At 45.2% G+C, this 121,896-nt stretch overlaps 2 protein-coding genes across 2 annotated transcripts; one reads left to right on the top strand and one right to left on the bottom strand.

The window, feature by feature from the left end:
• Window positions 1-59,261: 59,261 nt before the first annotated feature.
• On the top strand, window positions 59,262-104,185 carry LOC130109203 (ras-related protein Rab-3A). Its single transcript, XM_056275979.1, has 4 exons — window positions 59,262-59,486; window positions 91,929-92,047; window positions 92,590-92,714; window positions 103,995-104,185. Exons 1-4 carry the CDS (start codon window positions 59,262-59,264, stop codon window positions 104,183-104,185), a joined length of 660 nt encoding a protein of 219 aa, XP_056131954.1.
• Window positions 104,186-116,260: 12,075 nt separating this feature from the next.
• Window positions 116,261-117,889, bottom strand: LOC130109346 (transcription factor JunD-like). Its single transcript, XM_056276205.1, has one exon. It carries the CDS (start codon window positions 117,669-117,671, stop codon window positions 116,832-116,834), a length of 840 nt encoding a protein of 279 aa, XP_056132180.1. The 5' UTR covers window positions 117,672-117,889; the 3' UTR covers window positions 116,261-116,831.
• Window positions 117,890-121,896: the final 4,007 nt, after the last annotated feature.

The following is a 121,896-nucleotide window of genomic DNA, read 5'->3' on the forward strand; positions in this document are numbered from 1 at the left end:
ATCTGGCCCGATGATGCAAGGGTCTTGTATTTCAGCCAACCAAAACTCGTGGGTGGCTGCAACTTTCCCTGCCCGCACCTGCAGTGCTCTCTTCCCCAGCATGCTGGTTAGTTCCCCAGTCACAGTTCTGATTTTATAGGTGGTGGGCCTCCACTCTGTCTCTGGCAGCACCCCTGGACGCACAATGGAGATGGTGGACCCTGTGTCCACAAGGGCCCAGCAGCGGTGTCCACCAATGGAGCAACAAAGATAGAGACCATGTGCGTGGCCCACTCTGCCGATCTGGGAAGAGTTCTTTATGGGGGATATGGTCGGTTGGCTGGATAGCAGTCTCCCCGCGGTGCCACCCCATTCTAGTTTTCCGACTGGCGTCGGAAAACGGCGTCGTGGTGCAGGGGCAGGGCAGTCACGGGCCTTGTGCCCCGCTTCTCCACAGCGGTAGCATGGATCACGAGGCGACCAAGGTCTGAAGGGTGGTTGGCGTCGTCCTGGTTGCTTTCAGCGTGGTGACGGACAAGCCTGGCAGACGACCCCTCTTTCAACGTCTCCTTCATCTGCGTGGACCTCAGCCTGACGCACTCGGGGTCTTGGTTGGTTGTGTGGGGCCATCATAGCCTCCACCCTCTCTGCCTCTTCCAATGCAGTCTTGAAGGCTGTAGGTGCCGTGATGCGGAGGTGCTCCTTCAACCTCTCTGGGGTGAGCCCCTGGATGAAGGCACTCAGGGCTAACTCGTCACGAGCTGCTGGACCAGAGGTGGGGTAGCCACGATGTGCAAAGAAGTGCACGTCTGCTGCATAGGTTCCCAGGGTCTCGCCCTCTTGGCGGCGCCGGCGGGCCAGTCGGTCTCACATGCTGTCAGTAGAGACCCGTTGACCAAAGCGTCGGTCTAAAGCAGCTGCCAGTGTCTCGTAATCCTGCTGTTCTGACGGCATAAGGTCGAGCAATACCTGCAGCGCATTCCCTTCGAGCGCCAGGGCAACATGAGCAGCAGTGTCTTGGGTGCTCCACTGGTTGTGACTTGCTACCAGTTTCACTTGAGCTAGGTATGGCTCCAGGGCTGTGATGCCCGCATACCGTGGGAGCTTGAAGATGCTTGGGGATGGCAGCATCACATTAGCAGGGGGTGCTGGGGTTGTAGTGACGTTGGTCAGCGAAGTGGTGACGGTGACTGGTGACGTAATGGCGGCGGCCGGCGGCGACATGGCGGCTGTTGATAGTGGATGGGCCGTGGCCGGCACCGGCGATGAGACGGCGGTGGCTGGCGATGACATGGTGGCGGCTGGCGGCGGCATGGCGGCTGTTGATAGTGGATGGGTGGCGGCCGGCGCCGGCAACGAGACGGCGGTGGAGACAACGGCGGCCGGCGATGACATGGCGTCGGCATGACGGCTGTTGAAATCAGAGTAGGCCGCGACTTCTCGGCGGCAGTTGCCGCCTCCGAATCGCTGAACCGGCCGGCCGTGTCGGGTCCTGAAGGACTGGGGGCGCTGGCTCCGTCCGCGGGACATCTTTTTCCGAGCGGCGATGCTCTCTCCCCGGGAAAGCTCTTTTTCCAGACACTCGATGAAGTCCTCAATCTGCCGGAGTTCTACATCGAAGCTTCTTCTTGACGTTGCCATCTTCGATTTGTGGGTATTGGCTGCTATCCCACTCCTGACACCAATGTGGCGAACGTAGAAGCAACGACAAAGGTAACTTTGCAGCCCCTTTATTGAACTCACAAAGAAACAAGAACTTACCGAAATGTGACACAATACATGGGTGTCATCAACTCGAACAACAAAGTTGTTCAGGGTTTCAGTTACAAGGTTACACAACACAACAGAATTACAACTGCAATTACACCACAACAAATAGTAATCACATAAACACATAAAACCACATAAAACACTTACAAAACATTTAATAACAACTGACAATCTGCACGCAGTGCCTGATGGGTAAAACAGGACAATTGGCACAATTCTGACGTGGTAGCAACTTCGCTACAGTATGTTCTGTACTATGTCCCAGAGTTATAAGTAAAGCTTCATAAACCCACGTATCTGCTTGATCATTTCAACATGGTGTCAGAACTGGACTCAGCGGCAACCAACAGAAGAAGAAAATAATTAATTTGAGGGCGGAAAACTTCCACATTGAGACAGCTAGCTGGCTAACGTTGCTGCTGAGAAGGACCGCGCTAGCTACAATGGCAGAAGCAAAAGCTAATTTCCCGGCGATTCCAGTGCCGGAACTGATGGACATGAAAAGAGACGTATTCAACAACTGGTCATTTTTTAGAGCACAATGGGAAAACTACGAGATTGCAACTGGACTGAATGAAAAGGATGACAAAATCCGCTTGGCTACTTTGCTAACCGTGATGGGTAAGGAATGCCATATGCTGCAACGGCACCTTCACATTTCAGATGTAGACAGACGCAAACCTGATAAGATTCTAGATGCACTTGAAAAGCACTTCGAACCATCCAGGAATGTGTTTTATGAGCGCTATATATTCCATACTACTCAGCAGAGCCAGTGTGAGTCAGTAGACCAATATGTTGCAAACTTGAGGAAGTTAGCGCACACCTGTGATTTTGGCGCTTTGAATGAGGAAACGATACGTGACAGGCTTGTCATCGGGACAAAAGATGTTGGCGCTCGCACGCGCATGCTGAGGGAATCCGACCTCACGCTAGCGAAAGCCATAGACACTTGCAGGGCAAGCGAACAAGCACAGATCCAAAACAAGAGAATGAGCGGAGGGGAGCAGGAGACCGTGAACTATGCGTCACGCGAAAGACGCTCAGAGGGGCAAAGCTCTGCTCGCCGTCACAAGCCTACAGAATTCATGGGCGCTGGGTCCGCGGTGGTGTAGTGGTCTAAGCATCGGCTTTGTGTCGATGCAGTTGCCCACTGGGGACTGGGGTTCGCGCCCCGGTCTCGTCAGATCCGACTATGGCCGGACTCGATGAAGCAGCAATCATTGGCAACGCTGTCTTCGGGAGGGGGGCGGAGTCGGCTTGTGTTCGTCACGTGAATGCGTCTTTGTGTGTGTCGGAAAAAACAGTGGTTCGGCCTGGAGTCGCCTTGTCACGAAAGTGGGGAGGCGGTCTCCTTCGAGACTGCCGGCCGGAGAGACGCAGTTGGCGAACGCATGCAGTACGAGGGTGGGTGTTTGAATTAAAATAGGGATCGATTGGGCACTAAATTGGGAGAAAAAAGGGACAAATCAGAAATAAATTTATATTAAAAAAAAGAATTCACAGGCGCTGCAAACTGAGAAAGGAAGCCAGAAGGCACATGCCACTACTGTGGGTCCACACATGAGAGACTGAAATGCCCAGCATACGGAGCCATCTGCAAAGCCTGTGGTAAGAAGAACCATTATGCCAAAGTATGCAAACAAGCACATCACAAACCTCATGTTAATCTAATGCAGGAAGACAGTGAGCCAGATGATGAATCAACAGATGAAATTGGGTACATCTCACATGTAAACTCTATACAAGACAAGGCTCATAAGCTATTTGTCAATCTGAAGATGATCCCGGCAATTCATGGAAAAGTGACATATGACCCCAGCCACACAGGGAAATGTCAATTAGAACAGGCTCAACTGTCAATGTACTGAGCTACCGAGACATACAACGCATAACACAGGATGGCAACCCAGCTCTCCATCCCAGCAAAGCCACTCTCAAGCTATATGACGGATCACTGATAAAACCAACAGGAGAAATCAAACTCAAAGTGGAATATGATGGACAGACACACAAGCTCAAGTTCCAGGTCATAGGATCATCTCAGATCCCTCTACTATCAGCCGACACGTGCCAGAAGCTGAACTTGCTCAAGGTAAATCAGAGACATGTCGTTCATCATGTGGACACTTCACAAACGCCTACTGAAGTGCACACAGCACTCACGACAGAGGAGATACTGTCCAAATATGAAGATGTGTTTGAGGGGCTTGGCTGCCTACCTGGTGAGCTACACCTGAATGTCGACACTGACATACGGCCAGTACAACAACTATCATGGCAGGTTCCTATCCTGCTAAAGAAAAAAGTCACAGAAGCAATACTGTCGATGGAGATGCAAGGAATCATTGCTAAAGTCACTGAGCCCACACAATGGATCAGCAACATGGTCGTTATCGAGAAGCCAGGGAAACTGCGCACCTGCATCGACCCAAGCACGCTCAACAAGACTCTGCTGAGGTCTCACTATCAGATGCCCACCATAGAGGAGATACTGCCAGACATAGCGAATGCCAAGGTATTCTCAGTGCTAGATGCGCAGGACGGATACTGTCAGGTGAAACTAGATGAAGAAATCAGCCATCTCACCACATTTTGGACACCTCTGTGAAGATACAGGTGGTTAAGAATGCCATTTGGGGTCAAGCCAGCAGCTAAAGAATACCAACGCAGACAGCATGAAACACTACAGGGACTGACTGGTGTTAGTGTCGTAGCAGATGACATTCTTCTCTATGGCTGTGGAGACACACAGGGGATGGCATTGGCAGACCATGACAAAAACCTTGCAGCCCTATTGCAAAGGGCAAGAGAGGTCAACCTGAAGTTAAACAAGAAACTCAAGCTGAAGCAATCCAGCGTGCCATACATGGGTCATCTTCTCACCACAGAGGGCCTGCTCCCAGACCTGGAGAAGATAACGGCAGTGCAAAACATGCAGACGCCTACTGATGTCAAAGCGCTACAGAGACTTCTGGGGTTCGTGAATTACTTAGCCTAATTCCTTCCCCACCAATCTGATGTGTGCGAACCACTCAGGCGGCTGACGGACAAGGACATCCAATGGGCGTGGCTCCCGCAACATGAAACAGCCCTCAACACTGTGAAGCATCTGGTCACGCATCACCCAGTGTTCAAGTACTACAACATGAAGGAGGAGGTGACACTTCAATGTGATGCCAATGAAACAGGCCTCGGTGCGGCTCTCATGCAAAATGGACAACCTGTTGCATTTGCCTCCAGAACTCTAACTCCCACTGAACAGATGTATGCTCAAATCGAGAAGGAATGCCAAGCCATTGTCTTTGCATGTGACAAGTTTGATCAATACATCCATGGCAGGGAGAGCAATACAGTGCACAGCGACCACAAGCCACTGGAAGTGATCTTCAAAAAGTCCCTCCTCCCGGCCCCCAAGAGGCTACAGAGAATGCTACTACGGCTCCAACGCTATCAGCTGCAGGTACAATACAAACCGGGCAAACTGCTGCATGTAGAGGATTTTCTCTCCAGAACGGCTCAACCAAATACGACGCACACGCAAATGCAAACACCAGCCACAGTCTACGCCATGGGCCTGACCACAGAGGCCCACGAAGGTGTGGATCACAGCAACTGTACCAACATCTCCACAAAAACACTGGAGTCCATCAGAGCCGCCATGCTCAAAGATCCCATATGTCAGGCTCTGTGTGCCCAAATCTCTGAAGGCTGGCCCATCTCTAAATGAGGAGCAGATCAAACACTGAGACCGTTTTGGACATTCAAGGAGGAGCTAGCCACTGACAATGGACTGATAGTCAAAGGTGACAGAATGTTCCCCCCAGAGCTACTATGTGATGACTTCCTATCAAATATTCACTCAGGGCACTCCGGCATTGAAGGCAGTCTCGGGAAGGCATGGGACAGTATTCTGGCCAGGAATAACAGAAGAGGTGAAGAAGTATGTGAGCAGATGTAGCACATGTAACACCCTTCAGGGGCGACAGCAGAAGGAATCACTCAATCACCATCATCTCCCCAAACTCCCATGGTCTAAGGTAGGCATGTACCTGTTCACTGCGAACCAATCACACTACCTCATAACGGTTGACTACTACTCGGACTACTGGGAGGTGGATGAATTGGAGGACACCACAGCATCTATCATCATCGATCGCTGCAAACAGCACTTCAGCTGACATGGCTTCCCTCACACTGTCATCTCAAACAACAGCCCCCCCCTTCTCCGGACTTGACTTTGAGATCTTCTCAAATGACTGGGACTTCCGACACGTAACATCATCCCCATACCACAACCAAAGCAATGGCAAGGCGAAGTCAGCTGTCAAAATAGCCAAAACAATACTGAAAAAGGCGGCGATGGCAGGAGAGGACCCATGGAAGGCAGTGTTAGCATGGAGAAACACTCCAACGGAGGGACTTGACAGCTACACGGCTCAGCGGCTCATGTCCAGAAACACGCACACACACCTGCCCTCCAAAGATATTCTGCTTCAACCTCGGGTAGTGCAAAATGTGGTCACGAAGAAGCACAGAAAGGGGCTTATTTCCAAGCATGCCAGTGATCATTCAAGGGGAGACAGTCCGAGTCTTGCTACAACCCAACATGCCCAACAGTGCATGGTCCCTTGGAATCTGCACTGACCAGAAGAGTGACAGATCATATGAGGTGCTGCTAAATGGTAAAACATACCGAAGTAACAGGAAACACATCCGCCCAATGGACGAAACACTCAGACCTTCACCGCCTGGAAACCCTGAAGAGGATGATGACTGGGGGAGTTGGGGTGGAGCTGTAGTGGCTGACGATCCAGAGGGCCACGCTCAAGCACTGGCTGAAAACACAGCCCAGGCTGCAGACCCTGAGCCTCAAGGTCTCCGTCAAACCAGGACCAGCAAAAACATCAGGCCTCCAGAGACGTACACCAAAGACTATGTGACTTGAACACGGACTTATAAAAAAATAAAGAGAGGCATGAGAATGTAATGTTTATCATCTGATTTACTGTTCATTGTTTATCGAGTAGCCACTGCAAGGACTAAAAGTTTGATAAGGTAATGTTTATCATCTGAGTTACTGTTAATTGTTTATTCAGTAGCCACTGCAAGAACTCACTGTTTAAGAATTATATCTCTGAGAGAATCACTTTCATTTGTTATGTGAAGGGAGATGTTACGAGAATTGGCCTGTAGGTGGCAACAGTGTGTTAATCTTAAGCATCTGTGATCTACTAGACAGGTGAAGTAGAATTACTGCACCAACGTACAAGGCATGTTCTGCACTATGTCCCAGAGTTATAAGTAAAGCTTCATAAACCCACGTATCTGCATGATCCTTTCAACACTGCTCATGGGTTGTCTCCTCCGGTCCAGTTGTCCTGTTTTGTTTTTTTTACGAAAGTACTGTTCCTTGCGTACCGTGTTCCCGTTGGGGATTCTACAGATGATGACTCCCTGTTTTACTCACAACTTTGTGTGGTGTAGCATTAAAGGGAGTGACAAACTTATCCACTTTGTCTTGCCTTACAAGCATGGTGTCACCGACTTCGATCTCTGAGCGCTGTGCTCTCCGGCGTTCATCTGTGTAGTTTGGATTTGCCCTTTTTCTCACTGTCCCGATCACGCACTTCCATGTCGGTACGTGACTCTTGTGACGTCTGGCAGTTTTCCTCTCACTTTACGATTAAAGAGCAATTCTGCTGGACTCTTCCCTGCCGTGGTATGGTCGATGCTCCTGTACACAGTCACATATTTTCTCAGTTCCCTTTTCCAGTCCTGTCCTTCTGAATGAGCAATCCTGATTCTCTTCATTAGTGATGCATTCTGGCACTCGACCTCTCCGTTGGCCTGAGCCCATTTAGCTGTTATCTTCAGATGTGTGATGCCGTTATTTTCACAATATTCTCGGAATAGCTCAGACTTGGAACTGTGGGCCATTATCTGATTTGCAGGTGACTGGTAAGCCGTGACGGCTAAATATTGACTCTAGGCTATCAATAACCTTCTCTGTTGTTGTAGATGTCAAGATATCATATTCGTAATAACAACCATAATAATCTACTACTACAAGAACGGAATGGTTGGATGGCAGGGGTCCAAGCAAGTCTACGGCCACATCCTGCCAAGGCCAGTCTGGAAGGGGTGTGGGTCTCAGTGGTTCTGGTGGATCGGGTCTGGCTACTATCTGGCAACCGTGGCAGTCTTTGCAGTGTTTTTCAGCTGCTCGATCCATCCCCGGCCACCAAACCTTGGTTCTCAGGTGCTGTTTTGTCTGTCCCCACTATCCCGAGATGTCTCTCATGTGCAAAAGCCAGTGCTCGTGCGTGTAGAACACGGGGTAGCACAATACCTGTCCCACGAAGGACCAAATATCCTACTATGCATAATTCATTCGCTATGGCTGCATATGCTTTGCAGTTCTCAAACCGCCCATTTGTGATTGCCTTTCGTACCTCGATCAGCTCTGGGTCGGTCGCAGAGGCCTCCACCACCTCTCTGGTAGTGAGTGCCTTTGGCGTGGCGCTGACAGCGACAAACATCACGTACTCGTTCGAGCCGTGATTGTGTATCTCACGTTGTGCTGTCTCACCCAGCAATCGTGACAATGGGACTGCGATATTTTGCTTTATTTTGGCCTCTACTGCCCCCCTGAGGTTGAATGGTATGCGCATAAGAGGCTGGGCGACAGGCTTCGCGTCTGGGTTGATGTGTAAGCTAACCTGCTTGGAGTTCAGTTTTCCAACCCCTTGGAATAGCTTTGGATACTGCTGTTCAAGTGACTGTTTTATGTTCAATACAGCTGCAACATCGACTCCTATTTTCAAAACTCCAAGTCTCATGGCTGTCTCCTTTCCTAGCAATGCCTCTCCCATGCCATTAACCACAATGAACTGCCTGCTCAGTTTTATTTCCAACTGCAATCTCACACGATAATGCACCTTTAACAGATAGTGGTTGGCTAGCACCATAAGAGAACAGCTTTCTCTGTCTTGGGAATGTATGAATGACACTTTATACATTGTGATTTTAGTCTCTCCCATGTGTTTTCACCCATCACATTACTGGTCGCCCCTGAATAAACTAACATCTGAGTTTTACTCCCCCAACAGAAAAGGTAAGTCTCTCAGTTGTGTTATTCTCTTTAACAACGAATGCATAGTCACCTTGTTTCTCAACATTACTCACACGTTGTTTTGCACCTTTAGGCTTGGTGCGACATACTGCTGAAAAGTTTTCCTTTCCATTGCACTTATGACATGTCTGTTCGCGTGCTGGACTGCCCAGGTGATCTGTATATCCACATCTGTAACACTTCCTTTCATTTTGATCGCTTTTGGTCGTTGGCTTCCCTCTGGAATGTTTCACGTGTCTCCCTCCTTTTTGTGCAACATGATGAACAGTCTCCGTTTCCGCCTTCGTCGCGCCCGACATGACTGACAGCTGTTCCTCCACGTTCTCGCACTGCGAGGCTAGTTGCAATGTGCGGGCGAGTGTTAAACCTGGCCCTTCCTCCAACAGTTTCCTTCTCACGTACAGTCCACGTACTCAGTATAGCGTCCCTTATCTGATTATCAGCACCCCCCCCCCCCAAAGTCACAATCTCTGGCAGCTTGTCGTAGGCGAGTAGTTAACTGCTGTATGGTCTCACCAGTGTTCCGAGATAACTTGTGAACAGTTTGCCGAGCAAATGCTGCATTAACTTGGGGTACAAAGTACCGATTCAAAGCGCGGACCGCCGCCGGAAAATCCGTCACCTCCCCTGTGTTGGCTACGTTGAGAAGATGTCTTGTACATCTGGTCCGGCAAGGTGTAAGAGCAGAGCTCTTCTCTGCTTTATGGCGTCCGTAGCGTCGTTGGTTAAAATTAGTCCTTTGCCATCAGCATAGACTTCGAACGACGTCAACCATCTTGTCTATCTCGGACCAAGCGTGGCTGGTTCGCCAAAGCATGCAAAGTTCTGAATCCTAGATTTCTTCATGTTAACAGTTCAAACCTAATCACCTCCAATTAAAGCGAATATGGTCGCTATATCCTCGTCGCCATTGTTGTGTTTACGTCTTAATACTTGAAATTAGACCATTACAATATAAACTGAATTGAATCAAAACTAACGACAAATGCATACCCGCATTTCGACACGTATACTTAGTGAATTCTCTTGCTACAACGTTTCCGGGTATGACATCACTCCTTACGGGTAACCACAGGTGTCAAATCCAAACGCAATATATGACACTACTTTCCTGCAATTTCCACATTGGTGACCCCGGCGTTTGTCCGCTGGACGTTTCCAGAGACAACTCTTCAAGAACATGACGACTAATGCGGTTTCTCTCAAGCTGCCGGAGTTCTGGGAGTCGTCCGCCTCAGCTTGGTTCGCCTAGAGCGCAGTTCGCACTGGGGGAAATCACCGCGCACGCCACAAAATACTATACGCCCATTTCACGCCGCGGCCATCTTAGATTTTTTTTAAAAACCAAGTGGTGGGAATTTAACCACGCCCCCTTCTTACTCAATCGGAAATCAATGCAGCCGGGACCAGCAGCAAATATGGTTTGGACTACCAACCTCGAGCACCTACCGTCATTTACCACAATATGAAAACTAAGCTGGATCTTTTCTTTTTCGAGTACTTTCTGCCTATCCTGTGCCAGTGAGGAGAGACACACACACAGGGCTGTATTCAAAGAAGCTGTTTAATCACAATAAAATAAAAAATAAGATACATTTCATTTTTATACGGTAGATTCAATATTTATACATTAGATTGTCCCATCCACAATATTTTCATTCTTTGTCCTTTAACTTTAACAAAACTGTTGGTTCATTTTAAACTAAAATATGTTCGGTCAACTGTCATTCTGTTGTAGCAATAAACTGGAACTCGCTACCAACTCAAATCATCAATTGTTTACTAAACTAAGATAGTGATTGCTCATCTCAAGGTGTGGGCTAAAAAATGGGACTGTACTGAAATTAAGTTAAATATGTTTCAATCTATCTAAGGTTTGTGTGCACTATTTTCTTGTCAGCTGAATTTAACAAAGGTTTAAAACAGTGGTCCCTGAAAATTTGTTAGGAGAGCACACACAGTCCACAGTTGGTTGACTGTTCCACTTAGTGAAAGGGGTATGACTCCATCAAAAATGTGGCACTCCTTTATGCGTCTTATTGACCGTTCGACATGTATTCTCAAGCCAGCAATGCTCTGTGTGTCTGTGAGCTCATCACAGCTAAACTGTCCACTTGGGCCTAAAAATGCAGGGATGACAAGTTTTACATCTATTTCATCGAGCAAGTCTTTGATAAGGAAGCCCTTATCGGCCATGACCTCATCACCTGACTCAAAGAGGTCCAGAACACCGGACCTCTTAGTTATCTCCTTATCAGAAATACATCCTGTGTATAGATTACTTACCAGGCTAACTGACCCCGAGGGAGTGATCCCAATTAGGGATTTCAGTGTAGTGTTACTTTTATAATGGGAGTATGTCATGGTGTTCAAAACCTTCGAACTAGCTGTCTCGATGTGGAGCTCTGTGCAGTCTAGTATCACTCTTGTGTTTGGGTAGAATTCCCTGAATACTGGTGGCATTAGCTCGTCTAATGCTGCTCTACTAGGCCATATTGGGAGGGTCCCTAACATAAAGAGCAAATAGTTGGCCCACGTCGTACAGTTCCTGCTGACTGTGGCCGGCGACACATTGAATCGTACAGATAAATCCAGAGCAAAAAAGCCCTGCCTCACACGGCACAAGAACAGGAAAAACTGATCAATCAGCGGTAAATGCTCTGCATGGAAGCCAGACACAGAAATGTGTTCTAGGTTATGGCTGTTCCTTTTGTAGCGCTATCTATCCCTTTTAACTGTCAAGGACAACGCTCCTGAGTTCTCTATACAACTCGGTATCCAATAAACTATTGAAGTATGGTAACTTCGCTTTTTATGTGTTTAAAGTATGTTCTAAAGGCTCTAAATGTCTTACAGTGTCATCTGGTAACTCCAACTAAAAAGGTTGACTACCCCTTTAAGGCGCTTAAATATGGCATATGACCCCTTTAAGGCAATCTAACATGGTCTAGACACCTCAATGTGTCACCGAGTAACTTATATATTAAAACGGTGGACTAGCCCTTTAAGGTTCTAAAATGTGGTGTATTAGCCCTTTAAGGTTATATACTATGGTCTACACATCTCTGGGTGTCACTAGGTTACTTCCAGTAAAAAGGTGGACTAGCCCTTTAAGGTTGTCTCAACATGTCACTTACCATAGCCTAGACACCACAGGAATAAACACACATGAATAATCCACACTCACACAGGTACATAGAATTATATATACAAATGTATTATGAGTAATAATTATTAGAATGAATGAAAGTAATAAGCCTCAATGGCTAACAAGCATCTGCATTCATATACACACAAATGAATCAGACCAACACATTAGCATACAGCTCAACAACCCTATAACTAAGCCGGCAATAAAAATAAAAGAAAGTCAACCCCCAGTTGCAGGCCTGTTTCTTTATCGGGTACGTTGGAACCCTAAACAGCCCTCTTTGCTCCCCTTGGAAGCCCGCACATCCGGCTTGTACTCACAAATAATGAATGCTCCTCTTCGTCTCAGTGCAGCAGCGAACGTCAGGCCGGCAGCCATCCTAGCTAACTGGCTAGTTAGCCGTTAGCACCATCTCACGGTCGAACCGTGCGCTCGCCTCGGCAGCACAACACGGCAACAGACGACTCCTTCTGCGTTCCTCGATGGTCGCATGAACACACCACTACACTGTAACTGATAACGTTACTTCGCTAAACGAGAAGACGGCCCGACTCACTGTGGGGAGAGCCCCTTACCGCATCCAGTCCATTCGCGCGTCTTGCTGTGCTAGCAACGAACACCGACTGGCTAGCTCGCTCCGTAACGTCGTCCACATATGGGACTGACGAGTAGTCAGTTTGTCTCCCAAATCCACTCAAAAAGTTCCCGGGATGGGTCTCGGTCAGACACCCGCACACATCACTGTTCACTAAACTTCAACTACATTTCTCTCACCGCAAAATAGCATATAACAACTCGACATCAAACTGCTCCGTTGCTCACACCAGGGACGAGAGACCTACTTTCTCCCAGTCAAGTCCGCTCGTGCTGATGTTTTCCGCTGCCCTCTCAACCAATCACATTCAAGGTAAGGTATTCTCTCCACAGCCAACCAATCACAACAATGGTAAGTTTCAACACTAAAGTAAATGCATTTCACATTGGTAAACAACTGTTTTGCAGAACAATATCAACAATATAATATATTCATATTCAAAAGGTATACAAAATAACAAACATAGGCCAAACTCTTATCTAATAGTGCAATATAATATATCTAAGGCCTATAATTTAACCACAGGGTTACACTTTGCATTTGAGTCCATCGCACCATGGGCTCTGCAGTAGGCTGTAAAGCTAGGAAGAGTGCTTTGAGGGTGTGGTAATCCTTAAAACCAGTGTAAAACCTGATCAGATTGGGCGCACACTGGAAGCGTTCTAGACCAAAACGCTCACTTTTCAGCTTTTTATTTTCGTCCTCCAGGAAAGCGATACATTTCTTTACTGCGTCAAGCTGGTCTTCCACAGAAAGGGGCTTCACGTCGTAGTCATGATCAGGTAGAGTCGCCCAAACCTCACTGGACACATGAGGATATGTCATACATGTGGGAAGCAATATAAATCCACACATTTTCCTGTTATCAAGATGATGTGTCAGAACAGAGCTATCCACTATTGAAAGATTAGTGAATATATATATACATATATATACAGATTTATCTCTTTCCCTTCTTTGATAGGAGTTGCAGGATGGTACACAGCAGTACGACATGTTGCTTCCAGCAGTGTTTTCAATGAAGTAAGAAGGGGGCGTGGCTAAATTCCCACCGCTTGGTTTTTTTTTAATCCAAGATGGCCGCGGCGTGAAATGGGCGTATTATGTGGTGTCGGCTCTCGGAAGTTCAACAGCAACCAGAGTGGCGAGCCTCCTCAAAAATCCTCCGCAGCAATATAAATACAAGACACTCAAGGGTCACCTGTTGAAAACTTTTGAACTTTCTGACACTGAGCGGGTCAGCCGGCTCTTCTCTCTATAAGGACTCGGTGACAGTAAGCCGTCTGAATTTATGGACAGGATGCTGGATCTCTTGGGAGAGCACAAGCCCGATTTCCTCTTCATCTAACTGTTTATGCGCAGGCTGTCCTCATTCCCTGGTTGTAGTAAAACGTACGAAAAGTAATGCACTAAAATTCGTATGTATAACCCACGTAATCGTGGGCCAGGCTAACCCTAACCCTAATCCTAACGCGGCCCTTGTTAAATACTTAACCTATAAACATACCAGTAAATGCAATTTTTGGAAGACAGTTCTTTGCTTTCAGTGTGATTACATTAATCTGGGACACTGAAAAGCAGTTTGTGAAATGAATCGATGGGCTAACTGCCCTCCAATAATGAACTCAAAACACATCATTACAGCTGGAACATTAACTCTACTGGTCATCAACATAACTTTTGAACATGTTCAGTATGTTACGCGTCGGCGCAAAATATGGAGGGGTCAGGTCAGGGGGGACAAGACGCCCCCCCCCTCACTTTTTGAAAGCTCGATTTTCCACCACTACTAGATACATATGTATGATATTAAACATACAGTCCTTATATGTGCCATCATTCATGTCATTCCCATCCCGCAATATGTAAAAGTATTAGTTATTAACAAAAAATTCCGATTAAAAAAAATCCCCCTCCATGTATTTGGTACTGGCCGCAGCCCTCGCATCATTTTTATCTGACGTGATGGTCGGAGCAGTGGCGGATCTAGAGATTTTTTCCTGGGGTGGCAAAGGGGTGGCATGAGGTTCAATGAGGGGGCAATGGACATTATTCTAAACGTATTATTATTCAAAACTCGGATTTCATCGAATGTATTTTGATCTCTACTGTTTGAGATGAGTTTGTTGCGGGTCTCATTGACCTTCATCATGCATGTACATAAAATATACTTTAAAAACATATCTGATTTATAAATGGGGTGGCAACAGGGGTGGCAAGACTGAGTCCCAGAGGTGGCAGCTGCCACCCCTTGCCACCCCGTAGATCCGCGCTTGGGTCGGAGGCACGCACTTTTTAACAGCACCTGGCTAAGTCAGCAGCGTGTCAAGCTTGTCCGTGTCCAGCATCACACAGGTTTGTAAATTCCCTCACAAGGTGTACTTATCCATTTTTAAAATATAAACATGTTATGATGAAACCCGAGATTGAAACATATGTATTAAATTAAGTAAATGTATTTTTGCGAACTCCTGTTAATGCTAGTCAGTGAGCGAGAAGGCTAGCTAACGTTAGCTGGCAGAGACGTTGTGACGGACACACGCAAATAAATTCTAAATGTTATAACGTTAACTGTTATGCTCGCGCACCAGAACCTGACCCGTGTGGCGAAACCCAAGACAGACAGACACGAGATAACTTCCAAAGGGAGGTTTTATTGTGGGAGGAAAATGTATGGTGAAAAAAGGCGTTCTGTTAGTGGGATGTGTGAGTAAACTATGTGTGGTGTCCCGTGGTTTGCGTGAATAACTATGTGTGAGTGTTTTTAGCCAATGTGTGGTGCGGTATGTAAATGACCAGGAGGTGTTGAAAAAATGTGCGTGCACCTGGCGAGAAAATCCAGTCCGTGATCCAAGGGGGGTTGTCCGAGAAAGTCCAGGTCCGAGATCCGGGAAGCCGAGTCCGAAAGGAGGGGTCCAGATAGAGGGACAAGGGGGGAGATCGCAGGAGAGGTCCGGGGAGAAACGTGAAGGTCGCTGGGGACGAGGGAGACGCGGGGAGCCGTGGAAATCGCGGAGGGAGACTCTTGGGAGGAAACAGAGACACGAAGATAAGACACTGGGGAATAAACAGAATGCAAGGAACGCTGGAGGGCTTGTCAGAACTTTACCGCAGGGATCAGTACGTCGAAGCACGGAGTGGTGTTCTGGGAGGCTTCTTGTAGAAGGCTGCCTGATTGCCACAGGTGTGCCTGATGGATGATGGCAAACACCTGGTGCAGTGCAGCGCTCGTCTCCTCAGAGCGCGAGCCGAGCGCTCGGATGTTTCCGGCACGTCCGAGCTGGGGGAGTGGCTTGAACGTGCCGGGCAGGCAGCTCGGGGCGGTGTAACCACAACATTAACGTTAATATGGAACGGGTTACATTAACGTTATTGTGAATACCATGTTTTATATAGCATTTACATTAATTTGAGATTACTATGTTTTTGTATATTTTAATGGGTCACCCAGAGCTAACGTTATGTATGGGCATAGCCAAGACTAGAGCCATGTAACGTTAGCTATTGATAGGCGTAGCCAGAGCCATGTCACGTTGGCTAATGCTCGAGAGCTAGCTAATGGTAACTAGCTAATAAGAGCTTTGCTACACTAAAATTGGTGACGTCACCTAACACTCGTATTAAAAAGCGCTGTTCACATAATGGCGTCTGCTACATGTGCGAGCGGGGTCCACCAAGCGCCAAATGCAGGTAGATTTTCCATTTAAGTTTCAGAAGCCACCCGATACTTTAGCCGGTGACTTTTTTTTGCCACGGTGGCTCATACGGTGCACAAGTGAATGAACTTGGTAGCGCGAAAATGTTATTTCTCAGCGAGAGAAACAACTGGAGAGAGGGAGAGACGGGCACCAGCACACAGAGAGAGAGAGTGAGAGAGAGAAAGATTTTGATTTTTAAAAGGTGCATTTATTCCAAATATGCTACAGTCCAACAGCTTATACCCAAACGCAATTATCTCTTTATAATCCAGCTCATACAAAAAACAGTTTCAGGGAAAAACGAAAAACATTGAGTAGTCTAAACAAGTATTTGTAAAAAAAAAACAGAATTTCAAAATAAAATAGCCCAACATAACAAACACAAAATCACCTCAGGGGTTTGCAACAACACAACCTCCTGTCCCTAGACCCTCGCATCGAATGAGGGACAACTCCCTAAAAAAAAAAAACCTTTAACAGGGAGAAAAAATAGGAAGAAACCTCAGGGAGAGCAACAGAGGAGGGATCTCTCTCCCAAGACGGACAGTGTGCAATGGATGTGTTTACACAATGTACATAGCAAATAAATAAAATGAGAAGAAAACCAAATCTTCACCAACTCCCACTAAGCACACTATACCAGCCCAAGTTCTGGGGCATGAACGCTCTGCTCCCCTGTTGTAGGCCCTCATCATTCTTAGCTCTCCTTCAGACAGTTTTTACTTCGTAGCTGTAAAAAAAAGTCTCTTGTGCGGCATGTAGACCTCATGTTGAGCAGCTGAGCTATTGCCTCAGTATGGCTCCTCCAGCAGCAGTAGGAGGAAGAACGCCCAGTGCAACACACTCATCAACCAGACTCATCTTAAACATCATCAACAACATTAACCAGGACGGGACTTGTCTTATATTGCCTCTGACTCTTCATGCTGTAATTCTTGTTTAATTTTCAGAACTATTTTCCTTAACCTGTATATCTCCTGATCCGTGTAGCCCCGTTCTTCTTTGTGTCTCATCTGAGATTTAAGAGTACAGAAACAATTCTTTGTCTGCAAAGAGGTCCTCAAGTTTGAAATTTTTCAAAATTTTTGTTTGTTGCAAGAATTTCTTAATTTGGCATGCATCGTAGTACTCTTGCTTTGCTACCCCTGACAACTGGGAGGAAGTGTGAGTCTGGCTGTCTACACCACCATCCTCCTCAAACTCATCTTTAGACATTTGTACCTCTGGCTGCTGCTTCTTTAATACAGGTACCTGGCTGTATATACCACAGTCCCCTTCCTCCTCCTCTTCCTCCATTCTCAACTCATCCCCAGGCAGTTGCTGCTCGTACTGCCTGCTTCTCTCCCTTGTCAATGCTCCTTTTTTGGCTTGAGAGCCACTCGTTTTAGCAGACGGCTTTCTCTTCAGTACAAGAACTTTACAGACTTTTTCTTCCTCCATCAAATCCTCCTCACTGTTGTGCTTCTTTTTCAACATTTATGTATTTCTTTTTAGACTTTTCACTCTGTTTGGGTGGTTCAGTTTTGTCGGTGTAACCTGGACTCTGTACCTTTTCTGTTGTCTCTTCGCTGTTCTGCCTGGTTTTTCCTCTGTCCCTTTTCTTTTGTCTCTTCACTGTTCTGCCTGGTTTTACTCTGCTTTCTGTTGTCTCTTCGCTGTTCTGCCTGGTTTCACTCTGTTTGTGTCCTCTGCGTTTTGTCATCAGGAGGAGTGTTTCTCAGGACAGGGCCGAACCAAATGACCCTCTCCTCCACAGCCAAAACACTTCAAGGTCCCAGAGTTTACAAAAATTACATAATCAAAATCATCTACCTTCACCCTAAAAGCCACATCCAAGTCTTGGTCTTGTTTGTTCAGGATCATTTGAACCTGTCATCTGTGTGAAACTACATGTCGCACCAGCGGCGATTTGCAGCCAGACGACAGTTTCCTGATGGACGAAACTACTTTCCCATACCTCCACAGCTCTCTTGTCAAAAACTCATCGGAAATGAACGGCGGGATGTTTGAAATGGTGACTCTTGTCGACGGCGTGGTGAGCGGCGACACCGACACGAAGCTGTCGTTAACCACAACGCCGGCTTCCACCACTTTGTTTGCTTTGGCTACGGCGTCGACAAAAATCACCACAGCACCGTTCATGCTAGCAGCAGATTTAACGCTGCTGTGACCCACAACCTCTCCCACTGCCAAAGCACAGTCCTCCACCCAACACGGGAAACTGGCCGACACTTTAAGCCCATGTTCCCTGGTGAGTTTGGTAAACTCCATGCCGGCGTTTAGCACGGCATGGAGGTCGACCGCAAACACGTGCACACACAAAACCCATTGAAACCTCCTTATATACACAAACCAAGCCAGTAACCCTACAAGACACACTATGTACGATATTTACAAGGAAAAAATAGCAAAAAAGATAGAAAAACGCTCACAACCGCTCTCACGCGTCTGCTCAGCACGCTCACTCGCACTTCCGTTCAGAGAGAGAGAGAGAGAGAGAGAGAGAGAGAGAGAGAGAGAGAGAGAGAGAGAGAGAGAGAGAGAGAGAACAGGAGAGAGCGAACGAACAGGAGAGAGAGAGAGAGAGAGAGAGAGAGAGAGAGAGAGAGAGAGAGAGAGAGAGAGAGAGAGAGAGAGAGAGAGAGAGAGAGAGAGAGAGAGAGAGCGAAAGAACAGGAGAGAGAGCGAAAGAACAGGAGAGAGAGTGAGACGGACATCAGCACACACAGAGAAACAATATAGATCTATTTAAAAATGAGTTATTTACAGACAGCTTTTTTTCTAAATATAAATAGTCGTGTAAACAATATATTATTATAGGTAGATACCTCGTATAAGCCCCTTAGGGTTTCTTTTCACAACCTGCACTACATACTGCTTACTATTTGCCTCATGTCTTTATTTGCTGTTTTTTTAAATTGTGCAAATAAACTAAAACTAATGCTCTCAAAGCCATTATTGGATATTGTATGTTAGTTATAAGTTTTTATAATTTTTCATACTAGTAATGTGATGATAAATGTGTGTAGGGGTGGGGGGGAGGCCTGAGACCCATCAAGTACTAAGGCAGCGGTCGGGAACCTATGGCTCGCGAGCCATATATGGCTCTTCCGGTGACGGCATATGGCTCCCAGACAATTTTGAGTTGAAAATTATTTTTTTTTCAAAAAAATCAGTTTGGAACTGATTTTAAAATACTTGTGATATTTCTTAATAATACTGTGTCATTTTAAAGTAAACAGAAATTAGTTTTGAAGATAAATTTCACGGGTCACGGGTCACCCGTGGGTCGGGTCGGGAACCAATGGCTCGCGAGCATGTCCGGGTCATTGTAAAGGTGAAGAAATCAATTTTATCAGATAGCCAACTAGTTTATCCGCTTCAACCCTTGTAACGGAAAAGATGGCGAAAAGAATAAAAGACGATGATTACCGTGCATTCCAGGCTGCGTGGACAGAGGAATTTGCATTTGTGGAGAGAGCAGGATCTGCGGTATGTCTAATATGCAATGATAAAATTGCATCGATGAAACGGTCAAATATAAAGCGGCACTTCGATACGCACCATGCTTCATTTGCATGGAAATATCCAGCGGGGGACAGCAGGAAAAGGGCATGCGAGGAGCTACAGCGGAGAGTGCAGACGAGTCAGCAGCAACTACGTGTGTTGACCAAGCAAGGTGACGGGAATTCCGCTAGCTTTGCGGGGGCTTTGGCAATAGTAAGGAATGGAAAGTCATTCACAGATGGCGAGTACGCCAAAACATTCATGCTTGATGTGGCCAATGAACTGTTTGATGACTTCCCAAATAAAGACAAGATAATCAAACGAATAAAAGACATGCCCCTGTCAGCAAGAACTGTGCACGATCGTAGCATCATGATGGCAAATCAAGTCGAGGAAACACAAATTAAGGACATAAACGCCGGGACATACTTTTCTCTCGCGTTAGATGAGTCAACAGACGTTAGCCATCTATCTCAGTGCAGTATCATTGCCAGGTATGCTGCAGGTGACACACTGCGTGAGGAAAGCTTGGCTGTTTTGCCAATGAAAGGGACAACAAGAGGAGAGGATTTATTCATGTCTTTACTGGAGTTTGCTAAAGAAAAAAAACTACCGATGGATAAACTTATTTCTGTCTGTACTGATGGTGCACCCTGTATGTTGGGGAAGAACAAAGGATTTGTAGCGCTTCTCCGTGAACATGAAAAGAGAGCCATCCTAAGTTTTCATTGCATCCTGCACCAGGAGGCGCTTTGCGCTCAGACGTGTGGCCAGGAGCTTGGCGAGGTGATGTCTCTGGTCATTCGAGTGGTCAACTTTATTGTTGCCCGAGCTTTAAATGATCGCCAGTTTAAAGCTCTGTTAGAAGAAGTTGGGAATCATTATCCCGGTCTGCTTTTACACAGCAACGTGCGTTGGTTGTCAAGGGGGAAGGTGCTCAGCCGTTTTGCAGCTTGCCTGAGTGAAATCCGGACTTTTCTTGAAATGAAAGGCGTCAAGCATCCTGAGCTAGACAACACTGACTGGCTCCTGCAGTTTCACTATCTCGTGGACATAACTGGCCATCTGAACCAGCTCAATGTGAAAATGCAAGGTATTGGAAATACAATCTCATCCCTTCAACAAGCAGTGTTTGCATTTGAAAGCAAGCTGGAAGTCTTTCTCAGGGACATTGAAACAGGTCGTCTTCTGCACTTTGAAAGACTGCAACAATTTAGAGATGCATGCTTAGCAAGTGACTCCACTCAACATCTGGATCTCCAGCAGCTAGCTGGCTTTACGTTCAATCTCCTGCAGTCATTCAAAGCACGTTTTGGAGGATTTCGTGCGCGCACTGGTCTTTTCAAGTTCATCACTCATCCACATGAGTGTGCAGTGGACAAAATCGACCTGACATGCATCCCCGGGGTCTCTATCGGAGACTTTGAGCTGGAAGTTGCTGACCTGAAGGCATCAGACATGTGGATGAGTAAGTTCAAGTCACTTAATGGAGAGTTGGAAAGTCTTGCGCGACAGCGAGCAGAGCTGGCGAGGGAACACAAGTGGACAGAAATTAAAAATCTTCAACCTGAAGACCAGCTGATTCTTAAAACTTGGAACGAGCTTCCTGTGACATACCACACAATGCAGCGTGTGAGTATTGCCGTATTGACCATGTTTGGCTCTACATATGCATGTGAACAGTCTTTCTCGCATATGAGGAACATTAAGACCAACCTACGCTCACGTTTAACTGATGGAAGCCTCAACGCCTGCATGAAGCTCAACCTCACCACGTATGAACCAGACTACAAGGCCATCAGCAAAACCATGCAGCACCAGAAGTCGCATTAAAAGTAAGACATATTTAATTTATTATACGTTAAAAATACTATATGGCTCTCAATGAAATGTATTTAGAAATATTTGGCTTTTATGGCTCTCCCAGTCAAAAAGGTTCCCGACCCCTGTACTAAGGGGTCGTTAATGGTAGGAAAATGCTCTTAGAGGTAGGCCTACTACAAAAATGCAAATTGCCTTGTCTTGGCCCTCCCCCTAAAAACAGCCTTGAGAATATAGTTGAGGAAAAAAGTAGGTGTACAATGTAGTCTACAATATTCTCCTTTCAGAAGTCCCTAAATTCAACTAGTTCACTACAGCTGACTCTTTAGGCTTGTTATGGCTCGCCCACCCCGCGCCGTGGCCCGCCCACCCCACGCCGGCAGCCAATTGGCTCGTCAGGGCCGGGCTTAGTCATCAGGGCTGGGCTTAAGTTTGGTGGCCTCCCACGTACCCGTTGTCAGTTCGTGTTGTAACTTCCCCGCAGTAGCGGCGACCCTCCTCCCACGGTCCTTTTCTTTACGAACTCATCCCAGGCCTTGGTTCAGGTTTTTCCCTTGCAAAGTTTCCCCGTGGAAGTATCCTGCCTTGTTCCCGTTTGGATTACCCGCGAGTTTTTTTCCCCCTTGGACTTTCCGTTTTTTCCTTGTCGCTCATTGCCTTCCTATGTTTGAATAAAGTACGCCAGTTTTTCGGCTAACCCCATCTCTGTCTGGTGTCGTGCGCTTGGGGTCTTCCACAAACCCTAACAGTACGAACTGACCATGACGACCCCAGCCGACACGGAGAACGTACCGGCCAGTGTTATGTATGCACACATCGACAGTGCTGCATTTGATTTGGTGCTGTTCTATTATGCTGGGATCGATTGGTGATGCCTGTGGGCTCTGGGTTGTTTGATCGGGTCTGCCTTTGATGCTGTGTCAGTCTAAATAAAGAATGCCACGGAGAGGTTGTGTCGAGCGACAGCGCTGTGTCCTGACGTGATTTAAAAATACAATATTGGCGACGAGGATGGCTGATATCTCTCTCCCACCACCTGCCCCCTTCCTGGCATTACCTGGCGAGCCTCCGGTACCATGGACTCGCTGGCTAAATAGTTTTGAAAATTACATCATCGCCTCAGGGCTCGACGACGTGAGCCAGGCTAGGAAGACGGCTCTGTTGCTACACTGCTTGGGAGCAGAGGGTCATCGTGTGCTCGGGTCTCTGGGGAACGTCACAAGCTTTGCCGAAGCTGTGGGACTTATGAGCACCCATTTCGCTGCTCCACAGAGTGCCCTCCTTCGGCGATTTATATTCCGTCAGCGACACCAACTGCCTGGTGAGTCTGTGCGGCAGTACGTAGCTAATTTGCGAGGGCTAGCTAGCTCATGCAAGTTTGGCGCGCTTCAGGACGAGATGGTTCGCGACCAGCTAATCGAACACACCAACAACGCAAAGGTGCGTGAGACTCTCCTGCTGGAAAAAGACGATCTGCTGCTGTCCAGAGCAATTACCATCGCACTACAGGTTGAGGGAGCAGCTGAGTGTGCTGCTATGCTAAATACACAGCAAGTGGCCACCTCCAGTCAAGCTTCCAACGACTCCTCCCTCTACTCACGGCTGCCCCTCGGGACGCAACCCAACCAGAGCGAGGCGGGCGCCGACTCCACTGGGGACGTCTTGCAACTGCAACGACGGCGTTCTCGCCCCCGCCCTCAACAGTCCTGTGGTAACTGTGGGTCTCGGTCTCATGTTTCAAGGGCTCAGAACTGCCCTGCCCGTGGCCAGACATGCCGTAGCTGCGGTAAGCACAATCACTTTGCCAACGTCTGTCGATCTTCCCCGGCTGGGTCAGAGGGCCACACCCCCCAGTCTTCAACCGCCGTCATTCACAAGGTGAGCTCTGGGCCAGTGTCATTCAAATCATGCACAGTCAACATTAATGATGTGTGCATCCCCCTGCTGTTGGACACCGGTGCAAGTGTGTCTCTCCTGAATGTCGATACCTACAGTCAATTTTTCGGTTCACTGCCACTGTCCGCACCCTCAGCTGTCCTCTGTGGGTATGGTGACTCCAGAATCGATCTGGTTGGCTCTCTCCAAGTGACTGTCCGCTATGGAACCAAGCTGGTGCCCAATGCAGTTTTTCATGTGGCACGCCGTGGGGCCAACCTGATGGGCCTGGACCTGTTCTCCGCTCTGGGGTTCTCCCTCTTAGACACAAGGGGGGCAGCAATCCTGACTGTCGCCACACCTTGGCAGCAGAAGTGGCCATCGCTGTTTATGGGGCTGGGCTGCCTCTCCGCCTTCACCCATCAACCTCTCCTCAACCCTGCTGTGAAATCTGTCATCCAACCACTGCGCCGCATCCCGTTGGCTCTCCGTGATGGGGTCTCCGCCGAGCTGCAACAACTGCTGGAAGCTGGCATCATTGAACCGGTGGACGCGTCACCTTGGGTCTCAAACCTCGTGGTGGCTAAGAAGAAGTCGGGGGGCCTGCGTGTCTGCGTCGATCTACGTGCAGTAAATAAGGCAGTGGTCCCTGATAAGTATCCACTGCCCACCTCAGAAGAACTCACTGCTCAGTTCTATGGCTCTGAGGTGTTCTCCAAGCTCGACCTCAGACAGGGGTACTTACAGGTGCCCCTCCACCCCAGCAGCCGAAACCTCACAGCCTTTGTGACACATGCAGGAGTGTTTCGCTACACCAGGATGCCTTTCGGTCTCAGCTCCGCCCCTAGCTGCTTCCAGAAAATCATGGTCTCCGTGCTGGCTGGCATACTGGGCGTGGCCATTTATCTGGACGATATAGTGGTACACGGGCCCACCAGTGAAATCCACGACAAGCGCCTTAACATGGTCTTCGCAGCCCTGTCCAAGCACAAGCTAACTCTCAATGCTGAGAAATGTGTCCTCTCTGTGCCAGCCATCGACTTCGTGGGGTTCCGGCTGTCAGCGAGCGGTGTAACTCCACTACAATCCAACGTGGACGCCATTCAGGCCATCCCTGAGCCCAGCTCGGCCGCCCAGGTCGCCTCCTTCCTGGGTATGACAAGTTACTACCTGAGGTTTCTTCCCCAGTACTCTGCGACCACAGCCCCCCTGCGCCAGCTGCTGCGTAAGGACGAGCCATGGGTGTGGTCAAAGGCATGCAGTGACGCTGTGCGTGATCTCAAGACTCAACTGACTTCACCACCAGTGTTGGCTCACTTCGACATCTCCAGCTCCACCTTTGTGACCTGTGACCCATCAGCCACAGCGATAGGGGCCGTGCTGTCTCAAACCCAGAACGGTGTGGAGAAGCCCATTGCCTTCGCCTCCCGTGCCCTCAACCTGACCAAGCAGCGGTACTCCGTGGGTGAGCGTGAGGCGTTAGCCTGTATCTGGGCTTGTGAAAGGTGGCACCTCTACCTCTATGGCCGCTCCTTCACCCTCAGGACAAATCACCAGGCCCTGACAGCGCTGCTGTCCACATCTGGGACAGGCCACAAACCCCTGAGGCTGCACCGCTGGTCTGACCGCCTCCGCCAGTACAACTTCAGCCTGCAGTTCACCCCAGGCAGAGACAATGTTGTCGCCGACCTGCTCTCTCGCTCTGTCTCCACCCCAGCTCCACAGACGGACACTGACTGTGTGGAAAAGGACATTGTCCAAATGCTACACACACCCCTCCAGGCCACTGTCTCTCTGCAGGAGCTGAGGGCAGCCTCCGAACAGGACCCTGTCCTCTCCCAGCTCCGCACCTACATCCAGAACGGCTGGCCTCACAAGGTCCCAGAGGAGCTGGCTGCGTTCGCCCAAGTCAGACAGGAGCTCTCCTGCTGGAACGACACCTGCATGGCACGTGGGTTTTGCACAGTGGTCCCAGCTGCTCTCCGTGCACGTGTTTTGAATACGGCGCATGAAGGCCACCTGGGCATTGTGAAACTGAAACAGCGCTGCCGAGACCTGGTGTGGTGGCCGGGGATAGACAGAGATATTGAGGCTCTGGTGAAGGACTGTTCTGCCTGCCTTGTGAGTGGCAAGACTGGCCACCAGGCTCCCCCACCCCTGCAACCTCTCGCCTGGCCCTCTCAGCCCTGGGAACACCTGCAGTTGGACATTTGTGGTGAGATCCATGGAGTTCCCCACCATCAACGCTTCATGGTGGTCGCCTACGATCTACACTCAAAATGGCCTGAACTCACCACTTCCGGCACTGTGACCTCACAGATCATCATCGACTTCCTGGACTCTCTTTTCTCTCGCTGGGGCCTCCCAAAGGCCATCACCGCTGACAACGGCCCTCAGCTGGTCTCTGCTGAGTTCACTGCTTATCTCGAAAGCAAGGGCATCCGTCATATACGCACTGCGTACTACCACCCCCAGGCCAATGGCGGCGTTGAACGTTTTCACCAGTCACTGAAGAACGGCCTCAGAGCACACATGGCCCAAGGGTGCTCTTTCACGCAGGCCATCCGTCACACTCTGCTGCACTATCGGGCCACACAGCACTCGACCACAGGCGTCTCCCCAGCCTCTCTCATGCTAGGCCGGGAACTGTGCATGCCCCTTGACAGGCTCCGCCCCTCCACACCTCAGGCACCTTCCTCTGGGGTCAGAGCCTCAGTCACTCGTCAGCAGACGCGGATGAAGCAACGGTTTGACCAGTCAAAACGAACCAGGGTGCCAGACATCAATGTGTCAGACTGGGTCAGGGTCCGCAGGCCCCACAGGGACAATAAAATGGCTTCATACTGGTCCTCTCCTCTCCAAGTCACCCGTCAGCTGGGCCCAGCCACTTACCTCCTCAGCGATGGCACTCGGTGGCACTCCAGTCGTCTACGGAAGGTGTCAGCTCCGCCACACACAGCTGGTGACACAACCATAGCCATTCCCTCAGCATGGCGAGACGCCCCGGGGCTTCATGCAGCTCCTACACGGGCCCCAGACATTTCTGGGCCTCAGCTCCCCCTGCCATCTCCCTCCCCACCTCGGCCTGCCCAGCCTCAGGCCGCCCCGCGACCTGTTCGCACACGTTTACGCCCTGGCCACCTAGAGGACTTTGTGTCAACCTTTCATGTTTGAAATCCTGCCGGGGGGGGGGGGAATGTTATGTATGCACACATCGACAGTGCTGCATTTGATTTGGTGCTGTTCTATTGTGCTGGGATCGATTGGTGATGCCTGCGTGCTCTGGGTTGTTTGATCGGGTCTGCCTTTGATGCTGTGTCAGTCTAAATAAAGAATGCCACGGAGAGGTTGTGTCGAGCGACAGCGCTGTGTCCTGACGTGATTTAAAAATACAATAGCCAGCCCGCTTCGAGCGGCCCTCATCAAACAGATCCGCCTGACTAACTCCCATACCCAGCAGCTAGAGGCGGCCTCCGCCGCGGTGAGAGATCTTCAGACTTGGGTCCCGCCCCTCCAGGCCTGTGTGGGTAACCTAACGAGGCAGCAGGCAGCATTGGCGAGCCAACAAGCAGAGATCCTGCGGCAGTTGCAAACCATCACGGCGGCTCTCACCATCCAGCCGCCGGGCCAGCCTGCCCCTGGAGTCGTGGGTAACCCGCCCCCTGGGCCCACGGCCCCGGTTAACCCTGTGGGGCTCAACCCAGTTCCCCGGGAGCCCTGCCTCTCCAGCCCACGACCGTTTGATGGTGACTTTGAGACCTGTGCCACGTTCATCATGCAGTGTGAGCTGGTCTTCCTGCACCAACCCAGCATGTTCACATCTGATGCCGCCCGGGTCGCTTACGTGACCAACCTGCTCACAGGCCGAGCAGCTCAGTGGGCCACTGCTTCGTGGTCCATGAAGGCAAGTTTCTGCCTCACCTACGAGGCCTTTGAGGCGGAACTACGGAAGGTTTTCCACCATCCAGTCGGTGGCCAGGACCCTGGTGCTCGGCTGAGCAGTATCCAGCAGGGCAGTGGCAGTGTCACAGACTACTCGGTGGAGTTCAGGCTGGCCGCAGCTGAGAGCGGCTGGAACGACCAGTCACTTCGGGTCACCTTCCGGAGAGGTCTCAGCGAGGCTGTCAAGGACCAGCTAGCCACCCGGGAGGAGTCCACCTCCCTCGAGGACCTGATCAAGCTCACCATCCGCATCGACGGACGCCTCCGGGAGAGGAGGCGCGAGCAAGCCCTGCGTGGATCCCCCTCCATTCCCCAGTCGTCCAGCACTCCTAACAGGATCCCTACTCCTGTTCGCCCCACTTTCCCTGTGGCCGTTTCTCCCCCCGCACCCCAGACCATGACGGGGGAGGAACCTATGCAGCTGGGGCGCACGCGCCTTAGTCCGGCCGAACGGGAGGCCCAGTTCAAGGTGGGTCAATGCCTCTACTGTGGCCAGAAGGGACATCTGATCAGCGGCTGCCCCACTCGGCCAAAAGACTAGGCTCACTGGGGCCCCGGGAGATCCTAGTGAGCCGACTTTCCTGTTCCCGCCGTCCTGCCCCACAGAACCATCTAGTTAGCATTACCCTGGCCTGGGCTGACCAGCGGCTCACGGTGGGTGCACTCCTCGACTCGGGGGCTGATGAGTGTTTCCTGGACTCGGAGTTTGCTGCCCAGGCTAACATCCTGCTAGAGACGCTGGAGAAGCCCATGGAGGCCTTCGCGCTGGACGAGCGCTGCCTGGCCAGCGTCACCCAACGCACCCACCCTGTCTCTCTCACCATAGCAGGTAACCATGTGGAGAGACTTCAGTTCTACATCATTCAGTCCCCGTTAGTCCCTGTGATCCTAGGGCGCCCCTGGTTCGTGCAGCATGAGCCACACATCGCCCGGGCCTCCGATACCATCATGGAGTGGAGCTCCTCCTGTCATGCCCAATGTCTCCAGGCTGCTCCCGCCCCATCCCCCCGACGTGCCCCTAGTACCCCGCCTCCTGACCTCTCCTCTGTTCCCCCTGAGTACGATGAGTTAGGTGAGGTTTTCAGCAAGACCCGGGCCCAATCTCTTCCTCCTCATCGATCTTATGACTGTGCTATCGACCTCCACTCTGGGGCACCTCTTCCCAGCAGTCGTCTGTACAGTCTGACCATCCCCGAGAAAGCTGCGATGGACGAGTACATCTCCGAGTCCTTGGCAGTGGGGCTCATTCGGCCCTCGTCCTCCCAGGTAGCAGCTGGATTCTTTTTCGTGAAGAAGAAGGACCGGGGCCTCCGACCCTGCATTGACTATCGCCAACTCAATGAGATAACCGTCAAGAACAAGTACCCCCTTCCTCTCATGAGTTCCACCCTTGAGCCCCTCACCCAGGCTACAGTCTTCACTAAGCTGGACCTCCGGTGTGCCTATCATCTGGTCCGGATCTGGAAGGGGGACGAGTGGAAGACAGCCTTTAAGACGCCCCGGGGTCATTATGAGTACCTGGTCATGCCGTTCGGCCTCACCAACGCCCCGGCGGTATTCCAGGCTCTCATGAATGACATTCTCCGCGACATGCTCGACGAGTTTGTGGTGGTGTACCTCGATGACATCCTCATCTTCTCCAGGACCCTCGAGGAACATGTCCAGCATGTCCGCTGGGTACTCGAACGTCTCCTCCGGAACCAGCTCTTCGTCAAGGCAGAGAAGTGCCGGTTCCATTCCCCTTCCGTTGACTACCTGGGCTTCGTCGTTGAGAGGGGACAGACCCGGGCCGACCCCCGCAAGATCCAGGCTGTGGTGGACTGGCCCAATCCCACATCACGGAAGGAATTACAGAGCTTCCTCGGGTTTGCGAACTTCTATCGGAGGTTCATCCGGAACTACAGCTGCGTGGCAAAACCTCTCACCAGGCTGACTTCCCCCTCCCGGCCGTTTGTCTGGTCCCCGGCTGCCCGCTCTGCGTTCCAGTCCCTCAAGGAGAGGTTCACCAGTGCCCCGGTCCTGCTCCACCCCGACCCCAAGAGGCAGTTCATCGTAGAGGTGGACGCTTCGGACACCGGGTTGGGGGCTGTCCTCTCCCAGCGGTCAGCGTCTGACCAGAAGGTCCACCCTTGCGCCTTCTTCTCTCGCCGGTTCCTCCCCGCCGAGGAGAACTACGATGTCGGGAACCGGGAGCTGCTGGCAGTGGTGGCTGCTCTGGAGGAGTAGCACCATTGGCTGGAGGGGGCGGAACAGCCGTTCCCAATCTGGACGGATCATAAGAACTTGACGTTCATCCGGGCAACCAAGCGCCTCGATGGTCGGCAGGCACGATGGGCCAGCTTCCTCAAGTCGGTTTGACTTCACGCTGACTTATCGCCCCGGGTCCCGCAACACGAAGGCAGACTCCCTGTCCCGACAACACCCGAGGAGGGAGCCAGCTACAGAGGAGCCGACTCCCATCCTTCCTGAGGCCAGGGTGGTTGGCGTGGTTACCTGGGGCATCGAGACCGTGGTCAGGCAGGCGTTGCGCTCCCATCCCGCCCCGAGCCATGTCCCTCCACACCGCCTATTCGTCCCGGACGCAGTCCGGCCCCCGGTTCTCCAGTGGGGCCATGCCAGTCAGTTTGCTTGCCATCCGGGTGTCCACCGCACCTTCAACTTTCTGGCTTGGCGTTTCTGGTGGCCCACCATGAGGAACGACGTCAGGGACTTCGTAGGGGCCTGCTCCGTCTGTGCTCGCAGCAAGGCCTCTCACCAGGCACCCGCGGGTCTGCTACAGCCCCTCCCAACTCCAAGCCGGCCCTGGTCCCATGTGGCGTTGGATTTTGTCTCCGGACTGCCGCCCTCCCAGGGTAACACTGTGATCCTGACAGTGGTGGACCGCTTCAGTAAGGGAGTGCACCTGGTGGCCCTCCCCAGACTCCCATCGGCTTCTGAGACGGTGGACCTCCTGACGAGCCACGTGTTCCGTCTCCACGGCCTTCCTCCTGGACGTCGTCTCGGACCGAGGGCCCCAGTTCGTCTCCCAGGTATGGCGGAGCTTTTGTAAGGGGTTGGGTGCCTCTGTTAGTCTCTCCTCTGGCTATCACCCACAGACTAACGGACAGACAGAGAGGATGAACCAGAGCGTGGAGTCTGCCCTCCGGTGCGTGGCCGCCAAGAAGCCCAGCTCCAGGAGCCGGTTCCTCCCCTGGGTCGAGTATGCCATCAACTCCCTGGTCAGCTCTGCCACTGGCCTCTCACCTTTTGAGGTGTCCCTGGGCTACCAGCCGCCTCTCTTTGCTGCGCAGGAGTCGGAAGTGGCGGTTCCCTCCGTGCGGGCCCATCTGAACTGGTGTCGTCGCGTCTGGGAGGTGACCAGAGCCGCTCTGCTCCGGGCAGCTGAGCGCGCCAGTCGGGGAGCCCACCGACGCCGGTCCCCAGCACCTACGTACCAACCAGGCCAAAGGTAGTGGCTGTCCTCGAAGGATCTCCTGCTTCAGTCCACCGCGAAGAAGCTGAACCCCCGGTTTGTCGGCCCCTTTGAGATCAGGAAGGTTCTCAGCCCCGCAGCGGTGAGTCTTAAGCTTCCGGCTTCCTTGAAGACCCATCCCATGTTTCTTGTGTCTCGGGTTAAGCCTGTCTCCCACAGTCCTCTGATGCCTCCGGCTCTGGCTCCGCCTCCCCCTGAGATCGTGGATGGGCACCCCCAATGGAAGGTCCGCCGGCTGCTGGACGTCCGGCGCCGAGGGCGGGGGTTCCAGTATTTGGTGGACTGGGAGGGCTACGGTCCGGAGGAACGTAGCTGGATCTCCCGCCAGCTCATCCTGGACCCTGGGCTGCTCACTGAGTTCCATCATTCCCATCCCGACAAGCCGGGCAAGTCGCCTGGTGGCTCCCGTGGAGGGGGGGGGGACTATTATGGCTCGCCCACCCCGCGCCGTGGCCCGCCCACCCCACGCCGGCAGCCAATCGGCTCGTCAGGGCCGGGCTTAGTCATCAGGGCTGGGCTTAAGTTTGGTGGCCTCCCACGTGCCCGTTGTCAGTTCGTGTTGTAACCTCCCCGAAGTAGCGGCGAGCCTCCTCCCACGGTCCTTTTCTCTACGAACTCATCCCAGCCCTTGGTTCATGTTTTTCCCTTGCAAAGTTTCCCCGTGGAAGTATCCTGCCTTGTTACCATTTGGATTACCCGCGAGTTTTTTCCCCCCTTGGACTTTCCGTTTTTTCCTTGTTGCTCATTGCCTTCCTATGTTTGAATAAAGTACGCCAGTTTTTCGGCTAACCCCATCTCTGTCTGGTGTTGTGCGCTTGGGGTCTTCCACAAACTCTAACAAGGCTATTGATATACCTGCCATTGCTAGATCATTAGTATGGAGTATTAATAATAATTTATGGAACATTATAGAATTCATATGTATTATTCTGTTTGTAGTTTCACAATCAACTTAAGTAAACTGTATACGCTATTCAGTTCAATTAAATTCAATTTAACTTTATTTATACAGCTCTAGCAGTCAAAAGTTTGAGTACACCTGCAAAACCAAGTTTTTCATGATTATCTATGCTTCAGACTGTATACGCTTGTCTATAAATGCGTAATATTTCATTATGGGATATATATGTACTTATACCTGTGCATATAATCACAAGTTAATTGCATTCAATATTTTTTTATTTTAAATGAAAATACAATTTTACGAAACGGTCACCTATAGCAAGGGGATTTCAGGTCTGAATCCCAGGTCAGTTTAAAGTCTGAAATGTGCATAACATGGAATTACAACACTTGTAAAAGTGTTTTTGTTAGATGTTCTCTGAGTTAACTAGCATTTGGTGAATTATTTATATTTTCATTTTAAATTAAATTTTTGAATGCAATTCACTTGATGGTTATATCCACATGTATAAGTTCATATATCATATAATTAAATATTAAGTGTTTATAGACCAGTTTATACAATTTCAAGCATAAATAATCATGAATAACCTGGTTTCAAGCAGGTGAGGTGTACTCAAACTTTTGACTGGTACTGTATATCCTGCGTTGGATCCTATACTGAAGTCTGTAAGCCACAAAGGGATGTAGAATATAGGCAGAACTAAAAGAGAATTTGAATTATAGGCTTTCTGGTAGCCTAATTTTGCGTTTGAACTGGTGTGTGTGTTTGTGTGTGTGTGTGTGTGTGTGTGTGTGTGTGTGTGTGTGTGTGTGTGTGTGTATGTGTGTGCGCGCGCGCACGTTTATATATATATATATATATATATGTGTGTGTGTGTGTGTGTGTATGTGTGTGTGTGTGTGTAGCTCCTCCAGTGCAAACTAGGAGTAGCAGTAAAGGCGCTAACATCTAACTAGGTTCGTGAGGGGTTTGCCTTGATTAACTCATGAGAGGAGTTGATGTGTAGTTGAACAGTTGACAATTTTATTGCCTCACAACAGCAAAATATACACAACGCTGACTTTTACATAAAAGAATTGAAATAAAACAAAATGGAGCTCTTTAAAGTGAATAAAATAATAAATCAAAGAAAACCTCATTCAAATCACAACCCTTAATGAGTGTTAGCAGTTTGAGATGAAAGAAAAATTCAGTTCCTTGTCCTTGAGTGTATGTGTTGGTCCAAGATTTCAGTTCCTGATCCGTGAGTGTATTGAATATACTTAAACGATGACTATTTTTACCCTGGTAGAGGAAATAGGCTAGTGTGTATGAGTTCTTATCTGGTGTCTGGATGAATAATTCAAGCTTGTCAGACGTTTCCTGGGACAGATCCTACGGTAGGCCACCGCTTCTGTGATCGTCGACAGTCTCACTGGGCTGGGCTCGCCATCACAATCTTCCAAATTCTGTAAAAAAAAACAATCGTAGTTCCAAATACTTAAAACTCGACAGACCTTCATCTCGTAAACTCACAGATGAGATTCTGATTATACATAACACTATTCAGAATCAAAAAATGTCAATGCTCTAACTTTCTGAGCTCATGACCATAGGTGAGGGTTGAAACGAAGATTGACTGGTATTGAGAGCTTTGTCTTCTGGCTAACCTCCTTCTTCACCACAACAGTCCAGTACAATGTCCGCATTACTGCTGATGCTGCACCAATCCGCCTGTAAATCTCCCACTCCATCCTACCCTCACTCGTGAACAAGACCCTGAAATAATTGAACTCCTTCACTTGAAGGCAACAACTCGTCCCCAACACGGAGGGAGCAATCCACAATTTTCTGGTAGAGAACCATGGCCTCAGACTTGGAGGGGCTGACTCTCATCCTGGCCATTTCACACTCAGCTGCAAACTCCTCCAGTGTGCGCTGGAGGTCGCGTTCTAACGAAGCCAACAAAACCACATCATCTGCGAAGAGCAGAGATGCCATTCTGAGGTTCCCAAAACAGACATCTGGACTGCGCCTTGAGATCTTGTCCATGAATATCACAAACAGAATCGGAGACAAGGGACAACCTTGGTGGAGTCCGACACCCACCGAAAACGTGTTTGACTTTGTGCTGAGAATACAGACACAGCTCTCACTTTGGTTATACAAGGACCGGATGGTTTGCAGCAACTGCCCTGGTACCCCATACTCCCGCCGTACCCCCCACAGAGTGCCCCGGGGTACACAGTCGTAAGCCTTCTCCAAGTCTACAAAACACGTGTAGACTGGCTGGTCAAGCTCCCATGCCTCACTCAGCACTTCCGCAAAGGTAAAGAGTTTGTCCGTTGTTCCGCAGCCAGGATGGAATCTGCATCATCCGGTCCCCTTTTTTAAATATGTGAACCACCACCCCAGTCTGCCACTCCACAGGTACTGTCCCCGACCTCCATGCGACACTGAAGAGGTGTTTCAGCCAAGACAGCCCAACAATGTCCAGAGCCTTCAGCATCTCAGGGTGACTCTCATCCATACCCAGAGCCTTGCCACCAAAGAGCTTCTTATATACCTCAAAGACCTCTGCCAGGGATATGGGTAGGGCTTCCCCCGAGTCTTCAGACTACCTCCTCCACTGAGGACGTGTTAGCCGGGTTCAGGAGCTCTTCAAAGTGTTCTTTCCATTGCCCGACAACATCCCCAGTCCGGGTCAACAGTTTCCCTCCCTGGCTGAACACAGCCTGAGTCAAGCCATGCTTCCCATTCCTGAGTCGCCGGATGGTTTGCCAGAACCTCCTCGAGGCCAACCAAAAATTCTCCCCCATAGCCTCGCCAAACTCCTCCCACACCCAAGTTTTTGCTTCTGCGACCACTGAAGCCACAGCCCTTCTGGCCTCCCAGTACCTGTCTGCTGCTTCAGGAGACCCCTGGGCCAATCAAGCCCGAAAGTCCTCCTTCTTTAGCCTGACGGCTTCCCTAACCACTGGTGTCCACCAGCAGGTTCTTAGGTTGCCACCTTGACAGGCACCGTTGACCTTATGACCACAGCTCCTACCTGCCACATCTGCAATAGCGGCTTTGAACATGGCCCACTCAGACTCCATGTCCCCAGCTTCCCTCAGAATACACAAGAACATCTTCCTGAGTTGGGAGTTGAAGACCTCATGGACAGGGGCCTCCGCCAGATGTTCCCAGTTCACCCTCACTACATGTTTGGGTTTGCCAGGTCTGTCCAGAAGCATTCCCCACCATCTGATCCAACTCACTACCAGGTGGTGATCAGTTGACAGCTCTGCTCCTCTGTTCACCTGAGTGTTCAAAACATATGGCTACAGCTCTGATGATATGACCACAAAATCTATCATTGATCTTCGGCCTAAAGTGTTTAGGTGCCTAGTACACTTATGAACTACCTTATGTTCGAACATGGTGTTTGTTATGTTTGTCACGAGCACTGGGGTAGGGTGCAATGCAGGCCGGGCGGCAGGCAAAGGTGGGGACCAGGGCATGCTGACTTCTGGCATCGCAGACTGGTCCTCGGGATGTTGAATGTCACCTCTCTGGCAGGAAAGGAGCCTGAGCTGATGCGGGAGATGGAGTGGTACCAACTAGATATAGTTGGCCTCCCCTCCACACATAGCATGGTCTCTGGTATCAAATTCCTGGAGAGGAGCTGGACTCTTTACTTTTCCGGAGTTGGCCAAGGTGATAGGCACCAGGCGTGTGTGGGGATACTCACAAGTCCCTGGTTGAGCGCCGCCGTGTTGGAGTTCTCCCCGAGAAATGAGAGGATCGCCTCTATAGACTGCTAGTTTGCTAGGGGGAAGGCACTGACTCTTGTGTTTGCTTATGCACCGAATATTGGAGTATCCAGCCTTCTTGGATTCTCTGGGTGGTGTCCTGGATAGGGTTCCGCCTGGGGACTCTATAGTTCTGCTGGGGGAATTCAATGCTCATCTGGGCAAAGATGGAGAAACCTGGAGGGGCATAGTTGGGAGGAACGGGCTCGGAACCCGAACGGTGCCTTGTTTTTGGACTTCTGTGTGCATCATATTTTAGCCATAACAAACACCATGTTCGAACATAAGGTACTGTGATTTCGCATCGCAAATCAAGCAGCTATTGTGCTCTCATCCAATGGCGTTGGGCATTGTACGATTGATAGTACTGTAGCCCAATGGCATTGGGAGACACCAGGGGGTGGGCAATCATATTTCGGGGGGGCGGTGACACCCCGTGCCGCCCCCCCCCCCGCACGCCCTTGTTTTTCTCCCCAATTGTATCTGGCTCCGGCCAATTACCCTACTTTTTTAAGCCGTCCTGGTTCCTGCTCCACCCCTGTGGGCCAAGGATGCATGAGGCAGGACATGACAGAGATGAGGCAGGACATGACAGAGATGATGAATGTGGCTATCGACTCATCCGTAATGATGACTGTTTTTGCATTGATATCAATATTAGATTTGGACGTATCCGCAATATCAATGAAAGCGTGGAAAGCAAAAAAGGAAAAAAATAGCATCTGGCTGGCGCGATTTCGCGCCATTCGCATGACAGAAACGTCATCACACGCCCACTCACTATACAGGTGCATCTCAAAAGAATAGAATTTTGTGGAAAAGTTCATTATTTTCTGTAATTTAATTCAAAAAGTTAAACTTTCATATATTCTAGATTCATTACACATAAAGTGAAATATGTCAAGCCTTTTTTTGTTTTAATCTTGATGATGGAGGACTTCCGGGTCATGGCGGTACGGCTTACAGCTCATGAAAATAAAAAATCCAGTATCTCAAAATATTAGAATATTACATAAGGCCAATCAAAAAAAAGGATTTATAATACAGAAATGTCGACCTTCTGAAAAGTATATTCATTTATGCACTCAATACTTGGCCGGGGCTCCTTTTGCACGAATTACTGCATCAATGCGGCGGGACATGGAGGCAGTCAGCCCTGTGGCACTGCTGAGGTGTTATGGAAGCCCAGGTTGCTTTGATAGCGGCCTTCAGCTCGTCTTGGAACTGTCTGTCTGGTTCCTACCGTGGCTATTGGAAAAGAAGATGCAGGGTTTTTCAGGCATACACTTGTAACCCCTGGGTTTATCCCCAGAGTTAAAATGTCTAACTGATGAAACCCTACAGTAGTGACCGGGAGAGGCGGTCGCTCTGACTGTCAGCGGATCTGCGCTGGGGGAGCGCAAGGTCTCATGGGGCTGATAGTGTTAGTGTTAAAATTGTTATTAGGGGTCCAAGCAGCGAAGCTGGTGGAACCCTATTGTATTTGTTAGGATTATTATTCTTTTTCTCCGCTAAAAGTGTGTGAGGCTCAGCAACCGTAAGTCCTAGACCAACCAACTTTGGTACGTGGATTCATATGGCCCCCCACTACTCAGGCACCACAAATCACCAATGTCAGCCAGATGGTGGCGCTATAACAAAGGGTCATGCGTAATTCCCACACCATAAGTCAGATCAACACAAAACTGCACAGACCCATGCATCTGAATGTGCTCTACAACTTTGTTATCGGGACCACATATGTCAGCCATATAGTTTGCCCGCCATTTTGACTTGTATTAGTTTGGGCGCGGTTTCTCAGCTAAAAGTGTCTGAGGCTCAGCAACCATAAGTCCTAGACCAACCAAATTTGGTAGGTGCATTCATACGGTCCCCCACTACTCTGGCACTACAAATCACCCATGTCAGCCAGATGGTGGCGCTATAACAAAGGGTCATGCTTAAAAGGCCATAACTCCCACAGCATAAGTCAGATCAACACAAAACTTAATCGACCCATGCATCTCAATGTGCTCAATAACTTTACTATTGGGACCACCTATGTCAGTCATATAGTTTGCCCGCTATTTTGACTTATTTGGTGTGGAAGCGCTGCAGCTCTACATACCACACGCCAGGACACCTGGGTATAACGACATACTTTTTTTTTTTACGGCAGTCGGCTAGGACGCAAGAAATCAGACACCGTCTGGTCCAGTTTTGGAAACTCTGGCACATGTTTCTGAAGCAATGGAAGTGTTACGACATTTTAAAAAATTACGGTAATCGTCTAGGACACAGGCGACCCAAGTAATCCGACATTGTCATATCTAGTTGGAAACTCGGGTAGGCTACTGTTTCTGAAGCAAGATTCTTCAATCTTTATTACATTACCAACAGCGGTTTAGTTTCATGTTGAAACGGTAGTCTATTACAGGCTAGGTGTATAAAAGGCCCCTACGTATCATAGCGTTAATTATTTACGTTGGGTGAAGGTATATGATCATGAGGACAAAACCATTCAAATTGCTCCATAGGGGGCGCAACAGTGCCAATGCTTGGACCCCTCCCAACGCCGCTTGCGGCTTTAATTATTTATGTTGTATTTTTACATGTTCAATATTCTTTTCATGTTGGGGTGTGTTGTTTGTTTGAGGTTCAACTCGGACTAAGTAGAAGACCATTTACTGACTGACTGACAGTAGGACCGTGACTTAGACTGAAGGGTCCAGTGGTAAGCTCGGATGGGGGGTTCTTGTTAGATGTAGTTCTGGTTGGTCGTGGGGTGTATAATGGGACACGGGAGTTGCCATTAAAAGAGATCTCTGCCTTTCGACGCATTCTACCACGCCGGCTCGCCACAATAGTAATAATGCTTTTAATGGTGTCTCTTGCCATACTCGGTGGTAAACTGAACCCACACCTGTAAATGCTAAATGGACTGCATTTATATAGCGCTACTAGTAAGTGACCTGCAACCAAGTTGCGGTGATCATGACGTTTATTAGCTATCCACCCGTCTAAATCTCCCTCCTCTTCATCCTGCCAGCTAACCGCCTTCCCCCTGCCCCTAACCCCCCCCACTCCAACTCCCTCCCCCCAAATGCTCAGAATCATCTGAAATGCCGAGAAGTGGTTTTTAGCCATTTTTAGAAAAATGCATATTTTGCATAATTATGCATAATTTTAATTTTCTGGAATTTTCCCCTTACTCTCTGAGACAATACCTACCACCTCCAAAAAGAATCGACTCTCGTATTTTCACAATGTGTGTCTGGTGTGTGTCTGTGTGGGAGTCTATAAACGGCCAAACTAAAGCACTCGGGGCCTTGATTCTTTTTGGAGGTTATTGGGGATGATCAGGGGCACCTATAAAAAATAGCAGAACATTAAAAATATGCATAATACTAGTAAGTGACCCGCAACCAAGTTGCGGTGATCATGACGTTTATTAGCTATCCACCCGTCTAAATCTCCCTCCTCTTCATCCTGCCAGCTAACCGCCTTCCCCCTGCCCCTAACCCCCCCACTCCAACTCCCTCCCCCCAAATGCTCAGAATCATCTGAAATGCCGAGAAAAGGGGTTTTAGCCATTTTTAGAAAATGCATATTTTGCATAATTATGCATAATTATGCATAATTAGATTTTAATTTCCTGCTATTTTTCTGGTCCTCTCTGGAACAATACCTACCACCTCTGCTATCTACACTAACACACACACACACACACACACTAACACCACACACACACACACATTCCGAAAATATATGAGTAGAAGGTGCGAAAGTACCCACAGCTGTACGACACGTCACAGAGAGGATACATACCACCGTCTCTTCAGTTTATTTTCTTGTAGAGCCAGCAGGCAAGAGCATCTCCTCGTCGTCGTCAGTGTCGGACGCCATGACAGAAGAGTGTAAACAACACGCAAGCATTGTGGGTACTGTAGTGTTTCACGTACAGTTTTACAGGAAACTACAACGCGGAAGTGCGCTCGACTATGGAAGCCCAAATGACTGCGGACATTCCTCGTGGAGTCCGCTCCGCGTAGGTTCCGCCCGAGTATGTTTGGGCCTTTAAATGTGATTCATCAGATAAGACACTCGGACACTTCCACGCGCGCAACAGCGGACAACTTTATTGTTCGTCAGACCCGCCAAAACCCGAACCGCCCGCACGCGCCGATTTACATTGAAACTTTATTGAGTTCACTTCACGTGACAGCCGCCATATACGCCCGTGCTCGACCCATGCAAATGCGACTCTGACGTTGTGGCTTATTTCACGGACGCTTTCTATTTCCAACGCTGCTGAAACGTGGAGTGAGGCAGGGGTGCCCCCTTTCAGTGTATCTGTTTCTTCTTTCTGTACAACTCCTTAATTTACATATTAAACTCAGTTCAATAAAGGGTACGGTCGTAGCTGACAGAGAAATATTTATAAGTCAACTGGCAGATGACACGGCTCTTTCTCAGATGCCTCGCAAGTTTCTGTCGCTATCAACAGTATCCAGTCCTTCTCGAAAGCCTCTGGACTTTTCCTTAATCTTAATAAATGTGAACTTTTGCCTGTTAAAGACTGTTTGGCGACCTCAATTCATGGGATTCCTGTGAAAGACTCTGTAACATACCTCGGTATTCAAATCACTAAAGATAGGCAATCCAGAAGCTCTGTAAACTTCAGCCCTATTATAGAAAAGTCCCAAAAAATCTTTAATCACTGGCTGCAGAGAGACTTGTCTCTAAGGGGTAGAGTTCTGCTTTCGAAGGCAGAAGGAATCTCTCGTCTAACCTATGCTGCTCAGTCCTTACATGTCGATAACACAATATGCAAATCAATTGATAAAATGTTAAACAATTTTTATGGAAAAACAAAACCCACTATTTACGAAAATCTGTTACTTTAAGCGCATATGACAAACGTGGTTTGAATTTTATTGATTTTGGTGCACTCAACAATACCTTCAAGATAAACTGGATAAAAAAATATTTGAAAAATCCCACATCTATCTGGAATTTCATTTCACATCATGTGTTCTCAAACTTAGGCGGCCTTAATTTCCTGCTGCTATGTAATTATAGCATTCCAAAAATACCTCTGAAACTTTCTCACTTCCATCAACAGGTCCTTTTAGCGTGGGCATTGATATACAAACACAATTTCTCTCCACAGAATTGTTTCATCTGGAACAACTGTAATATTGTTTATAAGAACAAAACATTGTTTTTGGACAGATGGTTTAACAATGGTCTTGTTTTAGTTGGTCAATTGTTCAAAAAAGATGGGCTGCTATATAATTACTCTGAATTTCTAATGAGATATAATGTACCAATAACGCCTAGAGAATTTTCGGTGGTATTTGATGCTATCCCTTCTGGTTTGTGCATGTTATTCAGGTCCTCTGGCAGCTCTCCTCTCATATCATTCAACCCTCCTGATGTGTCACAGTCTCCTCTTGGTACTGTCTGCTTCTCATCATGTAAACTTCTGAACTCCAGAATAAGAGCCATGTTTCAGGATAGCCTAGTTTCTGTCCCACCAGCAACATTTTTTTGGAACAACTTTGTGAATGATGTTGAATGGAAGAAAGTTTGGTCGTTACCACAAAGATTTTTTTAACAAACAAAGTCAAAGAGATTTCATTTAAATTGCTACACAAATTCTACCCTGCAAAACAATATTTATCAAAGTTTAAAAATGATATAGATGTTGAATGTTCTTTTTGCCAAATGCATCCTGAAACATGTGTCCACTTATTCTGGTCATGTCAGTTCACTTATAAATTCTGGAGAGACTTCCACAAGTTTATCGCTGATTTTGTCTTTTCTGATTTTCACCTTTACTATAAGAATGTTATTTTTGGTTTTCATAATTTTAATCACAAAGATGGTGATGCATTCTTTTTTATAAATATGCTTTTATTTTTAGCCAAGTTTCATATACATAAATGTAAATTCTCCAACAGAAAGCCTCAACTCTTTGCACTTAAAAAAGAAGTTGAACGATATATAAGGACAATCTCTACTTCAAAAAACACAAAGGCTTTAAAAACTATCAACATTTGCAAATCTCTGAATCTGTTTACATAAAATATGATCTCACCTTGTTGAGATATGACACCAGCGTATTTGTATGACTGTGTTACTGTGTACTATTATTTTGTTTACGACTTTGTTTGTCCACAGGTGGGCGGTGTTGCGCTTGTATGCGCGGATTGATTACGTCACTGAGACGCCGTTCATTTTTCTTCATCTCCCCAAACTACCGAATAAACGGAGGCTACATTTTTCCCTCCAGCAGAAGTTCGGTAGTCAGTACGATTCTTTATAACGGTTTAATAATCTACTTCATCTGCGCAGAGATAGACATAAAGTATTAGTCTAGTCTTCTAACACACCTTCATTTACTTATTTTTTTCTGTTATTTTTTTTATAATTTACTTTCTCTTTTGTGTCTTTATTGTTTTTTATCTTCTATCTATTGTTTTTGTGGTGTCTCGTGTGTCTATTTTGCTCTGTTTGAATGTATTTTAAGTATCAATAAAGTAAAAAATATATATATTTCCAACGCTGCTCGCTGTCTCCGACCGCCATCCAGCAACCCGTTAAGAACGCGAGGTTTGTGCGAACGGCGGGAAGAGCCGAGGCGTGACGTAGCCAGAGCCCGCCATCTTCTTGAACTGCTCGGGATTCTGAAGGGATTCCACATATTTTATGCATATTCCGCGTGTTATGCATAATTTTAATGTTCTGCTATTTTTTATAGGTGCCCCCGATCATCCCCAATAACCTCCAAAAAAGAATCAAGGCCCCAAGTGCTTTAGTTTGGCCGTTTATAGACTCCTACACAGACACACACCAGACACACTGAAAATACGGGAGTCGATTCTAGTCTACCAACCACTCAAAGCGCTATATGACCCGTACCCTGGTGTGTTCTCCTTAACGTGCGACATCACATCACAAGTGAAATGCACCGATAATGTTAGGGAAAACTCTGCAAGCATTATAAAATAGGCTTCCCCCCCTACGATTCCAGCAGGTTTAGTGCAAAATCTCCGATAGGGTTTCTCTATAATTTGGCTGCAGACAGTGGGAAATAAGCCAGCGACTGAGATAAATGTAAGAGGTTTGAGTCTCCAACTACAACTCGTTTTAGAGCATACTTCCTTGAACAGTATCTCTTGTTTTCATCATTAAGAGTGAACATGATTTATGCCAATTATTATAGCAGAACAAAATAGATTTACCTTTTTTAACAAGCAAAACCCAACTTTTGAACGTGGTTTGTCTAAAGAAATTATCTCACAGTTCATCATGTAGTAGGAGGATTTGCCCATTCCTCACCGACGAGACGGCACAGGTGCTCATCCAGGCTCTGGTCATCTCCTGGCTGGACTACGGCAACTCCCTCCTTGACGGCGCCCCGGCGTCGGCCATCAGACCTCTGGAGCTTGTTCAGAAAGCTGCAGCTCGTCTGGGGTTCAACCGCCCTAAGTTCTCCCATATAACTCCCCTTCTCATGTCCCTACACTGGCTCCCAGTAGCTGCTCGCATCCAGTTTAAGACTCTGGTGCTAGCCTACAGGGCAGTGAAAGGAACAGCTCCTTCCTATCTCCAGGCCATGGTCGAGCCCTACACCCCCGCCCGACCACTTCGCTCTGCTGCCTCGGGACGCCTGGTTGCCCCATCGCTCAGAGGCCCCTGCTGCCGATCGATCCGGTCACAGCTCTTCTCTGTCCTGGCCCCACAGTGGTGGAATGAAGTCCCCACTGATGTCAGGACAGCGAAGTCGCTGCCCATCTTTCGGCACAGGTTGAAAACTCAACTCTTCAAGAACTACTACCCTGTTACTTGCTCTTAGCACTTATTGTATTCACTCTTTTAAAAAAAAACTTTCTTGCGCTTTTACTTTAACACTGTTTTTGCTCTTAGATTCTTGTTTAGAGAGAAGATGCACGTATGATCTCTGATGACTAGTAGTTCTCCTGATTTCCTACGTTAAATGCACTTATTGTAAGTCACTTTGGATAAAAGCGTCCGCTAAATGACTGTAATGTAATGTAGTACACAATGTATCTGAACAAGTCCAGTCTGTTGGGGTAATTTCTAAAACGGACTATGCCCCAACAAAAATTAACAATGAAGAGAAACGCATAAACGAGGCGATGGCCATTGATGATTTCCTGACGGACACAATTCTCATGAATTATCGAGAAGCTCAGGCAGTGTATAAATGTTGAATGACCGCCGCATCTTGGGTATCGCAGAGCGTGTAATGTGACGCGTCCTCCTATTAGCGGGCGGCGACGTCAATCATCTGTTAAGGACGACGAGCCCGCCTCCTTTCTGTCGTCAATTGTCAGTCAAATGACGTTGGTGTTTCTGCAGGTGCTGGACGCGGTTTTGCAACGGTGCGATAAGAGACGAAGAGAACCTTTCAAAGGTTGGATATTAACGGTTTTTTTTATTATTATTATATTAAGTAAATATGCACCATAATCCATACTGTAGCGTGTGTCAGTAATTATTTTCAGGCTGCCCTTTATTGACAAGCAAATAATTGTTAAGTGACCGGCCTTCGTTTGACATGCGATGCTTGGTTTGGAGAAACAGCTTCACCGTAAAGACGATAAGGCGGTTATAATTTGAACAAGATGGTTTTGTGTCAATGTAAAAGACTCGCCGGTTTGTCATACGTCCTCACATCGTTCCCTTGGAGTGTTTGACATGTTTATTTATAGGGCACATATTGATGGGGCATAGAGGGTCAAAATGTCTTTCGGAGACCGCCCCGTAGATCGAAGCAGCGCCGTATGTAAGCAAGAAGCTGCATTCACAGAGCAAAATGCCTGCCGCGTCAGTGGATGGAAGGCACGGCGCAGAGACCGCGCATGGAGGACGTGTGTGCTTCTGTTGAGATGTGCCGACAGACATACGGGATGGTCCGCTCGTATGAACCGCCCCAACTCCCCTGGCTGTCTTGAGTCTGTCGGTCGTTTTCGTTAAACAATTATTTGGTGTGTGTGTGTGTGTGTGTGTGTGTGTGTGTGTGTGTGTGTGTGTGTGTGTGTGTGTGGTGGTGATGGGGGGGGTGCACATTCACCCACTGTCACCCAACATTTTCAGCTAACTGATAATAGTCTGTTATTGTATTGACTGATAATGACAATATTTAATGGTAATAATCTTTATGATCAGTTGGTTTATCAGATCAGCTGACAATGTTTGACGGTGCGGCCTAAAGGTTTATGACTGAAATGGAAAATTTTCTGCAGTGTTTTTTTGTTGTTGTTTTGTTTGTTTTTTTGGCAGAATTGAGCACAGTTCACACAAACAGAAGTGACAGACTATACTGCAGACAGTTTGCAGCATTTCCACCATTTTATTGAAATTGACATTTTATTATTTTTGAATTATGTTAAATATGAGCAGATAGGCTCCACTGGCAGTCTCCTACATATATATATGCTGTATTAGCATATCGTTCTTATTCACCCACAGCACATTAAAGGAAATCACACCTAAGGAAATCAGCCCATACACGGACCTGTAATGGCTGGGTGTTTGCATGATTGTCTAACATAATATGGGTTAAAGCAACACAGACTGGCTGTATGTGTTGTTAATATATGGGTTGTCATTAATTTTTGCAAAGGAACAAATTTAAACCTGGGCAAACAGATGTTTTAAAACTCCCCAAAATATTTTCAATTAATCCTAGAGTAAAAACGCATACATAGATGGCTGTGTGAAGGTTTCGGGGGGGGGGGTAACCTGAGGCCTTTCTACTGACACACACTGCAGTGCATGGTTTCCCCTGCATCCTCTCACATCCAAAACATCTCCCTCACTCCTTAACTGCAGCCTGGGATCCAGTCCCCGCTCTGTTTTCTTCCAGTCTGTAGAGAAAGGAGAGGGGATGCTAAAAATAGCATCCCCCTCTCATCTGTATCCCTCTTCTTCTTCTTAGAAAAGAGGCCACGTGACTGAGAGAAAGGAGAAAACTGCTATCTCAGGCAATCTGGGAGCAGGACATCTAGGTAGCAGCAGTCTTATGATGGCGTTTGCTCTGGCGTTATTAGGACTACCAGTGGGTGTATATACTTCTGTTTTGATATTTGTTTTAGGTATTCATTTCTGGTTTAGGGTTACACACACAACTTGGTCTTTCTCTTTGGAAAAATGCTGGCTATAGCTTTTTTAAGGTACAATGTTGGGGGGAAAAATGACAATAGATACATCATTTAGCAGGTTGGGCGAAAATGCGAACAGTATTGTTCCACTTTACAACAGATCAAATGCCTTTTATTCCTACTCTCTCTCTTAGATCTGGTCCAGCTAAAGCAGATTTAAGGTTATTTTTGTTTTTGTTTGTCTATATGCATAAATTGCAATCTATTTATCTTTCTGTTGATCTATCATTAAAATCTATTGAGCCTTACTGATTGGTACATATGTGACAATCAGAAACTGTTTGAGTTAGAGAGAGCCCCTTGAATCTGTGAAGACCAGTACTATAGTACCTGAGCCAGTCTTAGTCTGTTTATTGCCCCTTTGCTCTAAGAGTGAAGAAAATGCCACTGGTTCTGCTCATGTTGGCCTGTTGTCACAATGTCTCAATAAAAACTGGGAAGTGCCCTGGGAAGGTGTGTATGGCAAGCTCTGGCTGTGGGGCTCTCTGGGATCATCCTTGGACTGAAAACCTGGATTAGCCGTCGGCCAGCCAGATACTAGCCAGTAGTGATTAAACATACCTGAGTTGGCTCAATGCAACAACTCTACTTAGCTTTGGATCAATTTGGCTCTTGTAACACATCAATCTTCTGAGGCTGCAGAGGAACACTTAAAGATTGCAGACCACTGTACAGCAGCAGGCCACACTCAGATGTGGCTGGTTTAAGACAGGGCTCCTGTGCCCTGTAGGCTAGAGAGGCAGTCTTGGCCTTGTAGATCAAGACACTTCAGGTTTGAATCCCCGAAGCCGCTGGGGAAAGCTGGATGAGAAGACAGGAATGAGTAATGCTTACCCCTTCCCTCAAAAACTAGTCAAAGTACCCCTGAGCGAGGGTATTAAAACCCAAACTGCACCAGCAATGATGCTCAGTGGCCAGCGGTTGTAGGTTGGTTGTACTGTGCTGCTCCCAGTGGCCAACAGTGGCAAACTGTGGTATATTGGGCATCTCCAAGGTGTGTGATTGCATGAAACTGTATGACTGTAAAGCTGATAAAAAATTAGGGGTGCACAAAATATTGGCCAGCTAATCGATATCGCCAGTAATTGCTTGAAAATGTTATCGGTATCAGGACAGGTATCAAAATTATGGCATATATATATATATATATATATATATATATATATATATATATATATATATATATATATATATATATATATATATATATACACTACCGTTCAAAAGTTTGGGATCACCCAAACAATTTTGTGTTTTCCATGAAAAGTCACACTTATTCACCACCATATGTTGTGAAATGAATAGAAAATAGAGTCAAGACATTGACAAGGTTAGAAATAATGATTTGTATTTGAAATAAGATTTTTTCTACATCAAACTTTGCTTTCGTCAAAGAATCCTCCATTTGCAGCAATTACAGCATTGCAGACCTTTGGCATTCTAGCTGTTAATTTGTTGAGGTAATCTGGAGAAATTGCACCCCACGCTTCCAGAAGCAGCTCCCACAAGTTGGATTGGTTGGATGGGCACTTCTTGCGTACCATACGGTCAAGCTGCTCCCACAACAGCTCAATGGGGTTCAGATCTGGTGACTGCGCTGGCCACTCCATTACCGATAGAATACCAGCTGCCTGCTTCTGCTCTAAATAGTTCTTGCACAATTTGGAGGTGTGTTTAGGGTCATTGTCCTGTTGTAGAATGAAATTGGCTCCAATCAAGCGCTGTCCACTGGGTATGGCATGGCGTTGCAAAATGGAGTGATAGCCTTCCTTATTCAGAATCCCTTTTACCCTGTACAAATCTCCCACCTTACCAGCACCAAAGCAACCCCAGACCATCACATTACCTCCACCATGCTTAACAGATGGCGTCAGGCATTCTTCCAGCATCTTTTCATTTGTTCTGCGTCTCACAAACGTTCTTCTTTGTGATCCAAACACCTCAAACTTGGATTCATCCATCCACAACACTTTTTTCCAGTCTTCCTCTGTCCAATGTCTGTGTTCTTTTGCCCATCTTAATCTTTTTCTTTTATTGGTCAGTCTCAGATATGGCTTTTTCTTTGCCACTCTGCCCTGAAGCCCAGAATCCCGCAGCCGCCTCTTCACTGTAGATGTTGACACTGGTGTTTTGCGGGTACTATTTAATGAAGATGCCAGTTGGGGACCTGTGAGGCGTCTGTTTCTCAAACTAGAGACTCTAATGTACTTATCTTCTTGCTCAGTTGTGCAACGCGGCCTCCCACTTCTTTTTCTACTCTGGTTAGAGCCTGTTTGTGCTGTCCTCTGAAGGGAGTAGTACACACCGGTGTAGGAAATCTTCAATTTCTTAGCAATTTCTCGCATGGAATAGCCTTCATTTCTAAGAACAAGAATAGACAGTCGAGTTTCAGATGAAAGTTCTCTTTTTCTGGCCATTTTGAGCGTTTAATTGACCCCACAAATGTGATGCTCCAGAAACTCAATCTGCTCAAAGGAAGGTCAGTTTTGTAGCTTCTGTAACGAGCTAAACTGTTTTCAGATGTGTGAACATGATTGCACAAGGGTTTTCTAATCATCAATTAGCCTTCTGAGCCAATGAGCAAACACATTGTACCATTAGAACACTGGAGTGATAGTTGCTTGAAATGGGCCTCTATACACCTATGTAGATATTGCACCAAAAACCAGACATTTGCAGCTAGAATAGTCATTTACCACATTAGCAATGTATAGAGTGTATTTCTTTAAAGTTAAGACTAGTTTAAAGTTATCTTCATTGAAAAGTACAGTGCTTTTCCTTCAAAAATATGGACATTTCAATGTGATCCCAAACTTTTGAACGGTAGTGTATATATATAGGCGGTGCGGTGGCGCAGTGGTTGGCGTGGTCGCCTCACAGCAAGAAGGTCCTGGGTTCGAGCTTTGGGGTAGTACAACCTTGGGTGTTGTCCTGGTTCATCCTCTGTGTGGAGTTTGCATGTTTTCCCGTGTCTGCGTGGGTTTCCTCGGGGGCTCCGGTTTCCTCTCACAGTCCAAAGACCTATAAGTCAGGTGAATTGGCCGTGCTAAATTGTCCCTAGGTATGAATGTGTGTGTGTGTGTGTGTGTGTGTGTGGGCCCTGTGATGGCCTGGCGGCCTGTCCAGGGTGTCTCCCCACCTGCCGCCCAATGACTGCTGGAATAGGCTGCAGCATCCCCACGACCCTGACTGCAGGATAAGCAATTAAGATAATGGATGGATGGCTATATATACACATGACAAAAAAAGTTTTAATACATTGCAGTACAAGCTTGTTTTGTGCGACGCGCACTCATCAGCTGCAGATACAGGAAAAGCTTTTTTTCCTGTATCTCTGTTGATATTCCGCTCCTCATTAGTTGAGCACTTATAATACCATTGACGGTTTCGGAAAAAAACGCTATATATATATATATATATATATATATGATAGATGTAGGAAAAAAACTTAAATACATTTCAGTTCAAACTTTGTTTCGTGCGTCATGCACTCATCAGCTGCCAATGTGATTAAACAATAATAATAAAAAAAAACACGGTCAATAAATATTCATACCGTCACCAAATCGTACAAGAAAGCCACGAAGTCCGCCGAAAGAGATATCACTTAAAAGGTCAAAAAAATTGCATCGGATCTGAAGTTGCACGACCGCATTGATGTCACTGCCTGGAAGCAAGCCTTTATTACCCTGAAAGACCACAAACCAAATTTTAAAAACAAACCAACATGTAGGCTTATCAACCCCACCAAACCTGAAATAGGTAAGCTAAGCAAAAAAAAATTATTGAAACTATAAATAGGAAGATTCTAAAGGGGGTTCCTAAATCAGTGGCAGAATACCGGCCAAATATTAGAATGGTTTAGGGGCATAGATGACAAGAGCAGGCATACGTTTATATGCTTTTTGATATTTGTGAGTTTTACCCCTTAATAACTAAAGAGCTACTAGACAAAGCTATTGATTTTGCCTCAGCATATACCACAATATCCGACTAAGACAAGAGACATAATAGCCCATGCCAAAGAGTCAATTACATATCACAAGGGAAACCCATGGCAAAAGCAAGGTAGCAGTAAATTTGACGTGACAATGGGCAGCTTCGACAGGGCAGAGACTTGTGAGCTAGTGGCTTGTACTTGTTGTCTCAACTACAGGTCCTAGACATCAATGTCGGGCTATATAGAAACGACAGGCTGGCAGTCTGCATCAAACTGGCAAGAGAAGTCGAGAGAATAAAAAAGAAAATGTGTAGTATATTCACAAGCAATGGACTAAAAATTTCAATTTAGGCTAACAAAAACCAAATCAACTTCCTTGACATCTCATTAGACCTTAGAAATGGTCCATACAGGCTGTACATGAAGCCCAATAATCATACAGGCCATACATGAAGCCCAATAATATACTGCAGTGCATCCACAAAGAAAGCAATCATCTGCCCTCTATCTTGAAAAATATCCCAGTGAGCATAAATAACAGACTGTCATGTTTATCATCCAGTGAGGCCATCTTTAATTAAGTAGCCCCCCCCCCCTACCAAGATTCCTTACAAAAATGTGGCTATAATTTCAGGCTTAAGTACAACTCACCATCAACTAGCGACAGCCAGCAAAAAAAACGCAGCAGGAGGCGGAACGTCGCCTGGCATAATCCTCCATACAGTGACACCACGGCCTCTAATATTGGAAAACTATTTTTCAATCTTTTAGATGAGTGTTTTACCCCAGACCATCAATTAAGAAAAATATTTAACAGGAACACAAGTCAAAATTAGCTACAGCTGCATGCCAAATGTTCAGCAGGTTATTACATCCCACAACACAAGCATCATGACCAAGGCACAAACCCCCTCAACACAGCCAAATGCCACCAACTGCAACTGCCATGCTAAGGCACTGTGCCCTCTTGAAGGAAAATGCCAGACAGAGGGAGTCATCTACCAGGCATCAGTGACAAGAGAAGGCAACTGCACAGTAGACACTTAGATTTGACTAACAGAGGACCCTTTTAAAATTAAGTTTAACGCCCATATGAGCAGCTTCAGGAATGAGCATGCAAGAAATGCAATGACCTTAAGCCGCCACATTTGGTCGTTGGTAGACAAGAATATTAATTACTCTATTTCATGGAAAATCCTTACGAAGAGCAAAGCATATTCAATTAACAGCAAAAGATGTAACCTATGCTTGGCAGAGAAATATTTCATTATTTGCAAGCCTGATATCTCCACCTTGAACAGTAGAAATTAACTGGCTACCAACTGTAGACACAGAAAAAAATACCTGCTTTGTAATTACAAGTAAAACAATGTCTTTATTACCCCCCCTCCATTAGATGATACACATGTGACATTTATTCGATGTTATATTTTTATATTTTAACTGTCTGCCCTTCCAACTGTGCCCCAACAACACCCCACTATATGATATATGTAAATTACCCCATTTGACGTTGTCTTGTTTTATTTTAAATGTATGCTATTTCAACAGTGCCCTGGCCCTTTAAATCCTTGCTTTTTTCAAAACAAACCCCAACCCTTACCCCATTGGTTGTAATGTTTTCTATCCCACCATGGTTGCTGTGCATCGTAACTACCTACCCCATTGGTTGTAATATTTCAAATGTTTTCTATCCTCTCATTGGTTTCTGTCCACCGAAATTAGGGGCGTGATGCAGGGCAATGTAATATGTATTGACTGTGTGTTTTTCTTTGTTGTTTAATCGAATTGGCAGCAGATGAGTGCATGGTGGGTGACGTATGAAACAAGCTTGTACTGAAATGCATTAAAGTGTTTTTTCCTACATCGGTCTTAGTATTCCACTCCTCATTTGTTGAGCACTTTTATCTGCACCATTGAAAACGCAATCTATCTATCTATCTATCTATCTATCTATCTATCTATCTATCTATCTATCTATCTATCTATCTATCTATCTCTTTCTTTTAGGCTATTCTGTTATTAGCAAAATAATGTTTCCACTTGGAGCAATAGTGTAGCAGTCACCATTTTACTGTGAAGCTTTCAAGGCTTGACTTGTTGTAAAACAAGAGTAAAGATGTTTGACAATGTTATCCCAAAATAAATGTAATGTGTTCTCCATTGAAGATGAAGTAATTTGGCTTCATCTCCTTCACTGAATGCAGACATTTGAAACAGTGCAGTGTTTAGTAACAAATCAGAGCCAGTGCTAATAAAGCAGTGTTTACTAAGGTGTCTGCTCCAAGCATCCCGGTTACAGTAGCATCAAAGTTATAATCCACTGGTGGAAGCTAAGACATACGGTAGTATTACAATGAAGCGAAAAATATCAGTGTTGGTGTCGGTTGAAATGACCGTAGAAATTATTATTGGATAACAGCATGTGTGTATCCTCAATAGAAAGAGATCAGTAAACCTTACTTGGAGTAATAAAGGTCAAATAAATCATAGAGTTGCTTTGATGTTTAATGATAACTTCTGGAGACATCCATACTTTATATATTTATAAAACATATAATGTGTCAACATGCCAAACCTTTGGCCAAGTGAAAAGACACTTAACCGTGAGGACACATTGAACCAGCACCATACTTCAGGGTGAAAAATGCTTTTGCTCATTGTAATTAAGGTTAGAGGCCTCAATGCGATATCTCTTTTATCAAAATAGTGTAAGAGCCAAAGTTAAATCAACTGCTAATCTCTGATGAAGAGGAGAGCAGAATCGCAGAAGTCGGTGAGAGTCTCCCGCTATTTCTGTCGGGCACAGCGCAGTTTCATCCCAAACAAGATAAACGATAGGCGGTGTTTGAGATTATTCAAACTTTTACAGCAGTTGCCAGTGTTTTTATCAGCTCTGTGTGACCTGGTCGGCACATTTTTACATTTATGATTAGGGTGTTTATTCTGTCAGTCTCACTCAGAGTGACTCTCATGAGGCCAGCAGTGCAATGAGGCGTTGCTTCAGTAGGAAACCCTCAGACCAAGTGGAGGTGGAGACACGGCAGACCAGGCTGTGGTCCAGTGAGGGAGAGGGACAGGAAGTATCTCTTAAAAAGATGAGTTTTAGGGCTCTTGGACAGGACAGGGAGTGACTCCTCCAACACTAACACAGACAATTGGGAGTAATGAGACCAAAGTCAGTTGGTATATCAACTGATGTGTACATTCAAATTATAACATGTCCCATGCAACTTGAATTGACAAAAAAAAATTAGTTGGAAGGCAAAGGGGAATGATTTGATTGTAGATTTCAGACTTGGTCAGTTTGGCCAGTTTGCTCCTATGTCGAATTACTGTAACACCAATGCCGAAGCTCGAAGATGCACATTGATTTTAAAGCACACGGGTGTTGAAATACAACAGCCAATGTAAGCACCCAACATTAGATATACAGTTTGGTGGACAGTTGAAGACCACACAGTAACTTGAGAACATACATTTCTAGCATGGCTGGTCCCTGTAAAAGGGGAACCGCTAGTTTTTAGCATTGCTACAACCATGCTTTCCCCATTGACGCATGCAGGGAATAGAGGCTTTAACCTTGGCGATGCAGTTCTCTACCCTAGTGAACTACACAGCAGGTGTAAGTTCACGTGATCTTTAGTGGTATTAACACTGCAATTAACTCCAGTCTCTTCTTCATTTCGAACTACGACATTATGCATGACACCAGCAAAGTGAAGGATATCAGAACAAACCTGAAGTCATGTAGTCATATGGTGATTGATGGACAGAAAATTCAAAGTCTCGTTAGGTTTTCCAAAGTCATCGTTTCTGTATTTGTAGCAAACCAAAGGTAAAAAAGTAAGTTTCCCAATGTCTTGGGAAGGTTCCTTCATGGATTTGCTGTCAGACTCACCTCCCTGTGATTGCTTTCTGGAGGAAGTATCATTTTACTTCCTGTGACTTTTCTTTGACAAAAGGACAAATGGTATGGTTTCTGTCTCTAAATTGGTTTGATATAAGCAAAGAACCATTCATATGAGCCTACTCAGCCAAATTCATGAAGTTTAAAATGAAATAGACCAATCAACCATCAACTCATGAATAATATGTGTTCATCTGATGTTAACAGTAATCATGTGTGTCCATGAATCAAACAATAGTTTATATGTAAGGGGCTTAAGATAGTCAATAACATTATTTATATTTGATTTTAAGTCTGATAGATGCCAACAATCATTGTGTAAGTGAGACTTAAAATTTTCAGCAATGGATTTCAAATTGAGACAAAACCCAACCTCTCTCTGTCAGTCTCCATTGATAAAGACTTATAAAGTTCAGGTTTCCAGAATGGTCATCAGTCACATTTTCTCATTATAGGAATATAATTAAATTTAAATCCTAAAACCTTTGTAAGTCCCCCCCCCAACCTGTTTTATTGAGCGATTAAATCAAATATTAGATTTTAAGTGCAGGTTTTAGGTCTGTAATTTCAAAAGATGATTTCTATGAAAGCATTGAGTCCACGTGATGTCTTGCCATTTTCAAAGCTTTGCAAACAGTTTGAATGAAGGGAGAAAAAACATCTTCCCCCTTAGCACTTCTATCCATTCTCTATCTTATGATGTTTGATTGAAGCCTACGATCATCGTATAACCGTGTTGATGCTGCTTAGTCATTGAAAAAAAGGGTAACGAGATCCTTAACTCACATCCGCAACTGCCAAATCATCCTCCTTGCACAACAGTACAACAACAATGTCTTAAGGAGGGCTAGGCACCTCTTCATTATTTAGTGAGTATCTTTGTGTTTCTTCATGTAAACTGATAGGTCCCAGCAGCGATGGTGGCATGCCTGTGTTTGTGTGTAAACTCCTGGGAGCTCTTGCGTTAAAGGCAGCTGAGTCGAGATAGCAGCGCTAAATATAGAGGCAGGGCATGGGGGCAGAAGTGGCTGTGGCCCAATGCAAGCCAGCCTGGTCATGTGCTGTTAGTCCATATTATTAGCGGTCCAAGCAGCAAAGCTGGTGGAACCCTATTGTATTTGTTAGGATTATTATTCTTTTTCTCCGCTAAAAGTGTGTGAGGCTCAGCAACCGTAAGTCCTAGACCAACCAACTTTGGTACGTGGATTCCTGTGGCCCCCCACTACTCAGGCACCACAAATCACCTATGTCAGCCAGATGGTGGCGCTATAACAAAGGGCCATGCTTAAAAGGCCATAACTCCCACAGCATAAGTCAGATCAACACAAAACTTAATCGACCCATGCATCTCAATGTGCTCAACAACTTTACTATTGGGACCACCTATATCAGTCATATAGTTTGCCCGCTATTTTGACTTATTTGACGTGGAAGCGCTGCAGCTCTACATACCACACGCCAGGACACCTGGGTATAACGAAATACTTGTTCTTTTTACGGCAGTCGGCTAGGACGCAAGAAATCAGACACCGTCTGGTCCAGTTTTGGAAACTCTGGCACGTGTTTCTGAAGCAATGGAAGTGTTACGACATTTAAAAAAATTACGGTAATCGTCTAGGACACAGGCGACCCAAGTAATCCGACATCTCAAAAACCGCTTGATCAAAAAATCTGAAATTTGGTATACTTATACTTGGACCCATTTGGCTACATTGCCTAAAGTGCTGATTGGCTGGATTACCAAGATGGCTGCCAAACAGCCAATCAATATTCAGCAGCTAATATCTGCTAGTGTGAATGGCCAATCTTCATGAAACTTGATAGGCTTATTCTTTGTGGCACATACAAGCCATGTACCAAAATGTGAAACAGATCGGACACATGGCGGCTGCAACACTGCTTGGACCCCATTAATCGCCGCTTGCGGCTATATTTATTACTAGTAAGTGACCCGCAACCAAGTTGCGGTGATCATAACGTATATTAGCTATCCACCCGTCTAAATCTCCCTCCTCTTCATCCTGCCAGCTAACCGCCTTCCCCCTGCCCCTAAACCCCCCCCCACTCCAACCCCCCCAAATGCTCAGAATCATCTGAAATGCCGAGAAGTGGTTTTTAGCCATTTTTAGAAAAATGCACATTTTGCATATTTATGCATAATTTTAATTTTCTGGGATTTTTCCCTTACTCTCTGAGACAATACCTACCACCTCCATAAAGAATTAGGATCATAAATGCTTTAGTTTTCGGTCCCGCTATCTACACTAACTAACTAACTAACACACACACACACTAACACCACACACACACACACACACATTACGAAAATATATGAGTAGAAGGTGCGAAAGTACCCACAGCTGTACGACACGTCACAGAGAGGATACATACCACCGTCTCTTCAGTTTATTTTCTTGTAGAGCCAGCAGGCAAGAGCATCTCTTCCTCGTCGTCAGTGTCGGACGCCATGACAGAAGAGTGTAAACAACACGCAAGCATTGTGGGCAATGTAGTGTTTCACGGACAGTTTTACAGGGAAACTACAACGCGGAAGTGCGCTCGACTATGGAAGCCCAAACGACTGCGGACATTCCTCGTGGAGTCCGCTGCGCGTGCGTTTCGCCCGAGTGTGTTTGGGCCTTTAAAAATGATTCATCAGATAAGACACTCGGACACTTCCACGCGCTCAACAGCGGACAACTTTATTGTTCGTCAGACCCGCCAAAACCCGAACCGCCCGCACGCGCCGATTTACATTGAAACTTTATTGAGTTCACTTCACGTGACAGCCGCCATATACGCCCGTGCTCGACCCATGCAAATGCGACTCTGACGTTGTGGCTTATTTCACGGACGCTTTCTATTTCCAACGCTGCTGAAACGTGGAGTGAGGCAGGGGTGCCCCCTTTCAGTGTATCTGTTTCTTCTTTCTGTACAACTCCTTAATTTACATATTAAACTCAGTTCATTAAAGGGTACGGTCGTAGCTGACAGAGAAATATTTATAAGTCAACTGGCAGATGACACGGCTCTTTCTCAGATGCCTCGCAAGTTTCTGTCGCTATCAACAGTATCCAGTCCTTCTCGAAAGCCTCTGGACTTTTCCTTAATCTTAATAAATGTGAACTTTTGCCTGTTAAAGACTGTTTGGCGACCTCAATTCATGGGATTCCTGTGAAAGACTCTGTAACATACCTCGGTATTCAAATCACTAAAGATAGACAATCCAGAAGCTCTGTAAACTTCGGACAACTTTATTGTTCGTCAGACCAGCCAAAACCCGAACCGCCCGCACGCGCCGATTTACATTGAAAAACAGAAAACTTCATTGAGTTCACTTCACGTGGCAGCCGCCATATACGCCCGTGCTCGACCCATGCAAATGCGACTCTGACGTTGTGGCTTATTTCACGGACGCTTTCTATTTCCAACGCTGCTCGCTGTCTCCGACCGCCATCCAGCAACCCGTTAAGAACGCGAGGTTTGTGCGAACGGCGGAAAGAGCCGAGGCGTGACGTAGCCAGAGCCCGCCATCTTCTTGAACTGCTCAGGATTCTGAAGGGATTCCACATATTTTATGCATAAATATTCCGCATATTATGCACTTTTAATTTTCCGCTATTTTTTATAGGTGCCCCTGATCATCCCCAATAAACCTCCAAAAAGAATGAAGGCCCCAAGTGCTTTAGTTTGGCCGTTTATAGACTCCCACACAGACACACACCGGACACACATTGTGAAAATACGGGAGTCGATTATTTTATTTATTTATTATTATTATTATTATTACTACTACTATTTATTATTAGTGTAGGTCCTTATTATCCAGCTAAAGGGTTGAGCTTTTCTTTTCTTTTTAGGTTTTCTGTGCATGTAAATTCTTTGTCAATGCTGCACCAGTCATTTATGTGTTCCCTTCTTCTATCTGGTGATTGAATAACTTGACTAGAGTAAATGTGCCTTGCCTAAGGGAACGTGAATGATTGCTTTGGAGGGTTAGGAGAGCAAACGCAAAGCAGAACAAGAAATAATACAAAACAGCAATGCATTACAATTCAAAGCAATACAACATGATGACAACAAAGTACAACGCAGCGCAAATTTACTGGTTGCTTACAGCTGAAGCAGGGTTAAGAGGACGTATTGATGGTGTTTTTTGTTGTAACATGGGAGGATAGGAGGAGTGCTCTGTATCAGCAGAATCTGGGGTCTGTCAGGCCCCATCACATTCACTTCAACCCATTTCTGTTAAAGGGGGGCTGAAACGTCCATTTTAACCTTGGAGCCTCTGGCTGTTGCACAGTACTGCTGTGTTGTAGGCTGTCTGTGTGTCCACATTTCATGTTTATTCAGCCTATGCTGCCTGCACACTGTACCCCACCGGGGGGATTTACCTTTTGGTGGTGATGGAACGGCTGTTACAAGTGTTGCCTGTATGTGTGGGTCTTTTGCCTCTGGGCTTTCAGTAGTGTATTCCAGAGTTTAGGGTCCTATCGATTAACTGCACTCAGACTCAGCCAGTAGCCCTAATGAATTGCCTTTCACTACTGATGGAGTTGTTTTTTTTTTTTGTTTTTTTTAATCTCCAGCAGAGCCACCTTTGGCTGTGGACCACAGATGTGGGTTTTTTTCTTCATTTATTTATATGGTATTAGATCAAAAGCTGAATATTTGGCTCTCTAGTTCGGTTTCCCGACAGACTTCAGATATCTAATTTTGTTCCTCTGCAGGGCAGGGAAAGATCAGGCCTCTGCTTGCAGCATCAGAGGTTGTTAGTATTGAGATTTGTTGAGGATGATGTTGGAGTCTAAACTTGGTCGCAAGACCTGCTTCCAAATGGGTTGATCTACCAGTTTTTGCAAGTAGGAGCTTTCGGTCAATGAAATGACAACGCTTTATGTTCAGCACTTTCAGTCAACCCTTTACAAGTTAATGGACACATGAATCTGTATGCATTGTCTCTTGTCCTGTCAATGTTAGTGCTATTCTCTACCCACTGAACTACACAGGGAATTAAACCGCTAAACCTGTCAGTGCTAGTGTCTCATTCTGCCCATTTGGTCAACGCAGTAACAGAGTTACAGAACATTACCAAGCATAGATGGGAATTTTTAATGGTAAGAATGGTGTACAGGCGGCACGGTGGCGCAGTGGTTAGCACGGTCACCTCACAACAAGAAGGTCCTGGGTTCGAGCCCCAGAGTAGTCCAACCTTGGGGGTCGTCCTGTGTGGAGTTTGCATGCTCTCCCCGTGTCTGCGTGGGTTTTCTCCGGGGGCTCCGGTTTCCTCCCACAGTCCAAAGACATGTAGGTCAGGTGAATCGGCCATACTAAATTGTCCCTAGGTATGAATGTGTGTGTGTATGTCAGCCCTGTGTGGTAGTCTGGCGGCCTGCCCAGGGTGTCTCCCCGCCTGCCGCCCAGTGACTGCTGGGGTAGGCTCCAGCATCCCCGTGACCCTGAGAGCAGGATAAGCGGTTCGGAAAATGGATGGATGGATGGATGGAATGGTGTACAAGCTGTCACAAAGTACCGAGACGGGTTGAGGTCACTTGATAAAAGCTGTTTTTGTTTTGTTTTTTTTCCCACCTTATGACATCTCTGTTCTCAGATGGCCTCGGCAACAGCGACCTACGGGCAGAAGGAGTCGTCAGACCAAAACTTTGACTACATGTTCAAGATCCTCATCATTGGCAACAGCAGCGTGGGCAAGACCTCTTTCCTGTTCCGTTACGCCGATGACTCCTTCACACCGGCATTTGTCAGCACCGTGGGCATCGATTTCAAGGTCAAGACCATCTACAGAAACGACAAGAGGATCAAGTTACAGATCTGGGTAGGACATCCAGATACAGTCTGCACTTGCATGTCACTCCACACTCAAGTCTCTTTTTGTGAGCTCCTCAAATTGACAGACTAGAGATCTAAAAAAATTGAGATCCAGTTTTCTTTTACATATGAGGTATTTTGAGCACACTTAATGATAAGACACTCATTTCCACTTAACTCTTCTATGAACAGAAGAAGGTCACAGGGTCATTGACAGAGCCTTAAGGTGGTTGCTGGTTGCATGTTGTTGTTTATATCATAACTGAAATATATACAGTGTATACATCATATTTGTAAAACGCATTGTACAGCACACAGTATTGTGGTGAAAGGCAGGATAGTGTTTGCTTGATGGTGTGTATGCATGTGTGCGTATGCTTTTATGCGAGCACGTGCATATGTGTATGCGTGTGTGTGTATCTGTGCTCGTGTGTGTGTATGTGTGCACACATTTGTGTATGTGTTGTCAAGCTTTCCTAGGCCTTGCCTCTGGTGAGGAAGGCAGCTGGCCAACCAGAGCATGAGGAACGGATGACTTGGTGCCCACCCCCCCTTTACTACACATCTCCCTGAGAGGATAACCACAACTCCAACACACACAAACACACACATATATATATAAAACACACATGCACTAACATATATATATATATATATACACACACACACACACACACACACAGCTACCCTCCCCCACCTTCTAGAGTGCACTCTGGATTTGCTTCAAACCGGCTCTAGTAAAGGAAAATGGGAAAATGCTCAGGCTGCTTTGCACTATACTCAGAGTGGACCTGAAAGCTTCTCATGTATAAATTCATTTTAAAACGCGCAGTTAATTTAGCAGAAATACATATATTCACCTTATATAGTATGTGCATTAGCTTCAAAAATTTTCATAGATGTTTCTGTATAAATTAGGTTTATCCCATCATGTCTTATTTCAGCTTGAAATTGTGGCATTGGTAATTTTAAGCCTTTTTTGAGCCTTACATCTCATATGCAGAAGTGCCCGTGCCATTGTGTTGAGATGGGTAATATGCAGTCTGTGATGTAACGAAAGCCCTCTGCTCAGATGATGATTTACGCAGAAACCCTGCTTGGATTTGAGGGAGGGAGGGAGAGATGGAGACGTAGATGTAGCTTTGGTTAACAAGTACCCGAGTCTACCCCACACCCCCACCCAATCCCACCCTGACCCCCATCAGCACCACAGCTGCTCCTGTGAATCAGGCCTGCTGCCACCCTAGACCCATCTCATTCCCTCTCACACACACCCACCCACTATCACCACTATACTGGCTCTCAGCAATTGTCAGACCTACAGTACACTAACCCATACCAGACTTTGGATGCTCTCACCCACACTGTTAAATAGCATCACTGTTCTCAAGTACAAATGAGAACCCACAATGATTGTGAAAGACAAACAGGCTTATATATTCACTGTTTTGCATTATTGAACTGTACAGTGCTTTAGACATGCAAGCCAACCTACTACAGGCTAACAACACACTACTGGCCATTGGCAAATGATTACTAGTTTCTTACCTCCAGCTAAAATGTAGTTCTCACTGCTACAGGCTACACATGTTAGTTAAATCAAGCATATACACTTTCTCATGAGCCTGTTTTTCCAAACATGCAGTGAAATTGATAGGCACTGTGTGTAATTTTTCCATTTTCCTGGCACATAACATGTCCAGTAAATATAAGCAGGGGCTTGGCTGAATGGTACTGATTGAAACAACGTAAATGCACTAACAAGTTCCCCCGCTCCCCAGACTTCTGCATTCAAAAGTACCTGAGTTGCGTTAGTTGTTTGAAGCCCGGCCTCCCCATAAGACTCGATTTGGATAACAACTTATATCTGCTGAAGATATTCAAGAAGGACAGATCTCAGCAAACGAGCTGTGTTTCTGCTGCCTCTCTGTTTGAATGTTTGTCCTACTTGCATTGATTTGTTGTTGCTATTCATATCGTTGAACAATAGGTCAAAATTAATTTCGAATTACCTCATTAAACCTGCAATCCGTAAATTTGCACATTGTGGACATCTCCTCGCGGCAAGAAGTAATTGAAACAAATACAAACTTGGTTACAAGTGTGCGATAATTGATGAAATTAGACTGTAAAACAGCATGGGATGGTGTAATCAATACAGTAACTGATGTTTATGCTGCTATTGATGTATATTTCCCTCTGGTTGTCTACAGATAATATTCCTTGCATGACATCACATCATGTAAGTAATATATGTGGCATCATCGGTGATTCTGCTGGACCGTTGATCAATATTATGGTAGAACAGCATTGTAGGGGGCAAATATAAATAAATGTAGTGATTTTCTTGGACTACAAACAAGATGTAGCAATTGTTGAGGCTCGTGTGCCATCAGCTCACCAGTAAATAATCTGCACCCTTGTTAAAATGCGATCCTTGGACCAAAGCTAAAGCAGGCAGTCCAAACATCATCAAACCACATCCCATTGTTCTAGTTATAGTGACTGTCTGTGTGACATAAGCATGGCAACATCGGAATCACGTTTCAATTTATTTTCCTGCTGGAGTTTTTTCCAACACGTGCATGTGTCCGCTGCACCAGTGGACACGACCCGACCAAAACATTCAACAGTGGTATACAGACTGGAGAGTGTCTCCATCCATGGTAAAGATCCCAGTTAGTAATATCTAACCTTTGGTCCTGGTGGATAAAATAAATTATTGATGGAGAAATTATATGGCTTGTAGCTTTAAAGTTTATTTCAACTTTATGGGAAAAGTGCTGAATTTTTCCACAGGCTTTATTGCATCATGTGATGTTGAATGATGAGGTTATCTCTGCCAGGCAATAGCCTGGAGGAGCTATCAGCCTAATGTATATATATATATATATATGTTTTTTGGGTTTTTTTGCAGTCGTGGTTGCATCTGTCTGCCTGTCTCTGTCTCGCTCTCTCTCTCTCTCTGTTCTCTTTCTCTCTGTCTCTCTGTCTCTGTTTCTCGACTCTGTTTCTCTCGGTCTGTCTGTTCCTCTCTCTCTATCTGTCTCTCTCTCTGTCTCTCTGTCTCTCTCTGTCTGTCTCTCTTTCTTTCTCTCTGTCTGTCTCTCTCTCTCTCTCTTTCTCTCTCTCTCATGCTCTGTTTCCCTCAAGTCAATTTTATTTGTATAGCCCAATATCACAAATCACAAAACCACTTTAGTCACACGTCTGAGTGAGAGAAGTGTATGACACTGAAACAGGATAACAAAATTACATGGATTTATAAGATATATATAAATAGAAAATGTGATGAGGGGGATGCCAAGCAGTGTCCAGGTGGCAACCACCATCACCATGGAGACCTGGGAGGAGGACAGACTGCACATGCACACAAGGGAGACTCACATCAGACCATTTACACACACAGAAGAAGAGAAAGGAGAAGACATCATTCAGAGAGAGAAAAGACATATGGGAGAAGAGAAGAGTTTGCAATAGTCAATAATCTATACGCTATAATCTCATTGGCAGAACAGTGCTTGGTAAATTCATTGAGACAGAAACCAACCCGCCATGCAATACAAGTTGTGAAGCACTCAACTTAAAGACGGCTAATTGTAGGCTAAGGCAAAAAGATGAGTTTTAAGTTTGGATTTAAAAGACTTAACAGACTCTTGATTGTCTGATTGCAGCAGGCAGGTTATTCCTGCCTAACTTTGGGAACACACAGGAGCACTGTATTTTGAGAGCAGAGAGCTCGAGATGGAAAGTACAGTTTAAGGAGATCAGACAGGTATGATGAAGCAGAGAGCTCGAGATGGAAAGTACAGTTTAAGGAGATCAGACGGGTATGATGAAGCAAGCCTGTGTATGATGTTATAAGTCAGCAGAAGCACCTTGAAGTCTGATCAAACATGGATAGGAGGCCAGTGAAGGGGGGCAAGAATTGGTGTAATGGGGGTGTCCGGGTGGCGTGGCGGTGTGTTCCATTGCCTATCAAAACGGGGATCGCCAGATCGAATCCCCGTGTTACCTCCAGCTTGGTCGGGTGTCCCTACAGACACAATTGGCCATGTCTGCGGGTGGGAAGCCAGGTGTGGGTATGTGTCCTGGTAGCTGCACTAGCACCTCCTCTGGTTGGTCGGGGCACCTGTTCAGGGGGGAGGAGGAACTGGGGAGAATAGCGTGATCCTCCTACACGCTACATCCCTGTGGCAAAACTCCTCACTGTCAGGTAAAAAGAAGCGGCTGGCGACTCCACATGTATTGGAGGAGGCATGTGGTAGTCTGCAGCCCTCCCCGGATCGGCAGAGGGGGTGGAGCAGTGACCAGGATGGCTCAGAAGAGTGGGGTAAATGGCCGAATACAACTGGGGAGAAAAAGGGGGGAAAATCCAAAAAAAAAGAATTGGTGTAATATGATCAAATTCTCTAGATTTAGTTAGGATTCTAGCATGTGGTCAGGATTGCCAACTTTCCTGTATTAGCTGGGATGTCCCTTATATTGGGTCAAATTGATTTGTCCCATACATGACCTCCCTTGTCCCGTTTATTGACTGTAACTCTACTCTAACCACTAGAGGGCACTCAGCAGTAGCAGCACTGGCGATCACGACGGGTGAGAATGATCACCTGTCATCATCCAATCACAGCCCCCCTCACACGCATCAGTTGTACATGTACAGTAAATGTGCCAATTCATTCAAAAACAGAAAAAGTTTTGGCAATGTCTGGTGCTGTTCAGTCGGTTTGGCAGGTGGAAATATGGATAAACCTGCAAAAAAGAAAAGACTGCACAGCTACAATAAGCAATGAGAAGTAAAAAGATGTGGGTTAAGCCTGTCAGCAGTGACTCAACGAAAGCCTTCTGTAATTTATATCGCAGGGAATTTTCCGTTTGTTGTGTTCAGTAATCTAGTTACTCTATATTACATTGAGTTCTGTACTGCCAACCGCTAGAGGGCGCTGTATTCGTAGGTCACTAGTAACAGTAGGTTAGGTTGACTCTTTGAATGTTGTTGTGAGTTGCTACTGAGAACCTGTCGGAGCATGTTTTTAAGCTAACGGTCTGCCTTGCAATTCTTTTAGTAAAGTTTATTAAGCAATATGTCATGTGGTTATTCTACCAAAGAATATAACACCATTGGCCATGGAGGTGAGAATGACCTGACTCAGCATGCTTCCACAGAAATGCACAAGATGGCCACACTAGCTAAAGGTGCCAGCAATATCGGTGCATTCTTCGTGGTATCTACTGTGGAAAATGACAAAATTGCAGCAAGTGAAGCCTCATACGTGTATCATACTGTTAAACATGGACTATGCTACAACAGCACCGACTGTCTTGTTAAGCTCAACGGTGCGTTGTTTCATGACTCAAATGTTGTGAAGAAGATGTACTTGGGAAGAACAAAAGCTGAGATGATAACAATGAATGCTTTGGGACCAAAGACTGTGCGGGATATTCTGGATGATCTGTCCCCGACTAAAGGTGAGCCCGTGTTTTACTTTGTTTTCACCGATACCTCAAACAAGGGGAATAGAAAAATGTTTCCAGTGTATGTGAGATATTTTCTGTGTCTGATGGAGTGCAGTGCAAGTTACTTGACTTTTATGAAGACAGTGATGAAACTGCAAATGGTATACATCAAGCTCTAATGAACTGTCTGGAAAAGTATGAACTGGATATTAAGCACATCACAGCATATGCAGCAGATAATACCAATATCAACTTTTGAAAACACCACTCCATTTACCAGTTATTGAGCAGTGCCAACAGTCTCATTCTGAAAGAAATTTGCCCGGCTCACATAGCTCATAACACCTGCAAGCACACCTGTGATCAGCTGTCAGTGGATATTGAGCCACTCGTTTTAAAGATCTACAGCCACTTCTCAGTATCTGCTTCCAGAAGCGAAGGAACTGCGTGCATTTTTTGCCTTTGTTGACATTGAGTGGCATGAAATTCTGTGTCATTTTGCACTCGACTGTCTCTTCATCCAGCCATTGATCGTCTCCTGCAGAGCTGGCCAGCTCTCATCTCATACTTCAGGTCCCTTGGGGAGACCTGTCCTGTGGCACTGAAAAGGATTTTTGAGGACGAAGAAAAAACTGGAGCTGCTGAGATTTATCTAGTATGCTTTTTCCACAACGTGGGGTGTGTTTTTGACACACTTGTTAGAAAGCTGGCAGAAACAACGCTCTACATCACAGATATTTACGAGGAGGTGGGCAAATTCAAAGTGAAGATGTGTCAGTGGAAACAAGATATATTTTTTTGGATACCAGACCAAGCAGCTGATGGACAAACAAGAATCAGCACAAAGATAAAGCAGCAAGAGGATTTTCTGAAGTTCTAGGACTCTGTCATTGCATGCATTGGCAAGTGGTTTGATTTCTCATCAGAAAATGTAATGATGAAACTGAAACCGATCGACCTACATGAGGAGCTCTCCTTCACTGACCTGGAGCAGGTGGTGGCTGCCCTCAAAATGACAGAGACAGTCAGTATGGACCAACTCTGTGAAGAGTTTTGTGCTAGCAGGGAGGAAATACAGAAAGCCAGACAAGATACCACAAAATCCACCAATGAGAAGTGGGTGGCAGTTTTTCAAAACTTAGGGAAAGCCAACTTGATCAACATGTTCAGGACTGTCTCATTTGTCCTCAGTGTGCCAGGCTCAAATACCTTTGTAGAGAGGATTTTCTCTCTGATGACCATTAAATGGTCAGACTCAATAAACAGATGCAGCACAGAGCTGATCAAAAATGAACTTCAAATATCTGTGAACTATGACTTGTCATGTAAGGACTTTTCTCTGCCTGCTCAAAAATACAAGACTGCTTGAATCGGTCAAGAGCAGCAAAAATTATCCATGGAAAAAGTAGACTTGATGAGCAGAGGCATGCCCCTCTTTTCCTCTTTTGTATTAAATGTTGTTTTTTGTGTGTGTGTGTATGTGTGTGTGTGTGTGTGTGTGTGTGTGTGTGTGTGTGTGTGTGTGTGTGTGTGTGTGTGTGTGTGTGTGTGTGTGTGAGGGTCCAACCTGTGATTCCAACTTATACATAGTTTTAGTGAATAAGAATATAAAGCATTCATTCCCCACCACTGTTTGTGTACACAGAGGGTGCATGTTCTGTGAGTCTCTCCTGTTTGATTCCTCTGCAAAACTACAGCATACAGACGCTATTGATACTTCTAGTTTGTCACTTGTAGGATTAAGAAGGAGGGGATAACTTTTTCTAACCTACAATGCAAGAGTCACAAGTGTTTTGACTTAGACTAATAGTGAAGGTAATAGGTAATGGTTCAAATAAGGGCCGTGTTAAAGGAACCAGCTGTAAATTAACAACTATTATTAAATCTACGTGTGTTGCCAAGGCATGAGAGTTATGTATTGATCTTTAATTTGACTGTAAGAGATTAGCTATCATTATGACAAATGGCTTAAAACAATACACTGTATATTCATACAACACCATACCTACACCACTGCAGGACGCCACCTTTTGTCCCTTATTTGGTAGTGAAAAAGTTAGCAACCCTACATGTGGCAGACCTGAAAACAGAACATTACAATAATCAAGTCTGGATGAAACAAATGTATGTATTAGAGTCTCTGCATCAGCTGTGGACAGGAAAACCTGAGTTTTAGCTATGTTACGTAAGTGAAAAAGGCAGTCTTTGTGATTTCTTTAATGTGCTTATCAAAGGAAAGGCTGGCATCAAACATAACACCAACATTTTAAGTGGTTCCATACAACTGTGTTAAGTAACTTCTAAGCAGCTTGATTTATTAACATGTGCTCCAGGAATTAGAATTTAGTTAGTTAAAGTTTAGTTAGTTAAAGTTATGTGGAACCACTTGACATAACATTTTTAAGTAATCCAACATTTCCTTTATTCTACCTTACCAGTAGTAAGGAACAGGGGTGTCATACTGGCAGGAAAAGTCGGACTGACTACAGTGCTTAATTTGTAAACGAGGAGGTCCTGGAGCACTGAGAGGGTGCTGCTGCGGCAGGTTAGGGGTGAGAAAAAAAGTCACGGAACGCATTTTAAAAATGCACAAAACAGTGCTTTTCATGATGCTGAAACAGCTATGCAATAGTCACGTGCTTTTCGACCAATAATTTTATTGTTGCTTTTATTAAATAGACGGGCCTAGCCTAATCTGACGTGACAACGAGGCAGTAAACACATGCACAGTAGCAAAGTTCGCTAAGTTAATGCCGAGCTAAAGAAACTTTCAAATGTTTAGACAAAAAACATCAAACAACTTGCCAGCATACAATGCATGTGGGCTATGGCACTTAAATTACACAATTTGACCTGATACGTTGATCACCATCACAAAACTATAAGGCTCAATTAACAACACTGCGGGAAATTTTTTTTAAAAAGTACTTTTTATTCATTTGTCCAAAACAGCCCACAAAACATCAATAGAGCCTCAGCCTCCTTCTCCGTGCTTCTCACTTTACTCCGAGTGTCCTGTGCAGTTCTATGTCCTTCAGTAATCCATGACCTCACATATGGAATGGGGTTGAACAGGGTGAGTGGCGGTCCAACAAGGCAAAGGAAGAGTAGCGTGGAGATGATGGATGTGCAAAGAGATGACCTTTTGGTGGTGCAGAGTAGGTTCATCTGGGAAAAGCCCCTCTCACACTCTGCACTTGAGATGGGGACAGTGTTGACTGCTGCCAAGAGGTCTTTCAGTCCATCTGGGACAAATTTCCCACCATTGTCCCTATATTCTGTACTATATGCCCGAATGACATTCCGCGCGCCATCGATTCTAAACTGCTGGCAGGGTCTTTCGATTTCATCTTCCCCAAACAGTGCCCCAGGGTCGTCCGACCAATGTTGTGGGTAGAGTACTTTTACAATACTACAATACCTTCCCGAATTCTCTACAATACTGCAGCGAATTCGGGGGGCAGCCCAGCCGGACCGTCACAGCCGGGATGCAAACTGGTGTATTCCGCACCGTGGGTGACAACGTTAACCAGTTGACTAAAGGGTCCGACCTCTTAGCCAAGGGCTACCGAGGCTATTCATCCATGATTGTTACATTGCCCCCTTCCTTCTGGAAGGGCGTCCCCAGCCGGACGATCACAGCCGGGGCGCGAACTCACCCCCTTCTTTTGGGAAGGGCGTCACAGCCGGGGCCGCGAACTTGTGTATTCCGCACCACGGGCGACAACGTTAACCAGTCGACTAAAGGGTCCGACCCGTTAGCCAAGGGCGACCGAGCCTATTTATCCGTGACCGTTACATTGCCCCCTTCCTTCTGGAAGGGCGTCCCCAGCCGGACCATCGCAGCCAGGGCCGCGAACTTGTGTATTCCGCACCACAGGCGACAACGTTAACCAGTTGACTAAAGGGTCCAACCCGTTAGCCAAGGGCTACCGAGCCTATTCATCCATGACTGTTACAATACGTTTCTCCAGATTCCTTGCCAGGCTTCCAAAAAACGCCCTCTGGTCCAAGGTTCTATCACTCGTTCACCCTATATGTAGGGGCACACCTTGAAAAAAGTTTTCTTCGATTGCCCTCTGGCTTGTTATCCTCCTCTTTTTCCTCCTGCTCATCATGTTTGCTAGTAGCAGGTGTTGCCACGCTTGTGCTAGCTAGCTGCTCCTGCGCTGTGCTGTGCTGTGCTGTGCCCTTCCTTGTTGGTCTTCTGAAATTACCATGGCTTTCTTGGGGTTCGGCTGGCCTGCTGGTCTGAAAAAACTTAACAAATCTGACTGTCTTTTTGACATATTTTAATCAATGGCTTTTGATAGAGCAGGTGGCTAGTTGTTGTGAGTCTAATATCGCGGTAATGTTAGCTCCTGTGACGTGGCGTGCACTGCGTGACTTGAGCGATTGACGTCTCTCTTTCTCTCTTAAAAAAATAGCTGATTTAAAATGCATCAAACGTAGGCAAACAAGCGATTTATGAAAAACGTCAATGGAAATTAATAGAGTGACAGAACAGATAACACTAAATATTTTTACAGATTTTTATAGTGACGAAAGAGGTGGCGGAGCCAATCAAATAGGTGCTGGTCTAAATCTGGGAGGTCCCGGAGCACGCTCCGGCTTGCTGCAGCACAAATTAAGCCCTGACTGACTACTTAGGGCCCCAACTGGGGGAGGGCCTTGAAAAGCTTGGGATGAAAAGTTCGTTTTTGTTTGCAGTTTTTTTATTTCCAAGTAATTAGTATCATAGCTAAATTAAAATTGGCTGAATAAATCAGTTGATACTGAACTTTGTATCCATTCATTCATTCATTCATTCATTCATCTTCAGCCGCTTCTCTGGGGTCAGGTCGCGGTGGCGGCAAGCTAAGTAGGGCACTCCAGACATCCCTGTCCCCAGCAATGCCCTCCAGCTCCTCCTGGGGGATCCCAAGGTGTTCCCAGGCCAGATTGGACATGTAGATTAGACTTTGTATCCAAAAAAAAAACCAAAATAGTAGAGGCTCTCTGAGGCCCCCCTCACCCCTTACAAAGGGTGCAAAATGGTTTAGTCCGCCCCTACACTAGGATTCTCTAAATGCAGCTAATTGAGCCAAGTGAGGGTGTCGGAGTCAGAGCAAAAATTAGGAAATTAGGGTTTGAAAATAAGGAATGGAAGAAGAATGCATCGTATTGCTCAAGTGATTCCATCAGACATTGAGAACAAAGGAGACATATCTTGTTGGGATGATAGCCGTGACAAGAACTGATGGACCCCCTGAAGGACCCACATGCAAGTGGAAAGTTTGTAGAGGGAAAACGTGGAGTTGTATGATCGATCAGTATAACTAGAAGTGGGATGATTATCAATGAGTGTATCTCAAAGTGTCAGAGAGATCGAGCCCTTAAGATTAGTTTTTGAAAATTATAGCTGTGACTTGCTTCTCACTTGGATCAAAAGTAAAAATGAACAGAGTGATAAGTGGCGTGCCGCTATTGGCAGAGGATGAGTAATTTCACGATGTTGCAGGTGTGTGTGAAGCAAAAAGAATGACTAGATTCTGAGAAGGGGAGGATGACCGTAATTCTGTGTTTGACTTTTGAAGAGAAATTGTCAGAGTGTACCTTGATTATGTGTGTTACAGGGTGAGGCCATATGAGAGAGCTCTCAGATATTTACACTACCGTTCAAAAGTTTGGGATCACCCAAACAATTTTGTGTTTTCCATGAAAAGTCACACTTATTCACCACCATATGTTGTGAAATGAATAGAAAATAGAGTCAAGACATTGACAAGGTTAGAAATAATGATTTGTATTTGAAATAAGATTTTTTTTACATCAAACTTTGCTTTCGTCAAAGAATCCTCCATTTGCAGCAATTACAGCATTGCAGACCTTTGGCATTCTAGCTGTTAATTTGTTGAGGTAATCTGGAGAAATTGCACCCCACGCTTCCAGAAGCAGCTCCCACAAGTTGGATTGGTTGGATGGGCACTTCTTTGAGCAGATTGAGTTTCTGGAGCATCACATTTGTGGGGTCAATTAAACGCTCAAAATGGCCAGAAAAAGAGAACTTTCATCTGAAACTCGACAGTCTATTCTTGTTCTTAGAAATGAAGGCTATTCCATGCGAGAAATTGCTAAGAAATTGAAGATTTCCTACACCGGTGTTTACTACTCCCTTCAGAGGACAGCACAAACAGGCTCTAACCAGAGTAGAAAAAGAAGTGGGAGGCCGCGTTGCACAACTGAGCAAGAAGATAAGTACATTAGAGTCTCTAGTTTGAGAAACAGACGCCTCACAGGTCCCCAACTGGCATCTTCATTAAATAGTACCTGTTAGAGCCTGTTTGTGCTGTCCTCTGAAGGGAGTAGTACACACCGGTGTAGGAAATCTTCAATTTCTTAGCAATTTCTCGCATGGAATAGCCATCATTTCTAAGAACAAGAATAGACTGTCGAGTTTCAGATGAAAGTTCTCTTTTTCTGGCCATTTTGAGCGTTTAATTGACCCCACAAATGTGATGCTCCAGAAACTCAATCTGCTCAAAGAAGTGCCCATCCAACCAATCCAACTTGTGGGAGCTGCTTCTGGAAGCGTGGGGTGCAATTTCTCCAGATTACCTCAACAAATTAACAGCTAGAATGCCAAAGGTCTGCAATGCTGTAATTGCTGCAAATGGAGGATTCTTTAACGAAAGCAAAGTTTGATGTAAAAAAAATCTTATTTCAAATAAAAATCATTATTTCTAACCTTGTCAATGTCTTGACTCTATTTTCTATTCATTTCACAACATATGGTGGTGAATAAGTGTGACTTTTCATGGAAAACACGAAATTGTTTGGGTGATCCCAAACTTTTGAACGGTAGTGTATGTTGCCAAGAATATGGACATGTTGCTGTTGCAGTAGAGGAGTCAGAAGACCTGGGAAAGACAACTGCAATGTGGAGGAGTGTAAAGTTGAGAGAGCGAGCCAAGTGCCTGCACTGCAAGGGAAACCACGATAGGGTTTCAGCAGAGTTGTGACCAAGTCACTGTTATGCAAGTCATAAGTAAGTCTCAAGTCTTAACCTTCGAGTCTCAAGTCAAGTCCCAAGTCACCGAGCTCAGGTCAAGTCAAGTCACAAGTCCCTAATTTCAGGTGTCAAGTCATCAAGTCTCAAATGTAGGGTGTTTTATACCAATTTAACACATTTTTTTTAAATTCAGGTAATATTAAATTGTTTCATTACAATAGTACATAAATAAACCACAGATAATGTTAGAAATAATTTTTATTTATTGTGTTCAAATTTGGACAATAGTTGGATTTTGTTTTACATTTAAGAAATAATAAAAGGCACACTAAATCACAAATGAGCGCACAACTCTTAATAACAATACAAAACATATTGATCATTCCAATACACAATAAACAAACACTCTCTCTGCTTGTCTAGTTCGACCTACAATTCATTGCACTTGCAAAATATCAAGTTGGCTAGGACTTTATCGCCTCCCTCCAAAGCCACTCCTCCAAAACACGCAAACACGCACTGCCTGACTAGCCTACTGCTGGAGGTAGATAGGTTGACAGGCAGGTAGGCCATCCAATCATTTTAACCGGACACCTTAAAATGATTGGATGGGTTTATAACGGTCCTGCGACTTCCACAGATTACTCTTTTTATTTTCTTAATTTAGTGTCATTTTATTTATTGATTGCTGTCGGGATGTAAAGAGAATTGCAAAAAATATAACAAAAAGGGCTTCTGAAAAAAATCGCCTTCCTACCTTTAATTGTTTGACTCCCTAGATTAGTGGAATCAGGGGTGCTGTTGGTGTAATTCAATAAATACATGGGCTGTGTGTGACAAAAGGCGCACACTACTTATGTACGCTTATTAAGTACCGATGTACGTGACGATGTGTACTTGATAAGCGTACATTAAAATATATAGGGGTGTGTTTTTGGTCACAGCCATGGAGGTTTTAGAACCACTGGACTAGACACAAGGGAGTATTTCACAAAGCTGGCTAACTGAGTATGCCTGACATCTGCGCAAAGTAAACCCTGGAAACCTTTCAGATCTGGAACATGGATTGAAGTAAAAAGAGCTGTTCCGGGGTTCACTCTGCGCAGAAGTGAGGCTTACTTAGTTAGCCAGCTTTGTGGAATAACCTACTACCCCATGGCTCTAATCTAAGCCTGTGCTTAATAGGCTATGTTTCATATTGGGTGCAGTGCACTGTGTGTCATGCTCTGAGCATTATTTCTATTGCCATTGTGCCATACAAAAAGTGTTGTAATATAGGAAATTATAGGTATTAATTTTGGTTTCATGAAACAAGTAAATGTATTTATAAATGTTTATAATTCAAAGGAGAAAAATCTTTCCAAAGACAATATATAACTAGATTAATTTGAATCATGGAGATACTTTAATATTTTTTTATTTATTTGTTTATTTGACAGGGACAATGCACAATAACTATATTGCACCAGAATTAGCTATAAGCTAATTTGCATCTGTAGTCCCTTGGCAGTAGTCATTGGTAGCACATAATTCGGAGCATCAAGTCTAAATGCTCAATTAAAAACAGTGTAAACATAATCACGATTGAATACCACTAGTTCAGTGCCCGTTCGGAATGGGCTGATTTTCTCGAGAACCGCATTATATTACGCATATTTAAAACTATATCATATTATATTATAGTATGATACGTGAAACCATGCACTGAAACAGTGTTTGATTAGCTAATTATCAGGGGGTAACAGGGGGTATGCTAATTCATTCCGGTGACTGCTACATCGCCCAGACATCGTTTGCCCACTGGGCCAACATAATTGAATATTCGCTGTTAGGTGTTCTGAAAAAGAACAGTACATTCAGTTGTATTTTCGAGATGAGATTGGGACGATGTTTTGGCGATATAGCCTGGCTGGCGTATTCCTAACGGGCAGATTGGGTCTGTGTGTGTGTCTGACCACTCACACGCTACTGCACCTGTAGGCTAGCAAACACACTTACTTCTCTTTGTGGCTTTTCAGATGACGCACAAAGTTTGACGTTGTTGAAATCCCATCTGATAATTATGCTGCACGTGTTTTACAAACAGCAGTCCTTTTCTTCCCAACAACTTCGAAGTTCTTATAGCCGTAAATAATTATTTTTGGAATCGTTCCAGCAGCTGCACTTGCCATGATTGCAAACTCTCCGCGCTCATGTTGAGTAGAGCTGACGTTAGTTTTTGAGTAGCATGATGGTACCTCCAATTAGATTTGAGTATTTTTGTTTTCCCGCCCATCTAAATGTTTGATTGGCCCTACGCGATGCGTGTGCGTAGGAAATTGTGTGCGTGCTTGAAATGAAGAATGATTACAAAATAAAATACGAGAGGAGCATCCCGCAAAAACATTGAGAAAACACTCAAACAATTCTCTCGAGTCATCCAGCTCAAGTCCAAGCCCAAGTCCAAGTCATAGATGTCAAGTCTCAAGTAATTTTCATTTTGGCAAGTCAAGTCGCAAGTCATCAAATTTGTGACTCGAGTTGCACTCGAGTCCAAGTCATGTGACTCGAGTCCACAACTCTGGGTTTCAGTACAAAAAGAATTAAGGAAGAGAAAGCGAATAAGATGAGAGCAGAAAAGGGATTGTCGTACACCAAAGCTACTAAGAGAGTGGAGATAAATGACGAGATGGTGGCAGTGCAAAAAGAACCGAACCATAAAAGGAATGGAGCTGATCACAATATCTGTATGGATAAAAGACTTTCAGTCTTCATTGCCATGGTCATAAATTGTGCTGCTGAAATACGGAAGTCTGAAAAAATCAAGATGATTCTAGACTCACAAGTCAGTCTCTAATCGTTTCGCTCAACTAGAGGCTGAGGACAATCTCCTAGCTTTTGTTGCTACAGCTATGGAAAGTAAAAAAAAAACCCATTGCAGAACCAATCCAAAGTCTTTAGGGCGGCCCGTCGTATTAGGGCGGTGACATGCAGAAGTCGTGTGCTTGTAAACACTGTCGCACCAGCAACACGTGCGTTATAGGATGGATAAGAGGAAGTCACTGCAGAAAACCTGCTCCCCCATTACTGACAGCAAAGGGCATCTGACCAGCAACATAGGCGGTTTTGGGGAGGGGCCAACAAGGGCCAGTGCCCCTGTAACACTGAGCTTGTACATCCATGTGGCCCCACTCTGAATGAAGAGTACATATCCATCCATCCATTATCTTAACCACTTATCCTGCTCTCAGGGTCGCGGTGATGCTGGAGCCTATTCCAGCAGTCATAAAATTATTGATTTCTTGCGATGATGTGGTCCTGATGCGAAAGGAGGAACAAATGTGGCTCAACTTTCTAGCCAGATCCCTTAGAGCGGTACACTTCCACTGGCTGTCTGAAGCATGAAAGAAAGTAGACTACCAACCACCTGTCAGCTCTGACCAGAAGCAAGAATCAAAGCTAAACATTGCAAGACTACCATGAAGAATTGAAGGTGAATAAAGCTATTTTATTTGCGCAGTTGTTATTAGGTAAGACTTCTGGTCAGGAAATGTTGTTGTTGACTAGTTAACTTAATACATGGTTCTGAAGTTTGCAGAATTCCAATGCGTGAGATTTGTTGACGGACGGATGGACGGACAGACAGGGCGGGCAAAAACGAAAATACATTTATTTATTTATTTATTTATTTATTTATTTTATTAACAAAAAACGAAGAATTCAATTATTATCATGTATTTATTTATTCTTATTTTTTATTAACATATACTACACAAACATTTAAACAATAAATAATAAGACAAGAAAACTGCATCATAGACAGCACGCACACAGTACAACCACAACGCGCAGTACCAGCATATGACTGCTAGGTGTCCTTCGTGCTGCACAACATACAGTGGCCAAATAAATAAGCTGTTGCAGCAGAGTAATAAAGCTGAGTTACTTACATGATCTATAATAAGGAGGGCTGCGTGAACGCTGAAGTGGAAGCTGTCGCTGTGGTTGAGCTTATTGCATTATTACATTCCCAGATTACCCTCTTAGCCTTTTTTAGAAGTTCTCGATCGGGTACGAATTTAAAACAGGGGTCCTTGTTGTTGACCTTGATTGTAATCACTGAGCTGAGTGTTCTGTCCATGTCAAGGCTGGCTCTGAAGTCAGTTTTGTTTTTACGGACTAGGCTGAAAAGTCTCTCCTCGTCTGCACAAGCAACAAGCGTGCTAGTTGCGATAGGCGACCAAATCGATTAATAGTGGATCCTGGCACCTTTACTTGCGATAGAAAAGCCCATACCACATCCATCCGATGGTACACTGCAGTGGGGCTACCATCTTTATTCTGCAGCTTGATCTCTGCTTCGTTCCACACATGCTGTGGAATTTCCTCTTTTCGCAAACTCTGATAATCCATAAATTTCTCCCACAGTTTGTCATTGGTGCTGTCATCCCACTGTAGATGCATCTTGAATTTGTGTACGATGAACTGCACACTCTCAAAACCACGTAAGGCCCAGTGATCAATGTCAATGAATTGAGCGTGTGACAACAGCTCATCGCCTCGGGGAAAGTTTGTCTTGAGATATTCCACAGTTGCCACGTAGAAAGAGATCATGCACTGTAGAATTTACTGACATCTGTGTCACCAACTTCACCATTTTCAATCAGATTTTGCAGCTTGCACTGAGTTGTAAAGCCAATGAATATCTGCTTGTTTGGCTTGGCCTTACTGCAGTCGATGTGCATTACATTGCTATGTTTCTGTAATTCTACAGGATCAGTACATTTCTGCATCATTTTTTGAGCATATTTTCCACCTGACTATGCATAACATAAATGCAGGGGTCCTCACGTTGAAAAAATAAGTTCAATTCAGTGAATGATGACAATACAGCCTGATAAAAGATTAGATACACTTCAGACATATGATTTTGGAAATTGTTACATAGTTTCTTGAATTGTGGGTTTTGCACTGGGCCATTCGTAGAGGCAAAATAACTTTTCAGGGCAGGAAACTGCTTCAGGACCCTTTCAATCGCAGTTTGCAAACTCAGCCAGCGAATTGAGACGTGTTTGAGAACGGCTCTGTATTCAACATCACAACTTTCGCAGTAGCTAGCTAACTTGTTCTTCCTCTTACTTGACTTGTCAGAGTAATAGAACAGATCAGTAGCTAAATCTTCAACATCAAACGCTATGCACTTAGTAAACCCACTAACCCCTTTCTTGGCTGCATTATGAATGATATGACAAGGGCGTCCTACTACATAGATGTCTGGATTTTCCCGCAGAAGCTGGTTTTCGCTGAATTTCGGCACCCCATGTTGACCGATGCGTTGTCCGTTACAAAAGAAATTCAATTACTCCAAGGGATGTCATGTTTTGTCATTACATTGTTGACTTTGGAGTAAAGTGTCTCAGCATCTCCAGCATTTGTAGAGCACATGTTCAAAAACTTGTGCGAGACTCGAGTGTGACGCTTCACGTCAAAGAGCCGTACAGTCACTGGGTTCTTTTTTTTTTTAGACCAGAGTCATTGCTCCCATCTGTACCCATTGAATTAACCTTCTTTCATTGATGCAGTAGTAGGTGCAAGGAAATGTGGTGCTAGTGCATCATAAATTATACAGGATGTCTCTGTCACAGCAGAGGCATAACCTTTAGCAATTTCACTATCTGGAAAGGCAGCTCTGCCTAAAGGCCCGATGTGTTTTGCTGTGGCGATTGGTAAATTGTGTTCCACAAGAAAATTAGAAAATAAAACCTCGGCCTTGGTAAACTTCTCTTGCAGTGGTGAAGCATTTGGTAAAAAGAAGGTTTGCAATGAAGCCATACCCACCATGGCTTGTTTCTTCTCTCTGTGCTCCTCACCATTGATGTCATGTTCAAAATCTGTCCGTCCTTGGTGAGCACAGTTCAGAGATCTTTTGCAAATGTCACAGGAAAATTTGTAGACGTCCACTTTATCTCGATGAATGCATCCATATTCAGGAGATAACTTTATCAATTCACTGTTGAATTTGGTTTTATATGTGTACGCACCGCTTAACTTTCGTTTAGACATTTTTGCTAGCTGTCGCAAACATCAAGTGACACAAGCTGTAAACCCAAAACTGGGGAGCAAGATCGAGGAACGCATCTGATTGGCTAAAGTAACGTTCAGCCAATTATATGTAGTAATGCTCAACCAATTAGATTTTACCTTGTTCATGTATTCTTGACACTAACTAACCAAATCAAACCAAGTAATAAACTAAAGTATAGGCTGTTTCGTTAACATGTTTATAGAGCTTTTCCCCTTGCTATGTTTGCAGCTAACGAGTTCTGGATGGAATGCGTGAGATTTCGCGGGATGCGTGAGATTTCAGTGCCTATGCGTGAGACCGTGAGATAGGGTCCCAATGCGTGAGACTTGAGAGCTATGTTAATAGCAGCCAGTGTAAACAGCTACAGCTAACAGTTTGCTTGCATTAACCTTTTCGCACGTACGGTCACACCAGTGTGATTAGCCATTTAGCGCGTATGCTAAAACCGGTGCGATTAGAAAAGTAGATTATAAAAATTCTGGCTAATTTTAGTTTTGAGGAAGCAGCGATTTAACATTAAAAAATATAGCAAACGCTAACTGAAAACTACGAGAAACTTGATGGGGACAGGAGGAGGGGCTTCAAGGCGGCCTGGTACAACATTCACCCCGGCTTGAGTATTATAAACTATCGGACTCTGCGTATAGTTACACCTGCAGACATTTTAGCCCTCCTAATAGCACAGACACTGTATTTGACTCACCATCCGGATTCAAAAACTGAAAGAAAGCAACGTACAGAGAGGGGTTTTTTGCAATCCATGCCAAGTTTGAGTGGCACAAGTAAGCAATGATTGCGTGGAGGGACTATCAGAGAGCTGTAACAACTAATGCAACACTAGCAAATGTCCTAAACAAGGAACATACCAAACAGGTTAGAGGAAATCGGGAATATATAAAAACAATAGGGGAAGTGCTACTACTTACTGCTACACAAAACATTGCTCAAAGAGGACACAATGAGTCTGCAGTCTCAGATAATAAAGGGAACTTCATGGCAATTCTAGAGACAATTGCTAACCATGACAAAGCTGTTAAAGAAAGATTGACTTCCATTCATAATGCAAAGTACACAAGCAAAATCATTCAGAATGAGGTCCTGGATTGTTTGGCAGACATGGTTCAAACCAAAATTACAGAAGACGTGAAAAACAGTGAAGTATTAAGCATCATGGCAGATGACACAAAAGATGTAAAAAAAAATCTCTGTTATTCAGGTACTATTTCAATGGAGCTATCCAGGAGTTTTCTCCATTTTGAATCTGCTGAGAGGCTAGATGCAGTAGGGCTTATTGAAAAAATAATCCACATATTGGAAAGTCATGGTCTAGAATACAAAAACAACTTTGTAGGCCAAGCATATGATAGTGCCGCCATCATGAGTGGTAAGCATTCTGTGGTCCAGGCTAGAATCAAAGAGCAAGCGAAATATGCCTTTTACATCCATTGCAATGCCCACTGTCTAAATTTAGTTTTAGTAGATACCGTCACGGCTGTCCAAGATGCAGAGGAGTGCTTCTCCTTAGTAGAAAAACTATACATATTTTTCACATCTGAGTCATGTCCATCCTAAATTGCTAACTATACAGAGAGAGATGTATCAAAGTGCACCAAGAGAACTCCAGCATTTAAGTGACACTCAATGGGCATGTCGATTTATAGCTCTGCTTAACATTATGGATAGATTGCCTGCCCTTAAGCGAGTACTGCATGAGATAGCCTAAGAATGCAATGGTGAAAGGTCTATTGAGGCTCGAGGTCTGCTGGCACAGATAGATCTTGAATTCATTGTGCATCTTGTTAAACTCTGTAAAGTGTTTGGAGACACAAAACTTCTCTCTGATATGCTGCAGTCTTCATCACTTGACTTTTCAAAAACTGTTGATTAATGCTGTGTTCCATTCAAAGTCGGAGGTCGGAATTCCCCAGTTGAAATTTCTGATGTCCGACCTCCAAGTGTTCCAGGTGCACGACGCCAAAAGTAAACAAAAAACATGGCTGACTGTGTCAAACTGGTGTTTTTGTGGCAGTTGTATAGGCAATTGAACTGTCAACAGTGCAGCCTCCTTGCATACAGTGCATCCGGAAAGTATTCACACCCCTTCACTTTCCCCACATTTTGTTATGTTACAGCCTTATTCCAAAATGGATTAAATTCATTTTTTTCTCATCAATCTACATACAATACCCCATAATGACAAAGCAAAAAAGGTTTTGTAGAAATTTTTGCAAATTTATTAAAAATAAAAAACTGAAATATTGCATGTACATAAGTATTCACACCCTTTGCTATGACACTCAAAATTGAGCTCAGGTTCATCCTGTTTCCACTGATCATCCTTGAGATGGTTCTACATCTTGATTGGAGTCCACCTCTAGTAAATTCAATTGATTGGACATGATTTGGAAAGGCACACACCTGTCTATATAAGGTCCCACTGTTGACAGTGCATGTCAGAGCAGAAACCAAGCCATGAAGTCAAAGGAATTGTCTGTGGACCTCCGAGACAGGATTGTATCGAGGCACAGATCTCGGGAAGAGTACAAATAATTTCTACAGCTTTGAAGGTCCCGAAGAGCACAGTGGTCTTCATCATTCGTAAATGGAAGAAGTTTGGATCCACCAGGACTCTTCCTAGAGCTGTCCGCCCAGCCAAACTGAGCAATCGGGGGAGAAGGGCCTTGGTCAGGTAGGTGACCAAGAACCCAATGGTCACTCTGACAGAGCTCCAGCATTCCTCTGTGGAGCTGGGAGAACCTTCCAGAAGGATAACCGTCTCTGCAGCACTCCACCAATCAGGCCTTTATTGTAGAGTGGCCAGACGGAAGCCTCTGCTCAGTAAAAAGCACATGACAGCCCGCTTGGAGTTTGCCAGAGAGCACCTCAAGGACTCTCAGACCTTGAGAAACAAGATTCTCTGGTCTGATGAAACCAAGATTGAACTCTTTGGCCTGAATGCCAAACATCACGTCTGGAGGAAACCAGGCACCTCTCATCACCTTGCTAATACCATCCCTACAGTGAAGCATGATGGTGGCAGCATCATGCTGTGTGGATGTTTTTCAGCTGCAGGAACTGGGAGACTAGTCAGGATCGAGGGAAAGATGGATGGAGCAAAGTACACAGAGATCCTTGATGAAAACCTGCTCCAGAGCGCTCAGGACCTCAGACTGGGGCGAAGGTTTACCTTTCAACACGACAACAACCCTAAGCATACAGCCAAGACAACAAAGGAGTGGCTTCGGGACAAGTCTCTGAATATCCTTGAGTGGCCCGGCCAGAGCCCAGACTTGAACCCCATTGAACATCTCTGGAAAGACCTGAAAATAGCTGTGCAGTAACGCTCCCCATCTAACCTTACAGAGCTCGAGAGGATCTGCAGAGAAGAATAGGAGAAATACCCCAAATATAGGTGTGCCAAGCTTGTAGCTTCATACCCAAGAAGACTTGAGGCTGTAATCGCTGCCAAGGGTGCCTCAACCAAGTACTGAGTAAAGGGTGTGAATACTTATGTACATGCAATATTTCAGTTTTTTATTTTTAATAAATTTGCGAAAACTTCTACAAAACCTTTTTCACTTTGTCATTATGGGGTATTGTATGTAGATTGATGAGAAAAAAAAGGAATTTAACCCATTTTGGAATAAGGCTGTAACATAAAAAAATGTGGGGAAAGTGAAGGGGTGTGAATACTTTCTGGATGCACTGTATGTAAACGAAACGGCACTTTTATACTTGGAAACGTATATAAAAATTCCATTCACTAACCTAATACAAATACAGTAGTCTACAAATACATCCTGCCCCCCTCCCCTATTGATAGAAATGTACAAGAGGAACTAAATTACATGACATTGAAAACAAAGTAAATGAAAAATTAAGGACAAGTATTAACTTTAGACAGACATAAATTTAAGGCTTAACATAACAGAAATAAAACATCAATTTAGCATATTAAATGTAATAGTGTACTGTCTCATTTTAGATACTTACTAATTTAATTAGATTATTAGATTAGATTGTAATTTAATTAAGATGTTTACATCCAAGGATACTCCACCTGATGATGATGATGACTAAATTAAACAGTATTCATTTCATCATGAGAATTCTATTAATTTAATTCACCATTTGAAACTTGTGTGTTCTTCTACTTTTCAGAAATGCAATACTTACCCAATTTGTAATGCCACACGATGATTAATCTGTGTAAACCAGGAACACTCTATACGATGTATAATGTTTGCGTGATTATAACACTGAATGGCTATTATTACTGATATTGTGGCGGACACTAGGGGCTATGCCTCTCACCCAGCAGGACTGTGAGCTGGGGGCGTGGTTTACGTTCCCGGGCTTGCTGGTGCAGAGTTGTTCCTGCTTTAGTTTTGGTTTTGGAGCTGAGGAATAAACAGCAAACTCGCCTTCGTGTCCTGTGTTTTTTCCTCATCCTGCCGAATTGGTGACCCCGAATTGAACATGTTTGGAGCAGAAGATGAGTGTGAATCCACTTCGGCCACACCGCCCCAACTCTCACAGCCGGCCGTTCTCGCTGCGGCTGTGAAACTCCCAGAGTTCTGGCAGAGCGACCCGGCTTCGTGGTTCCAGCATGTCGAGGCGCTGTTCCACCTGCGTGGAATCTCCGCGGACGACTCCAGATACTATTTGGTCGTCGCTGCGCTGGACCAGCAGTCCACATGCCGGGCCATGCAGCTGTTGCGCGCCCCTCCGCAACACGGTAAATACGTCGCCCTCAAACATCTTCTGCTCCGGAGGTACAGTCTATCTGCCGCAGAGAGGGCAGATAGAATCCTTTCCCTATCTGGTTTGGGCGACGGGACGGCTGTGGATCTCATGGACAATATGCTGTCGCTGCTAGGCTCGGACGAAGGTGGGTTCCTTTTCCCGCACATTTTCCTGCGCCAGCTCCCGTCTCCTGTGCACGCGGCTTTGGCTAACTCCCTGTGTCTGGCCGCTGGTGACTGCCGAGGTTTGGCTGAGGAGGCCGATCGGGTGCTGCTGGCTACCAGACGGTTCTCTGTGCAGAGTGTGGCATCTGAGCCTCTGCAGCCGGCGTCGGAGGACGCGGACCCGGCGCTGGTGGCTGGAGTAACTGCCCGGAGACGGCGCGGGAGAGGCCTCTGTTTCTTCCACCAGCGGTTCGGCGGCAAGGCGAGGCGCTGCGTCCCTCCGTGCACGTTTGAGGCGGCGGGAAACTCCAGGGCCAGCGCTCAGTAGCAGCTGTGGGCGCTGGCAGACGTAGTGAGCTGCTCTTCGTTAAGGACACGATGTCAGGAAGACGGTTTCTGGTGGACTCAGGCTCGCAAAAGAGCCTACTCCCTCCTGCTAAGACAGACAGGTCGACCGAAGGCGGCGGCCCACAGTTAAGTGCAGCTAACGGTTCATCCATTGCCACGTTTGGCACAAGGTTGGTGACTGTTTGTTTTCACGGGCATCATTTTGAGTGGGACTTTGTAGTCGCCGCCATTACTTTTCCTATTATCGGCGCGGATTTTCTGTGTGCTAATGGTCTGCTGGTTGATGTTGCAAACCGCCGTTTAATTGATGCTGTGTCTTTCGCCACTGTTCCGTGCGAGACAGAGGGAGCCGGGCCGTTAACACACGCTAACTTTTTAGCATTAGGGGATGTTTTTCAGCGTTTGCTGGCGGATTTTCCATCGGTGACTACACCTGCCTTTTCCACCGCGGTTACTAAACACGGGGTAGAACATTTCATTCCCACTCTGGAACCGCCAGTTTTTGTGCGCGCGCGGCGCCTCGACGCGGTAAAATTGGCTATTGCTAAGGAGGAGTTCGCCATCATGGAGCGTCTGGGTATAGTGAGGCGTTCCAACAGCCCGTGGGCCTCGCCGCTTCACATGGTGCCCAAGGCGGATGGGTCGTGGCGGCCTTGCGGCGACTTTCGCCGCCTGAACAACGTCACCGCCAATGACCGCTATCCCATCCCACACATACAGGACTTTTCCATACGCCTGGCAGGTACCACTATCTTCTCTAAGGTGGACCTGGTGCGCGGCTATCATCAGGTTCCCGTTCGCGCAGAGGACGTGCCCAAGACAGCAGTGATCACCCCATTTGGGCTTTTTGAGTTCATGCGCATGCCTTTTGGCTTGAAGGGGGCAGCGCAAACCTTTTTTAGGCTGATGGACTCGGTGTTGCGTGACCTTGATTTCGTGTTCGTTTATCTCGACGACATATTAGTGGCCAGTCCGTCAGCTGAAGAGCACCTGGCGCACCTGAAACAGGTTTTCCGTCGTTTGGACGAACACAGCCTGATAGTCAACCCGGCCAAGTGTCAGTTTCGACTGCCAGTGATTGACTTCTTGGGTCACCGCATTTCGCCGCAAGGCGCGGTCCCGTTGCCTTCTAAGGTGCAAGCGGTGGCGGAATTTCCCCGCCCGGTCTCTGTTAAGGCATTGCAGGAATTCTTGGGCATGGTGAATTTCTATAACCGTTTCCTCCCTCGCGCTGCCCACCTCCTTCAGCCACTTTACGAAGCCCTGCGGCTTAAGAAGGCTAACGACCCTGTCGACTGGACTCCCGAACGGGTCCAGGCCTTTGACGGAGCTAAGTGCGCCCTGGCTAACACTGCCCTCCTCGCCCATCCCACAACCACGGCGTCTATAGCTTTAATGACCGATGTGTCTGACATAGCCGTGGGGGCTGTGGTTGAACAGCGTGTGGCGAATGCGTGGCAGCCACTCGCATTTTTTAGCCGCAAACTGCGAGATAGCGAGCGCAAGTACAGCGTTTTTGACCGGGAGTTGCTGGCACTGCACCTTGCATCCCGGCATTTCCGCTTCCTGCTGGAGGGTCGCCCATTCACGGCTTATGTGGATCATAAACCGCTGACTTTCGCCATGTCCAAGGTGACTGAGCCGTGGTCTGCTCGTCAGCAGCGCCACCTAGCGGCAATCTCCGAGTTCACAACGGACATTCAGCATGTGGCCGGGAAGTCCAACCCTGTTGCTGATTGTCTGTCGCGTGTGCTTGTGTGTCCTGTGCACCTCGGTGTGGATTTCTCCGCTATGGTTGCCGACCAGCCCAGCGACCCGGACGTCCTTGCCCTTAGGTCAACGCGTACCGGCCTCAAGCTGGAGGACGCTGTGATGCAGGAAGGCAGTCCTGCCCTCCTCTGCGATGTCTCCACCGGCCGTCCCCGCCCCGTTGTTCCAGTGGCCTGGCGCCATCGAGTTTTTGATTCGATTCACTCCCTCTCGCACCCTGGATTTCGGGCGTTGGTGAAATTGGTTGGTTCCAAGTTCGTCTGGCCTGGCCTCCGCAAGAACGTAAAGGGGTGGGCCGCTGCATGTGGAGCGTGCCAGCGCGCTAAGGTCCACCAGCACACTAAATCGCCCCTCGAACCGTTTCCGATCCCGGCCAGACGTTTCGACCACGTGCATGTGGACCTGGTGGGCCCTCTACCTTCTTCACAGGGTTTTACGCACCTGCTGACAATGGTGGATCGGACCACCAGGTGGCCAGAGGCTGTCCCTCTGTCCTCCACAACATCCTCGGATGTTGCACACGCTTTTCTTTCCTCCTGGGTCGCCCGTTTCGGTGCTCCATCAGATATCACCTCAGACAAGGGCCCCCAGTTCGTGTCAGAGCTCTGGTCGGCGCTTGCGCGATCCTTGGGTGTGCAGGTACACCGCACTACCGCGTACCACCCTCAGGCTAACGGCTTGTGTGAACGTTTTCACCGGTCGCTCAAGGCAGCGCTGCGTGCTGCGCTCTCGGATGGTAACTGGGTGGATTGTTTACCTTGGGTTATGCTCGGGTTGCGTTCGGCTCCTAAGGAGGACCTCGACGCTTCACCCGCTGAGCTGGTGCTCGGTCAGCCGCTCCGCGTCCCTGCGGAACTTTTGCCTGGGAGTTCCACTCCTCGACCCCGTCCGGCCGTTTATCCTTTTTTGTCCGACAGCACTCGAGTTCCAGGCCCCGTTCACCATTGTTTTCCGCGGTCGTTCGTGCCTGCGGAGCTCATGTCGGCTCGTTTTGTTTTTGTACAGCATGATGCTCACCGCTCGCCCCTCCAACCCCCATACGATGGCCCATTTTGGGTTCTTGAGACGGGTCCTAAGGGTTTTGTGCTGGATATGGGTGGGCGTAGGGAGCGTGTCACGCTTAATAGGCTTAAACCGGTGCACAGGGTGGCAGGCGAAGTTGTGTTTCTGGCCCAGGTTCCCCGTCGGGGTCGTCCTCCTTCCAAGACCCCGGCAGTGTCTTCACGGGTTCAGCGTTCTGCTTCTCAGCCGACTTTGGACAGTGTTTCACCTACTGTTTCGGCTGAGGGACGGCGCAGCCGTTATGGCAGGCTGCTTAAGCCTCCAGTGAGACACTAATTTTCTATCCAGGAGTCCCTTCTGGGTGTTCGGGGGGGGGGGGCTGTGTGGCGGACACTAGGGGCTATGCCTCTCACCCAGCAGGACTGTGAGCTGGGGGCGTGGTTTACGTTCCCGGGCTTGCTGGTGCAGGGTTGTTCCTGCTTTAGTTTTGGTTTTGGAGCTGAGGAATAAACAGAAAACTCGCCTTCGTCTCCTGTGTTTTTTCCTCATCCTGCCACAATATTCAAATTTGCATATTCTTCACTGACCCAATGACAGAAATATACGTTACTCGTTAACTGTGTTCCCATCTACCTACATCGGTAGGTAATCTGCAAAAGTCAGTAAATGTTGTATATTTCCTCATGTTTACACTTTCTTTTTTGGTATTTTTAACGTTTTTCTGCAAAAAAAATTTTGCAGAAAAAATAACTTTCAGAGACTGTTTATCGTAACCAGCTACCTAATAACATTGGCGACATATTTTGACATCAATTTACATGCAGAACAGATTTTACTATATGATAGTATTATTTTAACTAAATGCAGGCAAATACATTTTATGTTGCCTTTTAGTTGGTGGTTTACCATTTACACTGTTCGCTTCCATGAGTGTGGTAATTGTTGTGTGATGTCAAACAACTGCTTCTCCGTGAAGTCGGGGTAGATGGATTTGACCCAAGTTTACAAGTAGGAACTCCGACTTTGGGTGGCGTTCCATTGTACTTTTTCTAGTGGGAGATCGGAAAGTCTTGACTTCCAAGTTGTCTGGAATGCACGTGGGAGGATCACGCTATTTCCCCCAGTTCCCCTCCCTCCAAACAGGCGCTCCAACCGACCAGAGGAGGTGCTAGAGCAGCAACCAGGACACATACCCACATCCGGCTTCCCACCCGCAGACACGATCAATTGTGTCTGTAGGGATGCCCGACCAAGCTGGAGGTAACACAGGGATTCGAACTGGCGATCCCCGTGTTGGTAGGCAATGTAAAAATGAATTTTAACCTCTGATTTTTCATTTTGCACCAAAGAAAACCGAGTCTCCTTGACATTGCAGTACACGCTAACCAAACTCTTCCCGGCCTCCGCTCTGCCTCCGCTCTCTTGTTTGAGGGCGGGCGAAACTAGCCACTAGGCGAGCATTATGAAAGTGTTTTACATAGTGACATAGATAACTAACAGAGGAAAATGCTGGACTACAAATGAGACGTTTCAGGCAGTGTTTTCTGTCAGAGAGAATAGCTCCCTTTGGCATGGACTTTGGGCTTTGTAACTCTGCAGACGTTTTACATGCACCACCCAGCTATGAAACACACTAAAGCAAAGGCGAAAAATGCAAAAAGCATTATATGGGCCCTATGAGAGCATGTTGATCAATGAGGCAGTCTAAACTATAACCCATGGTTCTATTTTTCCACTTTTAGAGGTTGAATTATGTTAGAGGTTGAATTATGTTAGAAATAGGCCTACCAGTAGGCTGCAGTTTTTTTCCACACATTTTTTGCCTAGTCAGACAAGACAATTTCATTTAAAAGATATGTATCAGCTTACCTTGTTTTTTGTTTTTGTTTTTTCCAATGTGTTACTGTCACTGGTACGTTCTGGTCAGATTTTAATTCTTTCCTTTATAAATACAAGATTTCATCCAAAAAAGGAGTCTTGAAAAAACGGGGTGTCTCACAATCAAGGTCAATATGGTATATTATACACTCACCGGCCACTTTATTAGGCACACCTGTCCAACTGCTCGTTAACGCAAATTTCTTATCAGCCAATCACATGGCAGCAACTCAATGCATTTAGGCATGTAGACATGGTCAAGACGATCTGCTGCAGTTCAAACCGAGCATCAGAATGGGGAAGAAAGGTGATTTAAGTGACTTTGAACGTGGCATGGTTGTTGGTGCCAGACGGGCTGGTCTGAGTATTTCAGAAACTGCTGATCTACTGGGATTTTCACGCACAACCATCCCTAGGGTTTACAGAGAATGGTCCGAAAAAGAGAAAATATCCAGTGAGCGGCAGTTCTGTGGGCGAAAATGCCTTGTTGATGCCAGAGGTCAGAGGAGAATGGCCAGACTGGTTCAAGCTGATAGAAAGGCAACAGTAACTCAAATAACCACTCATTACAACCGAGGTATGCAGAAGAGCATCTCTGAACGCACAACACATCGAACCTTGAGGCAGATGGGCTACAGCAGCAGAAAACCACACCGGGTGCCACTCCTGTCAGCTAAGAACAGGAAACTGAGGCTACAATTCGCACAGGCTCACCAAAATTGGACAATAGAAGATTGGAAAAACGTTGCCTGGTCTGATGAGTCTCGATTTCTGCTGCGACATTCGGATGGTAGGGTCAGAATTTGGCGTCAACAACATGAAAGCATGGATCCATCCTGCCTTGTATCAACGGTTCAGGCTGGTGGTGTAATGGTGTGGGGGATATTTTCTTGGCACATTTTGGGCCCCTTAGTACCAATTGAGCATCACGTCAACGCCACAGCCTACCTGAGTATTGTTGCTGACCATGTCCATCCCTTTATGACCATAGTGTTCCCATCTTCTGATGGCTACTTCCAGCAGGATAACGCACCATGTCATAAAGCTCGAATCATCTCAGACTGGTTTCTTGAACATGACAATGAGTTCACTGTATTCAAATGGCCTCACAGTCACCAGATCTCAATCCAATAGAGCACCTTTGGGATGTGGTGGACCGGGAGATTCGCATCATGGATGTGCAGCCGACAAATCTGCAGCAACTGCGTGATGCTATCATGTCAATATGGACCAAACTCTCTGAGGAATGTTTCCAATACCTTGTTGAATCTATGCCACGAAGGATTAAGGCAGTTCTGAAGGCAAAAGGGGGTCCAACCCAGTACTAGCAAGGTGTACCTAATAAAGTGGACAGTGAGTGTAAGTGGGTTAAGAGGCTATTTCAATCCTGTATACACAACTTGCTAACACTGTTAAAGAATGGTTTAAACTAATAATGGTAAATTGCTTAGATTGGAGACTGTCAACCAGGATAGCTTTAAGCATATATTTTTGCACAACATAAATTAATCAGCATTATAGCAACAGTGTTATATAACATTATCTATTAATATTACCCAGCAAAGTTAACATCATGAAGCACATGGCCGTCAGTTTCAGAAACAGCCACAGAGAGTGGAGCAGTGGCAGGTCCCTCATCATCTCCTGATGATGTTACTGAGGATGTGAGCTTGGGATAACCTTTAGCTGCCATTATATGAGCTCATGTTGTCTCACAACCTCCGTAACATCAGAATCTGTGATGTTACTGAGGATGTGAGACAAGATGAGCTCATACTGTGGCAGCTAAAGTTTATTCCAAGAAATCATTTGTAGCAGTTTCAACTGAAAGGAACTTAGCAACACTAACATCAAGTAGCCTGTATGTTGAGAAAGGAGGGTTTAAATATGGTGACATTTCAAACTGTGCAGACTTGAGCACATATCACAAGTTATTGTTACTTGTTCAAATGTGGAATGAACAGTTCATTAGTTACTACCCTAATTACCGCTACAGATTCATCTGTACAGTTGGCTCAATTATTTGTAAAAAAATTTTTTTTCAAAAGATGCTTGAGAGACATGGATCAAGAGAGGAAGGGAGCCCACAGAGACTGCTTATGTATAGGGCCCAGAATTTTGTGCCACACCCTTGGTAAGGAAGAAAGCGGTCAGAGCCTCAGTGTCTCAACAATAGGTATACCACAGTGCTGTGTCTGCTAAATGGTTGTGTAATGACGGAGTCTAACACAAGAGTTATCCAGAAATTTGTGTTCACTAATTGACACATTATGAACCCGAGGAGCGGGCAGTTAGCGATATTCCCTCTTGTACTGCATGGCTGCTGCAAACGCCTGCTTAGGATGCATACGTATGGTTGGCTTTCTGTGGGACACGGTTTGCAGTTCTAGTTTAATCATTCTACTGAGAAGAACAGGGCTCTTTGGCCAAGCTTTAAAAGCCTCTGACGCAGTCCCCTACTGTTATCCACAGTCAGAGCAGTGCTTTGAACCAGAGATTGATGGTGCTCCGCAGCTCAGAGAGATAGCGGGTGTTGGGTATCAGGAAGATGGGCCTTTAATTCCCTGAGCATTCATTAGGGCTTAGGGCTGAAACTCAACCTTGTCTTGCTCTGCCGGCCTGGCTCACCAGCTAAGAACTGAGAAAAAGAGAAAGAGGCAAAACCATTTTTGGCAGAGCTGCCACCGTAGGCAGACGAGCTGTTGGAGGGAACGGATCAAATGTCACCTGTTGGACAGCCAAACCATTTGTTGTTGGCTCTTGTGATAAGCCACTGCAAGCTTTTTAAAGCGCTGCATTTATTGAAACACCAAGGGGAGGGGAGGATGTGCCAGTCTGGCATGCGGGGTTGTTTGTATAATCCAAGCTTTTCGTTTGTGTGTGTGTGTGTGTGTGTGTGTGTGTGTGTGTGTGTGTGTGTGTGTGTGTGTGTGTGTGTGTGTGTGTGTGTGTGTGTGTGTGTGTTTATATGAGTGTGTGCATCCCATCTTCAGACTGCATTCTTCAATGGCTGGGTAGTTCCCAAAAATTCGCTAGCATCACTTTTAAATTTATAATCCAAATCCATTTAGAAATTAACCCTCAAGCTATGGCTGCCTACCTGCTGGTGGATGGTAAAATAAATAAACCAGTTATAGTCATGATTAACCTGTATTTGGTCAGTTGTGCTGTTGATTTCCTACAGTGCTAGCAATGTCATTTTCTCTACAATCATTACTTACCTTTGTGTACGTGTCTACAATCTGAGACATTTTGCTCAAAGAAGCGTTTGTGCATGAGGTGTCTGTGAATGTTCTCATTCATCCAGGTCATGGTTATCCAAAGGAGTTGAATCAAGCGCAACAGGACTTGGTATATATCTGTGAAGATGTTTCGCCTCTCATCCAAGAGGCTTCCTCAGTTCGTGCCTTTCTGACTAGACCAAGCTAGTCTGACTGGCTGGTGATGAGACTCAGAATTTATCCTCTAGGAGTCCTTGTCAGAGCTATTGATATGTGTGGCTCTTTGTGATCCGATGTTTACCAACGCCCGTCGCTAACAGAGCCATAGATATGAGTGGCTCTTTTGTGTACCGATGTTATGGCCGCGCCCGTCGTTATCGGAGCTATTGATTTGCATTTGTTTAGCAGCGACGGTCGTTGGGTACATCCATCCCATGTTTGTGCATGAGATCACAAAAACTCAAGATTACAAGAAAGATTGCTGACCATTGCTATGTTTACTGCAAATATTGGTGTAGTGACCATTACAGCCTAGCAGTGTTTCATAGGAGTAACCAGGCTGACTGTTAATGTACCTGTGACCATTACTGTAGTGTTTAAGTTTTAATGCATGAGTGTATTAACTTAAATATTATGGTGTGAACTTAACACTTAGCATACAGGTACATGGGTACGGGAGCTCACATACAGCACAGGGCAGTAGGGGACATACAATAGACAATGGAGATGATAAATGTCACTTCGCTTCATAACTATCTCCATTACGGTGGGCGTTTTTGTTGGTTGTCTTGTGTGTTCCCTCCAGGACACGGCAGGTCAGGAGCGGTACAGAACCATCACCACCGCCTACTACCGGGGAGCCATGGGCTTCATCCTCATGTATGACATCACCAATGAGGAGTCCTTTAACGCCGTCCAGGACTGGTACGTGATTGGCCCAGACCTTATCGCATGACCTAGTGACCACAAGCGCTCAGCGAGACAGATGAAGGGAGTGTGACTTGACACAGGGCTGCTTTGTCTATATTTATTTAACGATCTGTGATAAGCATAACGGAGTATTATGAGGGTTATCTGGCTGCCCTGTGGCTGTTGGCCATTACCACTATGAAAAGAAAGAAATGGAACATTTGATCAGTTCTGGCTTGGTTTTCTTGATCAGCCTCCAAATTTTTAGAGTAATTAAACCATAGACTGTTTTAGTGTGTTTGCTAGCATCTAAAGGTTAAAAACCATATAAAAGTTAAAAATATGACAGGCTGCAGCTTATAACATTGATAGTGCATCATCATCAATAATAACATCAATAATTGGGTGTACTGGCACACCTAAATCCAACACTTGAACTTTTTCATTCAGATCAGATTGCTGAATGAAAAGGTGTAGGTGTGTGTGCGCTCTCTCTCTCACTACCTTTATCTTCTCAAATGCTCTCTCGCTGACTGCTGTCTGTTGGTTTATCCCAGGTCAACCCAGATTAAGACCTACTCCTGGGACAACGCCCAGGTGCTGCTGGTTGGGAACAAGTGTGACATGGAGGATGAGAGGGTGGTAGCTGGGGAGAGGGGCCGGCAACTCTCTGAACACTTGGGTGAGTTTTGGGCACAATGATACACACATACAAAAAAATACCTTAAATCTATACCAATGTAAGTCTACCATTAACCCCTAGCCTAACTGAAACCCCTTTAGAATCAATGGTACAGTCAAGTCAAGTGTAACATCTTGCAGTCACACTTTATGTTGTGTATTCATTGTTACAAGTTTAATTTGGTGTGAAATGGTGAGAAATGATTAGACATCAGGTCTCCTTCCAAAGGTGAGGGTTGGATAAACACCGCCCTCCCCCTTGCGGTAAAACCGGTACGAGATAAGATTTGTTGGACTATTTAAAGAAGCGGCACCACTCTGGTGTCTGGTGGTGAAAGACGCCTGGGAAACTTTGCATTGCAAAAGTTTCTCTTTGCCTGTGAAAAGTATAAATAACATAACAATGACAGACTACTGAAATGATGAAGTACTCTCTTTCTGTGACTGCAGTGACCTAATTCTAACACGTAGCCTAAACCATAATCTAAGGATGGCCCTTGTTAGAGGTAAAGCTAAATAATAATAATAATAAACTTTGTTTATATCCCACCTTTCTAAACAACATTACAAGGTGCTTTACACAACAGAATAAAATAATCTCCTCTCTTTTTCAAAAAGTCCTCTTTTCTCACTGTTGGTCCAGAAATAAGAGTATTTGACACTGGTATGATAATACATGCATGCGCGCGTGCACACACACACACACACACACACACACACACACACACACACACACACACACACACAGTGTATTCAAGATGATCTACTTGTGAAGAGGTAAGCTCTTTTCTGTTTTATAAATTAACATACATTCTTGGTTACACAGTGGGGCTGGGGGGGGGCAAGACATCTGTTATTAGACATGTCTTAGTGAAAGTAGCTTAGACTGATGAGATTCTTAAATAAATAATATTCTAAGTTTAAATTGGACAACTCTGTTTCTGCACAGAAACATGACACTATGTCCTTTGTTTGAACTAGGGGTGTCACTATTTCGATTCTAAATCGACAATTCGTCGAAATGAGCTTTCGATCTCGACCTTCAAAATCAGAAGCAGGATTGGAGATTCCCCCAGTATTTTTTCTCCACCCCCGCTACTCGCGCACGTCCGGGGGGCACTTCAACGACGACATAGCATAGCTTATCTACAGAGCCCGGGAGGTGACATGGACATTATGTTTTTATAAAGTGTGCATACGTTTTATAACTCACACACACACTTTACTAAAATGCATGTGTGCTTTATTAAAAAATTATGTCCATGTCACCTCCTGGACTCCATACTTACTGGTAGCCCGCAGCTGCACTTTTCAAGACACCATGGCCAAAATAGATGTATATACATAGATGCTGCAATGGTAGCTTCGGCCCATTGCTGTGATACGTCAACCCGTCTGCCATATTGGACAGAGCAAGACTGGCCTGTAAACGGGGAGCTGCGGTTTTTCTGGATAAAAAGCACAATAATGTTTACATTTCTTAACTGATTTCAATGAATAGTTTTTATATTCAAGGGTTTATGATCTACGTGGAGTACAAGTTTTGTCTCCAGTTACTTAGAATCTCGATAGTCGATAATCGCTGCTTGATGCTCAAGAGAGTTGTGTGTGTATCAACGTTGAGCTTACATGAACTGAATTACTTACGTGGTGGAAAATAATTAACTGTCATAAGGAATTGTAAAAATTCATGTTTGTCAAGCATGGATTTGGCTTGTTTCCCTTGGTTAATACTTGTGGAGATGTCCCTATATAATTTAATATACATAAAATGTGCTGAAAGTTTTTTACATTGTGGAAATGGTTTTTCTGTCTACATCCCCATTATTTTAGCTTTTCTTGTGCTCCAGATCAGAACACAACTCATTCATTTTGAAATACTGAAGAAAAAAAATCAAAATAGTGCATCTTTAAGTAGGGTTGGGTCCGATCCAATATTGGTATCAGGTGCCAATCAGATATCGGACTGACTTACCAGTTCATGACTGATCCAGATTCCACAGTCTAATGTTTCTATGAATTATAAATATGTTGCTGATAATGCAATTTTAAGCCCATAGCCAAAATGGTTTATGTAAGTTCAGGTAGTATGAATTGTTTTGAGTTGCGGGGACGCGGAACACAAGAGCTTTGCTTGCCCGCATAGAGAGTGGGAAGCAGAGGATATGGAAGCCACCGAACAGCCGGCTGAAGCAGGGTGGATGTAGCATTAGACATTTCTCTGTCTTAATGTGGTTCATTCCCGGGAGAAAAATGACACACCGGTATCATCTCTTTTGGTCTGGGAACTCACACCGACCATTTATTTTCTGCGCATGCTCACAAAAGCATCCTAACATGTACGCGCATAATAATGACATCACTGTACATAACATATGCTATTTAACATGACTTTGCTCCTGCACATATTATACAATATGCTTAACACTCCCACTCAAAGGCATGTTCATAGCTCTCTACAGTGGTGTACAAAAAATAATAATAATACAGAGCTCAAAAAAAAATTTTGGCATGCTGGCAGTGTTAAGAACATTTACATCTGCCAATTCAATTTATTCTCCAAACAAATATCCTTTGAACCTCTCAGACTTGGTCTTTGTCACTGGCTTGGTAAGGACATCAGCTACCATGTCTGCAATGGGACAATATTCTATAGATATTTTCCCCTCTGCATGTGCAGACCATACAAAGTGATACTTTATATCAACATCTTTGCTTCTCTGTCTACACACCGGGTTCTTAGTCAAAGCTATCGCTCCCTGGTTGTCCTCATATATCTTCACTGGTACATGCTTGTTACCACTATCTATTCCCTTTAGTAACTGTACAAGGTACATACTCTCCTGAGTTGTGGCTGCTAGTGCCATATACTCAGCTTCGCAGGTCGATAGTGCCACGGTTGGCTGTTTTCTACTCTTCCATGATTTAACTGGACCATTCTCAGTTAGGCTGAAGCAGTATCCAGTTGTGCTCCTCCTATCACTTTGGTCAGCTGCCCAATCAGCATCACTGTATCCCTCAAGCTGTGGGTTTTTCTCACATTTTTGGAAGTGTAGTTCTTGGTTTACAGTACCTTTTAAATACCTCAGTAGGTGTTTTGCTGCAGTCCAATGTTGTTGCTTTGTTTCTGCTAGATACCGTGACAGTTTACTCACCACCCAGCTCAGGTCAGGTCTTGTACATGTCATAATGTATATCAGGCTACCTGCTATTTCTCTGTATCCTGTTGAGTTAATAACTTCACCCTCACTGTCAAAATTTAACTTTTGCTCACATGGGGTGGATCTCGGTTTGCATTCAGACATTCCAAATTTCTCTAGCATCTTCTCGTATTTGTCTCTTTTGGGTCATTTTGATCTCTCCCTCACTCTGTGTAAAATCGATACCCAGGAAGTGTTTAAGTGGACCCATATCTTTGATCTTAAACCTTCTCTTCAATATTTCTTTTACATCACTGAGTGAGGCGGTGTTACTGGATGCTATGATAAGGTCATCTACCCAGACTAACAGAATCACTTTCTCGTTCTCAGATTCTCTGCTGTAGACACAGTGATCAGCATCATTTTGTACAAAACCATTCTCTGCAAGGTGATCATGCAGTAACATGTTCCAGTTACACCCGGACTGTTTTAAACCATACAATGACTTGTTTAGTTTACACACTAAGTGTTCTCCTGTTTTTGACTTGACCTCGAAACCTTTGACCTCGAAACCGGTTGCTCCATATATACCTCACAGTCCATCGGAGCATGGAGGTAAGCAGTCTTCACATCCATTTGATGTAGGGTAAGACTCGCCTGTACAGTCACCTGCATCAATGCTCTGACAGAGGTCATGTTAGCTGTCGGTGAAAAAGTTTCTTTATAGTCAATCCCCTCCACTTGAGCATAGCCCTTTGCAACATACAAGTCTCAGATCCATTTGGGCTCTCTTTCACTGCGTATACCCAGCGACCTCCCACTGCTTGTTTGCCTCTTGGCAGTGTGGTAAGGGTGAAAGTCTCGTTCTCAGTCAAAGAGTTCATCTCCTCCTTCATTGCGTCAGCCCACATTTTTGACTTCTTAGAGTCCATAGCCTCTCTGAATGTTTTAGGTACACCATAAGTCACTCTATAGAAATAATCTACATTTTCACTCTCATCATTGTTACACTCAGCTTTACAGTGGTATTCTTTTAAGTAGTCTGGAGCTTTTCTTTCTCTAGTGGGATACCTCCGTTCCCTTTCTTCCTGTTCTCTTTGAGTACTATCTGTCTGGATCGGACTTGCCTCAGCAGTCTCCTCAACACTGGACTCTTTACCCTCCTTAGGCTGTCCCTGACCCTGGTTGACTATTTTAGTCAGGTGGTGTATATTCATAACTCTCACTGTTATCCACCATGTCACAATCTGTCTGAGTCTGGCTATCTGTGCTACCCTTGGTGTTGAATTTCACTAGCCTATGTTTCAAGACTTTGCCTGTCTCAGGATAATACACTTATAGGCTGGACTATATTTATCATAGCCTACAAAGATCCCCTTTGTACACCAATTTCTTTTTATCCTGCTTGTAGACGTAGCATTCAGAGCCAAATATTTTCATGTTAGATAGGTTAGGAGTTTTGCCTGTGAAAACACAGTAAGGTGTCTGCTCTAGCCGCTTACTGTAACACCTGTTGCGGATCTGAGCCGCTGTCTGTACCGCATATGTCCATAATTGCTTTGGGAGGTTACTCTCCAACAGCATACATCTTGACATTTCAAATAAGGTTCTCCAACCTCTCTCGGCAGTTCCGTTCTGGTGAGGCGAGTAGGGTGCACTTGTCTCGTGCCTTATCCCTTTACTCCTGAGTAAAGCCTGGAACTCCTGCCCGGTAAATTCAGTGCCGTTATCGGATCTTATACACTTTGTCTTTCCATATGGAGCTACGTCTGCTATGAATTTCTCAGTAGCTTTTGTGGTGTCACTCTTTGCTTTGATAAAGTATGGAAAAATCATCCCACTATGATCATCAGTAAATGCTATTGCATACTTATATCCATCTTTATCAGCTGGTTCTATTGGACCACATAAGTCTGTATGTACTAGTTCTAGTACTGTCTTAGCTTTAGCGTCTGTCTGTCTGTTTCTGGTCTGCGTAAACTTGCCCTGTGTGCATATTTCACAGTTTTGATTAGACTTGTCATGTTTTCCTTTTATCGACATTCCTTCAACCACCTTTTCTAACGTTGCCACATCATCAAAATTACAATGGCCAAGTATCCCATGCCACATTTGGATGTCATGGCAACCTTTCACTTCATCAACATTTTCATCTTCTACTGTGCTAAGGTAATACAGCCTACCATACACATCTATTTTGAACTTGGTACCGTCCTTGTTGATCAGCCAGTCCTCACCGTCCCTGAAGCGGACCTCAGCTCCGTTGGCTGTAGCTGCTTTGACTGAGAAGATGTCTTGTGGAAACGATGGGATGTAGAGTGCTTGCTTGAGCCTCGTTTTCACTTGTCGTGAAAGACCTCAGCGTCACCTCTCATCTTTGCCTTCCCGGTAACTTTGGTCCCGTCGGCAAGCTCGATCACGTAATCTCCTGGTCTGAAGCTCTTGTCAACTGTCTTAAACTTGGAGGAGTCGTTGATCATGTGCATTGTGGCACCGCAGTCAACCATAAGACCTTTCTTATTTCCTCTTTGTGTTGGACAGTCACTCATCTTGAAAAAGCAGAATGATGTAGGCTCTGCCTCCGCTTCTCCATCAGCTTTCTTTACCTGGTCGCGGCCGCGGCCGCGTCCTATACCACGCCCTCTTCCTCGTTGTGGTGTGTCCCACTTTCATTCCTCTCTTCTCCGCTGGTATTCATCTGGACATGACCTAGCCATGTGTCCTTTCTTACCGCACGTATAACACTCGACATCAGCTAGGTCTATTTTCTTTCCTCTCCCTCGTCCGCGCGCTCTCGTTGTCCCGCTGGTCTTCATTACGTTGTCTTCTTCTATATTCACGTCACTCTTTCTATATTTTTCAGTGCTCTCATAACTGCGTAGTTTACTTTTAAACTCACTGAAAGTTACAGTGTCATTTGTCTGGGTGACGTGCACGACGAACGGCTTGAAAGAGTCCGGTAGCCCCTTCACTACCATGGCTATTTGCAGCCCATCACTGATATGTTCGTCTGCTCTTCTCAATGACATGAATATAGTTTCTGCTTGAATAATGTAGTCGGTGACTGTTTCGTTGCTAGCTTTGTGGAGCGAGGAAAGTTCACGGTACAAATTCACCACACGGGGTTTGTCCTTGCCCGCATAGTGCTCGCGCAAGATTTCAAGTGCTTTTCTTCCGTCTCGATTAGCTTCCCTCATTACCAACAATAAACTTTTGTTGTCTAGACATTGCACTAGCTCGGCATATGCTTCTCCATTCTTTGCTTCATCTTCTGCGAGCGCTGCTTCGTCTTCCTCATCTATATCTGGGACTCCCACAGTCACTTCTCTGAGGCCGCGCAGCTCCATGTGCGCCACAAACCTCGTTTCCCAGAGTTCGTAATTTTTCTCATCACCGTCGAATAATAATCTGAACCACTTTTGGCCTGCATGACTGGGCCCATACCCTGTAGCGTTAGACATTTCTCTGTCTTAATGTGGTTCATTCCCGGGAGAAAAATGACACACCGGCATTGTCTCTTTTGGTCTGGGAACTCACACCGACCATTTATTTTCTGCGCATGTTCACAAAAGCATCCTAACATGTATGCGCATAATAATGACATCACTGTACATAACATATGCTATTTAACATGACTTTGCTCCTGCACATATTATCAAATATGCTTAACAGTGGAGTAGCGAGGAGGCGGGGGGAGTAACGAGGCCGATGGCCACAGGGAAACAAGTGAAGCCCCACAAAATGTAAGCCTGGAGCCTCCTAAACTCATTAATAATTCGGAGAAAGATAAAATGGCCGAAGACGATGTAGTAGCTGTTTCAGAGGGACCCAGTGTGCGTGGAGTTTGTGGCGCTGCGTGTGTAACACCCAGGCAGGAGGCGCAGAGTGACAGGTAGGGTTGGGCATCGTTTGGATTTTAACGATTCTTATTCTGATTCTGCTTTTCAATTTCAGTTCTTAATGATTCTCGATTCTGGTTCTTTGAGAGGTGGGGTCAAAACAGGTCACATGCGTCTTTCACAGGAAAAAAATTTATTTAAAAAAATGTATACAAGCCATTCTGTTTTAAGAACGGATCATTCATGTGAATGTCTCATTCTTATATTTACATTTACAACAACCTGTCTTCATACATGAAGATGAAGAAATAAAGACACAGTCACACCCTGGTCCGGACTACCAAACTCCTTAAATTAGAAACCGATCTTGTTTAGAAAAATGAGCATATCTGCCTTCTCAGGCTGTATGCGTGAGCATTCAGCACAGAAGAAAGAAAAAAAAACACGTCAGTATTTGCATACAGTTTATAGCAATTCGCTCATGTTGTTTGCTGTCTCACTGTTGTGAATAAGACAAATGTTAATAATTTTCCCTTACCCGGTTGCGACGAGGTGCAGCTTGCTGTTTGCTCAGGGCTGACTGAAGAGGACGACGAGGCTGGCGATGGAGACCGGCGTAATGTGTCAAAACACGGTACACTGGTTCATTTGTACACTGTGTAGGCGCAGGTGTTGGGCCGTATTTGTTGTGCATCCTCCCTTGCGCGAAATAATTTTGCCACAGGCTTGCACTGTGCCAACCCTTCATTTTTCAAGGCAAAATGAAGCCACACTTTTGACCGCCGCTTGCTCTGGTCCATGATGGCGCACATTTAACTTGCGGAGGCGGAAAATACGGAAGCTGCATGCCGCCACCACGGAAACTGAAACTAACTTCAGCGCGAGTGAAATTTATTTAGGAACCGATGGGCAGAATTGAAGTTTGACTTTCTTAATGATTCCTTTGGAATCGGAACCGGTTGGTACCGGTTCTCGGTGCCCAACCCTAGTGACGGGGAGGAGGCGGTGGCAGACCAGTCTGTCACCGAGAGTCAGAAGAAGGAGGATGACGACGATGAAATGGAGTACGATTCTGACTCAGACAGCACAGTGACAGATGACCAGCGACCAACCAGTGAACTGTACACTTTGGAGGAAATCAATGTTTCTATAATATCTCAATTGGGTATTTATCTTGACAGAATATAATGTTTAAAAGCTGGCCGTCAGTTTGACGGCCCATGGTCATTTTAGGTAGGAGTGAAATCCCGATCGTTCTTGTGTTAATAAGAAGTGCTATGTGATTTACTACAGCCTTATGTAACAAAACAGGAACAATAATAACGATGATAATAATATTCAAGAAAAAAGAGCTCTGGTATCGGTATTGGTCAGTATCGTTATCGGTGTGATGTGTCCCAGGGCTCAGTGTTGGGACCATTGTTAATAATAGTATTAATAATAATAATGGATTACATTTATATAGTGCTTTATCTAGACACCCAAAACGCTTAATAGAAAAGAGGGGAAACTCTCCTCAACCACCACCAATGTGTAGCACCCACCTGGGTGATGCATGGCAGCCATTTTGTGCCAGAATGCTCACCACAGATCAGTTTATGGTGGAGGAGGAGGAATCATTGAGTAATTTACAGTTATTGCTCATATTGCACATAAACAGTATATGTGAAATTTCAAAAATCCTGAAAACCATTCTATTCGCAGATGATACAATCTTACTCTGCTGTGAAGACAACTTGGAACAATTCTTGGATACAGTGGAAAAGGAATTGAACAGGATGAAGAATTGGTTTGATACACATCAACTAACACTGAATTTAAGCAAAACAAATTTTAGTCTTTGGGAATCAATTTACCAACTCAGACAAGAAACTCGTGATAAATAATGTTGAAATCAAAAAAGTATCTGAAATCAAATTTCTCGAGTATTAATTGACAACAATTTAAGTTGGAAGCTGCGCATAAATTATATTAAAGCTAAAATATCCAAATCAATTGCAGTACTGAACAAAGGCAAAGATCTACTAAACCAAGCTTCTCTATATACATTGTAGTGCTCCTTCATTCTCCCACATTGCCTACTGTGTGGAAGTGTGGGGGAACACATCCAAAACAAACATAGATCCAGCTTTCAACCTCCAAAAAAGAGCTATACGAATTGTAAACAAAACCACTTACAGAGAATCAACACATCCTCTTTTTATCAAACTAAAAGCACTAAAATTTAAAGAGTTGGTTGATTTTAAAACTATTCAAATTATGTAGTAATAAATCAACAATTACCCATTAGTATCCAAAGGTTGTTCCAACTGAGAGAAAGTAAACAATTTGAAAGGAACCTGTATATTCAACAAACAAAAAAAACACCAGTTAGAACTGGTGCAAAACTCATTAAGTTACAGCCAAGGGAGTTGGTTTGTGGAATAATCGCAGCAATGAGCAGAAAACATGTGGTAGTTTATCTGAACTAAAAAGACTCTTCAGAAACAAAATATTGAACGGTTATGAGATGGACCAGTGTCCAGTTTATTTTTTCTTTGTTTTGTCCAAATAGGTTGATTTGTTTGAGTCGACTGAGATAGATATCACAGATAATGATGGCTGTAAATTAAACTTTAATTTCTATTATCAATGTATCAATGGTATAAGGGGATAGGACTAGAAAAGTTCTCAACTCTCACCCCTTTTGAGCATGATCAGTATTATGTGAGTTGCTTATGTTGCCAATGTTTTTTTTTTTTTTATTGCTTATGTTTCCTTTAACATGTTCAATAAAATTGATTGATTGATGTCTATGATGTCCACTGCCAGAGTCGGAGATGATGGAGAAACAACAGAACTGGAAAATCCTCCTGCTCCTGAAGTCTCTGGTTTGGCAACATTTTGCCTCCTCCAAAAGTTATGTCAACAATGAACGCGTCATTGACAGAAAACTACAGTTTGTACTTTGTTTTCAATTGACTGGTGAAATAAGTTATTGTTATTACATTATAAATAAATAATTTAAATTTGACCCTATGGCCTTAGTGTGGTACACACCCCCCCCCCAACCCCCAAAAAAGTATGGTGGTTCTATCACGTGATACCATGCAGTCTATCTTTTTAAAGAAGAGTTTGAAAATGTAAATGGCAGTTGTCAGGTCATAAAACCAATGATCTGTTGAGACTCGATAGTCAAGACTCAATAGTCTAACAGTGGCATAGCTGTCAGTGCTGATAAAGTTTAAATCGAATCATGACATTAAAATCGAAAGTCAAATCGAATTGTGGGTTTGGAGAATCAAGAATTGTGACACCCCTAATTTGAACTTGACATTAAGTCATTTGCGGTTTCTGTGATCAGGCTACAAGTTTTAGTTGAGCACATTTTATTTAGTCAAAAACTAAGCACATAACAGAAATGCAATGATGCTGTATACATTACCAACCCTCGCAGTGTTAACATGGTATTATGTTGGCGGTTAGGTGTCTCCATACAGAAAAGGGAACCCCTAACTGTGGCAATGTCATGGCCTCCTCAGACTACACAAAATCGGCCCTATGATGGCCCGATTCGACAGACGTGGGACGTTGGGAGTGAAAATGAAAATTGGGGGTGACAGTCACATTGGGAATGAAAATGTGAATCGGGGGTGACAATTGACATTTCATCCTGTGTAGTGTGAAATGTTGGAAGACAATTGGTGCAATGTCTGGGCTGCATCACAACGCCTTGCCTATATTGGACAAAAGATTCATGGCACCTGGAACAAGTTCAGTTAATTTCCAGATTAAAACATTGTTTTCTTCTGAGGACAAACTTTTCATCAGTTCTGATCATAATGTTAATGAGCTCTAGTTATATTTTGTTTTTGCATGTTCAGGTCTTGCGTGGCTCTACGTGGGAAACAACCTCCAGTTGTCTTTGGAGGCTAGAGAGGACATACTGTCCTCTCTAGCTAGTAATGGGTACAGGCTAGTTAATTTTTCTTTTATATTTTGGTATCCATGATGAACGATTGACACATTTTCCCTCTGCCCAGACACTGTTCATTCCTCCCAGTTCCTTACCCTGTCGTTTTCCCTCCTACCTATCCACAGTCATGAGTGTCAAATGTTTATTTTGTCTTATCTGGTGATCAACTTATGTCAAGAGCTGATCTTCTTGTCCTGGCGATGACAATGATTAAAAAAAATATGTAGTCTAAGGAGGCCATTTGTGCTGTGCTGTATCTGTCCAGTAACTCATGGGGCTGTTTGCTTTGGTCCAATAATCCATCGAACATCTCTTACCGTCCACCCTTTCTTTCTCACTGCCACCAGGTTTTGAGTTCTTCGAGGCCAGCGCCAAGGACAACATCAATGTCAAGCAGACTTTTGAGCGTCTGGTGGATATCATCTGTGAAAAGATGTCAGAGAGCCTAGATGCTGGGGACCCCACCGTTACAGGGGCAAAACAGGGGCCCCAGCTCACGGAGCAGCCCGCCCCGCCGCACCAAGACTGTGCATGTTAAAGCTAACTACCCAACCTCCCTGACCCCTGTCTCGACCCCTGCTCTGCTGAATTGGACCCCAGGACCTCAAGCCCATACACTTTCTAATGCCTACACACAAACATGCATATTCACACACACACACACACACACACACACACACACACGCACCTCTCCTGCTTATCTCCACAAATTATTAGGAAACTTTGGCTGACAGTCACGAGAACTGGGTTGAAACGTGTCTGAAATGCCAGTCTCAAATACTTGGCTCAGCATCCTCGATGTCAGGGAGCCAACTGAATTATGGAGTTGTTGATCTGACACCAAGCCAGTTGAATGAGTGTTTCAAATTCTTTTCAACCCAGATTTCTTGAAGGCCTTGGGGGCCTTGGCCCATGATGACCCTTTCGTTTCCATTGCCCTCTTCATCCATGCCCTCCGTCAGTGTGGTCTTACTGGAAGGATTTTGATGGCGTCAACCTTTTCGGTGCCCTCCAAATCCCTTATAACGTTTGCAGTGCTGTTTTCTCATCTGTCAAATTCGTCTTTTCCAAGATGTCCGCCTCGGTTTCGGGGACCGGGGAGACCGCATGGGCATTGTGTTGTCATGGAAACAGGTCAGTCATTTTGAAGGGGGTGGATACAATTGAACTGACATGATTATGTTGATGTTGGGGGTATTTTGCCCTGGATTCAAACCCAACCAAATGTTTGTGGATCTGTGTTTCACACATCATCTCAACTGGTATCTCAACCCAAGACAGTTCATATATTAATCCATGCTTTAATTTCTTATTTCAGCCTTTTGAACCAGTCAGCCTTTTTGTCTTTTTTTATTTCTTTTCGAATACTGGTGCCCTGTTTTGCTTTGTTTGTTTCTTGTTTTTGTTTTTAAGTCTTTTCATACATTTACACAATGTAGGGAAAATTAGCAAAGTTTCAAATATCAACAAATGAGAGACACGTTTTATTTAATTGTTCTTGTTTAAAATGTGTATATAAATGTTGTGCAATATATGATATCTACAGATATACAATTCTGAAAAAGAATTTTAAAAATTACGAAATTTTATGAAGATAATAGAGTATCGGACAAATGAGATGTTGTAGATTTCCTTCAGTTGGCACATGGAACAGCTGTTCTCTGCCCTGCCTGTTTTAGTTTGGTCTTAGTTTAGCCTGCTGCACTGTAATTCCCATTGAAATCAGTGCGCTTTGTCTAATGTCGAGTTAATTTGAGGGTCTGGCACTGCTTCTCTGATAAAATGGATGATCGATGGTAATGGTGATTCACTATCCTGTCATGAACCCCAGTCATTGTGAAATACAATTTTAAACAATTTGCCAAGGTCTTGGTATTTACTGATAAAGAAACTTGGGGAAAATCCTATCTTAAGACTTCAGATAGGAAGACTCCAAAATGGGATTTTTTTCCCAATTTGGTATTACAGAAGCAAATCCTAACTAACTTTAGGAATCCTGTCTTAACTTGTGTCTGCCTATCTTATCTCAGGTTAAGAAATCCTAAATACTCAATCCAGTATCGCTCACCAACTGTTATGTCTGTTACGTAGCAACCGACATTACTTTCCTCATCTCGCCAGCCCAACAACTGACGGCCACTGCTAAGCTCACAGAAAAGTTGTGTGTCCTGTGTAAGGTAACCAAATTGCTGTTGCCACATCGGTTAAATTGCGTGACATAGCGGGCTGAGATATTTTTGCTGCCAGCCACTTCACTTTGAAAATCTCCTTTTTCAAAAAACAAAAAAACCGAAATATTTGTCAGTTGTACCACAAGCGGGAAAGCCCCATGTCGGCTGGTTGGTCTCTCCAAAGCTGGTGGTAGTTGCTCGGCTACTGTGGGGTCATGGCCCGGGGTAACCTCCGTGAAGTTAGCCCCCCATGTAATCAGAATATGAATGAAAATATTATTATTCATTAATGCAGCATTTGCGCCGATTTGTGCCGCAAAAACTATTGTTTGTGTTGTAATGGTTTTTGAGGTATTAAGCATGATATTTTATAGACTGTGACGTCATCCTGCACCCCATTATTGTTCAAAATTGATCTCGTTTGTTTGTGCCCCTTTGCGCCATTAAAAAAAGTGCTCTTTTAGTATTTTAGATATAAAACATTTGCCAAAGAAATTACGTCATCCTGCACCCCGTTATAGTCCAAATCGTTCAAAGCTGGTCTCGTTTGTTTGTGTTCGGTTTGTGCTCGTTTATGCCGTTAAGAGACTTTTATGCCGTAATGTTTTTTGAGATATTAAGCATTATATTTTATAGGATGTGACGTCATCCTGCACCCTATTATCGTCCAAGTCGTTCAAAACTGGTCTCGTTTGTTTGTGCCGGTTTGTACCGTTAAAAGAAACATTTGTGCTCTTCTAGTTCTTCACATATATGCCTAGAACAATACTTAGTATATACTTATAATACTTAATGCTTTACATAATACTCAATACTTAGTAATAGTCACAATACGTGTGAATTCATTTTGCACCCCATTGTTGTTCAAATAGTTTAAAAACTGGTCTCGTTGTTTGTGCTGCATCAATGCCTTTTCTGGAGACTCATAATTTATCAGGCATGACTGCCCCTCCCTCCTCTCTTGGGCAGGACTCCGGAATAGCAACGTGTAGATATTGTATCAAATCACTGAATGTTTTGGCGTTGCATTTTGGGTATCAGGAAGCCATTTTGTCAAGACCGTGTGCTGCCAACAGAAATAAAGATTAAAAGGTAAATCTAGACTTTGTGTGTTCCGTTCTCCAGTAGGTCCTGGGGAACAAAAGTTTACCTATATTCCAAACTTAAAATAATAAATAAATAAATCGGGCACTAGTCACGTGATTAGGAAGACACGTGATTTTGTGTGTTTATGCTTGAATGGCTAATGAATTAATCAGAATTTTTTGAATGGCATTATTAAAGAGAATGACTGCATCGGCTCTAGAAATTGTGAGCCAAAGAATCTTGCCTTCCAGCACAGGACAACACAGAGGACATACAACGCACTTTTGAGCATACACGAGGCTTTGTGCTTAGAGCATGCCCTGTGTGCAGGAGGTTCAGACTCATTACGTTATTTTTTTTTAACCCCCCCCCCTTTTCTCCCCAATTGTACTTGGCCAATAACACAACTCTTCCGAACCGTCCCGGTCGCTTCTCCACCCCCTCTGCCGATCCGGGGAGGGCTGCAGACTACCACATGCCTCCTCTGATACACGTGGAGTCGCCAGCCGCTTCTTTTCGCCTGACAGTGAGGAGTTTCGCCAGGGGAACATAACGCGTGGGAGAATCGCGCTATTCTCCCCAGTTCCCCCTCCCCACTGAACAAGCGCCCCGACCAACCAGAGGAGGCACTAGTGCAGCGACCAGGACGCAGGCCCTTATCCGGCTTCCCACCCGCAGACAGCCAATCGTGTCTGTAGGGACGCCTGATCAAACCGGAGGTAACATGGGGATTCGAGCCGGTGATCCCCATGTTGGTAGACAATGGAATAGATCGCTACGCTACCCGGATGCCCACATTAAGTCATTTTAAAATTTGTTGCGTAATTAACAAATGTTTCTTATTTTGATCAGATGCCAAGGAAGCCAGCTTGACATAAAGATGAAATTGGGAAAATCATCTTATCTGCTAGGGAAGATGTCGTTAAAGGCCAGTGTATAGCACCTCCCTCAGGAAAAGTGTGGACACACCTGAGTCAGCTACTTCACAACAAAATCCCTCCAAAGGCTTTATATACATTTGTAAAATTGAACAGGCACAATACAATCCTGGGCTACAATGGCTACTGACTTGAAGGCTTACATTAATGAATGGTTTGGGGTACTCGCAGGAAATGCACCATCCAAACTACCACCTTGTGTTATTAGAGTTGATGTTGCACATTGTATCAAACTGATTATTTAGTGGAACTGTCTCTGGAAAAAGGACAATCGAGTGAGGGTCTTCTACCTCAAGTGCATGGCACAACTTATACAATCAGAGAACCTAGAAGATGCCATGGAGCTGATATGTTCAGTTGTCATCGTTGCCTTGAGTGAATCTGAGGGGAATGATGGCAGAGGCATGCCAGTAACCCCTGAGACTTGCAAGATGCAACTAAAGAAAATAATTAAAAAAGGATGTGTCCTGCTTCCATCATAAAAAGTAATGACATGGAAGAGGTCAATTTTAAAGAAGCTTTTCATGTATGCCAAACAGATCTGAAGCAGTAGGTGATGGAGATCTGTCATGACAGCAAAAAGCTTGCAGTGGATGATGGTAATTGAGACAATTTACACTTCCCTAGCTTGTCCCTCATATCACACGGATGGCATGCTACCTGCCTATTTGGACAGGCATAATGGGAAACAGCATCAGGAGATGCTTGCAATATCAGAAGATGAACATACAATGACAGGAGAGAGCAATATACCAAGGGATGAATTTGTTGAAAACTGGAGAGGCCTTGCTCTTCCCCCTAAAAAGAGTTCTTCCTACCTTAATCCTTGCCCTGAGTGGTTGCATGTAGATCCAAACTTGAAAAGAAAATAAAGCAAAGTTTGTCTTCTAAAAAATGGCAAGTACATGGCCAAACAGACTGTTAAAGTCAGCAAAACCCTTCTTTGTGTAAACAATACTTGTGCCTTTGATTCCTTTTGCCAATGTCTCTTTTGTTACATTCTGGGACAAGCATTTTGCAATTATGTCCACAAAGAAGAGAAAATAATTGAAGCGTTTGACTTGGTGAAAACCATTGTCACAAAGGGAAGGCAACGAGCTCGTTATGCACAGAGGGCAAAAATACTGTCTGATACGTTTGAATCTGTACAGCTGAGGTCAGGTGTTAATCAAGTGAATGCAGAATGTAATGGCTCACATCATCACTGCAACTATCAAGCAAGTTGCTAATGTGACAAATAAGAATCAGTGCTCCTCCCCACACTGTTGCCGAAGCATAGGACATTCATGGGAAATCTCTCTGCTCCCTGTCAATGTTAACATTTTACAAGCAGAAAGAATGGGTTGGCTACAAGCTGCACTGGAAGATGGGCTACTCAATCCATCCACTTGTTTGAGGCCATTGAAGTTACCTGATGAGGGCCCAGATAGCTTGAAATGTGATCCTTCATCATTGAAATTGCTCTGCCATGACTCCGTCACACACAGCTACACTACTGGACAACCATTGTGCATAGTTGCGAACACTAATTATCCACTGTCTGAATTTCCTGTCAACTTGAAACTAAACAAAGAATCATTTACACTACGGGGAGTTGTTGCATTTGTATCAGGGCCATCAAGGAATGCCCTGGGTCACTATGTGGCCTACTGCAGAAGATCCTCCTTGATCTGGGAGAAATATGATGACCTTTCTTGTCAGCTCACAACAGCCTCTGATAAAACAAAAATACAACCCCACACTGTGTTTTTCACAAAGGAAGGTTAAAAGCCCTAACCATAATCTGATATACACAACAGGAAACTTTTGTAAATAGTTTTGAACAAACAGGCTACATTCTGTTCCTGATGAACACGAATGGTCCTGAAACAAGGACATTGCATGTTTTTTTGTGAAGCTTTTTTTGGGGGACGATTTTGCAGCTATTTTTCTAAATTATTTTTTTTTCTTTTTACTGCTGTTGCTGTGAGGTTACCACATCACTAACCCCCCGTCTTCTCTTTTCCTGAGGAAATATTATATTCGCTGTTATCTCAAAATAAACATGACATGAAAAAAACAATGTACTGTTTCAAATGATTATTTAATAATTCAAGTGGATTAGGTTAAGTTTGGTCAGCCGAAAAAAAACAACAACGTCATATTTCTTCAGAGAGCACATGTAATTGCACAAACGGGCACGAACAAACGAGACCAGTTTTGAATGATTTCAGTGATAATGGGCTACAGGATGACATAATTTTTTTGGCAAATGTTGTTTTATATCCATCCATCCACTATCCGAACCGCTTATCCTGCTCTCAGGGTCACGGGGATGCTGGAGCCTATCCCAGCAGTCGTCTAAAATACTAAAAGAGCATAAATGTTTCTTTTAATGGCACAAACCGAGCACAAACAAACGAGACCAGTTTTGAATGATTTGGACAATAATGGGGTGCAGGGTGACATCACAGCCTATAAATATAATACTTAATATCTCAAAAACCATTACAGCACAAACAATAGTTTTTGCAGCACAAATTACCACAAACGCTTGCACTAATGAATGATAATATTTTTATTCATGTTCTGATTACGGCGGCATGATGGCGCAGTGGTTAGCGTGGTCGCCTCACAGCAAGAGGGCCCTGGGTTCGAGCCCCGGGGTAGTCCAACCTTGGGGGTCATCCCAGGTCGTCCTCTGTGTGGAGTTTCCATGTTCTCCCCGTATCTGCGTAGGTTTCCTCCAGGTCCGGGTGCTCTGGTTTCCTCCCACAGTCCAAAGACATGTAGGTCAGGTGAATCGGCCGTACTAAATTGTCCCTAGGTGTGAATGTGTGTGTGTGTGTGTGTGTGTGTGTGTGTGTGTGTGTGTGTGTGTGTGTGTGTGTGTGTGTGTGTGTGTGTGTGTGTGTGTGTGTGTGTGTGTGTGTGTGTGTGTTGGCCCTGTGATGGTTGGTGGCCTGTCCAGGGTGTCTCCCTGCCTGCAGCCCAATGACTGCTGGGATAGGCTCCAGCATCCCCATGACCCTGAATAAGGATAAGCGGTTTGGATAATGGATGGATGGATGTTCTGATTACATGGGGTGCCAACTTCACGGAGGTGAGAAACAAAACAGATTTCCAGGTTATTGTCACGACTGTGGGCTCTACTACCCAGACTTACCACTAGATGTCACTGTTCACCCATTCTTCGTGCCCAGTCACGAATCACTACGTAGTATTGTCACCTGGTTACACCCTCATTCATTAGAGTTAAATGGGCACACCTGTTTTCCCTGTTATTTAAACCCTTCATTTCAGTCACTCCCCTGCTGAGTTTCCACAGCTCACTATTACTACACCGTTCATAGCTTTAGAGGCGTGGTGGTCTATTCTGTTGCCTACCAACACGAGGATCGGCGGTTCGAATCTCCGTGTTACCTCAGGCTTGGTCGGGTGTCCCTACAGACACAGTTGGCCGTGTCTGCGGGTGGGATGTGGGTTTGTGTCCTGGTCGCTGCACTAGCGCCTCCTCTGGTCGGTTGGAGCGCCTGTTCGGGGCGGGGGAGGGGGAACTGGGGGGGAATAGCGCGATCCTCCCACGCGCTACGTGCCCCTGGCGAAACTCCTCACTGTCAGGTGAAAAGAAGCGGCTGGCGACTCCACACGTATCAGAGGAGGCATGTGGTAGTCTGCAGTCCTCCCGGATCAGCAGAGGGAGTGGAGCAGCGACTGGGGTGGCTCGGGAAAGTGGGGTAATTGGCCAGATACAATTGGAGAGAAAAGGGGGGCAGGGAATCAAAATTTTTTAATTGTTTTCATCTCCCTTTTGTTTACACTGTTGGTGTTTGGTGGATCTTGATTTTCATCAGATGACTTGAATAGTCATCTGTCCCTTTACACAGTACCCAGGGCCAGGTAAAGCCATTTGACAGATAATGGATTTTACAAATCACTCTATTGTGGTAGGGAAAAGGGTTAAACAGGATCTTGGTCTTCTAATTTCAATCATCTGGAAATGACAAAGAGATGACTGTTCATATTTTAATGCTAGTTTACATGGAAGGAGACTGAAGCCATGGATTCAAGGACTGTGTTTGTAACGTACACCATTTGTCCAAGTAACTGCATTGTCGTGACGTGTGTGGTTGTCAAGTACACTTTGGATTTCAGTGTGCATGGCACATGTAGGGCCGCTAGTGCCTAGTCCCACTATGTACCTCTCTCAACATTTGGCAGTCTGATGCTGCCTTGCTCATCGGCCAACACTTAGAATTCATAGAATACGACTTGAGGCTTTTTCTAAATTGTAAAGCGTCCACTTCTCATTTAATATAAGTCCAATGCACTCAGCAGCTCCTATTTCAGTAGTAGGTGACATTCTGAACGTGGCTTCCTGACTTCATGTTCACCAAGCACTGCTGCAGTCAGCGTTGTGCCATGACATTCAGATGAGAACCAATGCTGCTCCTTGGATTGAATGTGTGCTGTATTATGAACCCCAATAAATCAAATTATGGTCCCTGATATATGTCCTAGGGAATGTATGGTGGCTACCGAGCAAGTCCAAATTAAACTCTAAAAATTCAGTATGACGTTTGAGTCCTCAGTGGAGAGAGGTGTGTATTGGGCTGGTGATGGGACAGAGTAACCATCATGACCAAAGTGTTGAAGAAATCATAATGCAGGGAAGCATCATCCAAAGGCTTGGACCGTGGTAGATGTAGTCACACTACCAGCAGACTTTTTGCAGATGGTGACTGCCAAGTGTACCACGCCAACTTTCAACCACAAAGTCAATAGTTTTCAAACTTTACCTTGATAGAGGAACAATTTCTAGATAAAAGAATTAAATGAAAGACAGCAAATGAGCCCCCCCCCCCCCAAAGCTGCGATGTTTAGGGTGGCAAACCCGAGGATCAATTTTAACCTTTCTTGTAGTTTGATTTGGTTGTGACTGTTTCTTTCTCAGTAACCATCCAGTATTTTCACCCGCTTACCGGTCAGCGTGTTTTCCTTCATATAAAACCGCACGTGTAATAAACCGAGTCATTCTGTGTGGACTGTTGTACTGACTCCAGACTTGCAAGAAAGAAAAAAAGAGAGAGATGGTAAAATCTGAAAAACCCGAAAAGAGCCACTGTAGTCCAGTATTCATGTCTAGGCCTGCTTGTGAATGAATGTGTCACCTGGTTGCAAAGCAACACATAGTGTCCACACACAAAACCATGTGTCACCTAGCCACGGTACTGACATGGGGAGGAAGGGCCATCCAGTGTGTCGTGGATGTTTAAATCTATACTTTGTGGTTAAAAAACGTTGAGAACGATGATTCCCTTGTTCTTCTGGAAGGTTCGGTCTCTGTGGTTGTGTAAAATGCCGATGGGAGACAGGAACTGACCGCTGCTCTCTGCAGGGCAGCATGTGGTCACTACAAAGGCCGAGGTTGGAGGAAAGCACCCAATGCAGCATTTGGGGAGTTGTCCCATAGATGTTGCATTAAGTCATGCAGACCGTCTCTGTGCTGACTATAGGACATTTGAAAAAAAAAATCTGGATAATTGCCCAGCATTGAAAGCTTTCCGCATGCTTGGATTAGCTGTGAAATTGTATTTCTAGTGTCGAAGGTGAATAGAAACAGCCACCAAGTTATCGCTGTTATTTATTAATTCACAGTCACTCGCTGACGTCTTGAGTCTGAATGGAGAAAAAGCAAAACCATTGCAGGTTGTGCTGACAGCATACCCTGTTTGGTCAAATTGGGTTAAAAAAAAGGGAGGCTATGGAAAACGGAAGTGGGAGATTTCTCTTTTTACATTTGTTAAGTAAATCTGAACAGAGCATACAGCGAGATAAAGCACATGTAGTTAGCGTTAAAGATTCATCAGGGATCTGAAGATGAAAATGTTCACTTGTTGAGCGGTCTGTCTAGTTGGTACTTTAGTTACAGAGGACGCTGTAATGCTTGTGCTTTCCATTTTGCATTATGTCATTTGTGGTTGGCATTTCTGAAGGAAAAACACATGGTAAATTATTCATTTTGAAGCACTTACAGGGCATAAGTGAGTCCATAGGCCAAGGACATACACACACACACAGCAGTAATGTTAGTGCCACAGTGAGCTGTGTCTTGTTCATATGAGATGCCCCACACACCCACAGAGGACACCGTCTGTTCATATCCTTACAGAGCCACCATGGTTTCATGCTCTACAGTTTCCACATTTCGGCTCAGTATTGTGTGTTAAATACTCAACATAACAGCGATGTGTGGCGGTTGTTCAGTTTAGGAATGACAGAGACCATTTCCTGGGCTTACTGTTACAAAGTAGGACGTTTTTATCCCATCCCCTCCATCCGGAGTAAAGAAGATGAATTTCACCTGCAGGCTGATCAGTTTGTGCTACCAAAAGGGAAGGGGGACCGGAATTTTTTTTTTTTGGTTATTATTTTCAGTTGCTTTTTATTGTGCATCCATGGATACTGTTTCAAAAGGTACTGTTAACTTGGTTTACATTTGATTTTTACTTTTTTTCTATCTTGGAAATTGAACAAATATTATGCAGTAATTAATGTAATCACAATAAGGGAATATGGTGTCAAATTGTTGAAATGTGAACAATACAAAACCTGCTGTACATGTCGTGGAAGAAAAATAACAAAAAATAAAGTTTGTGGTGTTAAAACGTTTTTAGTCATTATTGCTGCTGCCGCTGGTGAGGGAACAGACACACTTGCATGCGCGTGCACACGTATGTGTGACTAATAGACAATATTGCAGCCCAGTATAACACATACTGTTTTATCCAGAGACGCTAAATGGCCTGGTGAATCCAGAAAGCAAAATGCGCCATTGATTTGACCCACTGGTTATCCACTTCAATGCACTTTAGCAGATGAATGGAAAGGAACAGGTTAATAATGGAGTTTTAAGCCTACAGGCAAGTGCAACAATGGGTTGTGTCTCAAACGTTGTGCAAAATAACAATATTAACTTGTTCAAATTTTCATACTTGAACAGCAGGCATGACTCTTCTGTGTAAATCATACCAGTGGCATTCAAAGAGAGAAGGGTAAGGTGCAGTGGGTCGCCTCCAGCCGCATCAGGGCCTATAGGCCCCTTATGGTGGCATGGGATTGTGAATTAAAGGCTTCACTATTACTATTACTCTGTGTTGTGTTTTGTCCTGTAGCTCAAAGCTCAAAATGTTTTTCTTTTTTTTATTCTTTTTTTTTATATGCGTGGCTCTTTGTGAGCCGATGTTTACCAACGCCACCACCTATCTCCCACTTACAATGCCGTCCTCTCATCTCTACCCAGGAGACTCAGGAAGCCTGGCCTCCAAGAACAACAGTTGGTCACTAACGGCTCCAACGACTCTCATGACCACTGAATAATCAAGTCGAAACTAACACCCCCAACGACCGTCGCTGCTAAACAAATGCAAATCAATAGCTCCGATAACGACGGGCGCGGCCAAACATCGGTACACAAAGAGCCACTCATATCTATGGCTCTGTTAGCGACGGGCGTTGGTAAACATCGGATCACAAAGAGCCACGCATATCAATAGCTCTGACAAGGACTCCTAGAGGATAAATTCTGAGTCTCATCACCAGCCAGTCAGACTAGCTTGGTCTAGTCAGAAAGGCACGAACTGAGGAAGCCTCTTGGATGAGAGGCGAAACGTCTTCACGGATACCAAATCCAGTTGCACTTGATTCAACTCTTTTGGATGCCTATTATCTCCACTTTCCCCCCCCCCAGTATTATCCACTTCTTGTCTCCGTATACAGATGTGCATTCATTGTGACAAGCTCGTTGCTGAGATCTGCTCAAGAAATCATTAAGTCTATGACATTTGTTTGTGCAGAAGTCTATGCTTCAGACACCTGCGGCCTAATGAATCCAGCTGCATATTAGATTCTTAATAATGCAGGATGTCATTTCACAATTAACCAGCAGAGGGCAGAAGACTCCATAACGAACTGACCTACGGAGCGTCCTCCGCACGTGAGGGAACAGATTTTAAGTAGTTTATCTGTTGCATAGGAGTCTCCATATAGATGCAGCCACCATCACTAGATGTGATTATTCTTCAGGGAACCATTTTAATGCCAAAGAAAGTGTTTTCACTTATCTTTAAACAAACCGTTTGCCAGACAAATCCTGTTTTTCTGTAACTAGCCATTGCCTTTGGTCTATAGAACTTCATTAGTTACCTTTAAGTGTTAAACCTACATTGATTTCGCATCTAAGTAGAGTCAAATCGAGATATTTTGTTTATGCTTCGAAATAAGAACCTGACTGTATAAATATACTATGTATCCCAAAATGCTCTTGCTACTCAAGGTTATTTCCTTAGCTTGAGTAACACTGAATAATATAACCTATTCCAGGCTTTAACATTCACTTAAGTTGCACACAACTGTAAATAGTTCGCACCAAAATGGAGGGAATTTTTTAACAAGGAACATTTATTTTGGAACACAGCGGCATGTAAAAACGTAGACATTAGTGCAACAAAAGATGACGACACCTCATAGTTTAAGTGGGAAAACAATAAAACAACACTCTGTAGACCACCGAATATGAATTACATGGATATAAGTGCTTGTAAGCATAAGAAAACACGGACGTCTTGCGCCCTATTGACTCCCTGCGGGCAACATTCGAGTGTCAACATGCAAATTTTCTGTTTCATACAGAAATGTGACTCATGGCAAATGTATGGATAGTCCCTATGCCAAATAGCTAAGACTATCGGCATATAGCTTTCTCCCATATTAAGGATATCTATGGCATAAATGCGCATATTATGCAGGCTATGGTACATAGCGATACACTGAAAACCGGTTTGGTCCAGGTTTGGGACTGTATTTAGACACAGCCCATTTGTAAACATTTTCACATAAAATGTGCTGATATGTTCTGTCAGTCTTTCAATCGAGCTGCATATACTGAAAACCAACAATTATAAAGTCCGCGAAGCTTATATGCTGGTTAACAGTCAGAGCCCTCCACCTTTTAGTGCACTTGAACCTGGTGTGGCAGTAGCTGGCATCCGCTGTTAACGTGGCTGAGGACTTTCTGTTTTAGCTGGGCAACCTGCTCCCTCAGCAGACTGGCCGTCGACGACAAATCACTGTTTTGGTTTTTCAGCGTCTTGACTTTGTCCTCCAGCCTGGAGATCCGCTCCAGTTTCCGCTTCCGACACTTGGACGCGGCGATGCGGTTCCGCAGCCTCTTCCTTTCGGCTTTGATGCGCTCCTGCGCGTCCATATTGATGGGCGACAACGGCGGACTGTCGCCGAAACTCTGCACATCCGGCACCGTCTGCGGCTCGTCCTTCAGCGACTGTAGCCGGGAGAGTTCCGCCTGCGACTGCGGGGCTCTCCCTAAACTGTGAGCCGGAGGCGGCGGGGGGAAGGGGACCGTGTCCGTGGAGTAGTTGACAGTGGTTCCTAACGGACCGCCGCCGTAGCTGTTTAAATTGGTGTAGACGGGCAGGTCTGGGTGGACGGTGACCGGAGCAATGTTGGCGCCCAGGCCGCTCGTCTGGGCGCAAGTGCCGCCGCCTCCTCCTCCGCCACTCAGCTGGTTCTGCTTGTGTAAGTCTTCCAGCGCCTTGACGAAGCCCTCGGCGAACTCCTGCTCGTCGCTCGCCGGCTTCGGGTAGAGAAACTGCGAGGTCGGCGTCGTCGTGACCATCCCGTTCGACTGGATAATGAGCCGCTCCAGCTCCGGGGAAGCCAGCTTCAGCAGCCCCAGTTCCGGGGAGCTGAGAATGCTCTCGGCGTCGCGGAGATGCGGCTTGAGGTCGTCGGCGTCGTCCGCCAGGTTTAAGTTGATATCCTTTTTCATCATGTTTCCTCGACGTGACGCTGAGGCCAGGGCGAATCGGGCAAACACACCTTTTTTCTCCTCCCTAGAACGGCGCCCTGTCCATGATATCAAGAAAAGCGACGCTTTGTTTATTAATTGGCGACTCTTCCTTTCTTTTATTTCCTCCCAAACCGACGGACGTCTTCGTCCCAACAACACATGACTGCCTTCTCCGCTCCGCTCGGCTGATGACGTACCGGCGCTCCGCCGCGGGCTTTTCTATCCTCATGTCTTCCATTATGTCACTGCAGAGCGCGCAGATTGGACGTTTCCCATTTTTTCAATTTGAATAAAGAGGCCGGACGTACTCATTACCGCGGAGGGGGGTAAACTCCCAACCCTCGTTATTTCTTCCTGGTTTTAAATCTAGCCCTGCGAAATCAGACGCTCACAGCACGAATAACCACGTTTGGATCGGTCGAAACGCTTTTCCATTGTTTCGGCTGTAAAGAAGGCGTGAGGACGCTGTTGGGTGAAGTGGACCGCTGCAAATTTACAATTGTTATTTAATTGGGTCTATGGACACCGACTACAAACTTGAGTTATATTAATTGGCGACGGGCGGTAAACGCGGAGAAGCCTTGACTATATTTCTGCTTGTCACGCAAAGTTAAAAGAACTGAAAGGGAGCACTGAGCTGTGGACTGGAGCGAATCTTAAAACTAATGGACATGAACTTAGTGAGCTCCGCGCTCAAGATTACATAATTCTTGTTTCAGTATGAATGTTGTGTCCTTCTTGTTATGTTTGGTTTTCATCAAAATGCTGCGCTGGGTCATTTCAGGATGCTCAAGATTTTGGGGGGGTTTTGTTTGGGTTTTTTTAGTCGTCATCGCTGCCCCAACCTACTCATACATCAGTGTATGCACATAAACGTTCGAAAATGTGAAGTTGAAACAGAGCATATGCAGTGGGAATTTGTAGAGATCTGATGTCAGTCTTCCCTGCGTGGATTTATGCCTGTTTGAATGTGGATCCATTTTGAAGATAAATCATGTTTTGCCAGATTTAACAGTCCTGAGAACTTCATCTCACTGTCAGTAGTATGGATTCTGTTTTCAAAGAGAATAATTAATTCTTATGGTAATTAAATGTTCAATTTGAGAGGCTGAACTAATGTGATAGATACATAAATAGACTGCTGATCAATCCATCCATCCTCTGTTGAATTTGGTGCTGTACCATGTTTTCATTATTACCCAGCAGTCCTCTGGTACAGCAGGGGTTACACACACGAGGAGGATAGTGCGTCACCAGTACGCTTCATCTTTGCAATGCATTGTGGGGGTGGAACACATCTACCTGTGATGTCAGAGGAGGCGCGACAGATCTCAGCTCACTGGCGGAAGTGTGTGAATGTGGGTGGGGTGGGGGGTAATTCTGGCTGGTCCAGTGGAAACAAAAACACAATTTTAGCTGGGAGAGGATGTAGCTGTTCCATACACACATGCTCTTAACCCTTTTCTTTCTCCTGCCATTACCAGAACCACAACAGTCGCCTCCCTCTTTTTCTTGTTGCACACACAAAAACATGCACACTATCCTCTCACACAAACATGCACCCTCATTTCATCTTATTTGAATGAAGGTCTTATTATTTACTTGTTATTTATAGTTTTGTATCATTCCATGTTATTATTTGTTTTTCTGTTGCCCAGTTCACATTTAACACAATACAATTTACATTCTTTCTTTTTAAGTGATGTTTTTAAAATAGACTGGGGTTTTTTCTCTGTTTTAATTTCACATCTAATTATCCAGTGTTTATTAATTGTGTATGCAATTCAGCTGGATGGCATCTATAACCTATGGGCCTTGTTTGGTGTCAGCCCAAGACCTAATGGCTGAATGAGACATACAGCTACAGTGACTTGCAAAAGTATTCATACCCCTTGAACTTTTCCACATTTTGTCACGTTACGACCACAAACATAAATATATTTTATTGGAATTTTATGTGAAAGACCAACACAAAGTGGCACACAACTGTGAAGTACAAAGAAAATTACACATGATTTAAAAAAGTTTTTACAAATAAAAAAATGAAAAGTGCAGTGTGCAAAAGTATTCAGCCCCCTTTTCTCTGAGTGCAACCAATTGCCTTCAGAAGTTGCCTGATGATTGCTGAATGATCGAATGTTGACCTAATGACTAAATAGAGTCAACCTGTGTGTAATCTAATCTCAGTACAAATACAGCTGTTCTGTGACGGCCTCAGAGGTTTGTTAAGAGAATATTGGGGAGCAAACAGCATCATGAAGTCCAAGGAACACACCAGACAGGTCAGGGATAAAGTTGTGGATACGTTTAAAGCAGGGTTAGGCTATAAAAAGATTTCCCAAGCTTTGAACATCTCACGGAGCACTGTTCAATCCATCATCCGGAAATGGAAAGAGTATGGCACAACTGCAAATCTACCAAGACACAGCCGTCCACCTAAACTTACAGGCCGAATAAGGAGAGCACTGATCAGAGATGCAGCCAAGAGGCTCACGGTGACTCTGGAGGAACTGCAGAGATCCACAGCTCAGCTGGGGGAATCTGTCCACAGGACAACTATTGGTCATGCACTGTACAAATCTGGCCTTTATGGAAGAGTGGCAAGAGGAAAGCCATTGTTAAAAAAAAACCCATAAGAAGTCCCGTTTACAGTTTGCCAGAAACCATGTGGGGACACAGCAAACATGTGGAAGAAGGTGCTCTGGTCAGATGAGACCAAAATTGAACTTTTTGGCCTAAATGCAAAACGCTATGTGTGGCGGAAAACTAACACTGCACATCACTCTGAACACACTATCCCCACTGTCAAACATGGTGGTGGCAGCATCATGCTCTGGGGGTGCTTCTCTTCAGCAGGGACAGGGAAGATGGTCAGAGTTGATGGGAAGATGGATGGAGCCAAATACAGGGCAATCTTGGAAGAAAACCTGTTGGGAGTCTGCAAAAGACTTGAGACTGGGGCGGAGGTTCACCTTCCAGCAGGACAACGACCCTAAACATAAAGCCAGGGCTACAATGGAATGGTTTAAAACAAAACATATTCATGTATTAATTTGGCCCAGTCAAAGTCCAGACCTAAATCCAACCGAGAATCTGTGGCAACATCAGAAAACTACCGTTCACAAACGCTCTCCATCTAATCTGACTGAGCTTGAGCTGTTTTGCAAAGAAGAATGGGCAAAAATGTCAGTCTCTAGATGTGCAAAGCTGGTAGAGACATACCCCAAAAGACTTGCAGCTGTAGTTGCAGCAAAAGGCGGTTCCACAAAGTATTGACTCAGGAGGGCTGAATACTTTTGCACACCGCACTTTTCAGTTTTTTATTTGTAAAAATTTTTTAAAATCATGTATAATTTTCTTTGTACTTCACAATTGTGTGCCACTTTGTGTTGGTCTTTCACATAAAATTCCAATAAAATATATTTATGTTTGTGGTCGAAACGTGACAAAATGTGGAAAAGTTCAAGGGGTATGAATACTTTTGCAAGCCACTGTACATACATACATACAGCAATACAGCTATTCCTCAGGATGGAAGTGTGAAGGGAAAGCAGGCCTGCTTGTCTCTCCTTTCATGAATACAAACTAGTGCAGTTGTTTGGAACAGGCTGATTGCTTGGCCTCCGGTATTGCTGGCTGCAGCTGTATTGAGAACCGCTCACCCAAACAACTTCACACTCGACACTGCACCTCCATGGGTCCTCAGCAATACACCTGACAAGTGGGAAGTTGGTCGGACAAAAAGTTGTCGAGAAACTCACAGGACAGACAGACAGAGTCTCCTTCAGTCACACTTTCCCTTTTACAAGGTTGGTAAAGACATGGACTTTGCCTGAAGAAGAAAAGTTGATCCAAGTGTCCCTGTGAGGATAGGTACATGGTTAGCCCCTTGCTCTCCTTAGCCAGGCTCAAACATCACGCCATGACTGTATGTTGAGATGCAAAAAAGGTCCCAATGTACATTGAGGAGATGGAAAATTGTGTCATAATGTATAGCAAGGAGCAGGAGAGTGGCCTGGAGGTCACAGGTTCAATTCCCACAGCGGCCCAAAAGTGTAGTGTCTTTGTGGAAGTGTCATGGAGCAAGACATTGAAACAAGCCCTATACATCTCAATGGGAAGAGCATGGTGCCCTCATTTACCTGGGTTTGGGACTCTGCAGTCCCAATATATTTTAAAGCTCAATGGACCTCATTCATCAATCGTT

This window comes from Lampris incognitus, chromosome 3 (assembly GCF_029633865.1).
Source record: "Lampris incognitus isolate fLamInc1 chromosome 3, fLamInc1.hap2, whole genome shotgun sequence".
Classification (NCBI taxonomy): domain Eukaryota; kingdom Metazoa; phylum Chordata; class Actinopteri; order Lampriformes; family Lampridae; genus Lampris; species Lampris incognitus.

Coding starts and splice junctions, on each gene's coding strand:
- LOC130109203 (XM_056275979.1), top strand. CDS start 59,262: ATGGCCTCGGCAACAGCGACCTACGGGCAGAAGGAGTCGTCAGACCAA. Junction 59,487..91,928: donor GGATCAAGTTACAGATCTGG/GTAGGACATCCA, acceptor TGTTCCCTCCAG/GACACGGCAGGTCAGGAGCG. Junction 92,715..103,994: donor GCAACTCTCTGAACACTTGG/GTGAGTTTTGGG, acceptor CACTGCCACCAG/GTTTTGAGTTCTTCGAGGCC.
- LOC130109346 (XM_056276205.1), bottom strand. CDS start 117,671: ATGATGAAAAAGGATATCAACTTAAACCTGGCGGACGACGCCGACGAC.